The sequence below is a fragment of the Nelumbo nucifera genome, chromosome 5 (genome assembly GCF_055504915.1).
Source record: "Nelumbo nucifera cultivar China Antique chromosome 5, China Antique-T2T, whole genome shotgun sequence".
Lineage (NCBI taxonomy): Eukaryota > Viridiplantae > Streptophyta > Magnoliopsida > Proteales > Nelumbonaceae > Nelumbo > Nelumbo nucifera.
Window position 1 is genome coordinate 82,809,689 of NC_142653.1, and position 121,896 is coordinate 82,931,584.

At 39.8% G+C, this 121,896-nt stretch overlaps 4 protein-coding genes, 1 non-coding gene and 1 pseudogene across 7 annotated transcripts; 4 read left to right on the plus strand and 2 right to left on the minus strand.

Annotated features, from left to right (window-relative positions):
• Positions 1 to 14,975: 14,975 nt before the first annotated feature.
• Positions 14,976 to 16,418, plus strand: LOC109114478 (uncharacterized). Its single transcript, XM_019197147.2, has one exon. The coding sequence runs from the start codon at positions 15,489 to 15,491 to the stop codon at positions 16,299 to 16,301; it is 813 nt and encodes a 270-aa protein (XP_019052692.1). The 5' UTR covers positions 14,976 to 15,488; the 3' UTR covers positions 16,302 to 16,418.
• A 153-nt stretch (positions 16,419 to 16,571) lies between these two features.
• HSL1 (HSI2-like 1) lies at positions 16,572 to 36,752 on the minus strand. Of its 2 annotated transcripts, none has more exons than XM_010253756.3 (13): positions 36,422 to 36,752; positions 36,107 to 36,244; positions 34,528 to 34,609; positions 34,342 to 34,443; positions 26,985 to 27,655; positions 26,761 to 26,857; positions 26,481 to 26,655; positions 26,038 to 26,114; positions 25,492 to 25,794; positions 21,345 to 21,394; positions 20,060 to 20,173; positions 19,903 to 19,970; positions 16,572 to 17,633 (listed from the first exon to the last, which is right to left on the minus strand). In XM_010253756.3, exons 2-13 carry the CDS (start codon positions 36,217 to 36,219, stop codon positions 16,825 to 16,827), a joined length of 2,661 nt encoding a protein of 886 aa, XP_010252058.1. In that variant the 5' UTR covers positions 36,220 to 36,244; positions 36,422 to 36,752; the 3' UTR covers positions 16,572 to 16,824. The 2 variants fall into 2 exon arrangements, with proteins under 2 accessions (XP_010252058.1, XP_010252057.1); XM_010253755.3 differs by having other exon boundaries at positions 25,492 to 25,902.
• A 27,898-nt stretch (positions 36,753 to 64,650) lies between these two features.
• Positions 64,651 to 71,873, plus strand: LOC104593766 (uncharacterized). Its single transcript, XM_010253754.3, has 7 exons — positions 64,651 to 65,009; positions 65,099 to 65,210; positions 65,882 to 67,072; positions 67,997 to 68,059; positions 68,150 to 68,370; positions 69,276 to 69,394; positions 71,502 to 71,873. Exons 1-7 carry the CDS (start codon positions 64,941 to 64,943, stop codon positions 71,611 to 71,613), a joined length of 1,887 nt encoding a protein of 628 aa, XP_010252056.1. The 5' UTR covers positions 64,651 to 64,940; the 3' UTR covers positions 71,614 to 71,873.
• A 5,022-nt stretch (positions 71,874 to 76,895) lies between these two features.
• LOC104593764 (U-box domain-containing protein 62-like) lies at positions 76,896 to 118,191 on the minus strand. 2 transcript variants are annotated; one of them, XM_019197146.1, is made up of 9 exons: positions 116,931 to 118,191; positions 116,542 to 116,839; positions 104,725 to 104,806; positions 80,682 to 80,739; positions 80,522 to 80,569; positions 79,138 to 79,226; positions 78,944 to 79,036; positions 78,783 to 78,853; positions 76,896 to 77,248 (listed from the first exon to the last, which is right to left on the minus strand). In XM_019197146.1, the coding sequence occupies exons 1-9, from the start codon at positions 117,445 to 117,447 to the stop codon at positions 77,125 to 77,127; spliced, it is 1,380 nt and encodes a 459-aa protein (XP_019052691.1). In that variant the 5' UTR covers positions 117,448 to 118,191; the 3' UTR covers positions 76,896 to 77,124. The 2 variants fall into 2 exon arrangements, with proteins under 2 accessions (XP_019052691.1, XP_010252055.1); XM_010253753.3 differs by lacking the exon at positions 80,522 to 80,569 and having other exon boundaries at positions 116,931 to 118,187.
• On the plus strand, positions 87,156 to 87,274 carry LOC148791944 (5S ribosomal RNA). Its single transcript, XR_016076824.1, has one exon. It is a non-coding gene; the product is annotated as a 5S ribosomal RNA (ribosomal RNA).
• LOC104593982 (uncharacterized) lies at positions 93,909 to 104,710 on the plus strand (annotated as a pseudogene).
• Positions 118,192 to 121,896: the final 3,705 nt, after the last annotated feature.

Consider the following 121,896-nt stretch of genomic DNA (forward strand, 5'->3'; position numbering starts at 1 on the left):
CCTGCAAGGTTCGGCCATCCATATGATGGATCTCTCATCCCTTCTGAAGAAGTATCTTGGTTCGCTACTTCACATGAGGTTCGAGGTTCTCCACCTCCCTCTTGAAAGCCACCTCTCGCTCCTTCAGCTCCTTCTTCTCCAACATTAGCAATGTGAGCAGCTCCTTCTTAGCCCGCACGTCGTTCTTCAGTTGGTTATTTTCATTGCGAGCTAAGTTCAGCTCGGCGTTAGTTTTTCGGGAAGACTCCTCGACTGCGAAGGCCCGCTTCAAGTTCTCCTCGGACTGATAAGCCAAGGCGTGGATGGTGGAATTCACCTACTAAGAGAAGAAAACAAGTGTCAGTATATAAAAAGCCAAGTACAAGACAGATTGAAGAAGACAAGTCCGAGAACTTACCACCATGCAGTGAGTAGCCGCTCGGGCTCTGAGTTGAGCAACTGGCAGTTCAGCCCAGCTAGCAACCTCCTCAGCAAATACCGCGCCCTTTCTCTTGAGGAGGCCAAATTTCGGAGTCAAAATACTTCGAGCTGTGTCGTCTCTGCCTGAAGAAGCGACAGCTGTCGGGGCAGGCTTCGAAGACGTAGCCTCCTCGGGCATGCGAGGTGGGGTGAGCTTGCCCGAGTCCTCCTCGACCAGATCTATTACTGGAGGCTGATCGGCATTTGATGGCTGCTCGGGCTTTGGAACAACGACTGGTGGGGACTCAACGCGAGCCCTGTTTGAGGCTCTCTTCTTTTTCCCCTTCTTCAACTCTCTAAGAGTTCGTTGGTGGGGATGTCCATGATAGCTGCGACAAGAATGAGCTGTCAGAAACAATATCGAAGTAAAGCAGAGAGAAAATACAGCAAACAATGACCTACCGGGACTCAGACCGACCTGCGCGAGCTTCTCCTCGGTCACGAAGTCTTTGAACTTCAAGCTGAGCTCCGCCCAAGATCGGAGAACCTCTCTTGTCTTCAGGTCCAACCTAACACCGAGGTCCTAGATGGCTGCCCTCCAATGAGTCGGGAAAAGCCACCCCTCAGTGTTGCGGACCACGAAATAGCACCTTTTCCAAGCCGAGACCTTGTTCGGGAGCTCGTGCAAGAGTTTGAAGCCAGGATGAGGTGACAAGTAGTAAGTTTGCCTATGCTTGGGCAGAACACAAGACAAATTCTTCTTGATGGGAAGAATAGAAGAGAAAATGTTGAGGTCAAGAGGAAGATTGTAGTCGTGGAAAAGTGAAATGGTTCCTACAACATTACGGATGAAGTTTAGATGCAAGTAGTCTATGGTGATATTGAATAACTTTATGACTTCGACTATAAGAGGTTGAAGTGGAAGGCGAAGACCAGCTGCGAGTTGTTCCTCGAAGATCATGATCTCGTCGTGACCGTGTTCCCAAGGGAATTTACTTAAAGGGATGCTATGGACAACGTTGTTGGGAAGTCTGTATCGGGCTAATAGGGTTAGGAGCTTGTCCGCCGTCATTGTTGATGGGTCAAAGTTATCTGGGCAGCCGACCTCGATGTGAGGTGGAAGCCAGGTTACCTGTGGTCTGTCGCTCCTGCCCAGGTGAGTCCACCTCGGGAGGACCGTGGACCGCATCCTAACCTGAAGTAACCTCCTCGCTAGGACGAGGATCTACGGCCTGAGCCGAGGTACCCACCTTGGCTCCAGCGGATTCACCACTCCCTTCTAAAAGACTATCGAAACTGAAACTAGACATGCTAGAAAGGCACGGAATCGAAAAGAAAAGCAAAGGGGGACTCACCAAAAGAAAGACTGAAGAAAGGAAGGCGACCTCAAAAAGACACCGAACTAAAGGACTCGAGCGCGACCTCAGATTGTGCGATAGCGGACTTATGGCGAGGAAAATGAGCCCCTTGAACCTCGTGCCAAATCCACCTGGACTCGTCATGAACTCCCCGCACCGGGTTGAGACCCCTAGCTCGGGGAGTGGGGGGAATTGATGAAGGGTGATTTTGCCCGACCTAGCGAGAAGGGGACACGTGGACACGACCTGATTGAGGGATGACAGCTCAGCCTGGCAAGCCTAGTTCACAATAGTTGAGCTTGGGTATTCAGTCACCTCGGCCTAAAACTCACCTCGACATCGAGGCACCTCAGCATCCAATCCAGTTTGGAACTAAAGAACCGAAGTATCAGCTCGGAACTAACAACCCGAATCACCACATAACCAACTCTAGAGGCTTCTCCAACAGATCCCACATCTCTTGAGATCATGATGAGCTAACAGATCTCGAATCCCTCGAGATCACGATGAGGTAACAGATCCCGACCTTTTCGAGATCACGATGAGAACTCATCCCAGTTCCGCCAGAGTCGGAAATGGAACGATAAGCCTTATCTACATACTGCTCATTCGAAAACGGAACAAACTCTATCTCCACATCCCGGAGATCTCGGAGCTCTTTCGTGAGTCCCACGACTACTCCAGTATATAAAGACAGGAACCTAAGACAAAGGTATGAGTGATTAGTCTACTCTCTAGCTCTCAAGCTCTCAAACTCTCAAACTCTCAAACTCTCAAAGCATTCAACTCGCATCACAGTATACTAACTTAAGCATCGGAGCGACCTCGCCAGGTTAGCCACCCCGGGTTCTCTGATCCACTATCTTGCAGATAGATCCAACTCGCTGCTCGATTGGAAGCCAGATCATCCTTCAACTGGGAGTAGTCAGATTGCACAACAACAATTAGTTAACAATATTTTTTATTAATATTACTTCTAATAATTACAACAATTTTAATAATTGTAGTATTTTAATTAATTAAAATTATTTATTTAAAATAATGTATTCTTTATTAATAGTATTTTAATAATTACAGTATTAGTAATTGATGTGGGGTGACTTAACCCAATCCATTCGAGGCTGGGAGGCCCAGCCTACAAGCGCCAGATCTAGAAACGAGATTCGCTACAACAGAAGTTACTCTGCTACCCTTGTATGGAGCCAATCGCAGAGTGCCCACACGTCCTCAAAGAGCTCTCTGAATGCCCTCGTATGGCACCCATCCTAGGCGTTCATCTCCACCTACCTCTAGGCGGCTCAAGTATAAATAGGGGTGCCCCCCTCGAGGTAAGGGGGACACAAATACAATCTGCATCTGGACTAGAAATTGATCCCAAAAGCTATATTCTAATTCCCCTCTTCATACCCCTTACTAACTTGACCATCGGAGACTCTGCCTCGGGTTCTCACCTGAGGCCACTAACATATTCTGCCTTGCAGCACCCCGGCCACCTACCCTCGGCTTCTACAGTATTCGGAGCCCTCTCTGCCTCAGCCTGCATACCTCGGCCTTGGCAACAAGCTCCCTGAACCGTCGAAGCCTTCGGAGCCTAGGGATGAAATTACTTTGTTGTCCTCGGCCATCCCGAGCATCAACAATTGACGCCGTTTGTAGGAACCGTTGCTAGGACATTCCCTAGAAGAACTTTAACAAGCTAACAAGTCCCAAAGCTCCAACCAGCATGGTACGAAGAACAAGAAATACATAAAATCTTGTCACCAATGAACAACTCCAAGTCGTGCTCGACCGCCTGGAATACTTGACATAGCGAGTTGAGCAGAACTAACCCCAGACAGGAGGCCGCCCCACCGGGGAGTCGACACAGCCAGGCCGGCATAGGTCCACCCGCCAATCGGTCCCCAGCCTCGGCCACGCACAATGGGTCGAGCCCTCAGAGTCTGGTAACAGTCGCCTAGCCGACCCGCTCTCCCAAACCACCAGACCTCCTAGCCGAAGGGAGGAGGAGTCAGAACGATCGGAGAATCGCCGTAAGCCCTCCGAGCAGCATCACCTACGCCGAAGGGCCAATCCGAAGGACCGAGGTGGATGCCACGATTGCCCTAGCGCCCATTCCACGGTCGAGGACTAGCGTTGAACCTCTTCCCCTCACATCTCGGACCTCTGGGACGTCTTGAACGACCGCCACACTAAGCGCGAAGCATGCGGTCTCAACTCCGACCACTCCAAATTCCGTGCTGAACACCACTGTGTTCATAAAGACCGGGATGGCGTGCAGGGCATGCCCGACCCCATGTTTGCCGAACTCCAAGCCGAGCTCGGTGTTGTCAAAGCCGAGCTTCGACAGGTTAAGGAAGGCTGAACTGACACCTCGGTCGGGCAAAGCAACTACCCAGGGAGAATGAATGCCTTCTCCCACTGATATCGTTGTCGAGCCTCTGCCCCAAACTTCAAGGCTCTCGCCTTGGAGATGTACGACGGGAATACAGATCCGGACGACCACATGGAGAGCTTCAGGGCACTCATGATCCTATACGGATACTCCACCTTGACGTGCTGGACTTTCCAGGCGACCTTTAAGGGAGTCGCTCGGCGGTGGTTTTCTAGCCTCCCTCCTCGATCCATCACCTCATGGGAGCAGTTTTCTAGTATGTTCATCGCCCGCTTCATCAGCAGTCGATGCCCCCAAAAAAGCGTTGTTTCGCTGATGACTGTCAAGCAAAAGCGAGGAGAGAGTTTGTGGTCATACACCGAATGCTTCAAAAAAGAAGAACTCAAGGTCCGTGACCTTGACCCCCTGGTCTCCATGTATGTTGCCATCAGCAGTCTCCTCCCCGGCTCGGCCCTCAAGTGCTCCATTGCCAAAAGCCAGCCAAAGATGAAGCTGGAGTTCCTAAAAAGGGCCCCAAAATACATTGTCGTCGAAGAGGCTTTGACTACGGACACCCAAGAGAGGCACAGAGCATCGAAATGGAGCCCCCGAGAAGAAGAGGAAGAACGGGGACCAGGGCCGTAACAACAACAACAACAGCAAGAAGCCATAGGCTTCGGCCTTGGCTTACAACCAGTACACGCCACTCAACTCCACCCGCACACAGATTTTGATGTTGATTGGGTAGGAGAAATTTATGAAGTGGCCTAAAAAGTTAAAGAAGAACCCCCGCAGGGGGAACCCCAAAAAATACTACAAGTTCCACCGAGGTATCGACCATGACATCGAGGACTGTTATGATCTCAAAAACGAGATAGAGTCCCTCATTCGTCGAGGCCACGTCAATCAGTACGTCAGAGGCGAGGCCGGTGCCTCGTCCTCTCAGCAGTAGTAGTAACAACACCAACAAGCAGCAGGCATCATCGATGTCATAGTGGGAGGCACGACCTCGAGTGGAGCCTCGGTCTCAGCTTGCAAAGCCTACGCCAGGTAGCTAAACATCCAGGGGCTGGCCCCCAAGAAGTAGAAGCAAGAACCCCTCTCCTTCACGGACGAGGACCTGAAGGGGGTAGTAGTCCCCCATGACGACGCATTGGTGGTCTCGGCCATCATTGCAAACTTTGTAGTCAAAAGGATGTTTGTTGACAGTGGCTCCTCAACCGACATCCTTTTCTACGAAGTTTTTGAAAAGATGAAAATAGCTCCAGAGTGACTCCAATCAATAGATGCCCCACTAGTCGACTTCTCCAACAGCATTGTCAAACTAGAGGGCAAGATTTCCCTACCAATCACAGTAGGGGTGGAGCCTTAGCAGGTGACAAGGATGATAGAGTTCATGGTCATGAAAATCAACTCACCCTACAACGCCATCATGGGGAGACCAACTCTTCACGCACTCCGGGCAGCCATCTCCTCCTAGGGGTGGAGCCTTGAAGTTCCCCACTGAGCACGATGTCGGAGTTGTTATGGGGACCAGCACGCTGCCCGTCAGTGCTACGTGGAAGCACTAAAGGGCAAGAATAAAGAAGCTCTGCCACTAGAAGGGCTCGACCTTAGGGAGGAGCCAGCGAGCCGAGGCCAGCCGGCCGAGGACCTCGTCTCGGTCACCCTAGACGAGGATGAGCTTGACAAAACAATCCGCGCTGGGTCCAACCTTTCCCCGAGATCTTGTCCGAACTGGTAAGTTTCCTCATATTTAATGGCGACATCTTTGCTTGGTCCGCCGTTGACATGCCCGAAATTGACCCCTCGATCAATACACACAGGCTAAGCGTGGACCCGAGCTCTTGGCCAGTTTGACAGAGGAAGAGGAACTTTGCACCGAAGCGATGGAAGGCCATAGATGAGGAAGTTGAAAAGTTACTCGATGTCGACTTCATTTGAGAGGTACACTACCCTAACTGGTTGTCAAATGTGGTTTTGGTAAAGAAAGCTAATGGGAAATGGCGGATTTGTATTGATTTAACAGACCTTAACCGAGCCTGCTCCAAGGACAATTTTCCTTTGCCGAGGATAGACCACCTCGTTGACGCCACTATAGGGTACGAGCTACTTAGCTTCATGGATGCCTTCTCTAGATACAATCAGATAAAGATGCACTCGGATGATGACAAAAAGACCTCATTCATCACCGAACATGGCACATACTGCTACCGTGTGATGCCCTTCGGCCTCAAGAATGCTGGGGCCACCTACTAGCGCCTTGTCAACAATGTGTTCAAAGAACAAATGGGGAGGAACGTCGAAACCTATGTGGATGACATGGTAGTGAAGAGCCTGAAAGCCGAGACCCACATTTCGGATCTAGCCAAGACCTTTGACACCTTGTGGAAGTATAACATGAAACTCAATTCCAGCAAGTGTGCCTTCGGCGTCACCTCAGGCAAGTTCTTAGGTTTCTCCATCACTCAGAGAGGCATTGAGGCTAATCCTGAGAAGATACAGGACATACTAGACATGGCACCCCCGCATATGGTGAAGGAGACCCAAAAACTCACCGGTTGAATAGCAACCCTCGATTGCTTCATATCAAAGTCTGCTAATCGCTGCCTACCCTTCTTCTGTGCCATCAAGAAGCTGAAAGAGTTTCAATGGATAGAGGAGTGTCAACATGCCTTTGACAAGCTTAAGGCGTATCTCACTTCGCTTCCCCTCCTCACCCGGCCGACCGAAGGGGAAACCCTGTACCCGTACCTCTCATCTGGGGATGAAGCAGTTAGTTCAGTCCTCATCAAGGACGATGACATGCAAAAGCCAGTGTACTATGCCAACAAGGTCCTCTACGACGCTGAGACCAGGTACCCCGAGATAGAAAAGTTGCCTTTCGCCCTCATGATTTTGGCAAGGAAACTCCGGCCGTATTTCTAGGCCCACACTGTAGTGGTCTTGACGAACCAGCCCCTCAAAGCTATCCTTGCCAAGCCCGAGACCTCGGGGCACCTGACGAAGTGGACCATCGAGCTATCTTAGTTTGGCATCCAGTATCATCCGAGGTCCGTGATCAAAGCACAAGCCCTGGCAGATTTCATAGTAGAATGCACTTTCAGCCGAGCCCTTTGCCATCCCCCAGAAAATGCTGAGGGGGATAATGTGGAAATGAGGCTCAACCTCGATGGAAGCTCTTTATCGACAGTTCCTCTAATGCTAAAGGAAGCGGAGCGATCTTCATCCCCCTCACCCCAGATGATGTTGTCCTGGAGTACACACTAAGGTTCAACTTCCCAACATCAAATAACAAAGCCGAGTACGAGGCCCTCTTCGCTGGTCTACAGCTTGCTAGGGACCTCCACTCCTCATACGTCGAAGCCTTCAACGACTCTCAGCTGGTGGTGAATCAGGTGAACAACGAGTACGAGGCCAGGGAACAAAGTATGTCCAAGTACCTCGCCAAAGTCCAAGATCTAGCCCGCCACTTCCAACACTTCTCCCTGCAATGGGTCCCGTGAGCCGAGAACGCACAAGCCGATGCTCTCTCTAAGTTGTCAAGTACTTCAGGCGGATCCCCTGACCGAACCGTGCATGTCGAGAAGCTACTTCAGCCCTCATGGAGGGCCGAACCTTCATGGATGGATCCCATCGTCAACTTCCTATGAACTGGACGGTTGCTCGAAGACAAAAATAAGGGAAAATGACTCAGACGACAGGCAACCCACTATACCCTATTGGAGGGAAAGCTGTACCAAAGATCCTTCACCTTGCCTTACCTCCGATGCCTTTGTCCAGAGGAGGGCAACTATGTGCTATAAGAAATTCATGAAGGCATTTGCGGTAACCACTTCTGGTAGGGCTACTTCTGGCCTACCCTCCACAAGGACGCAACTAGATTGGTGTAAAAGTGTGATCCATGCCAGAGGCACGCAACTTATGCCACAGGCCAGCCACCACTCTCTCGGCCCTCAGTAGCCTATGGCCCTTTGCCAAATGGGGCATGGAAGTACCTCGTTGTTGTAGTAGACTACTTCACCAAGTGCGTGGAAGCCGAGCCGACACTCAGAATTGAGGCAGTAATCCTATCAATTGGACGACTTAACCTACGACACCGAAGCAGTAATCCTAACAGAGATCGCCAGCCGACACTCAGAATTGAAGCATATAATGAAGCCAAGAATGATGAATCCCTTAGAGCAAACTTAGATCTACTGGAAGAAGCCCGAGAGTAAGCACAGATAAGGGTAGCCGCTTACTAGTAGTGAGTGACCCGCTACTACAACTATAGGGTAAAAGAAAGACACTATCAAGAGGGAGGCCTTGTCCTCAGAAAAGTCATGGTCCCCGAACCCGGAGTAGGGAAGCTAGGCCCCAACTGGGAAGGCCCCTACAAAATCAAGCAAGTCGTCGGCCCTGATACTTTTCACCTGGAACACCTAGATGGAAGACCTATACCTCGGACATGGAATTCAGAGAACCTTCGGATGTAATACAAATGATTGTAACATCTTTATGAAATTGTGGAATGAATGAAGCAAAGTTCCTCTTTGGCTCAATGCTCAGCGCGTGTACCTACTAAGTTCTTACTCTTCGGCCTTGTGACTGGTAGGGGCGCACGACCTCCTCCGAGGGCTATACCCCCTCGCTAGACCGACGCCAAGAGTTAACGAATAAGTAGCGAACACCTTAGCTATGACTTAATGCGTTGGAATACACAAGGACGGTCGAGGGCCCCATGTGCCTTAACGCTCCACCTCGACGGTGGCTAGCCTCCTGAACTTTCACACTTAGCTTTACCAACAAAGAAAGTTAGCCTCCTCGGAGTGTTGCGCTCAACCTCGTCGAAACAAGTATGTGGGGATACGGGAGCCAGGCGAGCCTCGGCTCCGCCTAGGCCTCATGGAGACAGACGAGCCTCAGCTCTGTATCGGCCACCCCCTAATAGGGCAGGCCACCTCGGCCTCACCAAAGCTAATGCGTAGGGATATGGGAGCTAGGCGAGCCTCGGCTCTGCCTAGGCCCCACGGAGCCAAACGGGCCTCATCTCTGTCTCGGTCACCCCTCAATATGGCAGGCCTTTTCGGCCTCGTCGAAGTCAACACTTAGAAGAATGGGAGGCAGGCGAGCCTTAGCTCAACCTCGGCCTCCACTCTCACATCGACAGGTCATTTTGCTATTTACCCAAGTATAAGTAAAGGGGAGAGAGCCAGGTGAACCCCGTGCTCTACTTCGGCCTCCCTCCACCATAGGCCTCTTCGGCCTTGCCTAAGTGAACACCTAAAAGGGCGTCAGGCCAGGCAAGCCTTGGCCTAATCGTGGAGGTTTTGCCTTCGCCACCCCTTCACCACGCTTCTGACGCACAAAGTAAACTGAAGAAAACTACGCTTGTCTTGCGCTGTGTTTTTTCTTTTGGAGGGGCAAGGACCCTTCGGCAACAAAAGCATAAGTGCAAAAACGGTGCAAAAAATAGAAGGAAAAACAACACAGCAAAGCACAAGTGCAACAGTTGAAGCAAAAAGTCAAAAAATGTCGCTGATTTTCATTTTGCACAAAAATTCCTTTGGCTTTACAAATTTGTTTCATGGCCCCTTAGGCCAAATACATATACATTGTCAAAAAAGGAGAGAGAAAAAAGAGAAAAAGCCTGGCCTAAGCCTCGACACCAAAGATTCGGGGATCACCTTCAAAGATTCGACATCAAAATCTGGAAGCACCGCCACAAGTGCCTTCTTGGTGTCCTCAATCCCATCCAAGTAAGCCCCGGAAGCGAGATCGACCAACTCATTGGTTCGCTTCCCTGCCTTCTGGGCCCTCTTCTCAGCCTTGATTGCCTTCTGTTCAGCCTCAGCAGCCTTCTTAGCTACCTCCTCGGCCCTCTTTTCTACCTTGACCACCCGTTTGTTCGCCTCAGAGATGTCTACCTCGGCCTGCTGGAGATGCCGCTCGGCCTTAGAAATGAGGCTCTCTGCACGAGTCCTCTCCATTTGCTCTTGGGAAAGGAGATCCTACATCTTCTTCAGCTTCTCCTTGGCCTCCATGCAAAGCTTTTGTTCGTCGTCGAAGTATCGCTGGAACTTGTGGCGCTTCTCCATGGTGGTGGTGGCGACTTGTTGAAGCTTGTCTTTCTCAGCCTCCAACTTGTCCATGTTGTCTAGGGTCAATTTCATCCGATCCCCTAGCCCAACAAAGTGAAGACAGACCTACAACGAGAAAACAATTAGCACCCAACAGATAAACGAAGAAAAGAAGGAAAGGAAAGGGGAGCAAGTTGTTACCTCGGCCAGGCTCTGCAGCCCCTCCTTGTACAACCTGTTCGGGGCCATCTCCAGCATCTGGAAGCGGTCCCGTGCCAAGAGAGCCCCACTTACCAACACCGGGCCAACTCCTGCGTTGCGGATAGAGTCCCCCTCGTGGATCTCCCACTCAGGGCGGAAGACTTGGTTAGACCGCTGGGCGAGCTCCTCTAATGGTGTGGGAGCAGAAAACGACTCCATTTGCTCCTTGTGCGGCCCCTTCGGGGCGTCATCGACAGAACCCCTGGTGTAGACCACCTTCTGCTACGGTTGATCCCCCACGGCCCCCTCAGCCGGCCTCTTCCTCCCTGCCTCGACTCCATCGGCGTGTCCTCTTGGCACCTCGGTCGGATGCTGCAGGGCTTGCTCCTCGCGCCCTGGCTGACCCTCCTCAACGGGCCTCTTCCCCTTCATGGGGATCTGTGGAGTGGCTCCCTTCGTGGGAGTTGTTGAAGAAGTCCCTTTGGCAGGGATCTGCGCTCTCGTCCCCTTGCCAGGGACCTGGCGAGAAGACCCCCCTTCGTAGGGGCCGATGCCTTCTCCTTCTGGGCTGGCGCGTCCCCAGTGGGCCTCTGAGGCGTCTATTCGCCAGCCTTCGCCCGCTCCTTCTGTATCACGCGGGCATGGTCCAGTATGACTTTCCAAGCATCCATCGGCACTTTTGCAAGCAAAACAATAGTTTGTACCATTACACAAAGATGAAGGTGAGGAAAACGTGGAAAGAAGTTGCATGTCCTATCCTACCGAGGGGGGCAAAACTGAGTCTCGCGAAAACCAATGGGATTTCCTCCTCCACCAAAGGCTAGGCTCAGACTCTCCCCAGGTTGAGCAGCCGCACGAGATCGTTACTTTCCTCACTCGTAAGCAAGGGGACACTTTTCTCCGCAGACAAATTGGCCTCTCCCCACCCCGGCTTTAAGGACCAACCCTCGGGACAAGACAAAAAGAAATATTTACTCTTCCAATTGTGCATGGAAGAGGTGTTATCTATGGGCTTGGACTTGCGGGGTTGGAAGTAGAAGACACCAGGTTCGGAAGAGTGCTTCCTCAACATGAAGATCGCTCGAAAGAGCTTCGGCGTCAGCAACACGCCCTGGAGCCAAGCCGCCACCAGCATTGCCACAATGGTTCCTATCGCATTGGGCACCAGTTGGCTAAGGGAAATCCCATACACCCTTAGCAGGTCAGAGATCAACGGATTAAGGGGGAACCAAAGATTGAATTAGAGGAAGTGCTGATAAATGTAGATCTCCCCCTCCTTGTGAGTCCACGACCGATCACCCGCCTAGGGCGCCCTCACCCCATAGGATGAAGGGATGAAGTATTGCCTCGTCAGGGCCTTGACCTGATCCCACTCTAGAGAACCTTTGAACTCTAGGCGAGAAGGATCAGCCTCGGCCACTACCCCGACAACACTCTCAACCCTCGTCCTGGGGACGAGGTCCAGCTTTTGCTCCCCCTCGGTCTCCCTTGGCGTCACAGATGCAGTGCTCTCACAGGGAGGGTCATTGCCTCAGCGGATGCCTTCGGCTCCCCCGGAGGTTACTCTCTCTCGAAGCACCTCCACCTCGTACCAAAGGGGAATGGAAATAGAAGGGCTTAAAAGGGAAAGAGGAGAAGGGGTTCGAATGGAGCTCCCCTCTGATACATTTGGAAGTTCATAGCACTCAAGTCCAGAATTTGATAAAGACATCGTTGGAGATTACCTAAAAAGGGGGAGTGAAAGGAAAAGAAGTGAAGGCAGAGTGTTGAAGACTGGAGAATCTGGGAGTTGAGTTCACTCGAAGGCGAAAGCACTTGGAGGCAAAATGACAAGAAGTCTGCTATCGAAGCACCTATTTAAAGAGGAATGAACGACCCAAATTTCTTAAGATCCAACGGCTGAGAAGCCACCGCCTCCACAGTCTGATCATGGCACGTCGCGTAACGCTCACCCTTTGAAGGCAAAACGATGCGCTAGCGACGACACAGATCGTCCCTGATCCAACTGACGCAAAATGCCTCCTTGCGATCCAGCCACGCCGTACCCTCGAACACCCGTCCTCGGAAGGTGAAACGACGCTCGCCCTCGTAAGGCGAAATGATGCTCAAGGTGAATCGATGTGTCCGTCCACTGTGAACCACCGGTTTATGTGACCCGGCCACGCGAATGCTTGCACCGGTCTGACTGGAAAGCCGTCTCGCGCACGGACTTTCGGGCCTCATAGGCCCTCGACTTAAATAGCCTTCGACTTCATAGGTCCTCAGCCCAAATGGCGGCACCAGAGCGTCCGCACTGAGTGCGCCCCCTCGGGTCACTTGTCCGAAGTAGTAGTGTTGTAGACCACTCGCAGCCTCGGCCCAACTTATGAAAGAGGACACCACTGCAGGGTACACCTCGGTTGTCAGGCCCATTGGCGCTCACCATTATTACTCCCATCAGCCGAAGCTGAATTTTTCTCCTCGGCCTCGGGAGTGGGGGGCAAATGATGTGGGGTAACCCAACCCAGGCCATTCGAGGCTGGGAGGCCCAGCCCACGAGCGCCAGATTTGGGAATGAGATCCGCTACAACAGAAGTTACTTTGGTCCCCTCGTACGGAGCCAATCACAGAGTGCCCATGCGTCCCCACAGAGCTCTCTGACTGCCCTCATATGACACCCATCCCAGGCGTTCATCTCCACCTATCTCCAGGCGGCTCAAGTATAAATAGGGGTGCCCCCCCTCCAGGTAAGGGGGGTCGAATACAATCTGCATCTGGACTTGGAACTGATCCCAAAAGTTATATTCTAATCCCCCTCTTCGTACCCCGTACTAACTTGACCATCGGAGACTCTACCTCAGGTTCTCACCCGGGGCCTTTGACATATTCTACCTTGTAGCACCTCGGCCGCCTGCCCTCGGCTTCTATAGTATTCGGAGCCCTCTCTGCCTTAGCCTATGTACCTCGGCCTTGGCAACAAGCTCCCCGAACCCTTGAAGCCTTCGGCCAGCCTTCGGAGTCTAGGGGCAAAATTACTCTGTTGTCCTTGGCCATCCTAAGCATCAACAATAATTAACTGTATTTTATAGTATTTTCAATAATTACGGTATTATTAATTACACTATTTATTAATTAACAGTGTTTACTAAAATACTATGTTTATTAAAAAATATTAATATTTTTTATTAATTCATTAACTAACAATTTTTTAAATTGTTAATTAATGTAAGTTATAATTTAAATTGTATTTTAAATATTATTTAAATTATATTTGAAGTTGTAAGTAATATAATTAAATTTTAAACTGTAATTAAAAGTAATTATATTTAAAATATCAAAAAATTACATTTAATGAGCAAAAATTACCCAAGAAAATAACCAAAAATAAAGTACCAATAATATAGTATTTTAATAAATACAATAATTAATAATACTACAATAATTGAAAATACTGTAAAATATGGTTAATTATTAATACTATAACTTTTAAAAATATTGTATTAATTAAAAGTAGATTTAATAAATTATAACTTACATTATATTAATTAATAAATGCATTATTTAATACTGTTTTTGAATAAATATTGATAATTATTTAAAAAAACTATAATTATTAAAAATACTGTTAGTTATTAAAATATTGTAAATTTTAAAATACAGTAGTTATTATTATTACTACTCTCTCTCTCTCTCTCTTAAATGTCTATTTTAAATGCAATAATAACATGCACTAAAATAAGAGGCCTTGGAAAACCCAAAGGTCTCTCTATTAACTTAATCAAAATAAGCAATGATTACTTTTTATTTATTTATTTTTAAAACAAAAGAAAATAGGAACAATGAAAAAAATTGAGAAAATAGATAAATAGCTTCTCTCAAAAAGTAGTTTTAAGGGTTATATTTTTTAATTTTTGGTAATTTATCATATTTATTGGAAATCATGTAATCCATTTTTGGTAATTATGACAAAAAAAATATTAGTATTTTTACTAATTCATTAATTAACAGTTTTTTAAATTGTTAATTAATGTAATTTATAATTTAAATTGCATTTTAAATATTATTTAAATTATATTTGAAAATGTAAGTAATATAATTAAATTTTAAATTGTAATTAAAAGTAATTATATTTAAATTGTTTATTATATAATACAATTTAAGTTATAAATAGCAGAAAATTACATTTAATGAGCAGAAATTAGCCAAGAAAATAACAAAAAATAAAGTACCGATAATTTTGTTATAATTACCAAAAATGGATCAACATGATTTCCACTAAATATGATAAATTACCAAAAAAAAATATATATAACCATTAAAATTACTTTTGAAAATATATACCAATTATCAATAATCTTCAAGAAATAAATGTAATTAGTTCATAGTGTATTTAAAATGCATTTTTTTTTGTATAAATTATATAATTTAAACATTAATCATTGCCTATGATGATATTAATTCATAATGTTAATGGAAAATAGTAAAAATATATTTACTATTATATATTTCCATTATTTCGCTTTTACTCAACAAAATTCGTACACTGCACGGGTCCCCTCTAGTAAAGCAAATTGTACATACCACAAGATTTCCCTTCATCCATAGATTCCAGACATGAATCCTGAAGACAGGAGGTATTTTCCTCCGATTATATTCCTTTCGGACTTATACTTCACAGAGAGAGAGAGAAGGTGGGGGAGGGAGAGAAAGAGAGAGAGGTGGGGAGTCTGGGGACTGGGGAGCGACGAGGGAACTTTCCTTTTCCTTCTTTTTTCCAGAGTCCTAGTGCCATTAGGATTAGGATTCAAAACCCACATCTCAATCTTTCCTTCTGTATTATCGGTCTCTATTGCAGAGAGAGAGAGAAGGTGGGGGAGGGAGAGAAAGAGAGAGAGGTGGGGAGTCTGGGGACTGGGGAGCGACGAGGGAACTTTCCTTTTCCTTCTTTTTTCCACAGTCCTAGTGCCATTAGGATTAGGATTCAAAACCTACATCTCAATCTTCCCTTCTGTATTTATCGGTCTCTATTGCATTGCGTTAACATCCTCCTCCGTCACTCAAAAGTCTTACGGTTCTTGTGGTTGTATCGGTGCAGAATAGAAGAGGACGAGAAAAAGTATGGCGATGTTGGGGCGCCTGCGTCTGCTTTGCGTTGGAAATAATGCATTATTGCCTTCGTTCTCGAGTGCCAACACTAAGCATCAACAACATCCTGTTAGCAATTTGGGTTGGTCCGTTAATTCTAGCAATCTACATTACCATTATCGTCCCAAGCAGCAAATCATCCCGCGAGTTTGTTTGATGCCGAATCCTAGCAACCGCGGGGATGATGATAGCCAACAAGTAGAAGTAGGGAATGAAACCGATCGTCGTCCTAGTCGTCCACATCCAGAGGTCTATCTGAATCTCGGTTTCTGCACGGAAGACACGGCCTCTGCAAAGGATGACATCCCATCAGAGATGCTCGATCAATGGATGAGAGATTCCGCTCAGGAGATCGTTAGGAATATAGACCAGGGTCCTTTCCTGGTTCATGTCTTCTGCTCTAACAAGGGAAGAGTATTGACCACCAGGCTGGAGAGAGTCAAGGCAGCCGCTGATATGTGGCCCCTCATTAAGAAGAGATGGGCCAACGGTGGAGGAGAAAGCTGCTCGGCCCCTGATGGGATCATACTGGTGAAACAACTCGACGATAACAATGAAGAAGAAGACAGCGGCAACACAAGCACAAAAACATGGGGAATCCTCATTCAAGGTAGGGGCAAGGATTGCACTCCGGCGTGTTACATCCTCAAGACATGCCGAGTGCTGTCATCGTCGTCAGTGGGGTTCTGCACTCACTTCTGTCTGGTTAGGGCGAAGTGCTTTGGCGAGACCGCACAAGTACAGCTCCTTAAATCTTGGTTGCTGCAGCATAAGCACCATTGCTGAGTTTCCTCGCTCTATATTTTGATTGGTTCGCTCAGAAAGACGTACAGAGAGAATTTCATTTTTTTTATACATATATCCTATTTTTTAAAATTTCTTTTCTTTTTGGCCAAAAATAAAGAATCTTTTCTTTTCCTTCACTTTTCGATTGGCTGTAAATAAAAACAAAGATCTTGTAGTTCAGAATCTTCGGATACCAATTGTTCATTTCCCAAGGCAATTAGGCAAAGTGAAAAAACAAAGAGGACAAAACGTCTTCAAACACCACCTCGCTCTCCCCAATGTTCACCCTTTGTATTCATCCATTCACAGCAAAACATGTAACAAGTAATTAATTTACACTTAGAAATTAGAAGGGAGGAACCAACAAAAAAAAAAAAGGAAAACAAAGTAATATAATATTGCATATTGGTATTCTCCTATTTGGCTGCAGAATTAAATACAACCCCTATAAAAGAAAAAAAAACAAATTTAATTTCTATATTTTCTAAGCCCAGGTGCAGAAAGCACGGGGGGAAAAAATCCTTCATGCAACAGCATCACTTTTGGCTTGATCAGGCTCAATACATTCTTCATCACCACCGCTCTCTCGTACTCCAGAGGCAAAGCAACCCTCCTCAGGTCGCTGTCCCTCACTCTCCCCACCCCCAGTGGCCTGCGGCACGACATGAGAGCTTGAGCTTGCTTGTTGCTCGCTCACCAAACTTGTGAGCCCATTCTGTTTCAAATACGTCTCCAATGGGAGACTCGCCACTTGAAGAAGACTCATCATGCTCACACGTGTTGACCCAGCTTGCTGTTCTTCTTCACGGTCCGGTTGACAGTTTAAGTCTATTTGTGCCTTGCTGTTCTCACCAGCCTTCTCCATCAAGATTCTGGTTTGGCCTCCAACGGATCCTGACTCGTTTGCTTGCCTGTTCTCACTGTCTGTAGCATCTAATTGCAGTAGTACACCTTTGGATGTGTTCTCTACTTCAGTTTCATCTTTGGGACCCCAAATATGCTGCTTTCTCTGGGCAATTTCTGCTTCACGCTCAGATTGGCGTTTCTTCTTGCGCATCATGAGTGTTTTGAAGCGGCGCTTCACAGTCATGCACACATTGCAAGTGCATGTAGGCTTGTGCTTTGGGCCTTTCCCACTGGGGGGCTGGATGCACACAATGCATGTGCAGCCAGGACGATGCCGGGGGTGTTTGGTAGTGGTTGCAACTGATGGCGGCCCTGAGTCCCCCCCATTGTCTCCAAGGACTGCTGCAGTGGCTAATGCGTCTAAGCCTGAAGGTTCACGCTCCTGGGATGGTTTTTGGCTTGCCAAAATTCTCCTTTTTTTCAAATCTGTTCATAATTAGACAGAAGTCATCACAAGCTTTTAAGGAAAATCTTTTCCTACAAGGGCTCTCCATCCTTTTTTACATTTATGTATACATATGAATGTATATATGCATTAAAAAGGTATTCTATAATCTATACTGTGGTCTTGAATAGTTTAGCATGCTTCCAACCATTGGACGGACCCCACCATGGTGTGTTTTCATGTAGCCCAGGCTGTCATCTCCCAACAGAACAGCTAAAGTTTTCCCGGTTCTGGAACTCATCGCACCAACATTGAATCAAAGCTGAATAAAGCCAGAACAGTGGTGCAGTTGGGAACATGAGAAACTGACATGTTCACAAACTTAATACTTTTTATGGAATGGTCGAAGAATATATTGCTAATTCTAGAATAAGAACGGCTGAAAAGAACGCCTAGACACTGTCGTCTGTGGTGTGTTCTGGAACCAGATGAAACACAAAAATAGCACAGTAATAAAAACCACCTCAATCATACAAATTTCCTGTGTAATGCAGAGACAAGGATTGTTCATGTGTCATCAATAAAAATTTCTAATCCTTGGATCATAAAATGTTTGGTTGGACACTAAAGAAAAAGGTAAATAGCGAAAGAATATAGAGAACAGAAAAATAGAACATATTTAGTGCAGATATTAAGTATCAAATGGAACAGTATGAAGAAAATATGTTCGCTGTTACAGGTGCAAAATTTAAGGGGCCATTGCTTGGTGTGATGGTAAGATCTTGGATTGACAAGTGTGAGAAAGCAGGTTCAATTCAGAGAGCAGCAAACTTGTGTGAAAAAAAAGGGCAAAGTTTAGGTCTATTTCCAGTCCACCCCTCCCAAGACCCCATTATATCTTGGACCAATAATTGGTAATGGCTTTTTTTTGTATGTCAAAATTTTCAATTCATGACAAGTTCAGAGATAAGGCAGTGTTGCATGGACATGGACACAGGAGTCAGAAACTGAAGCATGTCCAGGATGCTGACTCAGCAAGATAAAAAAATACGGAGTTGCAAAAGCGTCTAAGGAAATGTAATATATATTTAAAAGTTATATACCTGTGAAAAATCTCTAAAATTGTTGCTTTTGTTACCAAGTAACATTTTATATGAAAAATGGCATTCAGCTTGTACATCAGCTGTTCATTATGTCAGATATGCTAGGAGATGGAAAGGAAATATTATGTAGAAAGTGTCCTCAAGAATCCAACAAATGCCAGATTCTGAACTGTCCAGCATGGACACATCATCCATTTAGGAGACTCCTTGCAACAACACTGAGAAAAAGTTAGAATCAAATTCTTATTGAAATAATGCCGTAGGTTAAGGTTTTTATGCATTTTCTTGCTTGTAGCCCAACCAATCGGTCGAAAATAGTATGAGAAAACGAAATCATATGTTTTCCTTCAGGAAGAATTGGCATTACAACCTATGAATCAAGATGACTAGACATGGAATGGACGTTTCACTGTAATCCTTGGAATAGTGAGGATAAAATGGAAAAAGAACAAAAATACTAATTTAAACTCAAATTTCAAATATATTCTAAAGACTAGATAAAAATAATCACACTTTGCAATCTTTTGTGGCATTAAGCAATATTTTTAGAAAGGGCCCAATCAGTTATAGGTCTTAATCATATTTATATGGCATTTGTGTATATTAGACACTGAGACCATTATCCACATCCTATAAATTAAGGGATCATCCTGGGCTCAAACTTGCCAAGTGAATAGAGGGTGGATATATACACACTTCTGGACCCTGTAATGATTCTGCTGTGTTAAAAAAATAAATAACCCTAAGTTGTTTTTTGGATTACCCAGAGAAAATGGAAAAGCAGTGCAAAGTCCATTGTTTTATGGATTCCGGGAATGACTACAACCCCCCACCCCAACACACACACATGGTTATTCCATTTTCCATCGAACTGACAAAATGTAGATAAAAATCCACTTTTTTTTCACATCTCGCTTTGCTCTTTTTCTTCTGAGTTGAGCAGTGAAGCAGATCACACACATTCCTTTTCTGCCACAGATTTTTGATTCCTCTCCAATCTAAACTCAGCTTTAGAAGTTTCCTCTTTCCTTTCGTAGTATCATCTTATATAGTTAAGCTCCATAAAAATTAAAACGCATATTATCAAATGATAAACCAGCTCAGATTTATTACCATATGGCTTATAAAAAAATCTTTTGTTGGATTATTACTATTGCTAGAGTTTTGGATAATATGAGAATAAGGAGAAACGGAGACTGCACCATACCCATATTCAGTCTGAGGAGATTTTCCAGTTCCTTTGGGCTCATCTCATTGGGTGCAGAGCATGAACACCTGTGGGCATGTCATAAAATGCAGGAGATAGATTTACTTAAATTGGTTCTTCACATAGAACGCCTTTGCAGGAAGAATTCTATACTGACCTATCTGTATCCCATACATTATCCACACATGTCCACTTTGGAGGGAGAAGAGCATCCACAGGCAACCTTCGCCATTTAGAGCAGTTGTCACACTGAGTCCATTGATCCAATTTCCTAGAAAACCAAGTTCAATAAATGTAACATCAGATAGATAAAACATCAGAAGCAGTTGAATAGTTTGAACTATGAACAAGCTCCAGTAATAGTCTTTGATCAACCGAGACAACTCTTGAACAAAGCCCTCCTTTATAGCTAAAGATTATTTTAAATGTATAAGAATTTTTTATCATTTATTACTTATATTCCCTTTTTATTTCCTAGTATCCTTTAATATTCTCTTTTTAGTTAGTTCTTGCTAAGGCCCCGTTCGCTTTTTGGTAAGTTACTTACCCAGGTAAATGCAATTACCTGGGTAAGTTTTTCCTGGGAAACACTTACCCGGGTAACTGCATTTACCCATGTTCTTTTATTTCTCATGTAAATATGCAATGACCATTTTAGCCATAAAAATCCATTTATAAAAAGGGCATTTTTGTCCCATTCAAGTGTTGACAACTTTCCCCCTAGGTGGAAAAGTAATTTACCCACCTAGGAGATGGGTATCACTTACCCGGTTAAATGATACCCAGGAAAATAAACTTCCCCTGGTCCCACATAAATCTGGAAAAAGATTATGGGATTCTTGGTCAATGGGAACCAAAATCCCATTGACCAACTTTCCCCCCTCTCAAAATCCGAAAAAAGAACACCCCCTAACAGTCATGGACAGTGCAACCAGGATGGTCAAAATCAAACTGCTGAAATGAGAAGCCTCAATGCCAGTGGATCATCCAATGTCCAGTTCAGCTTTTCAGAGAAATAAATTATCTAATTACGTCCTGAGCAAAAGGTCAGAATTAAATTTAAGAATCTTTTAAGCATGCAACCTGAATATGAATTTGCACAAGGATAAATAAAAAAAAATCATGTAGCTAGCATTTGCACTATATGCGGTGCATACCTGTGAAAGGGAGATAAAATTGGAGGCACGTCAGTCAATGGAATCATCAACAAGAACTCACCAAAAAAAGGTCCCAACCAAATGATCCCAAACATACAATCTATAGAACTACTTATGGATTTATCTTTTTGACTCCAACACACTTATAAGTTGATTCTTTTTCTCTTTCTTTATTGGGTCAAGGGATTATTAATTACTGTGGAGAACCAAGCTTGCAAATTCCACCATATAACATCCACAAAAAAAAACTGACATTTTCGTACAGGAAATATTGACAATCCTTACCCAGATGGTTGGGCTGTAAAAATAGTCCTCTTCCCAAAAACTGGAGGTTCCTGTTTGACATACATGACTAAATTAGAGGGGTTCATAATTACTCCACCTGAGACAGTACAATCAATGCAAAGTTTACAGAATTGCTACCTAAAGTTCTGTAAAAATCTGTAGTAGGTATTTCTTTAATTTGGTTTAACTTTGAACAATTAAGTACTCGTTACTAGTCAACTGAATACCATGCATAATAAATTATCCAGAACACAACAAAATTATGGAAAGAAGTCATATTTAGCGAACAATTGCAAAATTTTTAGAGCATTTAAGATGTTTGACAAAATAGGATGATCATGAGACCCAAATAAATTTTTCCAGAACTAGAATTTGAGAAAGAAAAGAAATACAGTTCAAATAACCAGAGATTATGTCCAAAGGAATTGAGAAAACAAACAGAAGCAATTAGGATTTGGATCAGGCTACTGAGAAGGGTACTGGGGTTTGCATAAAGAATGAATTTTGGGATATACATATGGGAACAATTAGAGCAGATTTGAGTTTTAAGGGAATCAATAAATAACAAAATAATTCAAAAGTAAAGAGTAAAGTTAAAGCAAAAAAAGAACTAAAAACAAGAAAATATAAAATGATCAGTGGAAAGATCTAATCTTAATTCTTTTTTTTAAGATAACTTTCATTCAAAAAGAAAAGGGAAGGATGTACATTAGGAGATGTACAACCAGGTTTTCCAAACAGAAAAACCTAAACCCACTCAAGACATAGGATATAGGATAAGAATTTGCACTATACAATGTATCCCTTCCCACCCCATTTTTAGCTAATGCATCTGCCAGAAAATTTAAACTTCTGGGGATCCATCTAAAGATGCAATGGATAAGATCTAACCTTAATTCTTGAACAAGATTTCATAGAGCCCTCACCCACCAAAATTTTTATGGAATAGAATCTTCACTACATAAAGAATATACATTCAGATATAATAGAAATTCTCAAGAGAACTGGCGATAAAAGAACAATTGCACAAAATATTGCACTTAGAGATTAGAATTTTTCTAATATTTATTAATGGTTTCTACTACCATTCTCTTTCTCCAGACGATCAAGAAATGCCCAAGGAGGGAGACTGGCTTCAGTGCTCACACCGTTCACACAGTCCCTTGCAGCCTTGCATTGGGATACCTCCCCATGAAGAAAAGCATATAAGTATGGAGATATTCCCAATGCACTGCTGTAAAAAGCTGTGCAAACAGTGTGAGCAGAGTCTTGTGAGCACAGTCTATGGTTCAGTGTCCACCTTCCTCACTTCTAGTTTCCCCACTAACTGTTGTTGCTTTGGTTCTTGTAGGCTCTCCTTGACTTTTTTTTGATAAATGAGAGTAGTTTTATTAATTCAAATAACAAAAGTACAATCAGCCTAGGAGGAGGCACGAGATGTTACCTCCCCCGAGGACTGAACCATATACACTAAACATACCCAAGCCTGAAACACAATTACAAAGTAACCCAAAACAGATCTCCCCTTGACATCCCTTGCTTGGCCAGAGAACCAGCCATTGATATCTGTCAATATCTTTATAATGTACTAGAACTCTTAGTCATTTAATTATGATTCATAGATGCACTTCCTCCCTCTTCCATACTTGTATTGCATGTATTTGATTTTTTTTTTGTAATCCTCATGATTGTTTTTCCTCTTTTCACTGCCAAATAAGCTTCACTTAAGCAATGGGTGACCATAGTATTTTTCTTTATCAGTGTTTACTTCGTCATATGTGCATGGCAAAAACACCAGGGAATATATCATTCTACTTCCCCCATCCAACCTCCCAATTACCCCTTTTCTACTATTTGCATTTTCCCTCTTTTTTCCATTGCTTATTTTGTAGAGTCAAGAGCAATTCTTTTCCCTCTAACTTGGCAAAAGGAAATAAGAGTACATCACTCAAGATCTTAGTAAAATTTTCAAATCTTTTTCCTTAAAAGCTTTCAACTTTTGCATAGTTTTCTTATTGCATGCATGATTCTACTTTATCCTCAGCTGTTTGAATTATTATATGCCTTATCCATATCTCATTTTCGTTTTTCATTTGTTTTGAGGGGACCCATCGAGTACTTTGGATTTCCTCTCTTTTATTCTTCTCTTTATCTTCTCTCTAATTCTGTAAGCAGCCATTACATCCATCAACAGTCCAGAAATTCTTTACCAAAGGAGCTATTCGGCATCAGTGAAACCAATCAAGATATTATCTTCTGTAGTTTAGATTGAAACCCAAAATTTTACCATTTCAATCATTTTCATCCTTTTGTGCCAAGCCATCTCCAATTGCTGTCATATTTGGATGCCCCCCCAAACATCAGTATCACCTTTAATCATGCCAAATTTTTTCCCAAAACTCCATCTGAAAACCTAGTTTCCAAAATTTTGGTCATTTCTCTCACTAAAGAATTTTCTATCCTTTTGTGAACAAGTAAATCCCGTACAACCCATCATTCTAAACGTCTACAGGGTTTCATTAAGAATTCCATCCCTATTCAGTTTTTTTTTAATTTTCTATTTCCACTATCTCATTAAGAATCTGTAGTTCTCAATAATTTGACCCATGACTTTTCTAACCCATCTCAATATTTCTCTTTATTCCTAAAATCATCCTTAAGTGTTTCCTAGCTAGTTGTTATTCTCCTAAGCTTATCCTCAGGTCATTCAAATTTTACATCAATTGGCATCGGAGTGGTAGCCCCTACATCAGATGCTGAATATTAGACATGAAAAGGTCTAGGAATAATTCCAGGCATGGTTCACAATTGGAATGGTAGCCCCTACATCAGATGCTGAACAAGTAAATCCCGTACAACCCATCATTCTAAACGTCTACAGGGTTTCATTAAGAATTCCATCCCTATTCAGTTTTTTTAATTTTCTATTTCCACTATCTCATTAAGAATCTGTAGTTCTCAATAATTTGACCCATGACTTTTCTAACCCATCTCAATATTTCTCTTTATTCCTAAAATCATCCTTAAGTGTTTCCTAGCTAATTGTTATTCTCCTAAGCTTATCCTCAGGTCATTCAAATTTTACATCAATTGGCATCGGAATGGTAGCCCCTACATCAGATGCTGAATATTAGACATGAAAAGGTCTAGGAATAATTCCAGGCATGGTTCACAATACCAATGAGGTTTGGTGAAATTTCTCCAGAATCTCTCCATTTTTCTAGGGGCAATATGAAATTTTCCAAGAATCTTTTTCTCTAGTATCTATGATATTTTGCCGATACTCTTTATAGTCAACAACGTAATTTAATTTTATTGCAGGAGTGAAGGTCTCCTTAGCATCAAGAAAGCAGTTAGCAGGTACAAATACACACACAGCCAAAGGCTGATTGCCCCAACTTTTGACTATAATAAGATATCGACAACTCACTCCCTGGTACAGGTTTACCCCATACAAGACTCCATTGCAAACCTTGCTTTCAGCTAGAGAATCAGAAAAATGTTTGGAAGCTCTTGGAACTCACCTAAGGGTAGCCCAGTGCATGGGGCTCCCGCCAATTCGGAGTCTGATGAGGGACAGATATATGCAGCCTAACCCCTGCACATACAGAGAGGCTGTTTCCAAGATTTGAACCCTGGTCACCCAGGTCGCAACGGAGCAACCCAACTGTTGTGCCAAGGCCCGCCCTCCTCTTGGAACTCACCTGAATGAATCTAATTATTGTAACCATTCTCTACATAGATATAAAGATCCAGGCATTAACAAAAGATGCAGCCCTAGACAGTGTAAAATAGATAAGAAGAATTCATGTAACTGACTGCTGAGTACTGACCTAAAGCGAGAGGAAAAATGGGGATAAGAGTTGAACGGTGTTCATAATGATAAAATACTGTAAATAAGCCCAAGATTGAACTTTTTGGTGTATTTACTCATATCAATTTCTTATTAGTTTGCTACTAGGGGAAACAAAGAAAACAGTATAATGTCATCATGCATACAAGGAAGAAAAACTAACCTACAAATCTCGTAAAATTTACAAGATAGTAGAGACTGAAATTAGAATACAAATTAAAAAGGGATATAATCCAAAATGAAAGAATTAAGATGTAAAGCATAGTAATCCACAAAATTCAAAATTTTACTTACTTCATATTCTTCAAATACATGGTCCTCTATCATAACGATGCTAGGTTTGACACTTGGGGGTGGACGGAGCAAATCTTGTGCCTCTTCCCAAGTAAGCTTCAGTTCCAGAGCATCTTCACTATCTATAAGTAACCTCTTACTTTTGGATCCAATGTTTCGACTCCTTTTCATGGGTTGCAACGCTGGACCCTCATTTGTCCTACTCCCGTGCTTCTCGGTTTTATGCCAGTTAATGTCCCCATCAGCTGAACTTAAGTGTTCCGACAGAGCATTCAAGTGAGGAACTGTTCTTCCCTTCAGTGACTGAAGAAGGCCAGAGTAACCACTTATTATAGGTAGGTTCTCAATAACACCCGAAAAGAAAGTTTCGTTGGCAAGTGCACCATTAGCAAGGGCAGATATTTGAGTATCCTGTTTAATTAATAATTGTGGATTAATTGAACATAGAGTGCCAGCATGAAACTTGACCGTGGTTCCTAACTCGTAAGTGGTTCACGTCAGATACTGTTAGCAGTAAAGATGCCCATAAAAATCTAAGCTTCCTACCTGCATGGGGGCAGAATTTGCTGCCTTTCGAAATCCCATCACAAGTTTTCCTTCAGGATCTATCCGGCTGAATGTTACTGCAAGAAGTGGGATTCATATCAGAAAGAAAGAAGGATTCTAGTATAAGCATGTCCCAACTTCTACAAAAAGGTTTCATATCAAACTGAAAATTGAGGATTTAATTTAGGGCATATCTTTTTCTCATTAATAAAAAGGAATTATAATCACAAATCAAGCATAATTACACCACACTCAGTTGCACTTATCTCAGCCATAATCCTAATCATTTAGGTTCGGCTATTATATGAATCCTGTCCCACCACTGCGCTCTATCAAGAGCCATGTTTACAAACCAAGCACGTGTAAACCAGCACTGAAAATTAATTTACCTATTTCCTAAACAGAAATCAGATCTCACTATCCAAATAAAGAATGCAAATTACCAGTATCACCAGCTTGTAATTTCATAGACTGGATGCAAGGGGTTACACCCTCTAAGACATACATCCTACTGTTGTTATTAGGCCAAAATCTGAACTGAAACACCCAGTCTTTCCCTTTAGCATCCTGAATCTTTAATGGAAGGCCTTCTGGCTGAGAGATAGGGGGGAAATATGCCTGCATACAGTTTAATGTTAAACAAGTTCTTCTCAACACAGAAGGTAATTTTGGGTATGGAGTTCATGGCAGAAAACAAGCAATAAAGACATTTTTGGATCTTACCTCAGCACATGCTTTTGGGAGAACTAAACGACCAATTCTACCTGCATCACTGGCACTCAGAACCTTCTCGAACAATGGCACGATGGTGGAATTTGAACTTAAGATAGCATGGTCAAGGGAATCATAGTGGATGGATTCAAAGATGAATTATTTTAGAAAACAGAGTAAATTCAGACAATAAACTGTTAGAAATAAAAAAAGTAAGTTAACATATTTATGGATACTCTCCAGATATCTGTTGCAGTTCTTGGTCTGTTATTCTTGGCCAATAACGGGGAAGCAACTGGTTCCGCCCCCGTCCCTCAGCAGGTGGCCTTGCAACACGTATCTGTGGAAGCATGTCCTTATTGGCCTCCAGACTCCCACTCAGACTTGCTTTTGGGGGCTTTGGCAAAAGTTGGCGGGATCTTGGCCCTTGTTGAAAGGGAGATGGTGTTTTGCTTTGCTCCCTTCCTTCAACAACTGCACTGGGAATAGGGAGTGCAATGTTTGAAGGACCTGAAGGTGCGCCCAGGGTAATATTCAAGCATGTCTGAGAGAGTGAGCTATAGACATCTTTAACCCCTATGGTTTCTTTAGTATTATCTCCTTTGACAACTTGAGAGGACCCAATAGATGCAAGATTTAAATTTGAAAAGCTCGAGCTTCCAACTTCCCCAAGAGGAGGCATGAGTTGCTCTCGTTTTATTTGCCCAAGGGATTCAATTGTTTCATCTTTCTGAGATTGAAGCAAGCTGTTCAGTCCATTTCCCTCCACACCTTTTCCAAAATAAATAAGCTTCACCTTATCAACACCCTCAGCATCTATTTTATTGTCCACAGATGTAGATCGAGGTTCACCAATGATATCCATTGGAGAATCCCCAAATTTGTATGGTTTTTCATCACTAGGGATCTGCATGAGTTTCTCAACAGGGATAGAAATATCAAACTTTGAGATCCAAAGTACTTAAATGTCCATCAGAAACAGAATCCATTATATATCCAACATATGCACAACAAGAACCAAATGCATAGGTTACGGTACCATAATGAATAATATCTTCAACTTATATATGAGAAATATGTTAACCAGCTTGGCTTCATTTTCCCTGGTTGATTTTTTTTTTTTTCCATTCAAATTTAGGATATCACACAGGTGACCTGATCATCCATAAAGAAAAGATTTGACAGGAGAACACTTTTAAAGCATCAACTAGTCAACAATTGAGGGCCTTACCAACTGCATCAGTAACTAGTTGGCAAATACTCATGATGTGGTCCTAGGACAACTAAGCATCAACTAGGATGACTAGTCAATTAACAATTAGTCAACTACAAATTGTTTGTTTGTATCTCCAATTATTTGAAATAATATAGAATATGTTTGCAATTGTTATATTCATAATGTTTCTTTAAATATTTGTGATGGAACATGACTGGATGAGGGTATATAAAACAGAACAAAAAGCATAAAATAAAAGAAGTTTTCTTCCAATCAGTGGTGTGATGGCATGGAGTTCCCACAAAGGGTACATTGAATTTGCATTCTTTCTTTGGAAAACAAAGGCTGCAATTCCATTTCCTCGCCTATCCAGCCTAACATAATTGTAGTCTATACTACCTTATTTATGAGATTGCTGCATCATCATCATCATCATCTAAGCCTTATCCCAAACATATAGGAATGGCTACATGAACCCTGCTTTGCCATTCCATTCTGTTTAATACATTTATGAGATTGCATCAATATCTTAAGTTTAGAACATATATTCTTTCATTGATCAGTCATCACATTGGCTAGAGAGGCTAAACCAACTACTCATTGCTTCACCACATTAATAAAACTGACTTAGAAAGATTATCTCTTTGGGATTTTAAAAGAAGTGATATAACTTAAAAGAACAAAATACTTCTTATTTGCTATTATTTAAAAAAAAAACCTTGAAATTTTATGAGATTTTAACATTACAACAAAACTTTGATGGATAATATGGTTTCAAAGAAGGTTTCGGACCAGGACTGTATTTGAAAAGAGACTAGCTGTGTGGAAGAAAAATCATCTCTTTGGGTGGGAGGATCACTTTGATAAAAGCTACCCTCATGAATCTACCTACCTATTATCTCTCTATCTTTAGGATACCGTCTAGGGAAGCGAAGAAGTTGGAAAAATTGATGAGAGATTTTCCGTGGGAACCGAGAGAAGGTAAAAAAGACCATTTAATTAAGTGGGGGGATCGTGGGTAGAAGCAAAGAGGAGGGAGGATTAGGGTTCGGGAATGTGCATAAAAAGAACTCAGCTCTGTTTGGGAAGTGGTTGTGGAGATGACCTTTGGAGCGGGATAGACTCTGGCACGAAGTAGTGAAGAGTATTCATGGATGTTCATAGAGTGGTTGGGATGCTGGTGCATCAAGGAGGGCTAACCTAGCCACACCTTGGAAAGCAATTCACAAAATTCTTTCGCAGTTCCTTAGCTGTGTTAGGTATGATGCTTGTTCAGGTAATTCTATTCGGTTTTTGGAGGACATTTGGGTTGGAGATCTCCCCTTGAAAGACCTTTTTCCTTCATTGTACTCTGTTTCCTGGTATAAAAATGAGGTGATCTCAAAATTCCTTCCGTCGAATTTATTCTTACCAGCTTTGTCTTGAGATTTTGGTTTCCGTAGAGGATTAAGGGATGAGGAAATTGAGTGTTTGTCTACTCTTTTGTGTCTCCTTGATAAGGTTTGGTTGGATCCCTCGAAACCTGATAAAAGGATTTGGGCCATTCACCCCAAAGGGTCTTTTTCTTGTGGCTCCTTTTTCAAGTTCCTCTGCCAATCTCCCTCTCATGAGTTTCCCTTCCAAAGAAGTCTGGTGTAGGCCGGTCCCCCCCAAGGTTATGGCTTTGTGCTGGGAAGTGTGGCATGGTAAAGTAAACACGATGGACAACCTACAAAAGAGAAGACCCGTCCTTTGTATTTCACCAAACTGGTGCATTCTTTGCAGATCTCATGGTGAGGATTGTAATCATCTATTTTTATCTTGTAGTGTCACTGCAGAGCTCTGGACTTGGCTTCTATCTTTGTTTGGGTCTAGTTGGGATATGCCAGTAGAAATAAGCACAATCTTTAACCCTTATTTCTTCTCTTGGCCCCATAAAAGAGGAAGGAAAATCTGGAGATGCTCGCGAGTAGCATTGTTATGGACAATATGGGAAGAAAGGAATGCCAAAATCTTCCAAGAAAAAGGAAGAAGCAATCAAACCTTAAAGGACTGCATTTTGTCCAGGTCATTGCATTGTTAAAGACTCTAGAATTATTTAACCATTTTACTTTTACTGATTTGGAAGGATTGGAAGTTGGTAGCAAGTTGTTCCTCCTACAAGGGAAGGGCAGTGACTAGTTGGGTCCCCCTAACTCTTGGTTCTTTGAAGCTGAATTTTGATGGGAGTAGCCAAGGTAACCCGGGTCCCTCTGGGATGGGAGGTGTACTGAGGAATGAGGCTGGAGAGTTTGTCTTAATCTACTTTGGCCCTTTAGGAGTTGAGAACTCTATCCGGGCAGAACTGTTAGCTGCAATACAAGGAATATTTCTTGCAAAAGAAGTGGGCGTGGAGCAGCTTCTGATTGAAGGAGACTCTAAGATAGTGGTGGACTACAAAAATGAGTTAAAGAAATTCAAATGGCTGACAAGAAATATGTCTATAACAGTACAATGGGTTGGGAGATCAGCTAATGCTTTTGCTGATGTCTTGGCAAAACAAGGGATAAATAGGGAAACATTGTTCTGGGCACAATCGTAACTATTGTTTTAATTTCAACATTCATGTTATCTATGTTGTAGTTTGTGTATTTGCTGTTTGGAGAGGCTGCTCCTCGCGCCTCTAAGGGGATCTTCTTGTATCTATTCATTATTTTAATGGAATTGATGTTATTTATCAAAAAAACAAAAATTTTTGATTGTGATGCCATGGGAAAAGATAAAGTAAGGTTGGAAATGTTTGGTGGGAAACTTTCCACTATCATCTAGATTTCCCAGACTCATTTTGATTTGATTATATAAAAACTTCCTAGTTGCTTCTTTTATCTTTGATTCACCTTTTGGTTTGCCTTGGGACTTCAGCTTTAGGATAGGCCTGAAGGACCAAAAGACTAGATGATTGTCTCTCTATTATTGAGTCCTTGGATGGGGTGTTTTTGAATTTTAAAGTCTGATCCTAGAGTCTGAACTTTTAAGCTGTAGGGTCTATTTTCTTGTGCATCTTTCTTTAGGGATCTCCTTCCCTCTAATCCCCGTAAGGTGTTCACAGTGAAAGCAAATTGGTATGGTCCTATAGGACCATTGAAAGTAAGGGCTCTTGTTGTGAGGTGATTCACCTGAAAACCAAAATTAGTAAGGTCCTTCAGAAAAGAAGTCAAGTTGCTAATCTCCCACTCTTATGTATGTTTAACTTTGGAGCTTTTCTTTTCTTTGTTCAATTTTATTGGTGGCTTTGCAAGATGTTGATGACTTTCTCCTTTCCAAAAAAAGAGGGGCAAAATACCTTGGAGATGTGTGACGGCAGCCATCCTGTGGATAGCATAGGAAGAATGGAATGTGAGAATCTTCCATAGCAAGGACCAAACACCAGAAGCCTTGATTGAGTTTATTTGAATTGAGTGGAAAGTTGGGTTATTCAGCCTTTCAGAATCAATGACATCATGAATGAGTGGCAAGTGGCAACATCTCACATCATCTGCCATCAGAAGGTTTCCATCTCAGCAAGAGTGGGAACCACCACCTTAAACTTAATCAAATTGAACTTTGATGGATGTAGATTGGATAACCTAGGAATTTTATGAGTAGGTGGTTCCTTTAGGAATCTCCATAGAGATGTTTTGAGTCTTTTGACAATCAATTCAGGTCCAATAGACATAGTGGACACTATCAAGGCTGAATGATTATCTATACTGCAGGAGATATGCATAAGCATGACACTAGAAGGTAATTGGTTAGGGACAAATAACCCATGATCTTGGCAGTTGCTGCACTAAATTCAGGAAGCTAGATATGTAATTACCCAAATAAGCATCTGATTCAGATGAGTAGAAAATTTATCTAATTCCTTTACTGATGAATGAACTAGCAAAGGGAAGGGTAGCAAGAGCTAACTGCAGGAGATATGCATAAGCATGACACTAGAAGGTAATTGGTCAGGGACAAATAACCCATGATCTTGGCAGTTGCTGCACTAAATTCAGGAAGCTAGATATGTAATTACCCAAATAAGCATCTGATTCAGATGAGTAGAAAATTTATCTAATTCCTTTACTGATGAATGAACTAGCAAAAGGAAGGGTAGCAAGAGCTAACTGGTATCAAGATTGGCGTGGAGTGGCACATTGGGTCCAATTCTTTTTACTTGTTAAGGTTTGATATAGTTTCTTTCTTTCTCCTGCATTACTTATTTCTCTCATTTTTCCCCAGTATCAATAAAGTTTCTTATTTGCTACCAATCCCAAAAAACAAAAAATAAAAATAAAAAAACACCTTAACACATGGCACCATGCCCAGGGTACTTAAGCAATCATTACTGTAATTGTAGATCATAAAACAAGATTTCATATGTTGTTACAAAATACTTACATAGGGTAAACACATGTTCAGGTGAAGCATAAAAAAATCATGAAGATTAAGATAGATTACTATAACTCCTACTTGAATTCAATATTCTTTTATCTTAAAAGAACTAGTAGGTGGTGCAGGCAACAGAGTCCACATACATGAATTTGTGAGGGGTGAACTGAAAGAGAGATGCAGGTGAGTGAAAAGTGGGAACATGGGTAGCCTTCTTGTAGTTGTTCAGATTTACTTTCTGAGTAATTTCCTTAATATTTTTATTAGTTTTTTCAGGATTATGAAATTTTCCTCAATTTTCTAGTCCTAAATTTTTATTCAATAAGGGTAACAAATGGACAAAACAGTCAAGTGTGAATTTATTTTGGGAAGATGTCAATTCTGGTACCTCTGTTTTATTTTGGGAAGACATTTGGGTGGGTAATGTTGCCCTTAAGGACCAGTTTCCGTATCTCTATTTTATTTCCCTTTACAAGCAAAAAAACTGTCTCTCATTTTCTCCCTTCTCCTGTTTCACCCCCCTCTTTAAGTTGGGACCTTGGCTTTCGGAGATGCTTGAGGGATGATGAACTTAACAATGTTTCAGATCTGTTGTTCCTTCTTGGTCGTGTCTTTTTGGACCCCCTAAGTTTGGATGTGAGATTATGGTCCCCTCACCCAAAAGGTTACTTCACCTGTGCTTCCTTTTTAAATCCCTTTGCTCTTCCCAGGGACAGTGGGGCTTTCCAACGAAGGAGATTTGGCCTAAACTGGTTCCACCTAAAGTTATTATTTTCTACTGGGAGGTGTTTTATAGAAAGATTAATACCCTGGACTGCTTGCAGAGGAAAAGGCCTTCTTTGTGTTTGTCCCCTAATTGGTGTGTACTTTGCAGGGCTAGTGGTGGGAATTGCTCTCACTTGTGTCTTGCTCCTTTTCTAGTGCTATTTGGAGTTGGATTTTCTCTTAGTTTGGGTGTAGGTGGAATCTGACCACAAATTTAAGCCAGTTGTTCGATCCCTCCTTTTTTGTGTGGTCTACAAAAAGAGGAAAAATAATGTGGCGATGTATTAGAGCAGCCTCCTTGTGGACAATCTGGGAAGAAAGGAATGCAAGGGTTTTTAAGGAGGAGGAAAGAAGCTCTCAAGCTGTTGAGGAACGTATCTTAACTAGGGCCATCCATTGGTTAAGAACTATGGACTTATTTCATACATTCTCCTTTGATGATTTTTGGAGAAATTGGATAGTGGTGGCTAACAGCCATGAAAGGAAGGACATGAAATCTGTAGTGTGGATGCTTCCACCTGAAGGATGGGTAAAACTGAATTTTGATGGAAGTAGCCAAGGAAACCCAGGCCCATCAGGGATAGGAGGGGTGCTGAGAGATAATGAAAGCAAAATATTAGCATTGTTTTCAGGCCCCGTGGGAATAGGAGACTCCAATAGAGCTGAGATATTAGTGACGGTGCAAGGTATTCAAATTGCAGAACAATTAGGAATTCAGCACTTGGTAATTGAAGGGGACTCTGAGATTGTTGTGGGATGGCTCAAAGAACCAGCTTCAGCTATGTGGCAACATAGAGATACATTAAGGATAGTCAACTAGATCACAAGAAACATGACTGTTACCTTTCTTTGGGTGGGAAGATCAGCAAATTCCTTAGTTGATGGATTAGCTAAGCAAGGGGCTTCAAGGGAACATTTATTTTGGGTTGCTTTGTAATGCAAGTTCTGGTTAATTCTGGTCAATTCTGTTTTTAATTTGATGTAATACTTGTTAGAAGAGGTAACAACTCGTGCCTCCTCTTGGGTCTACTGTATTGTCTCATATTTCTGATTTAATAAATCATAATCATTCATAAAAAAAAGGTAGGAAAGTTGCTTTACTTGATATAGTAATAAAGATAACAAGTTTTTAATAAGTATAGGGTCAAGAAAAAAAATCCCTTTTTCAACATGATCAGGAGAGAGAACCTATAACAATTATGTAATACCAGATTCAAATGTCAAGACATGTTACTTACAGAGGAAAACTCTGAGCTCTTTAAACAGCCAATACATGCTACACCACCATTGTCAAGTAGCTCAAGTGCAGGCTTTGAAGCAATACAGCCACAATGCAGACGCTGTCATCAGAAATTTCAATGAGAATTTGAGGACATAAATGAGTTGAACACATTATGCTTTCACAAGCACACAGCAATTTTTACCTTGCCACATGAACTGCACTCCCTCCAACCAGATTCGTTCAAATGAAATGTATCACAGAAAACTAATTGATCATAAGCAGACCTGAGCCAATATTGTAAATGCCAAATTAAGAAAAAAAACAAATAGGATAGGTAGAACTTTGGCATTAATTCTTAAAAAAAAAAACTGATTTATAACCCATATAAGTTAAAAAAGAATATCTCCTGTCCCTTCAGATTTTCTATTCCACCCTTTTTCACCTTCTTCTTTTACATTTTTTTCTTGTAGGCTTCATTAACCTTCTTTTAATGGATAATTATAATTACTGGATCGACTTTGAATGGTCATAAGGCCTTCCACTGTTCTACATGCCTTGTGCATGGATTAGGGGCACAAGGCAATTAATTGGGTCCTAATTTCTTGATGACAAATTTGCCCATATTGTTTAATGGAAGAATAATTAACTATTCTATTAAATTCTGTATAGCAATGTTGTCAAGACTCAAAAAACCAGAAAGCTCAATTGGTTATGGTTTTACCAGTTTAATTGTTGGTTAAATTGTTCAGTGGAAAAACCACTAAATGAAAAGCTAAGATCTAGAAAGATCACTGGGGCTCTGGTTTAACGGTTAAACCACTGGGTCCAATCTAAGTGTGACAACAACGTTGCAGATAGATTTCGCTTTTTAAATTGAATAGAAAATTAGCTTCTAATGTCTATTATTTTTTCCATCTTGATTATCTTCAGATTTTGGCTTTCCAACCCTTCAGTCCATGTTTGATGGTGGATAGCTTGAGACAAATTTCCAAGAAATACATGATGGACAAATAAATACCAAAGTAGTTTATGCAGTCCTCTCAGCTTGTATATATAATTCTAAATGGATGGAAGTTAAATAATGAGTAACTTCACTAAATTGATCAAAATGATGTAGAAATGAAAAGATATGAATAAGAACCAAAGCATTTCAAAATATACAAATTAGAAAACATACATGATATATTTTTTTTTAGATTAGTAAAAATTCATATGATATAATTAGTAATTGTTGTTCACCAATTAAGTATTCGTTGTTGCTACCGCCACTGCTACTTGCTGTTATTGTTATTGTTGTTGACTAATCTAACATGCAACGAGACCCATGGTATGAGTTAACCTCTATAATGAGCCCGTTAATGTGAAAAGATGACCAAAATGCATTATAAGAGAAAAACCAAAAACGGGAGGTCCTATAAATACGAATTAAAGTATCTCAGCAACAGAACAACAACGCCCCCAAATTATCGCGTAACCAAGTCAACAAAAATACTAATGCAGCAACAACAGAACCCCACGTACCAAATTAAAGAAAAAATAGCACGCATAAATCGCACTAGCAAAGAAATAACATGTACAAGTCACCAATCTAACAAACCCATAAGCGACCTAAACATGAGAATAGAGAAAATAAAACAAAGAAAGCTATAGTGAACTTGGACCAAATTCCACACCCCTAAACTGGATGCATAACAAATTAAGGTAGTAATCAGGAAACAGTACGCAAATACAACGAATTTCAATTTCTGATAAAGAGGAAAGGCCCCAGAGGAAAATTTTACCCGCACTTGTCGCAGAGATTAGCAAATCCGCCAGATCGTAGACCCCACCCTTTTCTCCATTCGATCGACGATGTCGCGCCGCATGAGGCATTCATGCAAATCTTCGACGCCATTCACCTAATCAATCCCCCCTCTAACCTGAAGTCCTCCCGTGAGGAAATAAACAAGCCAATAAAGATGCCTCTTTCATCAAACAACGAAAAATAATCGCGGCAAGTGAAATGATCGAAAACAATCAATGAACGAAATCCATCCCATAGATCGATACTACCAAGACAACAAAAAAAAATTAACGGATAAGCAAAAAGGACTAACCTTTCGTCTCTATCCCTTAATCAAAACCCTAACATCGTTGTGGATTTCACCTGACAACTCTGCAAACAAAACCATGCTTTCTCCTCCCTTTTCTTCCTCTTCTCATCTAGTCTACAGACTCTCTACCTTTTGCAGAAATTCAGCAAGAATCCAAAAGGAGAGCTCCTCAGATCAACAAAGTCTCAACTTCCAGCCACCAAGGTCGCGACGGCGGGCAAGTCCAGGGAGGCAAGGAAAGCGTGTGCATGCAAACGCAAAATGGATGCATAAAATGCATGCACGACACTTGAAGACACAGCGAACTCTTCCAACCTCCCTTTTCCCACTAAACCTGTGTTTTATTTTATCTCTTTAAAATAAAATAGTATATTTATATATAATTTCTGGTGCAAATAAAATAATAAAAATTTTGATAAAAAAAATAAATGCGGCGTGAGGACAGCACCGTAAACTGCGCCACTAGGCGCCTTTTGCATTTTAGTCCTGCACTGACCTTCCGCATGCAATTCAGAATCTTTCACTCCCATAAAATTACTAAAATCTCCACGTCGCCTCGCTTTCACAACTTGCTCTATTTCCAAAATTCCAATCCATTGAAACTCGAAAGCTCGTCCAGATGACCAACGGAGGGCTGGGTCGTTGGTGTATTAGCTGACTCCGGATCTCCTGCCCACGAGAATTCTGTCCACGACTACCCACAATATACTATCCCGTGAATTGAGAACATTTTTTCCAAGGTTGAGATATTCTTCATATATGACTGCGATAAACGTAAACAGAATTTGTGTGAACAGAAAATCCGAACTCGTATTGACTGATTTGTTCCAGCGTTGACGCGGAATCAAATCCCGCAATCATAGCGTGCAGCGAGCGAGTTCGGATCCGATGATCATAACATATTGTAATCACCTTGACGTAACCGCACATCCGGAATATCTCTCATCAGGGAGTCCGATGTGCGGCTGTGTTCATATGGCCAGGCCAGCAATGTGTTGAGGGCTTGTAGTCAGCCAGATCCGAACGCCCACCACTAACAATACCGTTGGTCTTCTACTAAAAAGGAAAGTAGATAAACTTATCAATCCAACGGTGACGATTCATCTGAGGTTGCCCATTTGAGAGTGTCTTTCTTACTAAAAACCACCTGACGTCATGCAAATGTGAAATGATGTTATCCATAAAGCATATGCCGGGCTACGATTGAAGTGTTACCGTTGCTGCTTGCAGTCCAACTTATTATCGTTATTCGTTATTACAAATTACAATTAAGGTTTACGGATTTATTAGAATAATACCCCTATCCCTATGTTCAAGCCCTAAACCAAGCCCAATCTGCCCAGTTCAAGTCCACCCCAGGTTCGAATTCGGACTCATGCCCAATCCTAAGAATTGGCCAAAGGTTCGAATTCGGATCGAGTCCGAGGCTAAGTTCAAATTATCCCATCCAGGTCCAGTTCATACTCACATTTGTTACACTTGGTTGGTCTGTGGTCCAAGTTGGTATTGGGTTGGTCAATAAATTTATATTAAAAAATTATATGAATGTATATAGTATAAAAAATATACTATATATAATCGAGTTCAGTTCAGATTGAAATAGGGTTAAATCGAAAAGTTAAAAAACTCAGACCTTTTGGCCTAACTCATTTTGATGATAAAAAATCCAGACCCAATTCATATAAAATTACAGGCTGAATTGACTTCAGCTCAGGTTCGGGCCGTCTAAATTGTACACCTAAACTCCGTTAGCTCATGCCAGTCAGTTAGGTTAAACTTCACTAGCTCATGTGAATCAGTCATTCAGGTTCAAGAACAACCACCGGATCGAATGAATTAAAATCAACTTTTTGGTAAAGTTATTGAAAAACTTAAAGCTATGTTTGGGATGTTTATGTTAAAAATAAGTACTGGTGGTCTTTTTCTCCAATAAGTACTTAAATAAGCAATTATGACACTTTTGTCCTTAATTTTCTTTCAAATTTTTAAAATATCCAATCTAAAGTGAATGAATAAAAAGTAGTTTGATAGAAGTGCTTTTGTAAAAGTACTTTTACAAAAGTGCTTTCATAAAAGTACATTCGTAAAATACTTTTATAAAAGTGCTTTTATAAAATCACTTCCACAAAAGAGCTTTTATAAAAATATTTCCATAAAAGTACTTCCATAGAAGGAAGTACTTTTATAAAAGTATTTTTTAAAGTACTTTCGTAAAAGTGCTTTTATAAAAGTACTTTTATAGAAGTGCTTTCGTAAAAATAAAATTACTTTTCTAAAAGTTCCTTTGTAAAATTGTTTTTGTAAAAGAGTATAATTGGTATTCTAAAAATTCATTGGGGACAATTATAGGAGAAAAAATTGAATAAGTGCTTATTATATGAGCATTTATAAAAACTGGAAATTTAGACTTAAAAAATAAGTCCTTTTAAAATTTCTTAAACTACCTATATGGTTTAGCTAATTGACTAATTCTACCCTTACTTTTTACATATTGTCTTAAAGTACCCCTACTATTTTTGACAATTGACATTATGTTAAATACTAACAGAAAGAATTTAAAAATGTCAAATTTGCCCTCCACATACCGTTGCAAACCCTCTGGCTCTAGTCTCTCTTTTCTTCTCCTTCTTCTTCCTCTCTTCCCCCCTATCTGCATCGTTCTCAGACCGCCTATTCTTAGTTTGCTCATTGGGTTGAATGGTGGAAACCCTATTATGTTACCCCCTTCAGCACCATCCGTTGGCTAGCTCAAGTGTGAAGAAACAATCCAGGTTTTCATGGAGGTAGCGATGCCAAATTAGGGTTTCAAAAGCTCTGCCACTTTTTATTTTCAAACTTATGATGAAATCCAACAAACCTTTTCCCAACACTTGACTTTTATAGAGTGTAAATCCCCCTATCAAATTTTTCACAGGAATTGATGTAACCGTTTTTGGTCACGTACCATTTTGGTCACGTACCATTAGAGAGTAGGGGTTACCATCCTTTTTTCCCCTCCTCCTGACTTTGGGGGTCGGAGTCCTTATATAGTGGTGTCCTCGCGGGTTAGGTTGGTGAAAACCCTTCAAACGGTAAGACTCGTCATATCCCGTCAGAACCGGGGTACGGTGGTAAACTCCTCGAGGTTGTCAGGCTGGCGCTTGTGTCAGGCGGCCAGGTCGGCGCCTGGGCCAGGTTGTTAGGTCGGCGCCTGTGTTAGTCGGCGGGTCGGTGTCTGGGCCAGGTTGTCAAGTCGGTGCCTGTGTCAGTCAGTGTGTCGGTGTCTGGGCCAGGTTGTCAGGTCGGCGCCTGTGTCAGTCGGCGGGTCGGTGTCTAGGCTAGATTGTCAGGTAAGAGATCTTCCTGTGATACGCCAAACTACTCTTCTGTACTGAGCTACCCTACAAGTGGCGAGCTGCCCAGGGGAGCTATGTCGAGCTCCTTGGGCTATGCCGAGCTGCTTGTGGCGAGCTTTGTCGAGCTGCCTGGCTCCTTGGTGGCGAGCTCCTTGGAGAGCTGCCTAGCTCCTTGGCGAGCTCTTTGGTGAGCTACCGAGCTCCTTAGCGAGCTCCTTGGTGAGCTACCGAGCTCGCGGGGTATGCCGTTATGGTTCATCGGTGGGCGTCTTATGGGTTGTCAGGTCGGCCAGGTCGGATCATGTGCCGGGATGATCCAGGTCGGCCAGGTCGGTGCCCCGGCGGGACACCGACATGGTAAGTTGTTACCTGGGTGTTGCCTAGTTGTCACGAGGTGCCATGTGTCACAATTTCACTAGAGGGCCAAGTCTGCCCTCATCATTTGCCCCCCACTCCCGAGCTGAGAGTAACTAAGCGAAGGGAGTAGATTTCTTTTGGCCCGTAAGTCGACGAGCTAGTAAGTGCTGATCCAACTCCTTAGGCTTTGGGAGCTGCCTATATGTGGCGAGCTGCCGGTATGGCGAGGGGGTCTCCGCCAGTTCAGTAGTGTAGCCTTTAGGCTTTGGGGCAACTTATAGTTCACTTTTGCTGATTTTTTCTTCGCTTCTTCCTCTTCCCAGGAATGAACAATTGGATAAACAAGAAATAAAAATTATTTTCTTATATTATATTTATGGTTTATAGATATATAGATATCTATATATTATAGATAATAATAAGCAAGCGGCCCTTTCGCGACTCAAACTGCCGGTACGCTTTCCGGCTCGCAACGACTCAAACGGGCGGGGGCTCTCTATTTGCTTGCAATGCCGGCTGTTCGCCTTTAGTTAGAAGTAGAAGTAGAGGACTTCAGAAATAGTAAAAAAGTATGGATGAAGTAACAAAAAGTACATAAGGAGTGAGAAAGAAAAACTTGGTTACGGGAACCGAAGGTTAGGCCGACTACTATAGCTACACCTACAACAGTTTATTCCTACCCCCTTTTCTTCCCCTTTCTGTCAATGTTGCCAATCCCTGCTGAGGAAGCGACTGGATATTTAGCAATAGTGTGGCCCGTAGGCTTTGGGAGTGACTCATAGTCTACTCTTCTTTGACTTTTGCCCGTGCCGGATAGGTGACTGGGTCTTAAGCAGTAATGTGGCCCGTAGGCTTTGGGAGTGACTCGTAGTCTACTCTTTTTTTACTTTGCTTGTGTCGGAGAGGCGACCGGGTCTTAAGCAGTAATGTGGCCCGTAGGCTTTGGGAGTGAGTCATTGTCTACTCTTTTTTTACTTTGCCTGTGCCGGAGAGGTGACCGGGTCTTAAGCAGTAATGTGGCCCGTAGGCTTTGCCTGTGAGGTGTCGAGCTATGATTGTGCTGCATCAGCTTCGTAATGCCAGTCACCCACTCCTACAAGAAGCTACTAGGAGCTCGACCTTCGGGGGCAGCACTACTAACTTTAGGTCGCCAGCTCACACGGGAGCCTTGGAAGGCTCGACCAGTAAGGGCGCCTATGTAGTCTGTTAGCTGCCAACTCCTGCAAAAGCCACGAAGAGCTCATCTTTGTAGGGGGGTCCTTGCGGAGAGGACTGATGAGGCATTATCTGAATTGAAAGTAAGGTTGGTAGAGCTACTTAGTCTGTTAGCTCCCTGCATAGTCTTTGAGTTCATAAAAAATGTAAACTATAAAGTGATAGCTTCAATTTCTAAAAAGTGAGGACTTAGCTTTGGTAAGATGAGAACTTAGCTTTTGTAGGATGAGAACTTAGCTTTTTGTAGCGTGTTCCCACAGACGGCGCCAATCGATGTAACCGTTTTTTGTCACGTGCCATTTTTTTGTGATGTATAAATTTTTTTGGCTAAGTACCTCGTTATTTGACCCGGTGGTGACGTGCTTTGGTGGCGAACTCCCTGGTGGAGAACTGCCTGGTGGCGAGCTCCCTGGTGGAGAGCTACTTAGTGACGAACTGCTTGGTGGCGAAATCCCTGGTGGAGAACTGCCTGGTGGCGAGCACCCTGGTGGCGAACTGCTTGGTGGTGAGCTCCCTGGTGGCGAACTGCCTGGTGGCGAGCTCTCTGGTGGAGAGCTACTTGGTGGCGAACTGCCTGGTGGCGAGCTGCCTGGTGGCGAACTGCCTGGTGGCGAGCTCCCTGGTGGCGAACTGCCTGGTGGACTCATCATTTGATCTGCTCCTAGGCTGCAACTCAGAGGATGGTGGAGCTCCCTGGTGCAGCGCAACCCGACTACCCTCTGCATGAGGTGATTTCCTCTCATTTGTAGGCGGTGGGAGCTGAGAGACCTGCGAGAACTGAATCAGAGGACTCGGGGGTATTTTCCCAGCGGGGACTCTCCGATGCCTAAGTTAGCATTCTGATTACAGAGAGCTTGGAGAGAGATGAGAGAGCTAGAGAGTAGGGGTTACCATCCTTTTTTCCCCTCCTCCTGGCTTTGGGGGTCGGAGTCCTTATATAGTGGTGTCCTCACGGGTTAGGTGGGTGAAAAGCCTTCAAACGGTAAGACTCGTCATATTCCGTTAGAATCGGGGTACGGTGGTGAACTCCTCGAGGTTGTCAGGCTGGTGCTTGTGTCAAGCGGCCAGGTCGGCGCCTGGGCCAGGTTGTCAAGTCGGCGCCTGTGTCAGTCGGCGGGTCGGTGTCTGGGCCAGGTTGTTAGGTTGGCGTCTGTGTCAGTCGGCGGGTCGGTGTCTGGGCCAGGTTGTCAGGTCGGCGCCTGTGTCAGTCTGCGGGTTGGTGTCTGGGCCAGGTTGTTAGGCATGAGATCTTCCTGTAATACGCCAAACTACTCTTCTGTACCGAGCTACCCTACAAGTGGCGAGCTTCCCGGGGGAGCTATGTCGAGCTCCTTGGGCTATGTCGAGTTGCTTGTGGCGAGCTTTGCCGAGCTGCCTGGCTCCTTGGTGGCGAGCTCCTTGGAGAGCTGCCTAGCTCCTTGGCGAGCTCTTTGGTGAGCTACCGAGCTCGCAGGGTATGCCGTTATGGTTCATCGGTGGGCGTCTTATGGGTTGCCAGGTCGGCCAGGTTGGATCATGTGCTGGGCTGATTCAGGTTGGCCAGGTCGCGCAGGCCGCACGCCAGGCCGCTTGCAGGCCGCACGCCAGGCCGGCCAGGTCGGTGCCCCGGTGGGACACCGACTTGGTAAGTTATTGCGTGGATGTTGCCTAATTGTCACGAGGTACCACGTGTTACAATTTCACTGGAGGGCCAAATCTTCCTTCATCAAGAACAAAAATAATAATTTTTATATTTTCACCTCAACAGAGACCCAATAGCCACAATGCTCCTGACGATTATAACAATTCCAAATGTCAAGTATTTGCTTTTTACGGGTTGAAATTTCCGCCTTTTTTTTTTCTCCTTTGATTTTCGTTTATATGGACGGATTCAAGGACGTTGATTCATGACGAAGAAGAAAAGAATTAAGTCAACTACTATTTATTTATTTCAATGGACGAGGGATGGTGTATTGGATTCCGCGAGTTCTATTTGTATTGCTATGCTCATACAGTATTCTCGGTTAGACGTTTAATTTAAACTATTTGTGGGTGTAAATAGGTAGATTGATCCTATTCAGTTCAGGTTCAAAGTATGAGAAGAAGAAGAAGGACTCGGCCAGAAGAGAAAAAGTCACTCTCTCTAGCTCACCCATTTTGTATTTATAATGAATAAATTGAGTTACAAAAGATAGTATTGTCCCTTACAAGTGGACTCTAACAGTGGGTTCTTTCTATCCCATGGTGAGCACTTTGAAGAAGAGGAAACAATCACTTCAATTCAGGTTAGATGTTTAATTTAAACTATTTGTGGGTGTAAAATAGGTAGATTGATCCTATTCAGTTCAGGTTCGAAGTATGAGAACAAGAAGAAGGGCTCAGCCAGAAGAGAAAAAGTCACTCTTTCTAGTTGACCCATTTTGTATTTATAATGAATAAATTGAATTACAAAAGATAGTATCGTCCCTTACAAGTGGACTCTAATAGTGGGTTTTTTCTATCCCATGGTGAGCACTTTGAAGAAGAGGAAACAATCACTTCAGCTTCTATATTTTATGGTTTGAGAGGGAAAAAGAAAAGAATGGCAATGAAAAGAGAAAGAACAAAAATCCCATCTTTTTCCCTGGTTCTCCTCTATTAATCTGTAAATCAAAGAGAACAAAAAAGACATGAAAACAAATGCTCCAACAGAGTTCCTAGCGGAATCTTGAGAATGCTCCAATAGAGTTCTCCTCTTCTTCCACTTCCAAGTTGTTGCCTGACATAATGCTCCAACAAAGTTCCTAGGGGAATCCCTTTTAAAGCACCGAATCAAAGCTTACAACATTAGCAGGAGAATCCATTATCGTGTTTCTTCTCCTTCTCATCTTCTCTCTCCTGAAACTTCAACGCTTTCCACCACAATAAAAAAAAAATATAATTTTTTTGGACTTCCCCCGATAGGCAACTTCCCTGATTTGCATTGCTGATTCACAGCCATATTTGGGTATTTCTGGCATCATTACCTCCCTAATTTGGTTTTCACGACAAGAAATCCAAATTAGGTTTTCATGATAAGATAGCACATAGTTTGGGTTTCTGGGTATTTCTCCTCGAGTCACAGTCATCTCTCTCTCTCTCTTGTTGGTGTGTTTTTTGGGTTTATAGGTATTTTTGGGTGGAACTCTTCGGCGACATCCCTGATTCACAACCATCTCTCTTTCTCTCCTCATGAAAAGTGAGGAGAATAGGCGGTCTGAGAATGATGCAACGCCGATTTGTGTTTGATTTCTCAGAATCTATTAATAGAGGCCCTACAACGGGAAAGAAATATGGAAGGGAAGAGGAGAGAAAGGAAAAGATGGAGACATTGAGAGGAGAAAGAGGAATGGGAAGGAGAAAGGTAGTTTAGGAATTTAAAAAAAAAAATTAGCAGTGACATGATGTCACATGTGAATAAAGTATGATGGAAAGTTAATGGCAATGGAGGTTTTAGACAATTGTCCAAAACAGTAGGGATACTTTAAGACCATGTAAACAGTAAGGGTAGAGTTAGTCAATTAGCTAGACCATAAGGGTAGTTTAAGAAATTTGTCCTTTTTAAAATAAGCACTTATTTTAGGCTTATTTCCCAAACACTAATAAGTGTTTAATGGTGTGGTTCCCACCCAAATAAGAACTTATTTTTAAACACTCCCAAACATGGCTTAAGACTTACAAATTTGTTGTAATGAATTTAAGCCATAAATTGAAAAGTACATATTGAAATGAACTTATTGTTTCTGTAAATCATAATCTTGAAAACTTGTTCTTTGTTAATTTTTTGTTTCCACAAATCATGTAATTTCTACATCACAAATTTTGCTTTAGGCTCAGTTTGAAAGGAGTACAACTACAAATATGTAGTGCAAAACCTTGTATTTTATATTATTTTATATGTATTTGTACTGTACATATTTGCATTTGTACTCTTTCCAAATTGAGCCTTATGGTGTGTTTGGTTGCAATACAAATAAATTTGCATTGGTGCAAAACTATGGCAGTAAATTATGACATGAAAGTTATGAAATAGAATAAAGTGAAACACAAAGCAAAATTAAACAAGAATTTGCATTTTTTTCATTTGCACTTCCATGCATTTGTATTAGTGCAAATAAAATTGCACTGCAATCAAACACAGCCTTAGTTTTAAAAACCATTACTTAAAATAGGTAGTTCTAGAAACATTAAAAAAATCCAACTTGTTTGTCCTTGAAAACAAACACAGAATTCAAGAACACCTTTGATGCGATAATAAATACATGAAAAACAAAAACATTCATGTTATAGACCCCCTAAGTAGGTAGTTAGTTGTAGGCATCCAAGTGACACCCTTCCCTCTCTCAACCCTTTATAACTATATTGACTTCCATATATAGAATAAGAGGCGTTCGAGATAGCAGTTCGGATGAGCTGGAGACAAAAGCATACCACACCCAGCTGAACTACCTATGATGGTTGAGCACGCCAGTGTTCAGTACAGATGGGGTCCATAGTGAGCAATGGCGTGCTCAACTGTGATAGATATTTCATCCAAGTGTGTATGTTTTTGTCTCCAGCTAATCCGCTTCCCCGACATAGACGATTAGTTACAAGTTCATAACATGTGAAGTGAATAGTATTATTCAACATGCTAGCATTTGTAAAAAAGAAAAGAAAAGAAAAGAAAAGAAATGGGTATAGAAGACAATCAATGCATTAGGGTTAACTCTATCAAATATGGGCAAGGTTTAATTGTTCAGCGGGTTGTGGAACCAAATCATTAGTTATACGTTAGTATTAAATACATGGGGCCTGCATTTTTTACAGTGAAACCCATAAATTTATTACTGACATGGAACCTCATCATTAATTTCACAGCCCACTGAACAGTTAAAGTGTCCAGCTAATCCGAATTCATCAAATACTAATGCGTACGCAGTTGGGAAGTTGTTACTCTACACCTTCAACCATGTAAACCATTAGATAATAATATTGTATGTTTGTTAGATAAAATTCTAGTCTTGTTCAAACAGAATTATATTCATAGTTAGTTCAATTATAACTTTTAAAGCTCGAGTTTTTTATTTTTGTTATTGTTTAATGAAATATTCCATCCAAATCCAAACCAGTGGAGGTCCTCCCTAAGGAATAACTCATAAGCAGAAAGAGATAGATGAAATTCATTGCTAACCCTACCATTTGATAAAATTGGCTGAACTGAAATGATTTAATATTTTGTCTTGGTAAATAAGCCATAGGGATCGAGGTTGTAGATTAATCAATTGCTGAATGACATGTAAGAGGCTGATTATCAAATGGCTGTTTGCCGTGTTGGCAGTTGGCATCTTATCCGAACCGGAAGACCTTACCACAAAGGGCTTATTGTTCATATCTCAGCTTGCTAGCGTTTATGCTTTCAAATTTGGAAGAAATCACGGTAGCAGCTGAACAATCCGGAAACCTCAACAAATGAATAAAATGTGAACACACACTAGTACGTGTTTGAAAGAAAAAAAACAGGACATTACATCAACTGGTGTATGATTTAAAAACATTATATAGTGTGATCACATTTCATTGATGGCATGTGAACACCTAGTGAACGTACATCTCATGGTTCAATTCAGCCACTTGGTTAATTGTTATGAAATGCCCCTTTAATTTATTTTCACAATGGGCTATATGTTGTATACACATGAGGAGTTTGGGAGAATATATAACGAGGATATTTTTTGTAAATTAAATCATCGCATCCAATATGGATAAGCGCGTCATGTTACATGGGGTGGTGTGACCTGCCTCCTCCCACCTCTCAACTTACGGGCTACGGCCATCCCCAAAGGCCCAATGTGGTGTTAGTGTATAGTGTTCCATGGACTACCATCCCTTTCCTTCTTCCACTTTATATTCTTCTAACTTCTAAGCTTATTAAATTAAACATAAAAAGAAAACAACCAATTGCAATCTGAAGGGTTTTAGGTATTAAGATAGAATACTATAGGTGTTGGAGATGCTACTACCTAAGCTTTTATAGGTTAAGAAATATATTATTATTGTAGAAGATATTCTATTATAGACATCAGGCATTCTCTATTTTTCTCTATGACTGTGTTTGGTTGCTGTGCAATTTTATTCGCACTAGTATAAATGTATGGGAGTGCAAATGAAGAAAATGCAAATTTTAGTTTAATTTTGTTTTGGGTTTTACTTTATTCTGTTTCATGTTTTAATTTATTTCATTTGCACTGCAATCAAACAAAATAAACTAAAATTTGAAACAAATATAGATCAGAATTTAAACTCAAATCATTTGTACTGTCATAGTTTTGCATCAGTACAAATTTATTTGCATTTACACTTAAGGCTTTGTTTGGAAGGAGTGTAAATACAAATATGTACAATACAAATACATACAAAATAATACCAAATGCAAGGTTTTGTACGATACATATTTGTAATTGTAAGGAATGCAAATACAAACATGTACAGTACAAATATATACAAAATAATATAAAGTATAAGGTTTTATACTGTGCAAATTTGTATGTATACTCCTTCCAAACTGAGCCTAATACATATTTGTATTTGGCTCAATTTAGAAAGAATATAAATACAAATATTATAGTACAAATACATACAAAATACAAAGTTTTACACTCTACGCAATTATATTTGTACTCATTCTGAAGGAATGCAAAACCTTATATTTTATATTATTTTGTATTATACAGATTTATAGATATAATACAAACCTTATATTTATAATATTATTTATATTTGTATTCTTTCTAAATGGAGCCTAAGGCTCAATTTGGAAAAAAAGTATAAACACAATACGTACAAAATGCTAAGCTCTGCATTATACATCTTTGCATTTGTAGTTGTTCAAACTAAGACTACATTTAGATGGAGTACAAAAATACAAATATGTAGAGAGTAAAATCTTATATTTTATATATATTTATATTTGTATTCCTTTCAAACTAGGCTTAATATACACATTTTCTGCTTCCACCGCGTGTAGTTGATTTTGGTGGGTCCAAATTCCAAAACGTCCATTTCATAAGAGAACCAGCGGACCAGTCAAGTATTGGAATTGGACTATGTGTTCTTTCGCCAAATAAAAATAAAAAAAAAAAAAAACATTGGACCATGTGAACGGGAAGAGCTTTTAATTAAAATCATCCTCTTTTTTTTTTCAATTTTTCAATTAAAATAAAGAATGAAGAATATGCTAATATCAGTTTCTCACGTACCAGGTGCCGATTATTGTTGTCAGGACCGAGCGTCAAGCAATTAAAAAAAAAAGTTCAAAGAATAGGTATAACCGTATAACTGAGATAAAAATGCTATCATTCATTGCACTGAATCAGTTCTTACTACAGGCAAAAGAAAACATGGAGACATGGACTAAGTTTGAGTCCTTGATAAAGTACAACCAAATTTTGCCCAAGTATGAACAACATTATTGCCTATACGAGGGATGAAGGATATATAAGCTTGATGAAATCCTTGCAAAAGACTCTTACAATTGGTTTATGACTGTATGAAACCGCCATGGGGCCTCAGACTGAGGATCTAACAGGATGTTAGTAATCTTTTGCACATCTCCTTCAAGAACAATGTGTGATAAATAAATCTTGAGCCAATTGTAAACCATCTCTGAAAGCCAATGTTTCAGCTATCTCAGAATTAGATTTTGGAGCACAAGCAAACCTACCACAAACTAACTCACCCAAATGGGTTCAAACAACAATACCAATTTCAGATCGATCATAGAGGGCCCACTGCCCCATCAACATTGACTTTGATTAAAGGTTCTTGGGGTGGTGTCAAAGGAATCATCTGAGTAAATCTTTGATCATTCTGTAGTTGCATTTTACTATATTTAAGCAAGGTCAATTCATTAATTTGGGAATAAGCCGCAGCTAAAATCAATTATGGATTCAGGTTTTTATGGGGTGGATGCCAATTAAGAAAGAGAGGAATCAGTTATGTTAGCAGAGATTATTTAGAAGTAAATCCATTTAGCCACAAGATGAAGAAATATTGATTATAATTAATGTTTTAATCATCTGAAAAGAGTTACTCAAGAAGTCTGCAATGGAGCAATAGAGCCACCAAATTAACAAAAGAGTAGCTATGAATGATCGAGATGACTATAATTTTAACCCCCCCCCCCCTCCAATGGACCCATTGTGAGACTTTTACAAATTTGGAGCCGATGTGACCCCACCAGAGACCCCATTTAACAGTGATCCTAATTTGATCCGCCTGTAGTAAAAAGTGTGAAACATTGTTGATTGTAGTCAAGTAGTCGCACTAACTCATTTGGATTGGAGGTATACCGGTCACAGACTAATGAATAAATAAAAAGTGGAGATAGAAAACGTAGGAGATCCAAGAGTGGACAAGGTGATATATGCAGGCAAAATAATAAGTGGAGGAAAGCCGGAGAGTATGTAAACTTGTGGTTCACTTTTTTCCATTCCAGCTATATATTAGAATCTCCCTGGAATTTCCACTCTCTTGGGTTGAAAGTTGAAACTTGAAACCAACTACTGTACGATGAATATATAGCTTAATTGGGTAGACAATTAACGAGACCTTAACGCGCTTATTTCCCAGCAAGGATAGCAGATCTAAGAGAAGTTTTCATTTATATTCTAGCTAGGCCAATTATTGGACCAAAAGTTGTATGAAATTACCTGCTTTTTGAAAGTATATATATGGATAATGTATGTATTTTAATTATATATATATATAAAAGCTAACGTGGCCTCATATGGATAGGGCCCATGAAGTGATTATGATTCATCAGAGCCATCACAACTCACACAAGAGGAGGCTTTATTTATATTGTAAGGAAGCCAAACAAAAAGGAATATTAATTAAGGAAAAGATTAAGCGTGTCAATATGTCATCTACCTTCCTTGCCTTGCAAGAGTGAATGACGCAAGTGAGATTTGGCTATTGACTTTTCTTTGGCCTTCAGTCGTCCATCCAGGTATGGTACCGATCGATCCATGGAGATTAATCTTTGTTTAGAAAGCAAACAAAGAAAAAATGGTGGCAGTTGCTGATATATATATATATATATATATATAAAGAATTAAATAAAAAGTCCACTCTTGATTCCCAAACATGACATCTCCACTAAGCTAAACAGTTGATGTCAACATGTGTCTGTCATTGCTTGTCAAAAGAAAATAATTTTCTTCTTTCCTTTAGACTTTATACATTGCACTTCGAGGTTGTGGGAGTGGGTTGGGTAACGATATTGACAAGGTTTATGGGAAAAGGGGTTGGTAACGATATTCCTTTATTTCAATGCTGGAGGGTAGATGAACGACAGAGACTGGATATTGTTATTACTACTTTAATACATTAATACTAGTTATTTAGCTAGCTAAAACATAATCTATCACATTCACACCTACTGACAAGCCGAATAAAAAAACATAAATAAAGGTTGGTGAGGGGGAAGGAAGTCTCAACTCTCAACTCCCAGTTAGGGTGCAAATGGATGGATCCGATATCCGTTTTTATTTGGTTGAATCCGGATCACTTTTATTTCATTCGAGAATATCTGATCTGATATATATGATGAAAATAATTAAATAATATTTGTATATTTGTTTTTATTTTATTTAAATTAATAAATTTTATTTTTTGGATAAATTATTATTTTTTAAAGAAAATAAGTTGAATCAGATTAACCGATAGGATTTAAATTCAAATCAAATCCTAACAGATCTAATCAAATCTGATATGAACAATATTGGATCGGATTTAAATATATTCTGATTCGAATCCGATCCATTTACATCCCTACTCCCAGGCCTTTCACAACCAAAATCACCAATTCCTTTTTACCAGATTCATTTTAGGGTGTATTTGGTTTGAAAGAAAAAGATGATAGGGAAAGCTTTCCACCTTTTTCTTTCAAACCGAGCACTGCCTTATATATACCATCAATGAATCCGGATCTGGTTAGACACAATTGGGGAGCGCACTGAGTAAGCACGCAGTGTGGGGTACATACCTCCCAGATTCCCAGTCCACCACCTATGTGCAAGATGATTTAAGCACATTTGTGGGACAGGTGTTGTTCATTCACTATGTGCTTATTCAGTATTTTCATCAATCATCATGTGTGCCTGTGCCTGTTACATCTGGATTCATCAATTGTTGATAATAGAAAAATGTCAAATTAATACATAGTTGCCACCCTATTCTAGTAAAGAATAATTAGGACCATTTGATTTGTGGGATTATTATTTGGTTGACTGGAATCAGAATTTCATTCCCATTATGGTGGAATGGAATTCCCCAATTTTTGTTTGAACCAAATAAATGGCGTTCCTCTTTTCTGTCTGAATCAAATAAATAGCATTTCACCATTTGAGATAATGGGTATTCTCTCTTCGCCCTCGGTAATGAAATCTCATTTCAACTGATTTCAATTCTCATTCCAATTTATGTCTGAATCAAACAAATTATGGGAATAGACCATTCCAATCCCGATTTTAAGAGATTTAGATTCCAATTCTAACTGAGAACCAACTGAACCCCTAGCTTATGTGCTAACCAAAACTTTACCTTAATTGCAAGATGATGAGAAACAATAAAGATACATTTACAACAGAAAAATTTGAGCATGCTTTCATGGGTTTCCACCTTGTTTCTTTAGGGCAAAGAAATCTTAAGGTTACACACACTTGTTTCCTTGTTGGAATATTCAAAGAATACAACAACATCTGGCCAGGGGTGTTTGCCAATGTGTGTTGATTTTGTTGATGTAGTAGTTGTTTTTAAACATTGTCAGCAAACACCCCCACCCCAGTGAACAAATATCTCAGACCTCAGACTTCAAATATAAATAAACTGTGGAACAGGATATTCATATGTAAAACCTATCTGCTTCTGGTCTGGTCTGGATTTAAGGACATAATGACTAGCAAATCAAAGATTATTCTACGCATGGGGATACATCTATGTCCTTAGGTGATATTTGGTAAAACTGAACTCTAACCTCTGAGAAAGCAGAAAAGATCCGAGCGTGGCGCTGATGAGCTTCTTGCATGTTTTCATGAAGAGTACATCTATGTTATAACAATAGAATCAAAATCTTATTTCCAGATTTAGTTGAATTGATGAGGGAGATAAGTTAAAACTGTTAGGCTCAGTTTGGAAGGAGTACAAATACAAATATATATTGTAGAAATACATAGAGAATATAAGGTTTTGTAAATTTGTATTTGCATGTACTCCTTCCAAACTGTGCCTTAGGCTCCATTTGACAAGAGTACAAATACAATATTGTATGGCAAATACTGAAATACAAACCAAAATGGAGCACATATTTGCAATAAGTTCAAGGTTTGCATTATTACCAAACAGCCTAAGCAGTTCAATCCAGTCCAAATCATGGTTAGAGAATGTATATCATTTTTTTCCCTTGTGGCAATTCTAAAACAGACTCTTTTATTTATTTATTTATTTTTGAGGTACTTGATGATATGCACCACACCAATAATCCCCTCTCCCTAAGGTTCGTGATTGTGGGAATAAAATCTGCATCTATGCCGAATGATCCAGCTAACCCACCAATTGAGATTTTCTGTTGAAAAATAGTAAAGAGAGAGCAAATGGAACTTGTCGGTAATCGCTTTCTTTTGTCAAAGTTGCAGTGATTTAAAGTTGTTGCAGAAACTCGAAACTGGAAATTGCAGGAAGATGGAGGGTTGAGTCGTGCCACTTGGCCACTCTCCTTAAAACCGTATTTGGCCCCTACGGTGCAGTCGGGTGATCGCAAACCGGTCACCAAGATAAAACAGCCCACAGGCCACTGGTAGGCATGCATTCACTTACCAGACATTTGCGAACCACTAAAGATTGATGCTCAGATTTCTCAGAGAAAAGAAAGTCGAAAAATGGTGTGTCCCCTTGACTAGGTTGGCCAGCACTCTATTTCAGATCCGAATGGACACAGATGTGTCCTTTCAGACAGGAGCCTCTTCAGAATAGTGCACCTATTCGAAGAGGCACAAGGAGTAAGAAGAGACATGAAAAAAAAGGAAAACAATTTATTTAAAAAATAAATTTGAATTTGAAGAGACACATTTTAAAATTGAAAATGTGTAATTCGGATAAAATTAATGATTCAGTGCATCGCGCGTACACGTGCACCCCCACCCCGCCTCGGCCCATCTCGGCTCAGCGAGCGCGTGTGAAAAGCACCCCCAACCCTCCTCACATGCATGGAATATCTATAATCCTCTCCTCCTATGGGTCCCTACCCATAGAGGGAGCAAAACTACAAATATACTCTACTCCCACTCCTTTCCTAAGCAATGTGGGACAAGGAGTCATTCAAGGGAGGAAAGGACAAAAATAAAATAGGGAGGAGAGAGATTCTTGTAAATTTGAATCTCCCTCCAACAATCCCCCACAAGATTCAAAATTACAAGAAGATCGAACAATTTGAGCATCACAGTGAAAAAAGTATTCATGGTGATGTCTTTTGAACTTCAATCAACACTTAGGTATGACAGGTTATGTTACAGAGTACAGGTGGAGTCAGACTCCTTCAACCTTTCCTCCTTATCGTAACTAGCTAACCAACCAACCAACTCAACTCACCAGTTCTTTAGTGGTTCTTTTGTTTTAGAACATTTCAGTCTTGTTCCCCTCTTGGAATCATGAGTGTTTTTGAGAGTCAGCCCTAGATCTCTCTTAGAAGCGGTCATACTTCACACTTACTTATGTCAGTTATTAGTGTGCACTGCTCACACTATTCCTAACCGATTAAGAGCCTCATGCTCAACCTCCTCAATCTACAGTGAGCACTATCTTACCTCGACATCTAAAATGGGACACAAATGATAGTGCTTTCCCAAGTCATCTAGCGACTCGTTTTTACTTATTCAAACCTAATTCCAAGGATCTCCTTTCACATAGGTTGGGTGCCCATCACTAATGACTTCGTAACGGGCTTCAGCCCCATTCCTACTGATGCCTCATAAACCACCTTAGAAGTTTGTGGTTTGGTTAACGAATTTGCAAGGTTCCTTTTAGACCTTACAAAATCTAGAGCGACCGTACCTTCGCTGAGGTATTATCTTACCAGGTTATTCCTTAAGCGGATGTGCCTTCTTTTACTGTTGTACGTCTGGTTTTTTGCTCTGGCTATTGCTATTTGGCTATCACAATGGAGAGATATGGACGGAATCGACCGCGGCCAAAGTGGTATATCTGCTAGCAAGTTCCTTAGCCACTTTGCCTCGAACCCTACCAATTCTAGTGCAATGAATTTGGCCTCCATTGTTGAACTTGTATTGCATGGCTGCTTTACTGATTTCCACGATACTGCTCCTCCACTTAGAGTAAACACATATCCACTGGTGGAAGTACTATCTTTTGAATCTGAAATCCAATTTGCATCAGTAAAGCCTTCTAAAACAGGAGAAAAACCTGCGTAATGTAATCCAAAGTTTATGGTTCCTTTTAAATATTTTAATAATCTTACTAAAACTTCCCAATGTTCATTTCCGGGATTACGAGTATGCTAACTTAATTTTCCCACAGCTATAGCTATGTCTGGTCTTGTACAGTTCATTAAGTAGGATACAGATCCAATTATACTTGCATACTCCTTTTGTGAAACAGGTTCTCCTACATGTTTCTTTAAGTGAATACTATAGTCAAGAGGTGTTTTAACCAGTTTACAGTCATAGTGTCCAAATTTCTTAAGAATACTTTCTACATAATGTGATTGGGAGAATAAAATTTCCTTGTTCCTTATGGATTTTAATCCCCAAGATTACACCAGCCTCACCTAAGTCCTTGGTATCAAATTTGGGCATTAGAAAGTGTTTTGCTTCTTTTACTACCTCTAGACTAGTTCCCATTATTAGCATATCATCAACATATAGACATATCATGACTCCTTTATTATTTTCAAATTTGTTATAGCCACATCAGAATCATTTCTGCTATATTCATTAGTTACTAACACATTATCAAATTTTTCATGCCATTGTTTGGGCCATACAGAGAGTTAATTAGTTTACATATTTTATTTTCTTGTCTTGGCATTGTGAAGCCTTCAGGATGCCTAATGTAAATTTCTTCCTCTAATTCCCGATTTAAAAAATATGTTTTCACATCCATTTGATGAACTATCAGTTTGTAAACGGATGCTATAGAAAACAAAACCCTAATTGTTGTTAATATCGCAACTGGGGAGTAGGTGTCAAAGAAGTTTATACATTTCTTTTGTCTAAACCCCTTAGCAACTAACCTGGCCTTGAATTTATTTATTATGTCATATGGTTTTAATTTTTTCTTAAAAATTCACTTACAATGTAGTGCCTTAGTTCCAGGTGGGAGATCTACAAGTTCCCAAGTGTGATTAGTGACTAAGGAGTCTCTTTCACTTTTTATGGGTTCTTTCCAAAATACTACACCAGGTGAAATGTGAACATTCCATCACCCAAGTTTGTTTCTCTTCTTTATCTTTTACTTCTCCTTAAGTTTGGGTCTTGCCTAAGTGAAGTACTAGTTTCTTGAGCATTCACTAGTTCTTGGTTTCTAACTTGGTTTTGGTAAGGTTCCATATTTAATGTTTCTTTCCCAATGGAAGATATGCTCAAAGAACTCTACATCTCGGGACTCTATTATTGTGTTACTTTCAACAAAATTTTCAATTGTTTTAATTACAAAGAATCGATAAGCCACATTGTTTTGTGCATAACCTATGAACACACAGTCACAGGTTTTTTGTCTTAATTTCTTTCTTTTAGGTTGAGGTATTCCAACCTTTGCTAGACAGCCCCAAACCCTTAGATAGTTCAAACTCGATTTTCTGTCATGCCAAAGTTCAAAGAGAATCTGTCCTTTCTTCTTAAGTGGTATTCTATTATATAAGTGACAAGCCATTAGGATTGCTTCCCCCCACAAATTCAGAGGTGCATCTGAACTAATTAGCATTGCATTCATCATTTCTTTTAGTGTTATGTTAAGTCTTTCTGCAACTCCATTAGATTTAGGTTGATAAGGAGCTATGGTTTCATGTATGATTCCATCTTCTTCAAAAAAATTTCTAATGGTTTGTCTATCATACTCAGTTCCTCTATCTGTTATAAGTCTTTTTATTTTCTTTCCTAATTGATTTTCTACTTCAGTTTTGTAGTTTATAAAAGCTTGATCAGCCTCATCTTTTGATCAAAATGTAACAATTCAGTTTCTCTTTGTACCTTTTTATGAAGTTTCTTAGTAAATTTTGCTTCTACACATACTTGGCATTTTTCATTTGTAAAATTAATAGGAACATTCAAAACACCTAATTTACATAAGCGTTTTAAATAAGGAGCACTACGATGTCCTAGTTTAGCATGCCAATTATCAAAAAATTCAACAATATAAGCAGAAGAAGAAACAATTTTATTCATAATAATATCAGAGATGTTCAGTACAAATAATCCACTAGCATTGTATCATTTTCCAATAAATACATCATTTTTAATCAACACGGCCTTGTCTGCTTCAAATGTGAGTTTTAGTCATACTTTGTTGAGGAATGCTCCCGATACCAAGTTCTGTCGGATCTTCGGTACATGTAGTACATCATTCAGCATTAGGATTTTTCCTGAAGTCAATTTCAGGAGCACATTTCCTTTGCCGATGACCTTCGAAGTTTGTGAGTTTCCCATGAAGACTTGCTCTCCTTCAGATAGAGTTATATACTCATAGAAGGAATTGTGGTCTCCACAGATGTGCTTGGTAGCACTAGTGTCCAGTATCCACTCCTTCGACTTATCAACTAAGTTTACCTCAGTTACCACTACTACGATAACATCCTCAATCAAATTGACTTTCGGTTTCCCAGAGTCCTTCTTCTTTCGGTACCGGCAATCCTTCTTGTAATGTCCGGGTTTGCCATATACATAGCAGTTCCCTTTCTTTTGTTGTTTCTTGAATTTCTGACCATTTTTCACATTCAAATTCTTTTTGAATTTTGTAGTCTTTTCCTCCACCAGATTGGTTTTGGAAAACTAGTCATCATCTTTCTTTCTGTTCTTTTCTTCAATCTTAATTCGAACCACTACTTGGTCCAAAGTAGTGTCATTCCTCTTGTGTTTCTTACTGGTCTTGAAATCATTCCATGTATGTGGCAATTTCTCTATGAGAGAACCGGCAATGAATTCATCTAGCAGTACCATGCCTTCTTTTGTCAATTCCCCCACAACAACCTGAAACTCATCTATTTGAGCAGACACATCCATATCTTCTTTCATAGTGAAGTGCAGGAAGTTGGCAATTACATATTTCTTGTTTCCAGCATTTTCTAGAGCATACTTAGTGCCCAAAGCATTCCAGATTTCATAGGCATAACTGTAGAAAGATAAACATTGTATAGCTCATTGGACAAGCAGTTTAGGATATGGTTGGGGCAGATGTGGTTGGTTTGAAGGGATGAGAGATCCATCATATGGATGGTCGAACCCTGTAGGTAGTTTGGGCGAAATTTCAAAAATTTCTCTCTCTCCCATGTGGAAATCACATTCCCTATTTTAGAAAATTGCATTTTCAAGGATCAATCTTGAACCCAAACCGAACCAGATCTGAAACCAAAAGGTAGGAGAGGGATATACTAGATATGGAGTAGTAGTAACCCCCAATGAAGGTCTTCACGCCCAAGGAGAATACCAAAGACTGCTCCCACTGAAGATGACACAGCGTAGGGTGGAGCAGAATCAATAGGATGGCTCTTTAACAAGAACCTGATTCTTCACCAAGAATATGATGGAGGGCGAGTGAGCACGACTTCAGATCACCTTTTCTGCCAAAAGGTGATATCAAGAACCCTTTCTTGATCGCTCCTACAAGTGGAGATCGAACTGGTAATGGCGGCAATAGCAGGAGAAGGCAAGAGCAAAAGATGGCGTCAGTCCAACTATATGTTGTCTTCTCTCTTGAATTAGTAAGATTGAATGATGAACTGGGGTTCGCCATTTTCCTCTATTTATAGCCATAAAGAGAGGTTCTCCTAATCCAATTAGGAGTTTCCTAATTCAAATCTTGTATTTGGATCTGAACTCTCTTTAAGAGGTAGGGATAACTCATTATCTTATCTATAGATAAAGATCAGCCCTCCTAATCCAATTAGGAGTTTCCTGATCCAAATCTTTATTTGGATCTGGACTCTCTGAGTGGATAGGGACAATCCCTTATCCTATCTGTTGATCTAAATCCCAAAACCGCTCCTCTTTAATTAATCTAATTAAGCTAGTTCGAATTGGGCTTTAAGCCCATTAAGTCCATGTGCTCACTTATCCTCCAAACTGATGCCCAGTTGGATATCCTTGTATGGCATGGGACCCACATTGATCTACACTTCAACCACATGGGTTCAGCCCAGCCTCTGTTACAAGGCCTGGCCGAATTCACTTAGGAGACAGTGAACCCTTGAGTCCATCACCATGGGCTCTTAATGGGCCCAACATTTACACTAAATGGTTCTTAGGTCAAGCCACCTTATAAAAACCCAAGGATTGTGGGCATATGCAAGATTAGCCCATCAGGTATTACCCTCAATGGTCTTACACTTAACATCTCAGCCCATAATGATCAAACACTGCCCGATAAGAGAGGACCTCTCCCTCGGCTCCAAGGAACAGTGTTGCACTCTCTACTCATATGGATCCCGGGAATTAAAACCTTTTGCAAACATTTTGAAACCATAATATATATATATATATATATATATATATATATATATATATTTCAACGGTTGAAATCGGCTGCCGGCAGCTTTGGTTTCCATCAGAGAGAGTGCATCCCCGATCATTCACTTTGTCCGACAAAGGGGCTGATCATGTCACTATGATCACCCACTCAGATGAATTCTCGGACTGTCCCAACATACCCAGGTTTTGACCCCCTCTAAGGATCTCACTGATTGGCATATCAAAAACAACCCAATCCAATACCTAGTGCAGTATCATAACTGAGTCTAGGGGTCAGGTATAACATTCCAGTTTTGCCCATCTATCTCCAAGGTTCAGGGCAATACTGGAATCCTGGTCCGGTTCAGGGTTTCAAGAAAACCCACACTGCATGTATCTCAGGTCTCACCCTAGCAGCTGAGACAAGCCACCCCAACCAACTTGGCGGCACATCAATGTCAGCCTTGGTAGGATAAATCTCCCCAGATCTATCCAATGGTTGTGAAGATTCTAAACTAACACGAGTCTCATATGTGTCCAGTTTAAGGGTATTACACAGAAACACACCATAATAACATGAATCAAATATGTACTTTATTCATTTACATTAAATGTTATAAGGTACATCATTCTGATTGGAGCTAAGGGCATACACTGTCTAACACGGTTGTACTCCAATGTTTTGCAACAATAGAACGGACTGGTTCCTCCACGTTTAATGGGTTTGGTTTAGTCAAAGCGAAAGCTACCCCTAATTGTTCTAAGGCAAACAACAGGCATTGTCTCCAACGCTTGTAGTTGGTTCCATTGAAGGGATCAATTTTAGAGAAATCAGGAATTGTTGACAGTATTCGGTTCCTCATGAAGGGGTTAGTAGAAATAGGTTCCATAAATACGATTTTAAGAATGTTGAAAAACAGTAAAGAGAGAGCAAATGGAACTTATCGGTAATCACTTTCCTTTGTCGAAGTTGTAGTGATTTTAAGTTGTTGCAGGAACTCGAAACTAGAAATTGCAAGAAGATGGAGGGCTGAGTCATGCCACTTGGTCACTCTCGTTAAAATTGTATTTGCCCCCTACGGTGCAGCCGGGTGATCGCAAACCGGTCGCTAAGATAAAACATCCCACATGCCACTGGTAGGCGTGCACTCGAACAAAGAGGAAGAAGAGACACGAAAAAAAAGGAAAGGAATTTATTTAAAAATTAATTTGAATTTAAAGAGACACGTTTTAAAATTGAAAAGGCCTAATTCGGATAAAACTAATGATTCAGTGCATCGTGCGTACACATATACGTACACGTACACGTGCGCTCGCGCCCCAGCTCGGCGCGCGCGTGTAAAAAGCACCCCCAACCCCCCTCACATGCATGAAATATCTATAGTCCTCTCTTCCTATCGGTCCCTACCCAAAGAGGGAGCAAAATTACAAATATACTCTACTCCCACTCCTTTCCCAAGCAATGTGGGACAATGAGTCATTCAAGGGAGGAAAGGACAAAAATAAAAGAGGGAGGAGAGAACGGGCTGGTTCCTTAATGTTTAATGGGTTTGGTTCAGTCAAAGCAAAAGCTTCCCCTAACTGTTCTAAGGCAAACAACAGGTGTTGTCTCCAATGCTTGTAGTTGGTTCCATTGAAGGGTTTAATTTTAGATAAATCAGGAACTATTGACAGTATCTGGTTCCTCATGAAGGGGTTAGCAGAGATAGGTTCCATAAATACGATTTTAAGAATGTTGAAAAATAGTAAAGAGAGAGCAAATAGAACTTATCGATAATCACTTTCCTTTGTCGAAGTTGCAGTGATTTGAAGTTGTTGCAGGAACTCGAAACTAGAAATTGCAGGAAGATGGAGGGCTGAGTCATGCCACTTGGTCACTCTCCTTAAAACCGTATTTGCCCCCTACGGTGCAGTCGAGTGATCGCAAACTGGTCGCTAAGATAAAACAACTGACAGGCCACTGGTAGGCGTGCACTCGAACAAGGAGGAAGAAGAGACACGAAAAAAAAGGAAAACAATTTATTTAAAAATTAAATTTGAAATTGAAGAGACACATTTTAAAATTGAAAATGTGTAATTCGGATAAAACTAATGATTTACTGCATCACACATACACATACACATACATGCACGCCCGCACCCCAACTCAGCGCACGCATGTGAAAAACACCCCTAACCCCCCTCACATGCATGGAATATCTATAGTCCTCTCCTCCTATAGGTCCCTAATCATAGAGGGAGCAAAACTATAAATATACTCTACTCATACTCCTTTTCCAAGCAAAATGGGACAAAGAATCACTCAAGAGAAGAAATGACAAAAATAAAAAATGAAGAACAAGATTCTTATAAATTTGAATCTCCCTCCAACATTTTCGATTGAGGCTTAGTTTTATTGGATGTTATGTCAATTGGAGACCAGATTTGCTCCCGAAGAGCCGAGCAGATCCCAACTTTGCCAAGTTGAGGCTGATGGATAGCAGTATAGCACTAGGGACGTCGGGTTTACTGGCAAACGTTTTTTAACTCGACCCTATTGATTCAGATTTTTGTTCCCCAGAATATAACATTGGGGGGAAGAGCCGACGGGGGCGTTGTTCTAGACTTCTAGTCATCAAGGCCCAACCCATCTAAATATCTAATGGTTGGGATCAGTCACTCGAGTGACGTTGAAATGTATTTAATTTTGGTTTCAATTACAAGAAGAAATTTGGGATAATTAAATCTTGGCCCTCCCTGTAGTGGGAAATTATCTAAATGATACGTACAGATCAGCTCCCTTACAAGTTCCAACCACAATTATATTGCACATTTGCAAGTCACTTAATATATTGTATTTGGATTTAAATTTTATTACCTATATGAAACCCAAGGCAAAATCCACTTTATATAGTATAGTATATAAATATTGGTGTCATTAAATACCAACAAAAAAAGAAAAAGATATATATGCCAGCAAGATTATACAACTATTTGTTTTTTATCCTGCATAGACACGAGGTAGAGCCAATAAAAGATACGTTCAACCTGTAATTTGCCTCTACATCATTCCACCATCCCACGAGGCAAAGAAGTAGGAGTTGTATATTAATTATCATTCCCTCTTTTTTATTATCAATAAAATATACATGTGTTTTGCACATAACAATTTTTAGTTGATAATGATGATGATGATGGTGGTGATAATAACAAGAATATATGTCCAAATTTTATGATAACTTTTTTTATATCTTTAGGTGCATAAACATAATTCTTATTTATCACATTTTATGTTTATTAGGATGAACATATAATATTAGGTATGTGTTTAAATGTTTTTCTATAATTTTTCTATGATTTTTGTACTTATTTGCCTTTGTCTTTTTTAGTTTTTATTATTTAATTATGACACCAAGGGTTAACACATTTGACTTGAAAGGTTGAACTATTGACTTGCCACTAAATGGAAACACCATTTCAATTTTTGATAGGTTTTAAATTTTGTATTTCATTTTCATTATCAATATAAATCATGGTTTTCAAAATCGGACTGGACTGGACGGTCATACCGGAAAAACCGGGAACCAGTCAAGTGACTGGTTTCATTTTCCCCCAAAACTGGATTTTCTCCAAAAACCACTGATTTTGGTCAGCAAACTTCTGAGCCGGGCAATTAATAGTTTGAATAGTTTGACCGTTATTTACTTTTTTACTTTTTTATTTTTTTGTCAGAATGGGCCGATCGTTAGTTTCAACCCGGGAATTGGACCCCTGTCCGGTTCGTTCTCCGGGTTGGTTTTAGAAACCTTGATAAAAATAATTATTGTTTATCACACTTATTTTTTTAATATGCTTAATAGAAATATTAGAGATGTATCCAAATTTTTCTATTTTTTTTGTACTTATTTTATATTTAAAAAAATTATTATTTAATTATGACATCATGAATCAACCCTTTTTGACTGCTTACCTGCTAGAAGATATATATTTTTTTTCATTTTAGGTTTGTTTTAAAAGAACATTGATTTAATATTATTAAAAATTTTGGATATAGATTTAACTATTATAATAAAATCCATTATTACTCTTTCCAATAAGATCATGCTTAAGTCTCTCTCTCTATATATATATATCATCTTCCGTCCATTAAAACTCTCATTTCGTCTTAAATCTAACCATTTTGGCTCTATCTAATAAATGGGCATAAATTTGATGAACTTGATTGGGTTAAGGACCAAATCAATACATAAAATATGAACCTAGCCTAAACCTTAAGTGATGAGGTGCAGCTTACGTCAGCTCGGGTTGGGAGTTTGATACATTTTTGAATGGCCCAAAACTCAATCCGAGCCGAGATTCTTCAAATTTGGCAACCCAACTTAACCATTTTTATATTTAACCGCATTCATCGCATGAGTTTACTTTCAGATTTCATTACTACTTTTCTGTATTATGACTTTATAATTCATTCTTAAAAGTTAAATTTCCCTCCTTCCTCTCTCGTCTAATAGTTAGTGCTTTTTTTATAGAAAGCCCTTAAGTCAGATTCATTCATCCAAATCAATAATCAACATCATTTACTACAGGCAAGAGAAAATTTGGAGGGATGGAGCAAGTGATGATCCTGGAAATGTTAAGCGCATATTTTGCAATAGTTAATGTTTATAGCATCTCCTCACCCCACGTAAATACCTCATTTCCTCTGAAGTCTGAAGTCTCTTTCAGTCTCATTTGACTCTCTCTAATAGAGCAAAGTATAAATTAGATGGATTGGGTAAGTCCTAACCCACCAACCTTAAACATAGGACATTGTTTGAAAAACTTGTAAAGTTGACAAATCCAATGGTGTACCAATTGGCTGTGCAGAATACAATGACAATTTGACAACATAAATAAAATGGTGTTTGGTATGGATGTAGCTTTTGAAAGAAACGGTGTCAGCTCAGTATTGGAGATGCATTTAATAGAAAAACGTCTAAAAAGTTATTTGGTTGCATGAATGGTTCTCTCGAAAATCGTATGAACTGTTTATGAAAAACATATCAATTTTGACGTTTTTTATTTTTAAGACTGATTTTTCACTGTTTGGCTTATATGACACCTAATGACATCTAGTATATTACGTTTTTCTTATAAACGCCATCGATACCAAACAACTCTATTTTGGGCGGTAAATTGAAACGAGGGAAGAACTAAGAAGAAGAGAGAGCGATAAGACGAAGTGAGAAGAAGGTTTGAATATTTTGACGAAATGAGAGGTATGGCTGGGGCTTTGGGCTTTGAGTTGAACTGTTGTAGTAGTATGCGTCTCATCTTCATAGAGATGGAGTGCGTCTAATCCAATGTGCCAATTGCCAAAGCAGCCGCATCCCCGCATGGCGCAAGGGCCGTTCCCGTCCCGCGCCGGTCCCCACCACTGCGTCACATTTGAATTTGAAAATCAACCACCAAAAAAGAAGGCCCACACCACACAGTCACAGTGTCACACCCACCCGTTGCGACTTGCGAGTTTGCGTTTTGCGAGCGAGGGATCGAAACAGAGAGCCAGGAATTAAACAGATAAACGCTCGGCTTGTCAGCGCTTTGCTGCGTATTCAAAAAGGAATATAATAAGAAAAAAAGTAACCAGATTTGAAGTTTGAATGCAACCGCAACCTTAAAAACCCTAACCCCCACCCTTCATACTCTCCTTTCAGCAAAGATCCAATCTGTTGTCGATCAATGCAACGCCTCTTTCGCTTCTTCTCTGTATCTCTTGGCACCAGAGAACACTTGGGGCCCCAACATTCGTCTGGTTTTCTATTTTTCACGAATGGGTGTCTCTATTATCTGGTTTGTTGAATTGAACTGTAACTCACGAACTGAACGTCGGCAGATTTGATTTTTTTTTTTTTTTCATTCTATTGTCTTTCGTGGGAAACCATCATGGAGGATCGGTTTGGCTCGGGATCTGCACCGGGTCCATTGCTCGTGAATCCTAGATCGGATCCAAAGGTTCTACAGTTTCTCTTTTCACTTTGCCCAGACATCTTAATTGTTTCTTGTGTTCTCTCTGGTGACTTTTCTTTTTTTTGTTTTGTCAGCCGTTGGTAGGGAAGCGGGATTGTACACAATTGGGAGAAAATTCAGAGCTCGCTCGCAAGCGAATTAAAATTAGAGGTTTGGAGTCAGTGTTCCGCTCCGAGGCTAGTTTGAGTGAGTTTCTATTTTCACATTATTGTTTATCTTTACTTTCTTTGGAAATACTTCATTTTTATTTATATTTTAATGCCTACCATAGATGATAGATCATTTGTCATGCTTAGAGTTTAAATTAGCACTTGTATTTGTATATTATCTACTACTCAAGATCAGTTGGGAGATATGATTCAAGTTCTTGCATGGCTTATTCTTGCTTATTACCGTTTCAGTGAATTGGAATCAAATGCCGAAAGAGGATTAATCTGAAATGTTTCTGTGGGTTAAGGGTTTGCCCTTTTAAAATTTTCCATTTGTAAGTAGTGTACAAGGTTCTGTCATGATTTTTCAACCAACATAATTGTAACCTTTGGCTTTTTTTTTTTCTTTTATTGAGAAAAAAATTATTAATAAATTTAAAATGTTGTGAATTGTCAAATGGTAAATTGTTTGTTTTTCCTATCATATTTTATCAAAACTGGTTATAATAATGCACAGTGGGTTGTAATTCTGAAATCTCATGAAGGATCTTCTTTCCTGTTCATTCACATTGTCCTATGTGGTGTTTCTGTTCATTCAGCTGGTCAGTCACGCTTTGTTTTCTTTCCTGCACTTTGACTTACTTGTTTATATCCATGTTTTTGCCACACCTAAAATTCCCAGTTCTAAGTCATAGTTTTGTCTTGCAGTTAATGAAATTCACTATTCAGAACCTTCAATGAGGAGAGAAACCATGGACCAATTGCACCTTGACAAACAAAAGGAGTCATCCCGAATTACAGAACAGCCTGCGACCACAATTTTGGATGTATCTCAGACAATAAGAATGGGAGGGAACAAACCTTCTCTCTTAGAGGATGCTACTTGTTTGAGTTTGGGCAACACTCACATTGCTCCAAATCCTTTAGATCTCAATGCCAAAGCCCAATCTGTTAATAATTCAGTGCATGGTAAAACATTGGTATACACCAATCACATTAGAAAACCATCCTTGATTGAAAAGCATCAGACAGATTGTGACCTTAATTTTATGACTTCCAATTCCAAAGGAACCGAGTTGGATCTCAATGCACAAGATGCATCTAGCTCAGTAGTCCAAGATCCTTTTTTTCATCTCAAACTTCTTGATCATGTGAAATCCAGAGAGGCTTCTGAGTGCGGGAGCTCAACTGGGCCTTTGGAGGAGAATGACTCATTGAGAATGTGGAAAGAGATGAAAAAGAATGGCTTCATGTCATCTTCTCATGGAGGCATTCCAATGCCAAAACAGCGTGGGAGGAAAGGTAAAAATGATGTGCTCAAGAAAAAAATGGAGCTTGCAAAGAGAGAACAAGTTAACAGGTTCACAAAGATTGCTGCTCCCAGTGGTTTGCTCAATGGATTGAATCCTGGCATCATTAACCATGTGAGAAATAGTAAACAGGTCCATTCTATAATTGAGGCCTTGGTGAGATCTGAAAAGCTTGAAAATGGCCATCTTCAAAGCAGATCAGCAAGCCATATAAAAGGAGTAGCAAAAGAAATTTATGATAGGAAGAAGAACCTGGAAAATGTACAGGATGCAGGAAACAGTCAACTTAATCGTTCTCATGAAAATGAACCACCAAAAACCTCATTAGAATGTACATATGCTCCAATATCCTTGAATAGACCAAGTTTTCCTTTCAGCTTAGATCACAAAGTTGGATCCACTGACTCAGATATAGTGGAAAGAAAGGTTCATGGTGCAAGTTCTGATGCTTCAAACTTCACCTCTGAACATGAAGATAATACTCTTATAGTCAAATTGTCATCAGCCACAGCTGTTGCATTGGAGGATAATAACTCTGTATCTAATAATGAGTCAGCAAATCAAGCAAGTGTTTGTTTATCTGTAAAAGGTTAGTTTTAATATGAGCTACAAGTTCTTACCCTTTTATTTATTTATCTTTGTAACATGGCAAAATTTATGCTTCTGGAAAGACATGATACCAAAGGAGCTTTGACCAATCAAAACCCCCCTCATGAAATTTGATAAATACTACCTGATTGGTTGCCAGTTTTATGATACCGGTTGATTGGTTACAAGGTTTTCTGTCTTTCTTTCTTTCCTTTTTCTGGTATCATAGTCAAACCCTTGTAAACTATATGATTGAAGTTGGGCTAGGGATAGAAATATGAAATGTAAGGTGATGCCTAGTAAATTCCTCATGAGGGAGACCATTTACCCTGCAAGGATGTGATGAACAGGCTTGGTGATAGATTTCCCGTTGCCAATAAAAGAGCTCCTAGGAAGATCATCTGGGTCAAAAATTGAGCTGGCTCTAATACTTCTTGGTAGTTGAAGGTCATCTTACAATTTACAACTCTGGATCTGCTACAAACAAGGCATGCACAATAGGCTACATAACTCATTCAAGAGTAAAAATGTCAATGATCTGTACAACTGGTACCTGAAAGGATCACTGGCATGTTTGCAGATAGGGCTTGACTATGATATGGAAAAGATATGATATCATAAAAACGTCTGACCAGTCAACTAGAATCATAAACGTGGTAGCCAATTAGGTGTTATTTATCAAAATTCATGGGTGGGTTTTGATTGGTCAAAACTCTTCCCATACCACATCTTTTCCTCATCATAGATTTTCCCTTGCTGATAATTGGATTACATAGCCTGTTGTACATATTTTTGTTTGTGACAGATCCCTTTCCATTCTTACATATTCATCAGTAGTTTTATGTACAGTGCAGTTTGTCAGATGACTTGTAGGAGGTAGGATTAAAAACCTTGAGCTGATTTGGATGTTTCCTTTGTTTTCTAGCTGCAACTGTAGCTTCTCAGTGGTTGGAACTTCTTTATCAAGACATCAAAGGACGTCTGGCAGGTACTTGCATGCTTGTCAAAAGATTACTGGAGGTTGATATGAAGAATTATATCCATAAGTATTTATGTAGTTGCTCTTCCGTATATGCAGCGTTGCGGCGTAGTAGGAAGAGAGTTCGAGCTGTAATTGAAACAGAACTGCCTTTTCTAATGTCAAAAGAGTTCTCTGATAACCAAGAAAATGACCTTTATTTTAGGAAACCATCCACTGATAGACATGCCAATATTGCAAGTCCAGAGATGCATCGGGCAAAGTGGACTACTTTGTTTGATCAAATGGAAGGTATATTGGCTGAAGAGGGAAAACATTTGGTGAGTGAAATAGAAAGAAATTGAATTACATTTTTATTTTAGTGGTTTAAAAAGGGAATGCAGGAGGTATTGATTTTAGGAGATTTAAGTTCTGGTTCTCTCCACCTGTCCTGCAAATATGCCTCTGTCAGTTTAAGTATCTTCCATTTGACGTCCTCAACTAGAAGATTTCTTAGGTACACCGTACACACAAAATTAGATCGTCAGTATGATCTGCTCTCTCTCTCTCTCTCCAACAAAAATTTCTGGACCAGCCATACAATCTGAATCAAATAATTTTGTCCATTTTTTCCATAATATCCTCAAAGTTGAAAATTGTTTGCTCATCATGTGCACTAATTAAGTGTATACCTTAGGCTTCCTTCCCTTCTTTTTTTTATTTTTTCCTAAAAAAAATGTAAGGGTTCTGGGGTCTCAATAACTTGCCATGTGTCTAATGTTTTAGATGTCAGGACCCACCATAGAAAGGGTTCCTCCTGGTAGATTAGCTGTGTAAAAAAATTGGCATTTGTAGAAGATCAGAACCATGTTATTTTGCTGCTTATGATCAGTTGGTGGAGAAAATTTCTCAGGTATTTTACAAAGAAAAAGTGAAATGAAATGGGTGAAAATCATTTTGTTATATAACTTGTATTGGTTTTGATAGGACAGATGTTTTAATTTCGGGCTATATAATGGGGGCGCCTAATTTTCCAATCCCATGCAACACGTGGCAAGTTATAGGTGCCCCAGACCCATATATATGTCCTGCCTTTTCCAGACTAAAACACTCCTTTAAAAGTAAAATGAACTTTTGTTCATTCTATAATTCCCTGATTGATTTATTTTAAACATAAAGCTTGCGTCTCAAACATAAAGCCTGTGTCTCAAACATTTATATGATTTTTTCCTGGATTTTAACTCAGGAGCGCTGGTTGGATCAAGTCAAAGAAATGCAATTGCATTGTGAACAGGGTCTCCAATGTGTGAACTGGTTTACAGCAAATGGTCTGCTGCAAGTAGGTGGATCGGATTCTGACTACAGGTATAGTTATTAAAAAAAATTAACATGCATTATTGCTTTTATGATGTAGTAGTACATTGCTTTTTTCTATGGGTTTGACTATGATACTAGAAAAACTCTAACCAATCAACCGGTATCATAAAAGCAGTAACTAATCAGGTGGTATTTGTCAAAATTCACAGGGGGGGTTGTTTGGTCAAAGCCCTTCCAGTGTCATGTCTTTCTGGCACCATAGGTTTTCCCTTTTCCTATATATGTATGTTGGTTTGGGTGATGTATTTAGCAGTGGCCTTCTTCAAGTGGTGCATGTTGCAGTCTTTGATTCATCAACATTAAAAGCAAAGTACAAAGGTGTTAGGAATTTTTGGTCTTTAGAGAATCCCTTTATATAATTATTGTTATGTAGCAATCTTATACACATAACACATGTATTTATAAGAGCCCAGATCTGCTGCTCGCTTGGCTGTGTATCACTTGCTATGGAACCGATCACAACTGAATACACTAGTGTTTTGTATGATGTCATGTGGGCCCCATGGTTCCCGAACACTGGTGTGTTCACTCATGATTGGTTATGTATCAAGTGATACATAGCCAAGAGAGCAGCAGATCCTGAATGTACCCCGAGTGATACACACTCAGAAAGGGGGAATTGTCTATGATCATTTACTCTTTGTGAAACTTCTGGGATAGATGTGATCTGATCAGACACTCTCTACAGGATATGTCAATTCTTTTTTTCGATTGTTCATGATATTCCTTGAAGCCTTTAAATGAATATACTGTTGTATATTGGACTAGATTTAAACTTCTGATGGTGGGACCTGTAACATGTAGATCTCAATCCCTCTCGATCAGTGTACTATAGGTTGGTCATGACTCATGCACTGTTTGTCCCACCTACAGTAGGCCAGGCTTGGACCAAGTGTTTTTGTGCATGGAAGTGGACTTGCCTGAGCTTACTGTTAACTCAGTCAAAGGTGGGTCCAACTTGGGCAAGGTGCCTCAGAGCCTGATTGGACCTGGCCCTATTATTATGTTTATATGCTAATTTTAAGTTTTAAGGGTCATTACTTGGTTCAATGATAAAATCTTGGGCTGAAAAGCATGCGATCACGGGCATACAGCTGATAGCAAGCCATAGTTGTCAAGGCGACGCCTAGGCGACAAGGCGCCCTTTGAGGCTCACCTCGCCTAATCGCCAAACAGTTTTCTGCTTCCTACTATAAAATACTTTTTTATTCATTCTTTTTTGAGATTATAATTATAAAATAGACACTATTAAACTAAAATAATCATTTTGTGTCTTTATATACTAATTTCTTTTTATTATTTTCTTATTTATTAGGGTTTGATCAACACAAACATTGCTAAATGCTGTATTGAACCCTCAAAGACTTAAAAACCTGAACCAATAAGTAAGAACTTAAAATTTTATCTAATCAGCACATTTTCCTCTTCCATATCTTCTTCTACTACTAATACTTTTTATTTTCTTCTTATCCTGTAACAAAAATAAGGGTTCAGCCCCTATATTTTTTGAATTTTGTTTTCCTTCTTCCTTTTCTTCTCATGAATATGTTGATTTTTTATACTTTAATATGAAATTTATACTTTTCTTATGAAAATCATGAATAATTATTAAATAAATATGGTTATGGTACCTAGGGAACTACCCTAGGATCTATGTTTTAACAGTTGAATTTGGAAGTCTGTAGTGGTTTAATTACAGAAGTCCAGGTTTGTTTCAACTCAAGACTGAAAAGTTCAGGATTAAAAAAGGTGGTTTAAGGATTAGAAATTTTCAATAGAACTATATAGGTAGGTTTAGAATAGGCAATTGTATCTCACCAGCAGTCTCCAGTGTAACTTGGAAACAGTTTAATTTGTTTAAAACCTAAGATGTTACACTGCACTGGCTTGTTCTTGTTGCAGTCAATCTTGTTTGGTTATTTAAGTTGGTTATATATTATTGTATAGATTTTTGCTCTTTGGCTGTTTGCTTGGTGGTATTCTGTATTCATCACATTGGTGTGTTCAACATAATGATTTACTTCCTCCTACTACCTCTTTTTGTTGCGGAGTCATAGATTTTCACCACACAAACTGCTCAACATTGATTTTACAGATTAACGAAAGCAGATGACACAGAGAGAGAATTAGCTATTAGGGCAGCAGCTGCGTCCATTTACTCCACGTGCAACTTCATCTTGTCAACTGAAAATGTATCATGTTTCTAAATTTTATCCTATTTTTCTGCTTATCAGGCTTATTTTTAACTTCATGGAATTATTTCTTACCTTCATCCTTGTTAATGTCCATGTGCATTTATATTACTGAGCAACCTAGTGATTTAGGTTTGTTTCTTTGTAACATTAGAAACTATAATTCATCATTTATGTTTCAATGTTATTGGATACTAGATTTTCTAGTAGCGGCAGATTAACAGTGTTCTTTGAATTTTAATTGTTGAATAAATAAGTTATGGTGTTTAGGAACTATGGATTTGAGGTCTTCATTACTATTTCATATAAATAAGATCACTGTTTAAATATAAATCCGGGTTCAGAAATAAATGACAAGACAAACTATACTGTATAAATTGCGAACCACGAACTGCAACCTGAACAGCTGAACCAAGTGATCCATTATATTTTGCAATTCTGTAGTTACTTGGATCCGAAGTCTCTGGGTTGAGGCAGTTATGAAATGGCATATCCAAAAACAGTAGTAGAAATGTGTATTTCGATATGGATGAGTGGAGAGTAAGGGCCTGTTTGTTTCTTTTTAACTCTTATCTTTTAAGAGGAATGTTTCAACTTTAAGAGAAAAATGGGTGTCTGTCTCCTCTTATCTCTTATTTCTTAAAATGCAATCATGCAACTTTTTGTTCTCCAATGATTCCCCAAAAAATACAAACAAAAGCTCTCATATATGAGGTCAAAATGGATATTTGATGTTTGATATTTGATAATTTTCAAAATTCAAAATTTACAACATTCTTTGCATTCAAAGTCTAGATGAAAGAAAAGTTCACCAATACCAATATATCTTTTAATGTAATTATTGCACTTTCATATATTAGACTTCAGAGAAAACAAAAATGATAAGGTTGGAAATGAAGTCAGTCAAAGGAACCTAGGAATAAACCTGTTCATGGGTTGGGCTTGGCTTGGCTTTTGCCAAAATTTGAGTGGGCTTAGCCTGTGAACAGATCTACCTCGGAATATCTCTAATAATAAGTAATAAAATGAGATTAGATTGAAATGGTTGTCATATGCATAGAAGACCTTTAAAACACTTATAAGAAGTGATGTATTGCAAATTGAAGGGACTATAAGAGATGGGCGTAAACAAAAAAGAATATAGGTCAAAGTGCTAATAATTTAACAATAGACATAGCATTAAACATAAAAAAGAAGAGGTTTCATATAGTATGTATTTGGAATCGTGGGCATTTTTGCATTCAAAGTTTGTACTTTATTTGCTTGCAAAACCGAGAAAGGTAATAATTGCAACAGATTATGACAATTAGGTGCCACTAGGCACCACATCAGCATAACAGTGAAAAACGCTTAACCGTTGGGAGAAGCTTTTAAAAAATAATTCCACCAAATGGTAGGCATGCAAAGAAACTAAAGTCACATGTTGCTATTACAGAAGAGCATGAGAGGGGAAGTGTTGAAGTGGTGCCTATGTGATGTGGTAGTGTTTATTGAAAAAATGCCCACGCTTCTAAACACACGGATATAACCAATCACGTATAGTTTACTTTCATTTTCATTTATATTTTACTGTTTTTGGAGAAAGTAGCCAAACTAGAGATGTAAAGTGGGCCATGTCGTGTTGGCCAGTGGGCTGCCACGGGCCATGCCATCCTCCCCAGTATAAATTTTGGGGGTTGGCCCGACACGGCCCATGGCCTAGGCACGGCACGAAACACGAGCTTGGGCCGGGTTGGGTTGTAGGTCGTGTCATGGGCTTGGGCTGTGTCGGGTTGGGCCTGCCCCGAACCGGGCTGCACTATTTTTTTTTCTTTTTATTTTTTGAAAATTTTGATTTCATTTCTAAGTAAAATTGTAAAACTAAAATATTTAACTTTCTATGAACTTTGGGAATTATGAACTATTTAAAAAATTAAGAAATGAGAAATCTGACTTATTTAATACATAAATGAAAAAAAAAAACAAATTGAAATAAGAATGATGGAATAACAAATTTGAAGAAAAATAGAAATTTTATTTCATTTAAATTTGAATATTACAAATACAATGATTGAATCATTGCATACTTGGATGAGTGAAATATAAAAATGGAATAAATTAATAAAATATAAAAAATACAATATGGTTACAAATTGAAAATACAAAATTACATTGTTAAAAAAATAAAAAATATATATATCAAATAAATTAAATGAAATTTACAAAATTTACAATAATTTGAAAAAATGAAAAATTCTACAAGTAATCAAATTCATGAATGATATTCATAACTTTCATCATCTGCTTTGCGTGAAATGTTTGGTGTTGTATTATGCCCTCCCTTGTCTTGTAATCTATTTTCCACATCTAGTCAATCCTTAAAGTAGATGCACATCTCTATGCTTTCATCGTTCATGCAGCTTCTTTTGTCATCTAGCACCCTGGTACTTGCACCAAAACAAGACTCCGATGGAATTGTAGACACTAGAGGGGTTAGTAGATCATGTGCCATGGCGGTGAGAACCAAATAATTTTTCAAGTGTTCATTCCACCAGGCTAAAATATCAAAATTATTTGATACTTCACCTAAATTAGAAAAATTTGCTTGCAAATAAAAATTAAGTTCAGTAAATGAACTTGTTGTAGAACTAGTAGATTTGTGCCTTCTACTTATTAAATAAAAAAGTTTTTCTCTTTTACTACTGGGCTCAATGTTAGAAGTGGTAGAAGAAGATGAACAAGTTGTAGCCTTCTACTTATTTGAACTGTACATTTCAAATAATAAATTATTAATTTCTTCTTTTTTATTTCCTATATCAATATTCATATTTTCATAATATGTTTCAAGTAAAATATCTAAACCATCTTTCCTAATCCTAGGGTCTAATATTGTAGTTAAACAATAAAGGTGAGAAATGTTCTCCCAATATTTTAAAAATTTATTTTCCATAATTTCAACAATATATTGAAATTGTGGATTATTTCTATATTTAGCAAAGCAATCACTAATTACCATTATTTGATATGGTAAATTACAACTAGTTGGATAATAAATTCCAGATAATTCATTTGTTGCATCATAAAAATGTTTTAAAAAATCTCTTATACAGACTGCAATTTCCCAGTCTTCCTCAAATATCATATCATTAGGCATTTTTGAATTATAAAAATCAGAAAGAGTTTGTTTATGAGATATACAACTTTCTAACATAGCATAGGTAGAATTCTACCTATGCTTTACATCTAATATAAAATGTTTATATTTTAAACCATAATTTTGGCATAAATATTTAAATTCTTGTTTTCTTGCCCCTAAACTTTATATATATATATATAATACAATTTCTAATTTTTGAAATATGAATAGAAACAATATTCAAGGCATCTTGAATACATAAATTTAAGATGTGACATGCACATCTAATGTGAAATAATTTACCATTTAAGCATGGTTTTAATTGAGATTTTAAAATATTTATTGCAGAATCATTATTGTTGGCATTATCAAAACTAATAGAAAATTGTTTTCTATTCCATAAACATGCAAAGTATTTAAAATACTTGCAGCAATAGCTGGGCCACTATGTGGCCATTCAAGCCAAGTAAAACTTAAAATTCTTTTATTCAAAAGTCAATTTTCATCAATGAAATGGCCGGTAACACAAATATAACTAATATTAAATTTGGATGTCCAAACATCCAAAGTATTTAGAATTAAGATTTGCTAACAAAGAAATTAAATTTTGTTTATATGAATAAAAAAAATTTAAAGCATCAGTTCTTATAGTATTCCTAGAAACTTTTTTATATTGTGGGTTTACAAAACTACGCAACCATTCCTCTCGCTCATGTGTGAGCAGATGTTTGCTCAAATGACCCGTACCACCCTTGCTATAATAACCAAAGTATTTCCTACATTTTTGGCAAACAACAATTTTCCCCTTCCCATCAATATCCTCTACTTTGAAAACTTTCCAAACCGGGCTACATAGCTTAGAAGCCCTTCTTTTTCCCCTAGTATCACTAATACTGGGGGTGAAAATTCCACTTCCATCAATATCAATCACATAAGTGCTAACACTATCGTGATGCGATTGAATGTCATCCATGGTGAACATGTTGGGGAATCAGTTTTCAGAAGAGCCGGCCATTTTTTTAATTCTAAAAAGATAAAAATTAATCTAATTCAACTTACTCGGATTGCCGGTTCAAAGTCTCAACTTGATTTCAATGGTTGAAGCCTTTCAACGTCCAAGCCTCCTGAATTTAGATACTTGAGCTGGTTGAGCAAGCCTTCTTCTTGTTGAAAGTCGAAACTTCGATAAAGTTGAGACTTGAGAATTGAAGAATACAGAATCAAACAATCAACTAATCACAATTTCTCAAATTGCAGATAATTGAGAATGTATGAATATGAGAGAGAGAGAGAGAGGAGATTAAGAGAATTGTTGAATTGGTGTGATGAGAATGGTGGAAAATATGGCTATTTATAGGAATTGAACATAATTCAATTGCCCAAAATACCCAAAAAACAATATGTTATTTAGTTGTTGGGAGGGGTATTTTGGTCATGGTAAAGTTACTTATAACTTTACCCAAAATGCCCCCTAAACTAGTTATATAACTGTTGGAGGGGCATTTATGTTATTTTTTCAACCCCCATAAGCAAAATATAGAAATACACCCCAAATATGGCTGTTTATAAATGTTAGGGGGGTATTTCTGTAACCCCCCCCCCCAAAAAAAAGCTAAAACTATATTCCCAAGTGGGCCATGCTTTGTGCCGTGCCGCAGACCGCAGGCGACACAGCACATGCTATCATGCGTGTCGTGCCAGCCCATGGGCCTCAAACCCCCAGCCCAACACGGCACGGACCTCCGTGCCAGGTCTGACACGACCTGTGGGTCTTCTTGCCATGGCCAGGCCCGATTTACACCTCTAAGCCAAACCCCATTTTAATTGGGATAAGGCTTTTTTCGCTTAATGCGGCTTAACAACGGGGGATAGCTCATGTCTGTAAAGCCAATATCATAGTCGGACTCTAGTCTAAAATTCTAGTTAATTATAACATGGGCCCAGATCTAGCCTGGAAATTTTTGGACTGGGCTTGTCTGGTTTATAAATGATCACGCCACTCTAGGATGTGCTCCCAAAAAAAAAAAAATCTGAATTGCACACTAAGTTGTAAGCATACCCTGCTTCTCTTCTTTTTCTTCTAGTTTTTTAGTCTGTTTCCCTAGCTTTTAAAGGGGGAGTTTATTGAATCAACAGTGCTGGAGCATTGGGTAAATGGGAACAAGTAAATGTAAATATCATGGAGAGAGAAACGCTTGTTAGATACATTTCACATAAAAATGAATACAATATGTTCAATTAAATATCATATTGAAAATGTCCTACATGATGCTTTAATAGCTTACATCGTGAGGTATCATCTAAAACACTTTTTGAGCGCAGTCATCCTTTTAAGGGGGGAGGGGGGTTCCAGTGGAGTACTGTCAATTCTGCCAACGTCTATTGTTGCTTCCGTTGGGGGTATCTTATGGTTAAAGCCAGTTTGGAGCAGTCTTGCTTGACATCGCACTCATCGTCAGGTTATCAGAAACCTTTGCCAAAGAACGATATTGCAATTTGACACTCTCTGCATTGTCCAATGTCTTTACAACATACCTGTTCAAGTTTGGAAAATAAATGAAGAACCAAATAAAATTAGTAATCATGCAATACTTAAACAGCAATAAACATTTTCGAGCCAACAGCATTTAAAAAGTGGACAACAATTGAATTTCTATATTGTTTACGAGCCATTGTTTGGTGTAAATGTAATAGTAAAATCGTACGCTGCCAAGTGTATCAACACGAGTTCCATTCTGAGCGGCCAAAGAAAAGAAAATGCCAAAAAGGAATCTATCCAGTCTACTCCCAAGCACCCAGATAGCTGGGACCTAATGGGTTGACCAGCTGGTGACGAGGTAAAACATAAAAGTTCTATTATTATAATTTTTTTCTAATACTTGTATGTTTTAATTCTGTATAACAATCTACAATATTTTATCAGAGCTGCATTGTTCCTCTTTTCAAGTACAGTGTCTGAAAACCTGGGTTTCTGGTGCGTGTTCGGATCCGCTACCCACGGGTTGTTCCCCACATCTCACCCACCGGACATAACAGCTGTGCATTAGGAATATCTCCCTTTTCATTCCTAGGGAGTTGTCCCCAATACACGGCGGCAGTGTTCCGTGGGGATGTGGGAACTAGTGGGTAGTAGATCCAGAGTGTTCTGATGCACCATATGTGGGCCCAGTGATTGAAGGTGAAGCAAAAGCCGATACCATGGGTCCCACAATGTACTAGATCTACATTGGTTAACCCATGGTATCTAAGGACAGGTTTGACCAACCCATATGCTTAGATTGCTCTCAGTTTCTCACAAATTGTTCACCCCCATCACCTAAGATGACAATCCTCACATTCATTTTCAGAAATATGCAAAAGCATACTTAATTGCTATTATTACTTGTTTTCCCAATTTGAAATTATAGTTCTGTTACAAATGATTTCTGAGTATGTACCATTTCCTAACATTTACTTTATATTTCACATTTTTTTTTTGTAATTTCTGCAATGCTTCTATGAACTTCCATAGAAGTTCCTGCATCAACCAAACCAAGTACTCTAAGAGGTATGCAAGGAAATATACTTCAAACAACGGAAAAGATAATAATAATAATAATCATAATATCCCAAAAACATAATTCTCAGTATAGGATCAAACTGAGATCAGAACAGTACTATTAGACGCATCATATTTATGAGCAAGCAAGATGTCAGCCGACATCCACTCAACCAGACTCGCATAAAACCCCAATCTACCACCTATATTGGTATGAATGTCGTAAAGATAACAAGGTTGACGACTCAGTTCACAGTAAGGGAGATCATTCCTGGCCCAGCCCAGCCCATGATTGCACCCAGGGGCAGGGAACATAATCAAAGTAAATGCAACAAACTAGAATACAAGTATACGGCAATATATTTGCATAATTCTGACCTTAACATGATAAATTGACCTAGGAAATTAAGGAACACAGTTGACATCTTTCCACCATTCTTCTTTTAACAAAAAATGCTTACTATGAATCTATGATAATGATAAACATGTAAAAACATGTGAGGGAAAACAAAACTAAAGAGCTTAACTAACCATCCATTCAAGCACTGAGTAGTTACAATAGCTTCACGTCCAACAAAGCGCTGTGGTGTCCTTTTGTTACCCTGGTTTGTATCCGAGCATTACTTCCCAAATTTGAGCATAGAATATAAAAATTAAAATAAAATAGACTTGTGATGGTCTATAAGAACTACCTTTATTATAACCCGGTCAGTAACTGCAAATGGAAACTGAACACCTCTACCCCTTGAATCTGCAGGGAACTGGTCACCATAACCATACTTATCCTGCAGAAATGAAGAAACTGAATTAAAGAATGAATTGTGTACTCAGGGATATTCTAATTAGATTTTGAATGCTAGAAATACGGGTCATAGAGAAGGCAAACCTGTTCAAATCTTTCACGTCTTTTTTTGGATGCCCTGTAAGACTGTAATTCTTCTTCCCGACGAAATGCCTGAACTGCAGAACGCAGAGCTATACAAACACAGAAGAGTCTGTTTCAGTCAGAGTCTTTTTTGCTTTCTCATAATTTTTTATAGGTTCAACTTTTATTAATGTGTGTGTAAGAGAGAGAGAGAGATGCGCCTGGAATCAAGTTAATAAAATAAAAGTCAACTGAAAAAGCAACAAAACAGTCACTGATATTAACAAACCATTTGATACATGAATGGGTACTATGGTCTAGATACATCCAGATATTTTGTTTCTTAAACACAATTTCACAACACTACCAAATGAAAAACATATGAATTCTTTTCCAACCATTAGCCAACAAACAAGGATCACCTACATCAGATTTCTGTGCCATAGCCCAGCCAAGGAGTGGCCTAGACTATCAAACAACCATATGTTGCCTGATATTTGCACATATGAGGCTTGCATGAGGATCAATATGCCAACTTTCTGCACAAATGGAAGGGAAATCCCCCCCCCAAAAAAAAAAACTCTTAAATATTTCAAATTCTTGGATTGGATTATCATAAGCTCATAGGTCCAGTTCAGTGTTTTGCAACTAGGTTAATGACCAATCCAACAGCCTTAAGGGATATGGCTCATCAAACCCCCTCTTGTTCTCCTTTCTCTTGGTTCAGGCTGGATGTATGAAATTCACTTTTTAGTTGGCTTTCTTGCAACATGTAGAATGGAGTTGAAAAAGCATTGAGAGAACAATGAACTGTTTTCTGAACCCAAGTTGAAGTAGTTGCCAGAGAAAAAATTTCCCCCTTCCTCAATCTTTTCCTTAGAAATTGGCTAATCAACATTTCACCTGTCAAGGCCAATACAACTAAGTGCTGCCTAGCCACCTTGATAATCAAGAAAATGATGTGGCACTTATACATGTCACACAGTTTTCCAAATAAATTCAGGATTTGAAAAACTCTTATGAAGGAAAATATAGCAGAAAAACCAATGGGACATGACCATGAAGGACACCATACTAGAAGCCAGTAATTCCATTAATTACTCTCCAAACACATAAGAGACATCTATCAACTTCATACAGCATCAAGAATCAACACAAGATCCATAATTAACATTTTAGTCCAGTAACTGTGTAAAATGGAACATCTTAAAATCAGCAGCTTAACTAAAATATTTTTGAGAGCATGCAAATAAATCTATGACCAAATTTAAACAATTTCCACCTTATGAAGTTGCAACAAGTAGCATGAACAAAAGAAACAAAATACAAGAACTATTTAGTAATTAAATAGGTCATACTTCTAATAACCAACAAACTAAAATATAAATATGGATAAGAAGTATACATGTTGAAGCAGATAAAATTATACTGAAAACTATCAAATATGGCCAAGCTGAAAGGAAAAAGAAACTGTCAAATATGACAAGAAAAAATTCAGATTACATTAAGATTTTGAACCTGATCAATCATCACCGAAGTAACATGAAACATTAATACTGACTTACTTAGATTTGATGCCACTGAGTCTTCTGAAACTGACTGGGAACAAGTATAGCAAGCCTTCTGCAGATGCATTTAGAAGATAAATTCAATGAAAATTACCGATGATACAGCAGCAAGAAAGGGGTACTGGATGGAAATTATTTTTAAACTTGATAACCTGCAATTTCCAGCTCCTTCATTATTTTAAAGTATTGGTATCAACATGACAAAATCGTATAGGTATGGTAAATAGTAGAATATATTGCCAAACTGTCAAACCCCCAAATTCATTAACTTGAATTTTGATAGCTACAGCCTGGGTAACCCAAGAATTTTGGGGTTGAGGGAGTGTTCAGAAATGGTGAAGGAAATATTTTAGCCATTTATCCTGGTCCCACAGGGCTAGGCGATTCAACCAGGGCAGAATAGAAGGCGGTATTACAAGGAGTAAGAAGGGCAAAATTATTAAACTATAGGAAACTCTATCAAATGCAGTTCATGTGTCATACAGGGTTTCTGAGAAAGATAAGGAGGGATCTTGGTTGTATAGACATGCTCTTATGGAGATTAAAGAGCTACTTAAGGAGATATATAAAGCATCAACTGGGTCCCTCAGTCTTCAAATAGCTTAGAAGATACTGTGGCCAGAAAGCAGCAACAAGGAATCAAATGTTCTGGGGCATCATAACCAAGAGGGGAATTGTAATTGTTCTGGCCAAAAAGTGTTTTACAGTGGTTAGCCAAGGCTAGCAACATCAAAGGAAACCAGCTTTGTACAGATCGAATAATTCTCATATTCATTATCAATAAATTTTAAACAGTTACTGATCACAAAAAGCTATAGATTTTTCCAGGCCTAGTGGGATGGGAAGACTCCATTAGAGTTCAGTTACTATCCCTATTGAGAGTATCGGTATTGCCTTTTCCATGGGATATACTTGCTTGGAGGTGGAGGTTGATTCTCAAGTTCCTTGGGTTCATTGCTTTTGTATTAGGGAAGCCAGATTATCAGCTTACAGAGGAGAAATCTTTAGCTTAACCATGGCTAAGAGTGGTGTTGCCAAGGAGTTGTATTGGAGCACTGATAAAAAAAAAAAAAAAAAAGTTGTATTGGAGCTCTACCATTCCCACTTATGGGAGCTTAGTGTGGACTGTGGAGCGTCTGGTGAGGCTGTAGGAAGACAGCATTCTGCTTATTTTTTTCTTTATAGCTGTTCTCTCATTGTGTACTGTTTCCTTTACTGGTTCTAATATAACTTAGTTGGTTTTGTTACCAAATTAAAGAACATGTAATTATGTATAATACAATATAAAGATAAATGGAAGATAACTGTTAGAATAATGTTAAAATAACTTAGTTGCAGATGTTAGGGCCTGTTTGGCTAATTAAAGTGTTTTTTTATTTCGTTTTTTATTTCTGTTATGTCTGTTATTGTACTCAGGGGCACAAGGGTCTTTTCCCTTGTTATTTATGTCGCCCTATATATAGTAAAATAAAGACTGGCACCGCCAGTACTGTTACATTGCAAAACCTTCTCTCCTCTCTTCTCTTCTCTTCTCTTCTCTTCTCTTCTCTTCCTCTTATCTCTGGCCGGCCATACTGTCAAGATGGTATCAGAGCGGGAATGTTGATTAAAAGAGAGCAGATCGATCAACCCAAAGAGCAGATCAAACAGACTAGCAGAACAGAAATCTGATTCTGGACTACAAAATAGCTACAACTGGTACAGTTCTCCCTATTTTTCTCTTCTTTACCCTCCTTGGTCATGTGCCGAGTGAAAAACCTATGAATCTTGGGGCGGCTGAATGCTGTCGAACCTGTGTAACCCCAGTTTTCTTGGATCGTGTGATCCTGTTCATGTGTTAAGACAACTGTAGGTCAAGGATGACCTGTCTTCTCAATGGTTTGAGTTGACTATAAATAAGAAGGATCTCTCCTGCTGATTAGTGGCTATTAGACATTCTGGAATTCTGGTAGGTGGGGACTGTTAAAACTACAAGCTGAATCTTCTACTTGCAAGCAAGGGGAGAGGAGTCTCTCGATGTACTATTCTGATTTGACATCAATATGGAAAGAACTTGATCACTATCAGAATGTGAATTGGAAGTGTGATGAAGATGCAAAGGCCTACAAGTCACTTGTATCACAGCAACGAGTGTTTGCCTTCCTCCTAGGGCTGAATCCGTCATATGAGTCCATCAGGGTACAGATCTTGGGTAGTAAAGACTTGCCATCAGTCCAGGAGGTGTATGCCTTGGTGCAGTCAGAAGAAAGCAGAAGAAGTGTGATGAATGGTGTAGAAGGGGAGTCAGTTGCCCTAGCTGTCCGGGGAAATTCAGATACAAATGTCGAAGGTGGCTTTAAAAGGGGTGACACTCAGAAAAAATCAGAAGATAAAAGCAAGCTTTGGTGCACTCACTGCCAGAAGACACGACACACGAAAGATACATGCTGGGATCTCCATGGAAAACCTAAATGGGCACAGGATTAGGGTAAGAAGTCAGCACCGGATCAGGGCAAGAAACCATGCCAGCAGAATCAAAAAAGGTATAACTCAGCTAATATGGCATCGACAGAGACTAGTCCTTCCGTAACTCAGGAGAGACATCCCAGTTCTGACCCTAAGGAAGATATCAACTCCTTCCGTGAACATTTGGAATTGTATGGTAGGACTCTCCGCCAGGTGGATTCTGGGCCTACTCCTACCTCAATTGCGTCTACATCAGGTAATGCCACAGCCTTCCATGTGTCATCACATACTACTGATTCTCCTTGGATTATTGACTCCGGGGCCTCAAATCACATGACCGGTAAGTTAAATTTGTTTCAGACATATAACCTTCTCTCTGGGAAAGATAAGGTAAGACTGGCTGATGGTTCTTTTTCTACCATAGCTGGCCGAGGCACCATACCTCTCCCACTTGGCCTTACTCTTCCTAATGTCCTGCACATTCCGAAATTACCTATTAATTTGTTGTCCATTAGTAGTCTTACTCACTCTTTGAACTGCTCAGTCACTTTTTTTCCGTCTTCATGTGTGTTTCAGGATTTGACCTCAGGGAAGACGATTGGTAGAGGAAGCATGGTGGATGGTCTCTACGTGTTGGAGAATAATGTTGGTCTAGTGGCGACTGAGTCCACGAGTTCGTCAAGTGAGAGTCAAGCCTATTTATGGCATAGTCGTTTAGGTCATCTTTCTTTCGAGTCGTTAAAAGTTATGTTCCCAAAGTTGTTTGAGTCCTTGTCAGTGAGTCAGTGACAGTGTCAAACTTGTCAGTTGAGTAAGCATTGTAGAAGTTCTTTACCTTTACGAAATAAAAGATCTGAATTTCCATTTCATATTGTTTATTCTGATGTTTGGGGCCCTGTTACTCTACCTACTGCGGCTGGCTATAAGTATTTTGTTACTTTGATTGATGATTATTCTCGATACACTTGGGTTTACCCTATGCGATCTCGAGATGAAGTGCCACAAATTGTGAAAGATTTTCAACGCATGGTGTTCACTCAGTTCCAAACGGAAATTCATATCTTCCAGTCGGACAATGCAAAGGAATATTTCCATAGTGATCTCACGAAGTTCTTTGCTTCGAGTGGGTCACTTCAGCGAAGCTCTTGTGCCAGGACACCCCAACAAAATGGTGTGGCTGAACGAAAAAACCGTCACCTTCTCGAAGTTGCTCGTGGCTTCCTGATTCATATGAATGTGCCAAAACAGTTCTGGATGGATGCAGTATTGTGTGTGACATATATCATCAATCGCATGCCCTCTCGGCTACTAGAGTATAAGGCCCCACATCAGCTCTTGTTCCCTACAGCCCCACTATCCACCATTCCGATGCGTGTTTTTGGGTGTCGTTGTTTTGTCCACAACCTGTCACCTACTCGTGGTAAACTTGACCCTCGCGCTATTCCTTGTGTTTTTCTTGGTTACCCTTCATCTCAAAAGGGGTATCGTTGCTATGATCCCATTGCCCGCAAGTACAATATTTCCATTAATGTCTCATTCTTTGAGAGTCAACCGTTCTTCTCGGTTTCTCCTCAGGGGGAGAGTAGGGTTGAGGAGAAACAGGCGACGACTCAGATTCAACTACTTCCTTTACCCGATCCTCCTCCGTTCCGAGTCTTTCATCGTCGCCATAAGAGCCAGCAGAGTTCAAGAGCCGTGGAGCCGGACACTATGCAACCAAAATCATCGGATTCACCCAAGGCAGATCCGTCTCATCAGCCAGGTACACTTGCTCCCATTGCTCCTTTAAATGTTGATTCCCCTGTCACCAATGATCTTAATATTCCTATTGCTATGAGAAAGGGTGTTAGATCTTGTACCACTAATCATCCTATCTCTATTTTGTGTCCTATGAGCATGTTTCACCTTTGTACCGTGCCTTTCTCTCTTCTGTGGATAGTGTCCCCGTTCCTAAGACCGTGGCAGAAGCTTTGTCAAAACCTGAATGGACAGATGCAATGCAGGAAGAAATTGATGCCTTACACAAAAATGGTACTTGGGAGTTAGTAGATCTTCCTGAAGGGAAGGAACCAGTGGGGTGCAAGTGGGTGTTCACAGTGAAACACAAAGCTAATGGAACTGTTGAAAGGTACAAGGCTAGACTGGTAGCAAGAGGCTTCACATAGGTATATGGAGTGGACTATGCAGAGACTTTTGCTCCAGTAGCGAAGATGAACTCTATCTGGATTCTCCTTTCCTTGGCAGCAAATCTTGACTGGGATCTTCACCAATTGGACATCAAGAATGCCTTCTTGAATGGTGACTTGGAAGAGGAAGTGTACGTGACCCAACCCCCAGGGTTCTGTGCCAAAGGGGGTGAACAAAAGGTGTGCAGGTTAAAAAAATCCCTATATGGGTTGAAACAATCACCTCGGGCTTGGTTTAGTAAGTTCCATTTAGTAGTCCAACAGATGGGATTCAAACAATGCCAGTCAGATCATACCCTATTTGTGAAAAGAGGTGAAGGTAAAATTGCAGCTCTTATTGTGTATGTGGATGACATAGTGATCACATGAGATTGGGAGGCTGAAATCCAGAGACTAAAAAAATTCTTAGCCACTAAATTTGAGGTGAAGGATCTAGGCCCCTTACGATACTTTCTTGGAATTGAAGTTGCCCGCTCTCACAAGGGCATCTTTATTTCCCAACAGAAGTATGTACTAGATCTACTAGAAGACACAGGCAAGTTGGGGGTAAAACCATCTGATTCACCTATTGAACCTAATCACCATCTGGGAGACAGTCAGGGAGAGTTTTTGAAAGATGTAAAGATGTTCCCGAGACTCGTGGGGAGACTTTTGTATTTGTCTATGACCAGGCCTGATATTGCCTATGCAGTGGGTGTCCTTAGTCAATTCATGCACAGCCCGAGGACAACTCACTTTGAGGCTGCAGAGAGGATCTTGAGATATCTCAAGAAGTTTCCTGGAACTGGTTTGTTGTTCCAAAAACACAGTCACTTATAAGTGGAAGTATATACTGATGCAGATTGGGCAGGAGCAGTCAATGACCGAAAGTCTACCAGTGGGTATTGTGCCTTTGTAAGAGGAAACCTTGTCACATGGAGAAGCAAAAAACAAAGTGTGGTGGCTAGATCCAGTGCTGAAGCATAGAGCGATGGCTCATGGGGTTGCGGAAATCATGTGGATAAGAAATCTGTTAGGTGAACTGGGTTTCGCAGTAAGCAATCCTACGTCACTCTACTGTGACAATAAAGCTGCCATCAATATTGCTGCTAATCCAGTTCTGCATGACAGGACGAAACACATTGAAGTGGACAAGCATTTTATCAGAGAGAAACTTGAAAGTGGAGAAGTGTGTACACCATATGTCAACTCGGAAGAACAACTTGCAGATATCTTCACCAAAGGTCTTCATCATGTGCGGCACAAAGATTTGTGTGACAAGTTGGGCATGATTGACATCTATGCTCCAACTTGAGGGGGAGTGTTAGAATAATGTTAAATAACTTAGTTGCAGATGTTAGGGCCTGTTTGGCTAATTAAAGTGTTTTTTTATTTCGTTTTTTATTTTTGTTATGTCTGTTATTGTACTCAGGGGCACAAGGGTCTTTTCCCTTATTATTTTTGTCGCCCTATATATAGTAAAATAAAGACTGGCACCACCAGTACTGATACATTGCAAAACCTTCTCTCCTCTCCTCTCTTCTCTCCTCTCCTCTCTTCTCTTCTCTTCTCTTCTCTTCCTCTTATCTCTGGCCGGCCACACTGTCAAGAATAACATTCAAGGAATCTGTTAAAAAATCATTTTCTGATTTTACTGATCGAAGTAAGTATTTTCTGGTTTTTACATTAGTTGTTTTTTATTAAGTTGCTTGAGTAACAAGTAGGGTCAGTGATGTAGGATGGAAACAAGAAGTCCTACACTATCATGAATGTGGTAGGTGAAGAACTCGACCTTCCACAAAATTTTGCTGGACTCTTTCCAAATCTGGCTAAGTTTTCTGCATTGGTCGAAACAGGTTATGGGTGCGATCATACCAACACTAATGCACCGGATCCCATCAGAACTCCAAAGTTAAGCGTGCTTGGGCGAGAGTAGTACTAGGATGGGTGACCTCCTAGGAAGTCCTCGTGCTGCACCCCAAATCTTTTCGGAATGCCCCTCTTAACTATTTCATGACAAGCATTTAAAGCTTGCCTTGAACTGGTTGAAAAGACTCTTAAACAAGAAAGAATGTAGTAGGTGAAGAAGAGAATTAAGGATCTAAATTATGAGAGGAGATTCAGATCTGAAATAGAGAAGAAAGAAAAATAATACGCTACTACTTGCATGTAAGTTCAAAACAAACTTTTATTCCATTAAATCAACCGTGCCAATTAAATTACAATGACTATTTATAGACTAAACATGAGAGTTTGATTCTCCTTTTACATACTCCAACTTCAACTAGGAAACTGACCCAAATCATATTCTAATTAGTAACTATCATAACACCCAAGGCAAGCTAACAGGTATACCATAGAAACACTCAAATAAGGACTCTTAACTCCTAAAAGTAGAAAATAAAATTTTGCTACAAATAGTGATTATGGGAATCTTTATAACATTGTAAATAGGGGCCATTACATAGTGTAATGGTAAAATCCTGCCAAGCTTGAGATCGCAGATCAGAGTCTGAGAGCAGCCACTGTACCCAAAAAAGGGGAAAAAAAGAAAGAAAAAAATGAAGGTTAGGACTGTATCCAGTCTACTGTCTACCCAAGACCCATATAGCTGGGACCAACATTGGGTAACAGCCCTTAATGGGAATCATTATAAATAGAAAGTCAAAAAGTTACCTTAAATGATAATTTTGAGTTTTTACTTTAGTAAATGTATAGAAGACTGAAACTTGACACTATTCCTACCAAACATCAATCACCCCAAAATTACAAAATTCATCTTGGATAAGAAAATTGGGAGAAAACTGACTTCTTTCTCCATGTATTCTTTCCCTAATTCCATTAGGGCATCTTGTACATAAATAGTAGGGGTGCAACTTGGACAGGCTTGGGTTGGGATTTTGTCAAAAAAAAAAGAGATCAATAACAGAAATAATACATTGATATGGAAGCAAATTAACCATTAGTACAGCAAGGAGAAATAAGCTCTCTTATCTCTCCAAAAATAGAAAGAAAGAAGAAATTACAAAACAGATGACTTCTTCACACCCCTTGTTTGGCCAACATATCAGCAAAGGAATTAGTATCCCATCCCCTTTTACCCATTGAAAACAGACCTCCAAGTCTTGTAACAATTTGTCTATTTTCCTTCTCTCATAGATATAATCCCACCATCCAGCATCCTCCTCCTTTTGCAGCCAATCTATAACCAATTTAGAGTCCACTTCGATTATCAACTTACTAATATTCAATTCGTTAGCTTTTTGTATTCCTTTCAAAGCAGCAAAGTTTTCAGCCATCAGCGAGTCACCAATACCAATAGGACCTGAAAATAGCACAATAACCCTCCCCTCCTCATCCCTGAAAACTCCACCAATACTTGAGGGACCAGGATTTCCTTCACTGCTACCATCAAAGTTTAACTTTACGAGACCAGCAATTTAAAACCACTTCCTCATCAAATCACCAGCATGGAAATCCTCAAATAGTTTCAACGACTTCACCCAATGGACCACTCTAATCATAATGATTTCAATTAGAGCACTCATATTCCTTTCAACTCTGGAGAAGATTCTTTGATTCCTTTCTTCCCATAGTCCAACAAACCGCTGCCCTTGTACATCTCACAAGGTTCTTCCCCTCTTCTTTGGCCAAACTAACAAAGTTAAAGGCAAAAAGGTTTTGCATGTTTGGCAGAGGGTTCCACCTACACCCAAACAAAGAGAGAAACAATTCCCAAATTGAAGAGGAAAAGGGGCAAGAAACTAGTAAATGATAAAAGGACTCACCTTCGGCTTTACAAAGAGAATACCAATGGAGGGATAAGGACCAATTGGGTATCTTTCTCTAGAGCAAATCACAAGTGTTAATTCTTTCCAAATAATTCCCATCAAAAAGCTCCAACCCAAGGTGGGATAGGTCTACTCCACACCTATTTAATGTTAGTTTGTGAGAAAGTGAAGAGACAAGAGGAAGAACAATCGTCCAGATCTGTACACTAATGTACACGCCTACTAAAATACAATAAAGAGATAAACTTACATAACAACCCTCCATCTTCTCTACACTCCCCCTCAAACTGATGTTGGGGGATAAGCATCAATTTGTCTATAAGAAAATTATGTTGGGCTTTGGTTATAGCTTTGGTGAAGAGGTTTGCAAGCTGTAAGCCCGAGGAGACCTGTGGGAGAGAGAGATGACCCACAAGGAGAAGATCACGAATGAAGTGGCAATCCACCTCAATATGTTTAGTGCACTCATGAAATACTGGGTTGGATGCAATCTTGATTGCACTCATGTTGTCAACAAATAGGGGGATGGCAAATGAGTGATCAATGTCCAAGTCATGAAGTAGAGCTTTGAGCCGGACTATTTCACTACATACTGAGGACATTGCTCTATACTTTGCTTATGTAGATGACTTGGAAACAGTTTGTTGTTTCTTGCACTTTCAAGATATCAGAGAGTCACCAAGAAATATACACCATCCAATAGTGGAACGACGAGTGTCAGGACAACCTGCCCAATCTACATCTACATAAGCTCAAAGTTGCATGGAGGATGAAGATGAGAAAAACAAGCCATGAGATAGGGTGCCCTTGACATAACGGATGATTCGGAGAACAACAGAGAAGTGGGGCTGACGTGAAGCAAATACAAATTGACTGACAAGCTGGACCACATAGGAAATGCCTGGTCTAGTCATAGTTAGGTAGATAAGACTACCTACAATATGCTAATATAGAGTAGCATCAGGGAGAAGCTCACCCTCATCTTGCTTAGCTTACAGTTAAGCTCCAGAGGTGTATCCACTTGTTTAGAATCAGTCAAGCGAGCAAGTGTCACCAAATCAGAGGCATATTTCTGTTAGTTAACAAAATAACATGGAAGACATCGTTGAATCTCAAGCCCAAGAAAATAGGTGAAATGCCCAAGATCCTTCATTTTGAAGGAGTTGCTAAGAAGGAGATTCAAAGTGTTAATGCCATCCACATCATCTCCGGTGATAAGTATATCATCTACATATACCAAGAGAAGAGTCAACCCCTATGCTCGCTTAAGGGTGAAAAGAGAGTAATCTAAAGCACTTTGTTGAAAACTAGCCTCCAACACCACCACTATACGGAAGCGGTCAAACCAATCTCGTGGAGCTTGTTTAAGGCCATATAAAGATTTCTTCAGTTTACACACCATATGAGGATCATCGTAGTAACCGGGAAGTGGTTTCATGTAAACTATTTCTTGTAAATGCCCATGGAGAAAAGCATTCTTGACATCCATCTGATGAACTGTCTATTGTATAATAGTAGTAATGGCCAAGAGTAAACAGATTGTTGTCATTTTGGCCACTAGAGCAAAGGTCTCATCATAGTCAATTCCATATTCTTGCTTGTAGCTTTGAGCAACCAATCTGGCTTTATATCTATCTACAGTACCATCTAATTTAAGTTTCACTGTGTAAACCCATCGGCTACTAATGATGGAGGCATCTGGAGGAGGAGTGACCAGCTTCCAGGTATCATTCTCCAATAAGCCAAAATCTCAAAGTCCATAACATCTTTCCAATGCTTAACTGCTACAGCCTGGATGTAAGACTTAGGAATATCTATGGATAACAGAACAACTTAGAAGGAGTTATAACTAGAAAAGAAGCCATAACAGTCAAGTGGACGAGAAACACAAGATGATCGGCGCAAAGGAACGAATGAAGGCAAATCAATAGGATGGGAAGAAGAATCACCACACCAGTCACTGGTGCTGAGGTGGAGGCATAGGCAGTGGGTGAGCTGGATACTTCCTAAAATAAACCTGAAGTGGTAGAGATGTGGGAGGGGGATCACCAGCAGAGCCAAAATGTTGTAGAATAGAAAAAGATGGTGCAGACAATTTACTAATATGTGCAAAGAATCAAAAGTTCTCAAGAAAAATAACATTACGAGAAATGCACAGTCTTCGGACTTTAGGATCATAACAGAGAAATCCTTTGTATTCCATACTATATCCCATGAATGCGCAAATAGTTGATTAAGTTGTTAGCTTAGTGAATTCATGAGGAGGAAGATGGACAAAACAGACACAACCAAAGACACGAAACATGGATAGCTTAGGGGGACGATGAAACAATGATTGATGGGGGGGAAGAAATTTTAAGGATAGCAATAGGAAGAATGTTGATGAGATGAACAGTAGTGTGGGTCGCCTCCACCCAGAAGGTAATGGGAACATGGGAGTCTTGTAACAAGGATCTCACCATACTAGCAATGTGACAATTATTGCACTCAAATACCCCATTATGTTGAGGTGTACCTGGGCAAGATCTCTGTGATTGAATGCCATGTTGTTTGAGGTGGGTTTGAAACTAACCATTCTCTCCATCAAAGTACTCTCCCCCCTGAATCTGACATCAAAATGTTTATAATGCTTTTAAACTGGGTCATAATCATATCATGGAAGTTCTTAAAAATGGGAAAGACCTCTTATTTCTTTTGGAGAAAATAAACCCATGTATATCAAGTACAACCAATAATAAACAATACAAAATATTTATAACCCAAACGTGAAATAACTAGAGACAACCACACATCACTATAAATAAGATAAAAAGGTGTAGAAGCATGTTCAGTAGAAGATGGAAAAGGCAAAACATGGCTTTTACTATAGCAGCAAGTTAAACAAGATTGATCAACATTCTTAAAAGAAGTAACAGTCATAGACAAACAACCAGAAGAAAACAAATAATCCACGTTTTTAGCATGAGTGTGACCCATACGTTTATGCCATAAGTGTCACACATTATTATAAGAGGTAGGAGAGAAACTAGAAGTAGTAGATAGCAAACAAGAATTTGGTGGTGCTTTCTTATTCTCAAATTCCAGAACAAACAATCTTCCAAGCCTATGCCCCTTCCCCTTCAATTCCCCAGTGTGCTGGTCCTGGATAAAACAACCATCACGAGTAAACAAAACATTATTACCATCATCAAGAAGTCCAATAGAAATAAGGCTAGTAGTCAACTTACGCACAAAAAAAAAGGTTTTTGGAAGATGTAAGGGTGTAGACTTAGAAGTGGACAAAAATAAATCATCACACCCACATCTAGAAAGAGAATCACCATTAGCAGTAATAATGTGGTTGACAGAGGTGTAAAGTTTAAAAGGCTAACCAAAGAAGGCCCTAGTCATATGCTTTGAGACCCTGAAATCAATGATCCACATGTGTAAAGGAGAAGAACACAAATAAGCAAACTTACTAGCCAGTCCAATAGCAGAAAAAGCAGAGGAAATAGCCAAGGACATGAGCTCACGAATCTCATCTTCAGTCAAATTTCCCTCTGCATCTGGTTTGTGAGCTGATGAGGATGATGCAGTATCAGTTGGAGTTGGTTCAGTTGAGGCTTGATAAGCCTTATGTCATGTCCCTGCTATTTGCAGTAGGTGCAGAAAATTTTCTTCTTGCAGTGGGATGCCACGTGTCCATATTCCTTGCATCCATAACATTGCATCTTCGAGAAATCTGATAGGCCCTCAACTACCCACTCGAACCCACAACAAGAGACCCAGGCCCAAGACACACAACAAGTCAGGCCTAGTAGGCCCACACGTCAGTCCAGAACACCACACGAATCACATGGGTGGCACCACCCATTACGTTCATATATAACCAACACCCACATATTGAAAAGTAATCATAGACTGTGAAAATGCTCAAGTGATTACAGTTGCAGCTGGCCATTTACTATATAGGCCAATGAACGAATGCTTGAAGGGTAGTGAATGAAACATTGATCTCTCTCTCTCTCTCTCTCTCTCCATTTCAAGAGGGCGAGCTCCCTCGAACCAGCTCACTGGTGACAGAGTAGCAACGGGACTTATCAATTGGTATCAGAGCCACCCAGATCCATGGATGCGCAGATGACAAGGCTTGAAGACAGTCTCAGTCATCTTGAGGGAAGTCAGAGGAATCAGAAAGGAATTCTGGCCGAGCTGAAGATGATTTTAGACAAGCTTGGCACGATGGTCAGTTCTCTAGAAGAGCGTGGTCGCCGAGCTCCTTCCGTCAACACTCATTTCGGCGAAAACGAAGGACCAAAGCTGATAGAGAGCATTGGAAAGCCAATAACGACAACGAGATCATCATCAAAAGTTGAGACTTCAATCCTAGCAACGAGCTCAGCGATGTTAGGTGACAAAATAGGGGAGGTGGCTCAAAAAGGCAGTGTGAAGACTATAACCCCAACCAAGATATACCAGCATCACAACCCTAGTCAATTCATCACCCCATCCATCGTTATCCATGTAGCTCCCTAGTCCCTGTTCTCTTCCCTCTTACTCTCTCACTTAAATCGAGCTTGTCCATACCAAACCCAGGTCCGTCTCAATTGCTTAACCTCTGGTCATCATTTTCGTTGGCGGCAACCATAATCCAACCCATCTCACCATGCCACCTGAAACCCGTCTCTGCCCACCCTCCAATTTTACAGATCTTTGTTCTTTTCCCTCTTCCATGGCTCCCTAGTAACAACCATGAGTTCTGGTTCATTGTTAGAGTTAAGCCCGGTGATCACAGAACCTTCGACAACGAAGATCGCATTGGACACGTACTTGCTTCCACCAAGATGTTACGATGTCGGCAGGTTCTTTTGATCATTGACAGTGATGTCAAAATAGCTAAGGCAGACTCAATGATTTGGGTTTTGGTTCCAACAGGACCTCTAGACACAGGTCAACGACGAAAGGGTGAAATGATAGGTTCTGGTGAGAGTCCAAGCATTATTAACGTAGTCATTGTTCACCTTGTCCATTCTAGCATCTCTAGTGGTGCCATATCCTATATTTGGGTGGATGTGGTTGTTGTGAGTATGTTCAAGCAGTTTGGAGTTGGATTAATTAGTGCTCGTCTTGTTGCTACAAAGAAGAGATTTGTCATTGTCCCCCCTCAACTACACCCTCACCAAAGAAGATGAATTATGAAGATTTTTGCCATATTGCTTCTGTATGTATGGAGCAAATAGGTCCAAGGTGTCGACGGTTTTTCAGCCCTTCAAATTTTATGAAGTTTGAGAAAGTTGAGTCTGGAAGAATTTCCATCCTGCCGTTTTACCTTTATGTGATGCGCACAGTTTCCCTCACTCGGGCAAGAATTGATATGAGCGAGCTTAATGAGGATTCTAATGGTTTCCTTTACTCTCATGAAATGGAGGCTTACATTAGAGGTCTTATTCCTAATCTGGCACAACTACGAGATAGGCCTGCAGCTTTTATTTAAATGAACTGCCACATAACTGCACGCAAATTTTTCTTCTTTTGTGATCCTTACAGGCGAGGTAAAGCATGCATAAAGAAGGTACTACTTAGTAACTACCTCCATGAACTCATGGAACTGCACCAGGAAAGTGAGGAAGAAATCACTGACACTGAACAAGCTGAAAACTGGTTCTCATTAACATCCGCACAACAGATATGTGATATGTTTCTTGCTCTAGATAAAGATATCAATGGGACATTGAGCAAGTAGGAGCTTCGAGAATATGTAGATGGTACATTGACAGAAATATTCATGGAGAGGGCATTTGATAAACATGTTCGGCGTGGAAAAAATGGTGGTGGTGGTGGTGATAATGCACGAGAGATGGATTTTGAAAGTTTCTTGACTTTGTTTTGGCCCTAGAAAACAAAGATACACCGGAAGGATTGACATATTTGTTTCGGTGTCTTGATCTCCATGGAAGAGGGTACCTTACAACAGCTGATATCCACACACTTTTCAGAGATGTACGCCAAAAATGGATTGAGGGAGGGAACTACGAGTTGCGCATTGAGGACGTAAGAAATGAGATATTGAGATTCCATAAATTGCATTTGCAGAGAGCACAACAGCGCATGGAGTTGGCCTACAACCGCAATCACCGGGAGCGTGAATTGGCAGTTGGGGATTGGATCTATTTGAGGCTCCAGCCTTACCAGCAAGCTTCAATAGCCCGACGAATTTGGCAAAAGCTAGCTTGTAAGTATTTTGGCCCATCCATGGTGATTGAACGAGTGGGACATGTGGCTTACAAATTGGGACTTCCTACTTGCTCAAAATTACACCCGACTTTCCATGTTAGTATGTTGAAACCTTGCCTAAGCCCTACAACTAAGGTCAGCCCGACCCTTCCGCAATTCACAGAAGATGGGGATATACTGATTGAACCACGACAAATCAGAAATGTAAGAGGGGTCAAGATAGGCAAGTTACACAAGCAGGCCTTAGTCATCTGGAAAAACTTGCCACTCGGGAGGACTATGACAAACTACAAGATCAGTATTCCCACATCAACCTTGAGGACAAGGTGTTTCTTGAAGAAGGTGGGACTGATAGGACCTCAACTACCCACTTTGGCCCACGACAGGAGACTCAGGCCCAAGACACACAGCAAGTCAGGCCCAGCAGGCCAATGCATCAGTCCAAAACACCACACGAATCACACGGGTGGCACCACCCATTACGTTCATATATAACCAGCACCCACGTATTGAAAAGTAATCATAGACTGTGATAATGCTCAGAAGTGGTTACAGTTGTAGCTAGCCATTTACTATATAGGCCAATGAACGAATGCTTGAAGGGTAGTGAATGAAACATTAAGATCTCTCTCTCTCTCTCTCTCTCTCTCGTCCATTTCAGGAGGGCGAGCTCCCTCGAACCAGCTCACCGGTGACAGAGTAGTAGCGGGACTTATCAAAATCCTTCTTTCCCTTCTATTTGGTGGCCAAGAAGACAGTATCTATTCCATGTTCCTTCTTCTGATCAAGTGCAGACTGAGTGCGGAGATGAGTTTCCTCTCTTAATAACTCACCAAATATAATATCAAGATCTAGTACAAGCTCTCTGTTGAGTATATTAGAGAAGAGGGTTTTGTAATCAAATATGAGATGATCAAAAAATGCATAGTCTTTCTCTTACTAAGATGTTTCTTCATAGTTTTCACACAACAATCCATAGAGAGATCCCCAAAGTGAGCCAATTCATATTCAGTCCAAAGGTTCACTAATCCAGCATAGTATTCCTAAATCCGCTTCTCCCCTTGAACATAAGAGAAAATATCAACTTCAATCTGATATTGCCTAGACATATTCGATTGTTGATAAAACTTTTCAAGGTATTCGAACATGTCATGGGCAGATTTGAGTCCCCTCATCAGAATACTGACATCCATAGTAACAGAACCGAGAATCAACGAAACAACCTATGCATTCTCAGTTTTCCACTGGTTCAGCCCTTGATATCATCGGCATTGGGAATGGATGTGGAAGCATCAATATAACCCCACATACCCTTCCCTTCAACAAAATACTGAAAGTGAAACTTCCAGAGAGCATAGTTGCTTCCATCAAACTTGACAGAAATAATCTCATTCTTTTCTAGACCCATGTCAAGTAAGAACACAAAGAAAAAAGCAATCAAAAGAAGGAATACAAGCAGAAAACCAATTTAAGTTAGTCAAAACCAAGAGAAGAAGTCTCTCACAATCGAAAGAGTGTCCAAGATATAGCAATAGTTCAAAACTGAGAACACAGTCCAAAAAAAGGAAAGATTGGTTGTTGCCGCCCAGAAGAGATGTATAGATCTCTCTCAATACTTCTCTAATCTCGATGAAACTTTCAAGGGATGAAGAAGGGGACCAGGTGACACTTCCTTTTAATTTTCACTGCAAGCGGATGTCTTCCGAGAGAGATCCAATGAAATCTCTCTTGCTGGATGCACAAAACACATAAGACGGGTTCCTGGAATGATCAGAACAGTCCAGAACTAATCAACGATGAAGATAGCTCTCAAACAGATTAGAGAACAGCTTGCACTGATACCATGTTAGTTTGTGAGAAAGTGAAGAGACAAGAGGAAGAACAATGGTCCATATTTGTTAAGGTTGATCAATCTGATCGAACCAACCCAAAAAGAAAGTATTTATATTAAAAAAAATATGAATGGACAAATTTGTCCTTGCAAAAGAAAGATAAATTTACATAAATACCCTCCATCTTCTACATTTAACAGGAGAATGAACCCCGTGACTATCACTTGGTTGAATTAAGACTTTAAAGAAGGAGCCACAAGAGAAAGAACTTGAGGAAGAAAGAATCCAAATTCAAGTATCGCTTTTTGTAGGGTTTAAAGTCACTCTCTCAAGGCTCTCAAGCAAAGGTGAGACGTCAACAATTTTAGGATCACGAAAGACCCCTTCTAAACCCCAAATCTCACTCAATACCAGACCAAGAATTGGATTGAACCAAAGCATGATTTGACAAGCCAAATAGAGAGGGATATTGATCCTTTAGGTTCCCAGAGCATGGTTTATACCTGATAAACGACAAGAAGGATGGTGTGGATGGATTTCCAAGAAGAAGTTCTTGTAGCCCTAATCTGAACTAAGAGTCCCAACCTTCAAGCGCAAGACTGTGTATGTTGATGGCCACTTTTTCCAACAACTTATCTCTATCCACCAGCAGCCTCCACAACCATTTACCTAACAAAGCAGTATTTCTTTCTTGGATATTCCCAATACCAAGACCACCACACTCCCTGCTTCTACACGCCATTTCCCAATTTACCCTATGATCCTTTTCCTCACTTGGCTCCCACGGAAAGTCCCTCATCAATTTTTCCAACTATTGCTAATTTCCTTTTTGCTGATAAAAAAAAATCCAACTTTTTGCTTACCCCTAGAGGAATCCTAAAAACCAACACAAAATACATCAGGAAATTGGCTAAAGTGGATTTAATCAACATAATCCCCCCCAAAGATAAATAATCGTTTTTCCACGAGGCCAACTTCTTAGTGAATCTCTCAATCACTAGATTCCAAAAGTTGTAATTCCTAGAACTATCCCCTAAAGAAAGACCTAAATAGGTCAAGGCAAGGGCCATCGAGAGACCACACAAACTAAAACTTCTACTCTCTCTGTTATTTCCTCTTCGTCCGTATTCAAATCCGCAATACAACTCTTATGAAGTTCGATTTTCAGACTGCATATATTTTCAAAGAGCTCAACAATTTGTTTTTAAGTTCCTTACCCAATCTAGATCCCCTCCTAACAAAACAAGATAGTGTCAACAGCAAATTGCAATGCGTAACTAGTACTTCATCCCTACCCACTCTCCAACCCCTAAATAATCCTCTAAAATCAGCTTCATGACTAATCTCCCAAAAACATCAACGATCAAAGTGAAGAGAAAAGGAGAGAGGGGGTCACCTTGTCTTAAACTTCTAAGAGCTAGGAAATGATCAATTGTCGTTCTATTTACCAATATCAAGTAGTGACAAGTCCTAACACACCCCACTATCCATTTACACCAATGATCACCAAATCCAAAATTCTTCATAACCTCCAACAAGAAGCCACAATCAACCAGATCATAAGCCTTCTCCAAGTCAAGCTTGCATATTAAAGCTTTCCTACCAATTCTTTTCGTTTCCTAAATACTCCCATTTGCAATTAAAATCTGATCAATGATTTATTGTCCTTAACAAAAGCCCCTTGAACATGTGAGACTATGGATGGGAGGAGCAATCTCGGTCTCCTAGAGAGCACCTTGGCTATGATCTTATATAGGCTATTAGTCAAACTTATCGGTCTAAACTCTTTAGGATGCATAGTCTCAGCTTTTTGGGATCAAAGTGATGAAAGTTGAGTTAAGCTCGAGATTTATCTCACACCCTTCAAAGAACTCCTTAAAAACCTTCTGGATATCAACTTTCAAAATATTCCAATAGTCTTGTAGAATGCCATAGTAAAACTATCCAACTCAGGTGCCTTAGATCTATCCATGTCAAAGATTGCCTCTTTTATTTCCTCTAGATCAAAATATCTTCCCAACCAATTCATAGAGTCCTCAGATAATGTGGGCCAATCCAAACCATCAACCCATACTCTAGTCTCCCAAGGGCCTCTTGAAGATATTTTTGAAATGATTCACAAAGGCTCTAGCAATCTCACTTTGTTGAGTGATAGTAGTATCTCAAATTCAAGTTTTGGAATGAAAATTTTTCCTTCTCTCATTGGCCAAGGCATGAAAAAAATTAGTATTCCTATCTCCCTCTTTAAGCCAAGTAACTCTAGACTTTTGCCTCCAGCTAATTTCCTCTTTTAACAAAATATCCTCCAATTGTCTCCTTGGGCCAAGTCTTTATTCCTTGTCTCTCTCTTCAAAAAAGCTTGACCCTTCGTTTAAATCCAAAGGGATCACCTCTTGCTTTCTCTCCTCTATTCTCTCGAAATGTTGGGCATTCCACTTTTTAACCTTAGCCTTTAAGATCTTCAATTTCCAGTGGAACTTCATCCCTTCCCACCTCACCCTTTGGTTACTTTCGTGCCACCATTCCTTAATCCTCTCCACAGACCTACTACCACATGGCCACATATTCTCAAATCTTAAGGGAGTTGAACCTCTTTCTTCCAAATTTTCTTTATAAATAGCAATGGGCCTTTGAGGTCACTTTGGGAAGGGCTCTAGACACTAGATTTCCCCAATACACCTCCCAATCCACAATGAAGAGAAATTTATCCAATTTAGAGCAAATAGGAATGACTTGTGTGTTAGATCAGGTGAAATTGCTATAGGACAAGGGCAGTTCTTTCAGCTCAAAGGTATCAATGAACTGATTAAATCTTCTCATGCTCATGTTGATTCTTTACCTAGGATTAGTACTTTCTTCCAAAAAATTTACCTAGGATTATTATTAGATTGGCTAAGCGTTTGGGTACGTAACAGCTAGAAGTGGAGGGAGACTCAAAATTAGTAATAGGGTGGGTGCAAACAAATAGTCTGGGAATTTGGTCCCTAAGACAAGATGTAAGAGAATTATTGAGCCTTACAAGGGAGCTGGGTGTAGTTGTGTTAGTTGGACTAGAAGGTCAGCAAATGCTTTAGCTGACTTACTAGCAAAGCAAGGGGTGAATAGAGAGACTTTGTTTTGGGCTGTGTTGTAACTTGCTTTTTGTTTCAGGGGTCACTTTGTCCTTCTGTAGGTGACAGCTTGTAATTTCTGATGTTTATTTAATGAAAGTTACTGTTTCCTATCAAAAAAAATTTAAAAAAAAAAAAAAATCTTACAACATTCAAATCACCTCCGAAACACCAAGGTCTGTTCCAATAAACCCCTTGTGTCTTCCAACTCTTCCCACAATTCAATTCTTTCCTTATAATAATTGGTCAGAACCCACTCAAAGCCATCTGCTACTTGTCTAAATTTGATAGAGATTGTAAACATGCCAACCAATTTCTCAATTCCAAGAAGAGAATCATTGTTCCAAAGTGACTGAAAAAAATCATTGTTCCAAAGTGTAACTAAACCCCCTGAAGAAGCACCCCAAAATGAGGACATAACCAGCTAAGGCCCCTAGCTCTCCAAATACTTTTAGCCCAACTCCTATCAAACTCTGCCAAATTCATCTTGTATTAGCACTATATCTGGTTTCTCTTTCCTAAAAACCTCCTTAATTATGAATCTTTTTCGAGTCCTTCCCAACCCTCTGACATTCCAGCTCACAATCTTCATTCTATCCAAGATCAATTCAGTCCCTTTTTACTAAAATTCCTACTTTTCCCCTAGGCCTTTCCCTTCTCCCACTGAATTCCTTGTCTCCCTCCACATCACTCCTTAATCTTTCCACTTCACTCATCTTTCTCTTCCTCACTTTGTCTCCCACTATCCTTCTTTAAGAAAGCTCTAAAATCATTTGGATTCTGAATCATACACCTCGGTTTCTCCACAGAAGCAGCCACCAAATCATACACCTCAGTTGCTCCCCCCACCTCTCTCATACGCTTGTTTCTCAACTTCAAGCCTCTTAAATACCTCTAAATAATTCTCAATCAACTCCCAGATTTGCCTTCCCCTTTCAACATTCTCCGAGTCATCTTCCTTAACACTCCCACCAGTCTTTTAACTGCCCATTTTATCAGTCTTGTGGCCTCAGAGCTTCTTGGGAACCTGGAGAAAAGACTTCAGGCACAGAGCAGTCATTAGTAACTAATACTAAAACAACATTTGTACCTGGGTTTGGAGGAGGACTCTCAGCAACAGTGGTCTGGTTTGTTGATTTTTTTTTATCAGTGGTTTGTTGATTTTTTCTGTTCAGAAGCTCGGAGTTTACTATCCACCTCATTTGGAGATTTTGTTGGATAAATCTTCTGTACTTAAATTCACATCCTGACCATTCCCACAACCCTCTTCCCTATCTGTATCTAGAATTTCCCCACTCGGCCTCAGGTTAATCTTGTCTAATCCCCTATAGACATCCTGCCTATGAGAAGAATTTGGTTATGGTGTCTCTTTATTAGAGCTTTGGCTCCCTCCCTACTACCTCCCGAAACTCCACAGTGTTTTAAAAGCGCAAGGGCCAATTTGCGCCCGAGGTGCATGCCTTTTTAAGCAAGGTGCAAAATAAAAAAAAAAGCTAAAAAGTCAAAAAAAAAAGTCAGAATTTTCAAAAAATGCCAAAAAATTTTAAAAATGCAAAAAAAAATATTAAACATAATGTTAATAAAAAATATAAACTTAAATTTTAAAATAAATGTTTTAAAAAACCTATTACCTAAAATTAAAACGCATAAACATAACATGTAAAGCATATTCAAATGAAAATTTAAAAATAAAAGCAAACATATAAAGCATTTTCAAAAATGTAAAACCCACAATCTCTTTTTTTGCTTAATTGCATTGCATCAAGTAGCTAATGTGATGTAAAACATAATGCATTCTTGATTCTATGAGTCGCCTTTGAACCACGCCTCGAGGCAAGCCCAAACAAGTCTATGTTAGGGTCCGACATTCTTATTTCTCACATAAAAAAAATAACGATTTTATAACTTTCATTGCCTTTTAAGAAGATATTTTATTGCAATGAATGAATGAACAACATTAGCAAATAGGGGGTTCTTGGAGCTTCGGTGGGCAGACCCCCGGCGCAGCCATTAGACTCAAAAATAAAAGCAAAAAGCGCAAAATTTTGAAAGGGGTGCACCTAGGACCTGGGCGAGGCACATACCCCAAAATGCACCTCGTCTGTGTGCCTAGGCGCGCCTTTTAAATCAACGACTCCACCTTGTTTGATCCTCTAGAGTTCACAGTTATGCCTAGTCCTCTTCTCTCTTCTCTCTTCACAGTTGGTCTTCTACTTCTTGCATGAGAGTTGCATCTTCCCTTGTGCTATCTTCCAAAGAATCCAACTCGAATCAGATTCCTCGTCTTCCGCCTACTCACAACTCACCCAGCCTTTATCCTCATCATCCTTTATCTCTGAGAGATTTCTGGCGTACCTTAGGTTAGGACGACCATTCGTAGATACATCCGATATTACTAAAAGACCTGTTAGTGTTGGATGTAATTTGGGGTGATGATACACCCTTCTTACCATCCCTAAAAGGTCCTTTAGTAAAATTCCTCACCTAACTAATTTTTGGTCAGTTCAATGAGCCTCTAACTTTTCCATTAATTCCACTGAGTGGCTTCAACTTTGCTTTTCCAACACCCAGCTCACTATGCACCTTTCCATGGTGTGGACCCCACATTGGGTCTACTCCCCTCTTGCCACGTGGACCTCCCAATGCTAGTTCATCATCTTCTTCTACATCTCACTCTCCTCACCATAACGTCACTTCAGGTTTTACAAATAACCAAACCTTGACCCATAAGTCACCAATACAGAGATCAATCGATCGGGGGACATCTTCTGGTTTAACACCAGCCATTTTGAGCTTCAATTCACTTAGATAATCGCAATCAAACTCCAAAAGGATTCCACTATGTGTCTCTTCCAGAGGCTGAATGGAAATCCAATTAGCTTAATAGTGAAAACTTTAGGGTCCAACTCCTTAATGTTATAGGAGACCAACCAATTTTCAATTAAAACCAACCCCAGACAGGTATCTACAGAATTGAAAATGACTTCCGTCTCCCCTGTATCCAAAACCGCTCTCCTGTCATCAAAAGGAAAAATAGACACCCCATTCTGCACTTTGAAATTTTTTCATAATCGCTTCCCTAATACATCCCCAATCAGTCACCTCCCTTCCAGCCTTCAAGATTAATCTCCTATCCCAAATTCCCAATCCACTCTTGCACTGTCCAAAACCATCCTCTGCAAGTTTTTTCTTGCAGCCAACCATCGGTCATGCATGTTGCTGTTCTTCAATTCGCTCAAAATATTGAAACTTTTCTCAGGAGATACAGCTCAACTTCCTTCTTCAAACTTAATTCTTCCGTCATTATCAGCTTCCTTTTTACCAAGTAAGTCAAGCATTTTCTCCACAAACAGCTGCCAACCCTTACCCAGGTTTCCTTCTGGTATGCATATAAGCTGCGTCCTATTATAACCAAAAAACTCAGAGATGGCCACAAACCAGCCCTTTTGGTTTCTTTTCAGCTCTTCCATGTATTTTCATCTTGGAAACTCCAGACTGCTCTTCCAACCTGCTTTCTTGTCAGATCACAGTGCTCCATCGAAGAATCCTTTCAGCCACTGAGTTGCATCTCCCATAAGAAAAATGGCTGCCCGTCCTTCTCTGATTTTTAGCAAAAACTGCCCCTTTCTCCTTCTTCCATTAACAATTTCTTCGAATCAATTCTTAGTTCTTCTCTCCACCTCAAGACTGGGACGAAGGATGCCTCAATGCTCTGATTCAATGCCATCCCCCCCCCCTAACTACAACTCAACACCTTCCAATGATTTTGTCAAAATTTGAATGGGCATAATGCAATGGCTGATGGATTTTGCAAAACAAGGGGCAAATAGAGAAAGCATGTTTTGGCCTAAGTCAATCTTGGTATTTATAAGGGTTTAGGTGGGGAGTCCCAGCATAACAAATTGATAATATATATTGTGTTTAACATTTATGTTAATTATCTTTCATCTAGAGTTAAATTAAAGAATGAAATTCAATTGAAGCTTATTTCTTTGCAACTAATGGAGGTGCACAACGACAGGGTGGACCTTTGGAGGTGCACATTAATTCTAGATTCTGTCCATGAACTCAACTCAACTCAGTCTTCAACCCAAGTATATGGGGTTGGCTATGAAGCCTGTCCTGCCATTGTGCTCTATCAAGAGCCATAGAGCATACTTGTTTATACCAGAACAGCTACAAAAAGTAGATTTCAACAATTGCAGAATGGTGCAAATTAACAACAAACAAACATGAAACAATTTAAACTTTAAAACCATATGCAGTTCAGTAACAGAGTTCGGTATCAAATTAACAATTAAAGCAAAGTACACTTCTTTGGTGCTCATTAGTTCTTTTTTACCTTTACTTTAACCATTTAGGACCCATGCTAGAGGATTTTTACAAATGGCATGCAAATGGTTATACTAACAAGGCACTATATAAAAAATTAAAAAAAAATGTAACCATTTAGGACACCAAGAAATGAACAGGTTAGAACCTACCATTCTAATTACATGTTGCATTCCACCACTTCCAAATGAGTGTCCACAAGGCAAAATCATTGCATCATCCATGAGAGTTCCCCTATATAAACATAAAATAAGATAAATAAAATAATCAGAAAAAAAAATGTGATTCAACACTCAATAGTTGGTGCATAATTATTCTGTGAAAGCTTTGGTAAAATTATTGCATCATGTATGATTGTTTTTTGTCACCAACACTCGATTAAAGAGCATCTATCCCACCAGACCACCCAAAGTCCACTCAATAACTCAGCAATAATTCTCTACTAGGATGTTGTTCCAAACCAGATGAGAACCAATTTTAGGCCCTGCAGGAGAGCTAGTAATTCTGCTCTAAGAGAGGTTCTTTATCTGATTGGGCCTGAAAAACTTAGGACTTTACCAGAATGGACTCTAAACACTCCTAAAATACTAGAAAAGCACATTAATTTCCAAAAGTGCTTCCATCAAAATAAATTTGATCAAACCCTCATTTGGAGTGCTCCAAGCCAGAGCAACCTGCCTTCTCTGATGTGCAAATCTCGCAACCATTTGCTAGCCCCTCAAATGGAGTCAAGTTGGCACACCCTTGAGCCACTGAATAGTAGAAATCCTATGTGCAATTCTATCATTAGAACAACATGAGTATGAACCTTTCTGCTCCATGTTAAATATGTTCGTTTAATTCCTTTCACTCCAGACATCCAAATAACCACCACCCTTGTGCAACCCCACATTATTTTTACTCTTTTAGTAGATAAGCAAAGGAAATCAGATTTAAACAAGTCCCCCACATCCAACAGAAGTGACCAAGAAGCTCCAAAAAGAGGTAATGGTTCCAAATAACCATAATAAAGAGACAAGAAAGGAACAAGTGATTAGCATTCCAACCACAGCTCAAGCAAAAGATGCACAAATGTGGAGAGGGAAATCATGGTTTAAAGTATTGATACACCCAAATGTATAGGCAGGGGTGTATCAATACTTTTTACCCCATGCACATTAATTCTAGTCTTTCCTGTGACAATCTAACTGGGCAATGATCCGAGGTAGGTCTAGGTAGGGCCCTCATTACTAGGCCACTTCACGCTTCCTCCCAATCTAAAGAGAATACCTGTCTAACTTACAATAAAGGGCTCTTCCTGAAAATTAGACCAAGTATATTCAGCTTGCAACATCGGCAACTCCCTCAATTCAAAGGAATCCACAAAAGAGTTGAACTTCCTCATACTTGAGGTGACCCTATGGTTGGGGTTATTTGTTTCATTCAATGTTGTTAAAATTTCATATCGAATTGTCCATAAAACGATACGAATCATACATACAAATTGTTTTTTGCAAAAATCGTACGATTTACGTATGAATCGTAGATTTGAATCGCAAATCGCGATTTATACGATAATTTAAAGAGTGGCTTAAATTTGAAAAGACTGTCATAGGCCTCAATTTTTTAAACTTTCATTTATATGGGGAGGGGCAACTATGTCATTTTATATAAATAGTAGATAAAATTCAATAGTCCATCGAATGAAAGCTCTTTATTAGTTTATTACGAAAGAAAAGTTTGGGCGGGTGGAAAAACCCTCCTGCATGACTTTTGCATGAAAGCTCAAGGCTAAAACCCCCTCCATGACTGTTGCTGAGCTGCATGAAAGCGCCAAAGCTAAGTTGTTTTGATTGCTGCTAATCTGTTCAACTTCAAGGTAAGTTGTTTCTTTCTTCTTCTTCCTCCTAATACCTGAAACCCACTTCTTTTAATGCAAGAACGGGTGCTCTGCCCTCCGCCCTTCATTTCCCCTCTTTCTTTACTTTTTTCTCAAAAAAAAAGTTCAACATATTTTTTGACACCATTTTCTCCATTGTTTTTAACACGAAAAAAAGGGGCTCTGCCCAGCTATTTTCACCCTCTTGTTTTGATGCAAAATGGAAGTTTTCCACCATTTTTTTTCTATCATTTTCGACACAAAACAGGGCTCCACCCTACTATTTTCCCCCTCTTTTTTTAATGTAAAACAATATCTTTTTCCCACATTTTCCTATTCTTTTTGATACAAAAACAGGGGCTTTGCACAACCATTTCCCCCCTCTTTTTCTCTTGATGCAATAGGTGTTCCTCCCCTTTTTTTCTCATCGTTTTTGACACAAAACAAGGTCTCCACCCCATATTTTTTTCCTTTCATTCTTCCTTGTTTTTGTATTTTTTTCCATGAAAACAGAACACCTAATATGTATTCAAATTGTAGACTTTAAAATTAAAATATGTACATGAATCATGATATCTTAGTTTAGACTTTAGATTCTTTAATTGTATATAATGTTTATTTGTAGTGTCTCACTATTGTACTGAAATGTGTAGTTTAGAATTTGAATTATTTTGCTCTTGCATCTTTGTAGGCTCTCTGCAACCTAGTAGTCTCTTATTTTAATATTTTTTTATGATGCATGTTTGATTTTAATAATTTTAGCAATAGAAACTAGAGAACATTATGGTCTTTTTTTTAAAAGCCTTGGGGGATAAGGATAACCAAAGCAAAATGTTCTTTAAGTATACCTTAGGATCGATTGAATTTTGACTACTGCTATGATACGAAAGTAGTGTAATTGTCACTAATATTACCTACTTATATAACGTGTATAAGCTGAAAGTGCAGAATCATTTTTCCTCTATTTTTTGAGATGCTTAGGTATTTTTATAGGTTTTTGACAACTTTCAGAAAAAATCTTACGATTTACAATACGATTCACGATACGATTCGATTCAAACCCCTTTACGATTTATGATACAATTACGATTTTCAAAACATTGGTTTCATTGAAAACCTAATGACATTGAAATCTCCTCCTAAACACCACAGACCCACCCACAATCCTCTTATAGCTGCTAACTCCTCCCAAAGCCCCTCCCTTTCCCTATACGAGTTTGGCCCATAAACATTTGTTAAAGCCCATTCCAGTCCATCATCTCTTCCTCTCAGTTTAATTGTAACCGTAAAGTTACCAATTAATTCTTCTGTACAATCCAATCCCTCATTTTTCCAGATTGTAAGAATTCCCCCTGAGGCCCCCCAAGACTGTGCAAAAGCCCAATTCAGTCCTCTAGCCAACCAAATACTTCTCACCCATCTCCTATCCACTTCTGATAATTTTGATTCTTGAATTAACACAACGTCCAGCTTCTCTTTTCTGAGGACTTTCCTTATCACTCTTCTTTTCCTGGAGCTCCCTAGACCACTTTCGATGTTGAACCACATCTAGGAAGAAGTGACTATGGATTTCATGGCAGGGTTCCTCTCTATCAGCGAGGAACTCAATAATATTAACGGTTGTTGATTGTCTCAGGAAAATATGAGCATTTTTCAGCCCTAACCCATGGTGGTTGAGGTGTTCATCCAAGATGTCACCAAGTTCCATGGAACCCTGAAGGTAATTGTATCTGAGAGAGATCCCAGATTCCTTGGTGGGTTTTAGAGAGAGCTTCAAGTTGCAAGGCACTCACCTCCAGAAATCAATAACCTATCACCCCCAAACTGACAACCAAATATAGGTCATCCACCAGTGTTTCGAGACGTATTTGCAGGGTTTTGCAAGAGAATGACCCAAGTGGTGGTTCAAATGGCTTCCATAGCAGAACTCCGGTACAATACCGCTTTTCACTCAGCTACGGGCATGACCCCATTTAAGGCCTTATATGGAAAGGATCCTCTTTCTATTTGTAGAGAACATTGATGTGGGCCCCACAGCTGTGGTCCCACTCTGTCCGTAGGTAGAATGTATCTAGTCACAGCTGTGGTTATTTTGCTATTCTGTTATTTCTAGTTTCAGTTTTATATTGTTTGTTATTTGTTAGCAGTTATGATGTAAGCACCAAGGGCAGATATGTCATTTCATGTAACTAGCATAACCTATATATATTAACTTAAAGTGGTGGCGGCAGAATATTGACATTCTGTTCTTCTCCTCAAAATCTGTGTTCTATTGCTCTTCCATCACTCTTTCTTCTACATCTTCTTCGCTTTCTCTTCTCATCGAACCTGAAATCTCTTAGTGATCAAGACTGAATAGCAGTCTTGAAAACCTACATGGTATCAGAGCCAAGTTAGGGATTTTCATGTGAGTCTAATACCAGCCGACCACATGAGAATCTCCTAGGACTAAAAGCTGAAAAGGAGGAGTTCGCAGACTGATTCTTGGAGATCGCCAGAGGTGCTAGCAGCTGTTGGAAACTTGCTAGGGTTGCAGAGTGTTGGTGGTCAGGAAGGATCAGAGAAGACTAGGGTTCAGGTAACCCTAGAAGGCAGCGAACTAATTTTTCCTTGTAAGTTGTTTACCTTTTAATAGAAGTTCTTTCAAATAAGATAGGTTGGACCTATCTGGAGGGGAAGGCCGAACCATTCTAGCTCTTTCTCTCTTCAATTTCCTAGGGTTTTATAGCAAACCCTGGACCGAACTGTGTTTCTCTCTACTCTAGGGTTTGAAAGTGATCTGTGGCAAGCCCTAGTGGTTGACTGAACCCTGTGATCTACCTAGAGCTACTCTTAAGTTGATTGGTAGGTCCGATCAGATTCTAGGGTTTCTTATTAACCCTACTGCAAGCTCATCTATACAGTTTGGACTGTGCGACTGAATTGCTTCCTTTCAGGACTGATTAAAACCCTAACTTTCCCTAGAATATCAGTTTTGTTTTAAGGTTGTTCTCAGAGTTCTAAGGGGGTTAGAGATCTATGGACAGCTACTGTTGTGTTGGCTAGTTGGTTTCAGATCAGAATTACTTCGGTTTTGTGCACATACACTGAGAATACAGATCAGGCCTATACTGTTTTGATTGTGATTGGTGATTCAAGTACTGTTTTGAGACTTGACAGAAATGGAGTCTAAAATTCAGGCAGAAGGCAGTCTTGGGAACATCAGTTATGGTGGTCAGATTACGATCGTAAAGTTTGATGGATCAAACTATTTGGAATGGGCCCAATCAGCCATGATGGCTATTGGTGGAAGAAGTAAATTAGGGTACCTCCTGGGAGATATGAAAGAACCTTCCAAGGGAGACCCGACATATACCAAGTGGATGCAAGAAAACTACTTGGTTATGACATGGCTGTGTAATTTGTGGGCAAAGACAACTAAGGAGATATGGGATGTTATGAAAGAAACTTACTCCCAACCCCTTAATGTTGCCAGAGCATATGAATTGAAATGTGAAGTGAACACCCTTAAACAAGGAGAGAAACAGGTGCCGGTCTACTTCTCTACCTTGAAGTCCCTGTGGCATGAGATTGATCACTTAGAGACTCTTGAGTGGGAGAGTCCCAAAGATGCTCAGACCCATAGAAAGCACATCGAGACAAACAGAGTGTTTGATTTCTGGCGGGACTGAACTCAGAATATGATATTGTGAGGCAGCAGATTTTGACTAGAGACAGTGTGACTCTCTCTCAGGCTTACTCATATTGGCGGGACTGTTTCCTACTTTATTTGAGTCTATTGAGTTGTCTCAGCTACAGTGTGAAAGTTGTGAGTTTGCTAAGCATTGTAGAAAGCCTTATTTATTGAGTAATAAAAGGAGTGATAATTCTTTTGATATTGTGCATACTGACGTTTGGGGACCTTATCATATCCCTTCCATGGGTGGGTACAGATATTTTTTGTTATTTGTTGATGACCATACCCGCTTTTCTTGGGTTTATCTCATGCGTTCACGAGATGAGATACCTTCCCTGACCCAAAATTTTCACCAAATGATCCTAACCCAATTTGATGCCAAGATCAAAGTTCTCCGACTTGATAACGCAAAGGAATACTTTGCTAAATCATTGACATCTTATCTTCTTCATCATGGGGTTATCCACCAGAGCTCTTGCCCTCATACACCTCAGCAGAATGGAGTTGCCGAGAGGAAGAATAGGCACATTTTGGAAGTGGCTAGAAGCCTCACATTTACTTCCAATGTCCCTATTCGCTTCTAGGGGGATGCTATCCTCACAATGGTATACCTTATTAATCGGGTCCCTTCCAAGGTCCTTGATATGCGATCTCCTTTTTCGCTTCTACACCCACGTGAGGACTTGTTTTCTATTCCCCTTAAGACATTTGGTTGCACTTGCTTTGTTCAGCTTCTCGGACCCCATCCCTCCAAGTTCGAACCCAAAGCCTCCAAATGCATCTTCCTTGGTTATGCACAAACTCAAAAGGGTTATTGCTGTTATGATCCTGTCTCCGGGAGGAAGTTTGTCTCCATGGATGTCACTTTCTTTGAGAGGACACCCTATTATCCTTGGGTTGCCCCTCAGAGGGAGAGTAGTGAGAGTGGGGGTTTGAGTTCTTGTCTTCAAGGGGAAAGCAGTGAGAGTGGGGGTTTGAGTTCTTGTCTTCAGGGGGAGAGCAGTGAGAGTGGGGCAGTTCCTTTACCTATTCCATTGGGTGATGAGAACTACAATGGTGAGGGTGGTCAGAGGGATCAGGAGTTGAGAGAAAGCTGCAATGGTGAGGGTGGTCAGAGGGATCAAGAGTTGAGGGTTTATCACAGGCGGTGCAGGCAGGTTGATCCTGATCATCAGCAGTCCAGACCAGCTCCAATCTTATCTGCAGCTCCAGGTCCAGATACTTCAGTCACAGAGCCCACAGAGACTTCCCCTACAAATGATCTTGACCTTCCAATTGCAGTCCGTAAAGGGAAACGACATTGTACCACATCCACAGCCCACTGTATTTCCCATTTTTTATCCTATGATCGCCTATCTCCTACCTACAGGTCCTACCTTAGCTCCATTTTCAATGTCCCTATTCCAAGAACAGTGCAAGAAGCCCTATCTGTCCCTGAATGGAAAGATGCAATGCAAGTTGAGATGGATGCCCTGTTGAAAAACAACACCTAGGAGGTAGTTGATTTGCCAAAAGGAAAAAAACCAGTTGGATGCAAATGGGTATTTACGGTGAAGCATAATGCAGATGGATCTATTGAGAGGTATAAAGCTCGGTTAGTTGCAAGAGGGTTTACACAGACTTATGGCATAGATTACTTGGAGACATTTGCACCGGTAGCCAAGATGACTACTATTCGAGTTCTCTTGTCCCTTGCAGCATGTCACACTTGGCCTTTATACCAAATGGACGTGAAAAATGCCTTTCTGAATAGAGATCTGCAGGAAGAAGTTTACATGTGTTTGCCTCCTTGATTCTATGATGCAGAAGTAGGTAAGAAGGTCTGTCGGCTCAACAAGGCTTTGTATGGTTTGAAACAGTCACCTAGGGCTTGGTTCGATAGATTCAAACTAGCACTTGTGAAGTTTGGATATGTACAGGCCCAGTCAGATCATACCCTATTCATCAAGAGGGTGGAGTCCTCTTTGACACTATTGGCAGTATATGTTGATATTGTGGTCACAGAGAATGAAAGCCATGAGATTGAGTCTCTTAAACAGCTTATTCACCAAGAATTTGAGGTGAAGGACCTTGGTGTACTCCGGTATTTTTTGGGTATGGAGGTTGCTAGATCCAAACAGGGGATCTTTATATCTCAGAGGAAATATGTCCTAGACCTGTTGGCAGAAACTGAAAAGTTAGGTGTCAAGCCTGCAGATACACCAATTGAACAGAATCACAGGATTAGTGCCGAGAGTGGGGAGCTTCTTGAAGACAAAGTTATGTTCCAGCAACTGGTAGGAAAGCTCCTATATCTCTGCCTCACTCGGCCAGATATTACTTATGTTGTTAGTGTTGTCAGCCAGTACATGCATTCTCCTAGAACCACACATCTTCTTGCGGTAGAAAGAATCTTAGCCTACTTGAAGAGATGCCCAGGTAGGGGTATACTTTTCAAGAACAACAATCACATGAAGGTGGAGGTCTATACTGATGCAGATTGGGCTGAGAGTGTTGATGACAGAAGGTCTACCTCGGGATATTGTGCCCTTGTGGGAGGAAACCTTGTCTCCTGGAGAAGTAAGAAACAAAGTGTTGTCTCCAGGTCAAGTGTTGAAGCAGAATACAGGTCCATGGCCAATGGAGTGGCTGAAATCCTATGGCTAAGATCTCTACTTGAGGAGTTGGGTATTGAGTATGAGAAGCCCCTGATGCTGTACTGTGATAATCAAGCCGCCATTAATATAACACATAGTCCAGTACAGCATGACAGACCCAAACACATTGAAGTTGACCGCCATTTTGTGCGAGAGATGGTCTCATCTCAAGAAGTATGCCTCCCTTACATCACATCCAGTATGCAACTAGCAGACATTCTCACTAAAGCCGTATCAAGAAAGAAGCTAGAGGTGGATCTATCCAAGTTGGGAATGATGAACATATACTCCCAACTTGAGGGGGAGTGTAGAGAACATTGATGTGGGCCCCACAGCTGTGGTCCCACTCTGTCCGTAGGGTAGAATGTATCTAGTCACAGCTGTGGTTATTTTGCTATTCTGTTATTTCTAGTTTCAGTTTTATATTGTTTGTTATTTGTTAGCAGTTATGATGTAAGCACCAAGGGCAGATATGTTCTTTCATGTAACTAGCATAACCTATATATATTAACTTAAAGTGACGGCGGCAGAATATTGGCATTCTGTTCTTCTCCTCAAAATCTGTGTTCTATTGCTCTTCCATCACTCTTTCTTCTACATCTTCTTCACTTTCTCTTCTCATCGAACCTGAAATCTCTTAGTGATCAAGACTGAATAGCAGTCTTGAAAACCTACACTATTCTACCCTTCAAGAAGGGGTCCTTGATTGTTGCAACAATCAATGAGTACCTATTGCAAGGGATTAGCTGCTGAAATCTCTCAAGGCCCATTTTTATTGGGCCGAACAACTAATGGAAACCAGTATGGCTATACTAGGTTGACAGGCTCATATATATGAAACTTCAACCCTCCCGGCAGGCCTCCGTTGCAAGAAGGGTGTGATACAAGTTATCCCCACGATATCATGGACCACTCCCGAATAACAAGAGGATTGGAGTTGTAGCTTACCAACTACAACTGCCAGAGGGATCAAGGCTACACCTTGTGTTCCATGTCTCCCTGCTCAAGAAGCACCAAGGCTCAACCTTCACTTCTACTCCTACTTTACCCCCACCTCTTCATTGACAAAGGAGAATTGAAGTTGCTTACCCAACAGATTTTAGACTACCGTTGGATCAAGAATGGAAAGAAAATCATCAAGGGAGCCCTGGTAGCATGGGTTGGGTTGTCTCATAAGGATGCTACTCAAAAGCCTTGTTCAATGCTGCGACAGAACTCAGAAATTTTTATAACTTGACCTTGAGGACAAGGATCAACATGAGGAGGGGGAGTTAATAGGGCCCAACCCAATAGTAAGCCGGCCCACACAAATGCTACAGTTCTTGCCAATATGGATGCTCCAACTCTAGGAGTCCCTGCATGGCCATCCATCATTTGAGTATATTCTAGAAAGCCACATAGGACTAACTGAAACAGTTTGTTATGTGGATTCTTAGAGTACACGATGAGCATGTGACATAAAATGTTATCTCTGCCAGCTATATATAAGGCCTGATCCAAATAGCAAAAGTCAATCCAGACCCTAATACCTATCTCCCTCTCCCTTCTTCCATTCTCAAGAGGTTGTGTCTCCCAAAGAGGCACCTACAGTGTGCAGTATCCCCACCCAAATCGATTCCAATCATTGAGATAAATGCACTTATCTTAAGAGATGACTCTTCTGGCCTAGATTTTTGGCTTGATTTAGTACATTAGTTACATGACTTGAATTCAGTACAACACTTGAAGGGCAAAGACCACTTGACTAATATTAAGACACCACATCAATGGACCATATTTTTAGTTTCATCTACCATCCCATTTCCATGGCCTAAATTAGTTGAAACTTTTACACATCACTTGGATTTCAAGATCAGTTTATTGGTTGAGGCTCTGAAGTAATGGTTTAGATCTTTGCATAGAAATCATGATTAGAAATATTTTTTTAATAACATTAATGGGGGAGGTTAAAATCATCCTACAAATGAAGAAAAAGAACATTTTAGGATTTCCATGAGTGACAAGGCATATGGGCATATACACAAACTATGGGGGGTATGTGGAGTGTACCCAAATAATAAATCTGAACTCACACTTTGACAGAGTCAGAAGAGCGATAGATAGAAGTAGGAACTAGAGGAGGAAAATGCTGAAATGCTAAAAACACAAGGCCGTCTAATGATAAAGGAAAATAGTAAAACTGTGGTCTGAAGTTTTCATGACCACCCCTTTCAACTAAGGGGCTATTTGATAACAGCTAAGGTGACTAACCTAAATGACTTATGGCTTTGTCTTTTAGCGAATAAGTTATTAAATAGGTTCCGAATTCTTTAATGGCTGAAGACGAAGTTGGGTTAACTATTATACCCTTGAATATTTTGTTAATTATTTTATCCACTAAAAGACAAATAAAGAAGTAATTCAGTTCATCCACTTCAGCCACTATCAAATAGCCCTACGTGTTGTGTTTACACAGATTAGTGATCTGGAAAAACATCCACTAAATCCATCAAAGAAACACTGTTTGGACCTGCTGGAATCAACTAGGCAACTAGAATCCTAGACTTGAAACCTATTGTGACACTGATGGAGATGCATCACCCTTTCAAATGGGATGACGTACTTCATGGAGGATAGGAGAAACCATCTAAGGTTAGTACATGAAGCGAATTTACCTGATGGCCTGATACTAAACCACCCAGAATCCACATTGTATCATTTCCTTTGGGACTATGAATCATTCATACATTTAATGAATATCCCAAACATGGAAGTTGTTAAAAGTTCAAAAAGTTAATTTCACCAAAGAAAAAGGTTATATCCAAATAACTCGTGATTTATAGCCCCATGCTCCTCATAAGAATATTAAAGTGCTTCCAGATCTGGATATAGATCAAGACAAGTAGTTCATGTAACACTGAGATAAAATACAGCATTCTGACAAAAATAAAGAGAAAAGCAATAAATAATAGGCAGCCTGTGAGATAAAATACTGCAGTCAAATACTCAATATTGATCAAATTCAGAGGCCCCACTGAATACCCACGGAGATGAATTGCCACATCAAGGAAGTGACTTAATAGTCCAGTTTTGCCTGAGGGAACCAAGCATACAAGGTGGATTTCCATTTTGATGGATTTAATAGCATCCAGTCAAATCACATCCATTTGTCAATATAAGAAATGGTTGGATGGATTTACTCAAGAACAACCTCAAGGAAACTAATGCAGCATATTTAGGCAAGCCAATAATGCTTTCCACATACAAGCCAGAGGGAACATGTCAAATTAATAGTAATACAATTTAAGTTGTGCAACTATCAAATTGTCTTTTATTTTTGTCCCATATTTAAACCCAAGCTAAAATGGATATAGTTGATATTTGTAATTGTGCATTTTTAGATGTTAATAAGGTCACTTAGGGGAAAATAAAAGGAAATCTCCACCTTTTCTCAAGTCCAAATATGGAAAAAAAAAACTATGCCAAATGCTAATCCAAAAAACATATCGAACTAACAATTAGCTTTGCAACACTACTGCAAAATCTCAGGCCAAAGTGCCAAACTTAGCATTCAAATTGTGCTTAATCCAAAGATATGGCAAACTAACAATTAGTTTTGAACACTGCAACCCTAATCACTGAGACCACCTCAGCCCAAACTCAGCATTTAAATTGCATATTCTAATTCAGTGACGCCAAATTATAGGTTAAAGTTATGTTGGTTAACTAAACGCGCAAAAGTTGTAATCGTGAAGTTGTTCAGTGCCCAAAGAAAGTGTTAGAAAGAGAAAGGAACCAGCAAATTATGAATGAAACTTACGTCAGAGGATCTGATAAAATTGTCCTTAGAGACTCCCCTGATTCAGTAGACAAAGAACCATCCTTTCTCCCACTAAACCCGCACCCGTTCTCTCCTATTTCCTTCTGCGCGAGGACTGAACTTTCCGTCCCTTGGAAGAACTGTGAATAGTACATATCAGGCTCCGCAATTGTAACCGCATTCTCGCAGTGAGTCATCCGACCTTGCTGATGTTGCTGTTCACTAGGACTCCCTCTAATACTAGTTGCGGACTGAACAACGTTCCCGTCCTTCACCAATACTCCCCTGCCTGATCCTCCTATCAGAGTGAATGACCACCCACTAAGCGTTCCAGACTCAAGAAAACGAGAATCCGAAAAAGAAAATGGGGAGAGTAATAGAAAAAATACCAAAAGAAGAATGGTGTTTCTGCAAATTTGATTTTTCGCTGCGTATTTTTTCGGAGCTACTATGTACACTACTGCTGCTATTATTGTTGTTCTTGTTGCTGTCATCGGCGGCAACCAAACCCTCCACTTCACCGTCGACTTCATCGTCCTCATCGTCTTCATCGTCATCTTCATCTTCCTCCTCACCTTCGGATCCATCGATGCTGGGTGTCCCAGCACTTGCATCAGCATTCCAATTCTGCTGAGTTTCGGGACGGTCTTGCCTGCCAGGGGAGCTGTCATAAAGACCCCGTCGGAATTCCGGGCCCGACGTCCGGAAGTAGCGGTCCCGGTCGACTGGAAACATCTTCTCTTCGACGAAACCGCTAACCTCCCTGGTCTTGCGTGCGGGATCAGCAACACGACGTTGAGGAGCACCGCAGTTGAACTGCAGGCCCTCATCCTGGAAAACTATCTGTGAATTCAATCCGTTCTCCATTCTCTGGGACGGGACCAAATTCATCTCCTCGGAAGCCATCTCGGAAACCCTAATACGACCAGGTATCTCCCAGGGAAATCGTTGCAGTCATCGAAGAAGAAGACGACGAAACACTTCGATTCGGAGTTCAGGACGATGAGGAGATCGAGAATAAATTTATTGTGCAAACTGGGTGGTGTGCTAGAGGCAGACCATAAATGAAACTAAGACAAGAGGGTTTCTCTCCATCCATCGTCGACAGATAGGAGACATTTAGAAAGAGAGGGTTTTTGAAGGATTTTGGGGAACGACATGATTATCAAAATAAAATTATAATAAATCGATGATGCTATTAAAAAAAGCAAACAAAAAAGAAAAAGAAAAGAGAAGTTGTTTGATTACACTCTTCTTTCGGGGTTTTCTTTTTCTTCGTTCTTCTTCTGCTGCTATTGCCGCTTCTGCTTTTTTATACGAAGGGAGGGGGGACTAGGGAAACAAAAGGAAGAGATTTTTCTAAGTGACCGAGATCAAGAAAGTCTGTCCGAAGCTGCTTCCTTAACCAGCGTACGGTTGGTTAGGCTTCCGGTTCTGAACGTGCACCACCGCTCCAGTAAGTCCAACGTCAGAGTGCATTGACGACGTGAAAGGAGAATAATGTTGACGGAATTTCGGTGACTGGTATTTATGGCAACCAACCATCTGATTAGCATCCCGACGAGCGAAATAGTTCCTCGGCTAATGGGGCCCGATTTTACTTTGTTCTACGAAGTTCAGTCCATGTTCTCCGATTCTGTCTTACTATGATGCCGGAAACACATGACACCCGAAAAAAAAAAGGGAAATTATAATTTGGGTACGGTGCCATTTTGGCCCCGAATTTTAAAACGCGATAATTCAGTACCTTAACTTTTTTAAACGTTTCAATGTAGTATTTAACGTTAATAACTTTTAAAACGTTTGAATGTATTATTTATCGTTAATAATTCGTTAAATAGTATTTGAAAAAATAGAAATGACATTTAAATAGCATTTAAGTATCATCTAATTTTTTTATCATTCATCTAATTGTTGAAAAAAAAAATAACAGTTCCAAATTTTTGCCTCTGTGTGTATTTTCAAATATTACTTAACAGTTAATACCGATTAACAGGTTCGGTGTAATGGACCGGTTTTGAATTGGACCCATTCAATCCGAAATCAATTTAGATGGATTGGACGGACCAACAAGACATATTAGGTTGGACCAATCTGATCTAAAATATTTATTAGATTGGATTAGACCTAAGTTTGTTCATAACAAATTTATATTAGATTGGATTGGATTAAGCCAATATCTGATCCATTGATATAATATAAGAATATATATATCAATAGATCACGTATGAATTGAAACCAATCTAAATCAAAATAAATTTGAACATATTGGATGGTCTAAACATTGATGTGGACCGATCCAAATTAGTCCAAAACATTTATTGGATTGGATTGGACCTAATCCATTTATAATGAACTCACATTAGACCAGATCTGATTGGACCAAATCCAGTCCAATTGACACCCCTAACAATAAGTACTAGATTGATATGTTTTGAAAGTTTGAGTACTAAATTGTCACATTTTAAAGTCCAAAGACCAAAGTGACATTAAGCCTCAAGTATAGAGTACTAATCAAGTATTTTCCAAAAAAAAAAAAAAAAGACTTACAAGTTACAACTTCATCTATTAAGGCTAGGTCGGATTTGTTTCTATATTGAGTTCGACTATGATATGAAAAAGATATAATATGGGAAAAATAACTCACTAATAAACTGAAATCACAAACGTGAGAGCAAATAAGGTATTATTAATCAAAATTCATGGGTGGGTTTTGATTGGTCTAAACTCTTTCCATATCATATATTTTCTATATCATAGATTTTCCCTTCTATATTAATTGAATGCATTCCAGAGTATATATGTGTGTGTGTTGTTGGAATGATTCAATTTTTATTGGTTTACAAATGGCTAAACCGAAACTAGAGTCAATTGAAAAATACTAAGAAGCCAACCAAGTTGAGTCGAATTAGGTTGGGTTGGTCGAATTGGTTGCTTTCATCAGTTTGATGATTTTTAGCTTTCATTTAACAAAGCCCATACATCATACAGGTCCCACTAATATAAATCCTAAAGCCTTGGCTTGAAGCTGAAAGCCTAGTCAAGAAATTTGAAGATTTTTCCAAGCCCGACTAAGAAAAGGTCAGCCCATAAAAAGTTCTACTTATAACCAATGAAGTGGCATCATAAACCAGTAATCAATCAATCGGAGGTGGGGTTTGATTGGCCTAAGCATTTCAGTATTATGTCTTTTCACCATATACTTAGGTTATGTTTGGTTGCAGTATAAATTTATTTGCACTAGTACAAATGTATGGGAGTGTAAATGTAAAAAATGCAAATTATTGTTTAATTTTATTTTGGATTTTATTTTATTCTGTTTCATGTATTAATTTACTTCATTTGTATTAGAATCAAACAAAAATAACTAAAATTTGATACAAAAATAAGTCAAAATTTACACTCAAATCATTTGCACTACCATGATTTTACATCAATGCAAATAAAATTGCATTACAACCAAAGACAGTCTTAGCAAATTCGGATTTTCTCTTTGATCGATTCACACCAAATTCACATATTGCAGCCGTGCATTGAAAACATCTCCCCATAAATGCCAACTCGCAAGCACGGAGATATGGTCGATGTCCAAATTCACACTTACACATTTAGATTTCTAGACAAAGCCAACAGTTTGGGATTGGGATTTCGTCCCGTGAGAAAGAAACAGTACAGAACAATCCAATCATTTTTATCGTTCTTTGTTATTGTGGCTGGGTCGAGAGCAGTCGAGGTGTTTGAATGAAGGTGGCCCATTTTGGCTTGGTGCAAACTGCAGAGTGCAACGATAGTTGTAGCCCAGCATACCATGATGACAAACAATCAACATGTGGATGTGAAGTGTTGTTGTTGGGTAAGGGTTAATCCAGATGACTGGATATGGATCCTTCACCGCAATACATAAACAACTTTTAATTAATTTGGCAAAAGTTTAACGTTGTGTTTGGTACCGTGATAATTTTCTCATGAATCGCTTATATTTGACTAATGCATTGGGAAATCAGAAAAAAAAAATATTGTGTAAATAATCCAAATCTCATTTGTATATTGTTGATTATTCCGGCTAAGTGCTATTAGACATCGTATAGGATATGCCATTAGGCAAGAAAAATAACCCAAAATAAAAAGAAAGACATTTTTTAAGACCCAAAAATCAAGGCATAAGTACAAACGATTTGTTTAAAATGATTCAACCAAACAAAAAAAGGGAAAATTCCTTCTCAATACCTCCTACTTTGGGTCGAGTGACAATTTGGTCCTTGAACTTTAAAGTGTGACAATCCAGTATTCGAAATTTCAAAATGCAACAATCTAGTACTTAGGGCTGTTCATAACAAGACCCAAACCGACCAACCCGGTCCGATCCAACCCAAGTTGGCCGGTTTTTTTTCAACACCGGTCGGTTTCGGGTTACAAAAAAATATAAACCGATGGTTCGGTTCGGTTTCAGTTTTCACACATATATCTGATATATTTCAGTTTTACTATATATATATTTCGGTTTTAATATATATTTCAGATATATATTTGTGGAAATATATATATTTCAGCTTTATTTCATAAATATACATATATAAAATTTCTGATATATAAAATATCAGTTTTAATCCATCAAATCATTTTTCATTTCCAGGCATCCAGCCTTTGCTTTCTTAGACTTGAATCCTTTACCGTTCACACCGAGAGAATCATTCACAAAACCGACCCAAATCGATTCAAACCGACTAGGTCGGTTTTACTTAGTACTGGGTCGGTTTCGGTTTCATTTCTAGGTAAACCAACCAGGTCGGTCGGTTGGAAAAGCGCCAGTAAACTGACCCAACCCGACCCGTGAACAACCCTACTAGTACTTGTCGTTAATCAACCATTAAGTGGCATATAAAAAGACACAAATTCCCTTTAAGTGTCACCTAATTTTCTTTATCAACCATCTCAAATTTTTCATCCTTGTGACAACACCTTTGTCTCTCTCTCAACACTTTTGGCAACAGTCTTGCTTCCACTAATGTCAAGCACTGTGACCAAATTGATTGGCGCATGACGCCTAGGGTCTAGCAGCGGTGACGTCGTGTTGCTATTGCGCACTGAGAATGGAGGAGCCTTCAGCTTTAGTGCAACAAGTAAGTCTCGTGACTTCAATCGACAAAGACCACGGTAGCCTCTCGTAGCATTCGTACCTCAAAATTCCTTAGGATGTTGATATTGATTGTCGTTTCATCTATTTCCTTATACGAAGATGAACGAGTTGGATTCACGAAAAATCCCTAAAACTCATTGATCTCATCATCCACCTCATTTTTTTCTTCGTCCTTGTTCTCATCTGCTTCTGATATCAGATCGAACCTCGCACCGGCC

What these genes read in the sequence shown, in the direction of transcription:
- LOC109114478 (XM_019197147.2), top strand. Translation starts at nt 15,489, where the DNA reads ATGGCGATGTTGGGGCGCCTGCGTCTGCTTTGCGTTGGAAATAATGCA.
- HSL1 (XM_010253755.3), bottom strand. Translation starts at nt 36,219, where the DNA reads ATGGCGTCGAAGATTTGCATGAATGCCTCATGCGGCGCGACATCGTCG. An exon ending in CAAATTCTGCCCCCATGCAG is followed by an intron (nt 25,903 to 26,037) that starts GTAGGAAGCTTA and finishes TTAATTAAACAG; the next exon opens with GATACTCAAATATCTGCCCT. An exon ending in AATGTATGGGATACAGATAG is followed by an intron (nt 19,971 to 20,059) that starts GTCAGTATAGAA and finishes ACATGCCCACAG; the next exon opens with GTGTTCATGCTCTGCACCCA.
- LOC104593766 (XM_010253754.3), top strand. Translation starts at nt 64,941, where the DNA reads ATGGAGGATCGGTTTGGCTCGGGATCTGCACCGGGTCCATTGCTCGTG. An exon ending in ATCCTAGATCGGATCCAAAG is followed by an intron (nt 65,010 to 65,098) that starts GTTCTACAGTTT and finishes TTGTTTTGTCAG; the next exon opens with CCGTTGGTAGGGAAGCGGGA. An exon ending in CTGAAGAGGGAAAACATTTG is followed by an intron (nt 68,371 to 69,275) that starts GTGAGTGAAATA and finishes ATTTTAACTCAG; the next exon opens with GAGCGCTGGTTGGATCAAGT.
- LOC104593764 (XM_019197146.1), bottom strand. Translation starts at nt 117,447, where the DNA reads ATGGCTTCCGAGGAGATGAATTTGGTCCCGTCCCAGAGAATGGAGAAC. An exon ending in GAAACACCATTCTTCTTTTG is followed by an intron (nt 116,840 to 116,930) that starts GTATTTTTTCTA and finishes TCACTCTGATAG; the next exon opens with GAGGATCAGGCAGGGGAGTA. An exon ending in CTCAGTGGCATCAAATCTAA is followed by an intron (nt 80,570 to 80,681) that starts GTAAGTCAGTAT and finishes TTTTCCTTTCAG; the next exon opens with CTTGGCCATATTTGATAGTT.